Here is a 141294-nt window from a genome sequence, read left to right on the forward strand (position 1 = left end):
AAGCTTTTTTATGGTAGTAGGGATGCATAGTCACCACAGAGATATCATCATTTGTAAAATTTATTCGAGGGAGAAACCTTTCCGGTTGAAAACCTTTTTTCTATAGTAGATCAGCTTTTTTTCTTTTTTTTTTATATCGATCCCTTTTATTTTTTTTTTACTATTCACTTTATAGCCTTCTCAATATGATCTCGAGATACATTCAAATTAATTCCTATTGTATCCTGATTATTCTCGGAAAGCTATGAACTAAGACAGCTAGCTGTCTTAACCTATCCGGTTTGTAAAAGGATTTGTTACCTGCCTGGCTTCTCTCTCCCTCTCTGCCATCCAGATATCTCACGAAGCCATCTACTTTCTCAAGTGTCTTGGTTTTGTCTCTAAATCTCTCCTTGCAGTCTTGATTTTTTAGTTTCTTGCCATATTTTTGTCTTCCCGTATTTGTTGAAGAAGAGATAGAAAGATGTTGCTCACGCGTGGCATAAACTATCATCCATATTTTGATGATGTTGATGAATATTATCTAGGGCTTAGTAAGGAAACAGAATATGAAAAAGAAGCGTCAAATCCTCTGGAGAAGGAATTCGGGGGTCCGTCCAAGCTGGTTACCGGTGCCGAAAGATATCAGCTTTTGAAGACCCTGACCAGTAGGGTTTTCGTACCCAAGAAAATAAGAGGAAGTGGAAGACTAGGGTTTCCTTCCATGAAAACCCAATGTCCTGATCAAAAAGCCGAGAGCACTACTATCAGCATTGATGAACTTGTAAACCCACTCGGAACTATTCTTGTACCAAAGAAAAGAAGGGCAAGTAGACCCAAGCTTGTCAGGAAAAACAATCACTGCATCAGATTCCATCAAGAAGATCATCTTCTTTTGAGAACGGAGATCAAAAGTAGCCAGGAGAAAAAGACAGCAGGCAGAAAGCGAGTCTTGAAAAGCCAAGGGATTGATGTCGTAGATGATCTTCGACAGAGATCATCAAAGAAGATGAAGAAGATGGGAAAGAGGGTGGATTTCAAGAAGCTGGGTTTGTGCCCACCACCCGATTTCTCTTCTCAAATAAAATCCGCGATAAATTATCAAGAAGGCCGTGACAGTGAAATCAAGTTAAGGATAATGAAACAAATCTTCAAGACTGACATGGACAAGCACCAGGAACGCTTCTCAATGCCTTTGAATCAGATTAAGGACGGCCATGAGTTTCTGAATAAAATGGAGATGGAGGAGGTGTGCCAAAGCGAGAGTAAGAGCACAGAAGTGAAGCTAGTGGAACTGGGTCTTGAAGGTGGTAACGTTCATCAAAGCACAATGAGGCTGAGGAGGTGGCAGATGAATAACACCGTTTCCTATGTGTTAACCTCCAATTGGAATGATGTTTTGGATAGGAATGCGGGAGCGCTAAAGGTGGATGATATTGTCCAAGTCTATTCTTTCAGGCGTGATCAGAAGCTATGCCTTGTGCTCGTCAAGGTTATGGATGCAGATGATCAAAGCCGGCAATGGCCGAGGGAACAGTGAGGACGGTGCATGCTGGAAGTGCAAGTCAAGCCATTGTGGACTCTGCTCACCATCAGTCGTCATAGAGTAGATCACAGGGACATTAATTCTATGTTGAAGCAGATTAAGTAATTAGGTTCTTGTCTCCTCTTTTAACTAGCATGTATTAATAATTTCCATTCTATATATATTAAATAAGAAATTAAGCAAATTGTTCTATTAGGATCGCGCGCGTAGGCTTCATTTTCATACCGAAAGAAACGATATTTTCCTATGCTTTCCATGCAATCACTTGTTTGTACGTATCCCTGCAGAGATGAGAGCAGATTCTGGTACAACTGCGATGAGCAAATTAACACCAGGACGTTAATAATTTCCATTATTTATATATTGAATAGAAATTTAAACAATTGTTCTGTCACAACTTATTGCCTGCCTATGTTTAGTTTCTGAATTTTCTTGTTTAATTCTAATAACACGCGGTAAAATTATGAAGCATAAGCTCAGCAGCAAAATTAACGGTAACACAATATTATTAATTTGCTACACCGGGCTTTCACAAATCTTGATAATATAAATTGAGAGTAACTAGATTTTTATTCCGAAAACTCGAGAAAAATAAATTAAAAGATTGAGAAATATTAAATATTAGGGAAAAAACCCTATCAATTTTAAAATTCCAAAGACTCCTAAATCAAAGACTCCTTGAATGAAAGAAGAATTTAAACTTTAATGTGAGATGTATTTCTGGGAAGAAGATGATGATGATAGAGATTCATATAACTTTAATGTAACTCCAAAATTTTCCTATTATTCGAAAAATAAGAAATTTTCGACTTCACCACTCGTTGAAGTCTTTTCCATAACATTAATTTTCATAAACCTTTTCTGTTCTTACAATTATCGATCGATTTCTGGGTTCTTGATTCCTTTTCAATGAATGAAAGAAGAATTTTAATTGGTAGCATATAAATTAGCATGTCTACGGAGACATTGATATAGATATGAAGCAAAATCCAAACCCTAGAGATAGAAGTGAGCCCTCTAACTAAAAATATCAATTGCCATGGATATTGTCGAGGATCAAACCTTTCAAATATGCTAGACGTCAAAATCAATTTTGGATGAAAACGTTGGGGAAGAATCCAAACCCTTTATATTTCCATCATTGCCACCGATCAACCTTTTTGAGTGTTTAGATTTAACTCCGTACAAACGCCGACAGAGACTTTTATGGTTATTTTGATCCTCAATGTCTACAAAAGCACTCTCATATATACCTGCACTAATCACACTTGACCATCAATTAATTCCTTAGTCTCTCATCAATCAGGGATTGCCAAACCCTAGCTATCTGGAATTAATAATGGATATATAGCAACAGCAGATTAGGAAAATAATAATTCATGTCTATAAGCTCTCGTTTTCTTCACTTTCTCCACCTGTTTCTTCGCACTTAATGCGTGTTCGGAGTTCTATTCTTCGATGCTGAATGGATTCTCCACCTTTCATTGCCTCTTGGAGCTAGCTAGTACAAGGCGTGTAAATTAAGTAGGGAATCGTCAACAGTACTCTTCGAAAGGTATATGAACTTTTATCTTTGAATTGTCGGATTTTGATGCAACAGATTTTGGAGAAGCTGATGGCTTTGGATTATATATCTTGATAGGACAGATTAACAAAAAGGATGCATAAAACAATTGTTTGAATCTGATTTCGGATGCTTTTGCCAACATTTTATTGTTTTCGCCATAGCTTTTGATCAGTGAAATGACACGAATATGACGTGATGCGGGCTGAAGTTATAAGAATAACAACACCATACGAAACACCAGAATTTTAATTAGCAAAAAGTATAATAATACTAAATTTGCAATTTATTTTTTTTAGAATAAAACTAATGAAATATGTCTCTTGTTTATAAGATTTATAAATAGATTAAAAAATCCTATTTCTACTAGAAAACAATGAGTAAATTCCAAATAAAAATCTAAATTAAACAATAAATAAAAAAACCTAAGAAAAATAACAAAATTAACTCAAGTGTCCGATTTATAATGGTAATTCACATGAATCACTAGTGAGAAATCGTCTTAACCTTTTTAGTAAAGAAAGTTTGTTATATATATCTTAGAGTGCTAGCTTTTTTCTTTTGTGTTTTAGATATTTATGTATTGTACTCTTATCATCTTCTCTTAGGAAATAAGAGACATAACATCTATTTATAAAGAAATTTAAAAACTCTATAAATGACAAAATATTAATTTGTCTTTTGAATAATATCACATATATTATTTAAGGATAATTCTATAAATTTATTCAATCAAGTCCCTACTTAATTTTTTCAAGGTCTAGAATTGTAATCCCCTGTATTATTTACATTTTAGTCCTTAATTTTTAAAATTTATTTATAATCAAATCACACTTAATTAATCATTTCATTTTAATTTTTGACCAATGATTCTTATATGTGTGACCCATTAGGTTTCCTAATAAATTGACCCAATTATAAATCATAATCCTAAATAAAATAAGATTAAGTAAATTAAACAATTTAATTTATTATAAATTCAAAAATTAATTGGTTTATGTTTGAATATCAAATACAATGTTTAGCAACTTGTTATGATTTCCCAAATATTAAAAAAGTTATAAGTGATTTGACTTAACTTTTCAATGACTAGTTTTTTAATGTAATTATTATCTTTCATTAATAATGTTTCGATTTAGATATTATATCATGAAGTATATATGCTTTATTAAATCATTTTAGTTATCAACATTATATTTATTGATTCCTTGAATAAAATTTTAAGATTATTTTCAAAACTTATTTCACCTTGGCCGAAGGATTTCACAATCAATACTATTGAAAACAAATATAGTTTATGTTATACATATTATGTGTTTATCTGTTACCCTTGATTATGATAACATGTGGTCATTATCAAAACATAATACTATCTATATAAGATAATTTAGCGATCTCAAGTATAATGATCACTCATGCAATTATCACGAAAGTAATTCCATAGACATGAGTGATCTTTCCATATAAAATTATATTTCGGGTTAATTCAGTGTACATGTCATCTAACATACTCCTGCATATTAATTTCAAATATCGCTCGTATCTAAGTTTGTGAGAGCAGTTGTTTATTTTCATAAATGAACATAATATGCATCGTTTTTAATAACTTTAGTTAATGTTCAATCTTAATAGAATATTAATCAGGAACATTTAAAAACAATATTTGGATGTAATAAAAATCTTATAATTATTGTAATTTTATAATTTTTTTTGTAAAATATTTTTATCCTATAACCTTTATCTTTATTTTAAATTTATTAATTAAATATAAATAAATATTAAAGATAAGTTTTTCTTATTAAAGATAAATATAATTTATATGAATAAAATTAGTGCTATATATAATTAATAAATATATTTATTAATAAAAAATGCTTTAAAAATTAATTTTTATCGCACTACCAACCGGTTAACATCAATCAATTATAGTAACATTTATTTACAAAATACTCATAGTAAATAAATAAATAAATACTGTAACTCTTATTTCTTACTTTTCTTCATGCAAGGACATGTTAGAAAAATGGTAGTATCTGGCATCATCGAGTGAAGCGGCGATTTTGTCTCTCTACCATCGCTAACTTTCTCTTCAATTCCACACCTCCGTTTTCATAATTCTCCAACTTCTCATCACAAACACTGTCTATTCATAAAGGTACTATCTTTCTTTTGCCTCTTTCACTTTATCATTTCCAAGATTCTGTTGATTTTTTTAATTTCCTTGTTAATAATACTGGGCTCTTTCACATATTGCTTGGTTTCTTTGAAAATCGAGGAATGTGGAAGAAAGTGAGAATATTTTTCATCTGGGTCCTTTCGTTTTGGCTTAAAAAGGTTAGAAAGGTTTGAACTTTGTGAGTCAAACTACGAAGGGCGATTGCTATCTGGGTGGTTGTAGTATGAGCTTTTTGTTTCTTTCGAGTTTGAGCCACTGAGGATGTAAATCTTGAAACTTTGATAATGTTTTCTGATCCTACATTATAAGTAACCCAACAATGCATTGATTTTAGTGAAGTCATTTTTTATTTGCTCTATTTGTTTGTTTGCTAAGCAATAACTGAATTTCTCGGTAGAATTTATTTTTATTAAATTTTTTTGTTTATGTAGTTTTTTGTACCTTTTTGTGTTGAGGCTGTAAGGGATTTGGTGATGAGTGCTTGAGTTGATTAATTGAAGCAAGGAGAAGAATAATGTTGATTTGAGTGATTTCCTTGTGGGGTTATAATATAGGGTGTTGGTGAACTGAAATGAGTGTGGTTGGGTTTGATATTGGTAATGAAAACTGTGTTATTGCTGTGGTGAAACAACGGGGTGTTGATGTCTTGTTGAATGATGAATCAAAACGTGAAACCCCGGCTGTGGTATGTTTTGGGGAGAAGCAGCGGTTCCTTGGGTCAGCAGGTGCTGCTTCTTCTGTGATGAACCCAAAATCGACTATTTTTCAAGTGAAAAGACTGATTGGCCGGAATTTTAAGGATCCTGAGGTTCAAAATGAGCTAACGTTGTTACCATTTGAAACTTCTGAAGGGAAGGATGGAGGCATTTTGATTCATTTGAAATATTTGGGTGAGGCACGCACATTTACCCCGGTTCAGATACTGGCTATGCTATTTTCAAATTTGAAAGATATAACAGAGAAAAATTTGGAAATTCCTGTAACAGATTGTGTGATTGGGGTACCATCATATTTCACAGATTTGCAGAGACGAGCATATTTGGATGCTGCAACAATTGCTGGATTGAAGCCTCTGAGATTGATGCATGACTGTGCTGCAATTGCACTCAGTTATGGGATATACAAAACAGATTTCTCTAAAACAGGGCCAACTTATGTTGCTTTTGTTGACATTGGTCATTGTGATACTCAGGTGTCTATTGTATCATTTGAGGCTGGGCATATGAGGATACTGTCACATGCTTTTGATAGCAGTTTGGGAGGGAGGGACTTTGATGATGTTTTGTTTGTTTATTTTGCAAAACAGTTCAAGGAGCTTTACAACATAGATGTGTACTCTAACATGAGAGCATCTATTAGGCTAAGGTCAGCTTGTGAGAAGTTGAAGAAGGTTTTGAGTGCAAATGCAGAGGCTCCTCTAAATATTGAGTGTTTGATGGACGAGAAAGATGTCAAAGGTTTTATCAAGAGAGAGGAATTTGAGAGGCTTGCATCAGGATTGCTGGAAAGAATAAGTGTTCCTTCCAGAAAAGCTTTAGCGGATGCAGGTTTATCTGTAAGGAAAATCCATTCTGTTGAGCTTGTTGGATCAGGATCTAGAATACCAGCAATTAGTAAGTTGCTATCTTCTCTATATGGGAAAGAACCCAGCCGGACACTGAATTCAAGTGAATGTGTGGCACGTGGATGTGCTCTCCAGTGTGCAATGCTTAGTCCAATTTTTCGGGTCAGAGAATACGAGGTTTGTATTTATCTGAATGATTAGTTTCTCAGAATTCTTTTCTATCAAACTTTGTTGTTTGCCATTCTTCCAGCTATCAGAGTGAATTTCAAAGTTTGATGTCCCTTTTGGTCCTTTTCTCTTCTGATGCAGTCTGGTTAATCAGATCAGATTTACCTGAACCATGACACTTTTCTATGCTTATACCATTAACCCCAACCCCCCCCCCCCCCCCCCCCCCACACACACACACAAAGGAAAGCAAACCTGTTTTTCCATGTCTGATAGAATTCATCACCAGGTTATATTGGAGACATTACATCTGTTTGTGTGTCCTCATAGGTGTCATTATATTCAACTCAGAAAATACAATGAAGTAAAATTGATCTGCTGCGTGCTCTCTTACATGGAGACACAAATTTATATGTTTGGTACATTCTTATGTACAAGAGTGATTGGCATTTCATCATATCCTGTGCAGGTTCAGGATGCTTTTCCTTTCTCCATTGGATTCTCATCAGATGGTGCCCAAATCTCCACTGGTTCTAATTGCATACTGTTTCCAAAAGGCCAACCCTTTCCAAGTACCAAAGTTTTGACATTTCAACGGAGTAACTTGTTACATCTGGAAGCATTCTATGCCAATCTGAATGAACTCCCTGCTGGTGTATCTACAAATATGAGTTCTTTCACAGTAAGCCTACTAGAGTTTGTCTGATAGAAAACTTTGAAATCCTTTTGTCTTTTTTTATTATTCTATTATCTCAGTCAATTGGAAGCGAATGGATTAAGGATGAGGCAAGTTTTTCTTTTCTAGAAAGATTGGTGTGATACATGTGCATTGTCAATAACGACGAGCTAATAGTGTTCAAGTTTATGAATCTGTCAATGTCACATGTAATGCGTGCATGCGCGCGCGCACACATGCATTGTCATTAAGGAAATTTCAACAAATGTTTCAACGCCAGTCTATTATGATTTCACACTCATGGACCATCTTCATCTCATGTGCTTTATCTGATGCTGTCTGTTTCTGACTCAGCTATTTATGAGCTGAATAAAAACTTCAAAGCATTGATGTGATATGCATATCAATTATCCAGGACAAAAGGCAGCTTTTATTACATGGAAACTAAATACTATACAGTGCTATCTCAATTGCTATCTTTTTGTTGTCATTCGTGGGCACTTAAGTATGGCTAACATGAAAACTCGAGACTTAAAAATGATTTTCATTTGCTATCTCTTTGAATACATGCCATGGAAGTATATGCTTTGCTCCTTGTGCACTGGATGGATCTTTTATAATTGAACCAGGATGGCTTATAAGTTGATGAATTTTTATTTATTTATTTATTTATTTTTAATGCAGATTGGTCCTTTCCAAGCCTCCTCTAATGAAAAGGCAAGGATTAAAGTTAAAGTTCAACTAAACCTTCATGGCATTGTAACTGTTGAGTCAGCTATGGTAAGAATTTTCTCTTCTTTGCGGTCTCCATTTTAGCTTTGTCACTTTCTAAGAGATTTTTAATGTGGTACAAATCTTGTCATGACTTCAGTTGGTGGAAGACCATATGGATGATTCTGCTAGAAGGGGTAACATACATCCACAAATGGACAGAACAAAGATGGATTCTGATTCATCGACGAATGTTGCAAATAGTGAAGATAATACCACTGTGCATTCTCAGTCATCCGATGCTGCTGTAATATTTTTTTTTCGTAAATACTATTTTGTAATGCAACAATTCTTTTCAACTGTTGGTGTACAAAGGGATCAGAAAGTTCTATTTGTTGTACTTGTGTTTTTTATGCTCGCACACACACACAACATGCATATTCTTTCAACTTGGTATGCAGTTTTTATTTGGGAAAGTAATCTCTCTTCTTTTTGTGAAGTGGCTAAATTCAAGTGTAAAAGCTTTGGAACATGCATTTAGTTCATTTGCACTCCTGTTTTCAGCAGGGTAATGGTACACTAAAAGATAAAGCTAATCAGAGATTTGAGATACCTGTTACTGAGAACATATATGGTGGAATGACCAAGGATGAGCTCTCAGAAGCTCAAGAGAAGGAACTTCACCTGACCCAACATGATAAAGCTGTAGAACAAGCCAAAGACCAGAAGAATGCTTTGGAGTCTTATGTTTATGAGATGCGAAATAAGGTACAACCTCAACTTAATGACTTTGTTAGTTTGTAATTATATGTTAATGCCAGAGTATCTAGATATGGTTCGGTTTTATTAATGAAACTGCTTAGTTACATGGTTAAAGAGAATTTGGTTTTTGAGTGCCTTTTGGAAAAGCACTGTGCTTCTGCTGGATCTTTTGAAGATTTAAAATATAAACTTTCAGCTGCGGTCATGGATTGGATATTGTGCTTAAAACGCTAAATTAAATTGTTACATGGCTTTGTATTATATAATTACCACTCATTTATTCTCCATGTTTGCATACTGGATGACTCCCTGTCAATTGCCAGCTAATCAAGTTTTAAATTTCTTTTGAGTTGACGGAACATATGCACTTGCAAATCTCGCTGGTGAGTTATAGGGAGAGATTTTATTTGCAAAAACTTGCCTTGACAATGCCAATTGCTTAAATTAAATGAATAATCCTATGTAGATTGTCTGAGACGCTCTTATCCATGCTGGATATGTTAGTTCAATGAAGCTCAGAAAGTCTTCTAGGTCATAGTTACTTTTTTTTTTTTTTTTCATAAGCTGACTTTGAAAAATAATGACCTGCACTTGAATAGCTTTTCAACACATATCGGAGCTTTGCTAGTGATATGGAGAGGGAAGGAATTTCCAGGAGCCTACAGGAGACTGAAGAGTGGCTTTATGAGGACGGTGATGATGAAACTGAAAATGCTTATACTGCAAAAATGCAGGATCTTAAGAAGGTAATTACATATCTCTATCTAAATCTCAAATTTAGTATTCTCCTCTTTTCCTAACATGCAATTTTTCCTGGTTTCTAATAGTTGGTGGATCCAGTTGAGAATCGATATAAAGATGAAGAAGCAAGAGCACAAGCAACAAGAGATTTGTTAAATTCCATTGTGGATCATCGAATGTCTACGGATTCTCTCCCAACCGAGGATAGAGGATTGGTATGCTAATGAAACAAATAATGATGACAACTATATCCACGACACTTAATTACTTATGAGCAATGTCTGTGACTTTGATTTCTTTCAGATCATTGATGAGTGCAATAAAGCTGAGCAGTGGCTGAGAGAGAGAACCCAACAACAAGATTCCTTACCTAAGAATGCAGACCCTGTATTATGGTCAAGAGATATCAAAAGCAGGACAGAGGATCTGAACTCGTAATATTCTCTGCCTTTCATTTTCTCTTCAAAAAAATCTAGAATTTTACTTTCTGATATCTATTATACAATAAAATCATCTCCATATATCTACCTCAAAGGGAAGGTGGTGTTGTGATCCATCGGATGAAATATTTTATACATCATGTTTAGGAAATATGGACATCTGTAGCTAGGAGATTCTTGTCATCCACAAATTTCCACTAATGATCATAATTATTTATTTCATGGATTTTAGCACATGCAAGCAGATATTGAGAACGAAGTCTTCCCCTGCAAATTCAGACGAAAGTAGTAGCCTGGACCAGCAAGAATAGGTTCGTGTTGGACCTCAGAAAAGTTCTGCAGTTTATCCAGACTTGTAATTCAGCCTAGTATATGCAAACCTAGGATAACAATTTTGGATAATGCAAACTAAACAAGGAAAGCACGCAGTAGAATTAGGTTTGGCTTCCCACCAGTTCTCAAGGTGGCTTGAAAATGTCACAGCATAGGGTAGGTTGTGAAGTACTGATGAATATAGGATGTGTTTCATCCAAGACTATTGTGTGGTTATCTGGTTTAAGTATATCCTTTGTGTAAAGTTTTGAGCTTTGCTCTATCATCTTTTTCTGCATTAGCATTGTTAGGACGTGCTGCTACGAAAACAAATGGTTTGTGAGGAAACCATGCTCATTGAACAATGAGCCATTGTTAGCAGAAGCATGATATACAATATTAAAACTTTGGAATTAACTGCTAAACGGAACACATTGCCATATAAACCCTCTGAATCAGAGCTTGTACAGGATTAATGGTTTCTCTTCCTATTGTCACACTGGAAGAGAAGTTGGACCAAGAATGGTTGGAGAAAATAGCGACAAATACCAAATGAGAATGGGCAAGGACAAGTTGGAAGGCATGCGGAGTTTATTGAACGTTATACAGCGACTGCAGGCAAAAAACGACACAAACATGTATTGCTTACATGTTTTGTCCAATACTCGTCATCCAGCCTCTCATTTACCCTCGAAGAAATAAAAACAAAAAATCAGCCTCGCTTTTTCTTGGCGTTTGCTTTCTTTTGACTTTGTGAACCCTTCCCCTTGGTGTTTATTTTCTTTTTTGACCTTCTAAACCCTCCACTATCCTGTCAGCAAGAAATGCATATGGTTACGAATTATTACCAATACTCGATATATTCTATAAAACATCTTTCTCGATGCCTGCAAGGGAAACAATTTAAGTTCATAAATTTTACCTTCTTGTAATGTCTGTAGGCAATTTGACCTGACAACTCCTGACCATTTTTTGAGATATAAACCTGCAGAGGTTCAAGATTATTAGGAAAAGCTGCAGATTATCCTACAGAAAGATTGCATTGGCCATCAACCATCCACAAGAAATCCGAAGCTTTGTAAGACCTATAAGTTGAAATTTGTACTTCTGCTATTGAATGGTTACTGTCGGAAAGAATTTGGATCCTTTAAAATTTGCATTTCCCCGTACAGTAATTCAACATACCTTCCTCCCTTCAGGCGACGTATACCAATGACCACCACCTTGGTCACTTGCATGCACCCGTCTTTTCCCAGCATCCTTTGGAATGGCAGTACTGCTTTTGGGGTCCAACCATCCTTCAGAAGCAAGTGAAACTTCTCCAGCATTTGATTTCTTGGATTTGTTTCTTCCCCTTGTTGAGCTTTTCTCGCTGTTAGTTCTCTGAGTTCCTTGCTTTCTAGAAGCTTCTCTATTGAATTGGCTCCTGAAATGACAACTACGCATCATAACAAAAATTGGTACTGTGTATGAAGAAGCGACTGAAGTGTGAGATATAAAGGAAATTACATGTAATCGATAGCTGATTCAGTAATTAATTGGTTTCCTTTGTTGTTAACAATGCCCAGTGGGAAAAAGTAGGGTAACCGGCTGTGGACCAATCTCTGAATCCTCAGATCTTCATGGAAGAAGTAATGATGAGCTGGAGGAAGAGGGTCAGCTAAATTCCAGCATTGCTGAAAGTCCACCATGCTATTTGGATCTTGATGAAAGCGTGTGCTGTCACCTGTTGGCAAATTGCTCTGCAGTTTATGAGCTTTATTCTTATTATCTTGAAGAGATTGGAAATACTCATTACACATCTCATCCAGAACAGGTGTCTGAACCGGATAACTCTTTATTGGACAGAAATCTTTCCATAAATCCTCATTTCGATGTTTACCCAACAACGTTTTATTTTTACGTTCACTTGTAGTTGGCTGTTGCTTCTTTGAGGATGAATCAGTTTTCTGAGTTTTTCCACTAGCATCTGTACTGATAGAAGCCTCATCAGAATCAGAATCAATCAACTGAAACCTTCGAAGAGGACTTATTGTTAACTTTGGAAACATCAACCCACTGTGACCTGTCTCCAAACTGGAAGACACGGAGGCAATCGATGCCTGTTCCTTTTTATTTCCCTTCAGTAAGCTTGGTGATTGACTGGTTAAAACCCCACATCCTTTCAGTGGAACCTTCGAACTACTACAAACAGAAGTGAACTGAGTTGATACTTTGGCATCTGTCATAAAAAAGAAAAGGCACTTACATCTCTGCAAACTAAAATCTAACAACAGAACAGACACTGAACATGCACTTGAGATATCAACATCAAATTATAAAACAATCACCGAAAACAGAGAACGAAGCATTTAATGGAAACAACTTAGTCGCAGTAATACATGTTCTTCTATAACCATTACTGACTGAAGAACTGCTTTGGAAAAGGAATTTACAACCATCCAAGGGTTAGATTGACATTCACAATATGATAAATCCTCGTCATCAAAATGTACACCAACAATCCAAAAGAGCGAATATCTCAACATAATGCCTGACATGAACTAAAGCTTAATCACATATTAGAATCTAAAGCATAACTCTAAGCTAATAAATTCTTAGAAATGGAGCCTACAAGAGAAAATCGCATCAAGCCCTTCACCAAATTAACCAAAGTTCCATACATCTACTCATTTACTAACCAGCAATATTTTCCGAGGAAATTAGGAAACCGAGAATTCCCAATACAACACCTACTGAACAAAACATCCCCAATCTAAAGTCCCTCGACAAAACAACTAAACAAAACCTATCTCTTATCAACTTCAAGATCTGTTATTGCAACGCCCATTATACTGACTTACTCTACAACATCAATACATACATACTATAACTCAAACCCCATGAAACAACATTGGCCCAAATCATCATTTCCATTAAAAAGCACATATTCAACATAGAAAAGATAACTTCAAAATTATTCTAACCTTTCTACAACATCAAAGCAAATAGTATTAATTCAATCCCTCAAAGATAACACAAAATCAAATCATAAATTTCACTCAAGATTCCAACTTTATCATCAAAACCCACCTCAAGATTATTCCAAAAAAAAATCTCAAAAAAACCATTTCAAAACTATTAAAAATAACTAAAAATAAAAGCCATTGCTTCTGAAATTTACCTCCAACACCAAAATCTTCTTGTGAGGAGAACTCTTCAATATCATCATCTCCATGATCACAACAAAAACCCTCCAATTCCACCTTCCTCACCTTTGATTTCTGGGTCGCGGGTCCTCGTCTTAACCGCCTTAAGACCCGGGTCGGGCCAGGTCCGGGTTCAGGATCCGAATCCATGACATCGGGCCCGAGTTCTTCCTCCTCTTCTTCGGAATCCATGACCTGGGGTCCCCCATTTTGGTCGTCTGATGGTGTATTTGAGCTTGAATTTGGAGCTGGATTGAGCGTGGAGGTTTGGAAGTGGTGGGTGGGTATTCGGGGCTCCGATTCGAGATCTAAATCTAACCCGAGAGAGAACGTGGGAGGCTCGATATCTGCCATTTTTTCGAGAAAGAGGGGAATGGAGAGGGCTTTTTGAAGCGAGGGGGTGAAAGGGGCATTGGCTTGCCGCGCTCTTAAGTTGAATTTTGGAGGGATTTTTATTTGCTTATTAAATCTAAGTTTTTTTTTTTAAAAAAAATAAATAGTTAAGCTACTTTTCACTCTTTCATGTTATATTTGTTTTTCTTTCCTATTTTTCAAAAAACAAAAACAAAAACCCCATTAGTATTTATTTACTATTATCAAACTTTTCTCAAAAAAACTTTTCGTTTTTTAAAAAAGAAATTATAAAAAGTTATTTATTAGTTAAATTGACGGAAATTAATAATCATGGGCCTTTTGCTAAACCTAGCATGAAACTGAGAAATGGTGGAAGCATGAAGCCTAGATATAAAGACCAATCCTCCTAAGCCCAACACGTAAGCCAGCAAATCGAACTCCATTTTCTGACAACCACCCTTCAGTTCTACTCTTTGGAGTTTGAACCCCTGGCACAGTCGTCGTCAAGAAACAGGCAGAAAGACAACAATGGAAAAAGCTCAAGAAAGAGAGAGAAAAGAAGAATTCGATGCTTCAGAGATCGAATACGTTAGCTACGGTGGTGAGCATCACTTACCATTAATCATGAATCTTGTGGATCAAGAACTTAGTGAACCTTACTCCATCTTCACATACCGTTACTTTGTTTATCTTTGGCCACAACTTTCTTTCTTGGTAAGTGTGATTCTTTTCCTTCTGTTCTTTTTTTTATGTTCTTGGGAATTTTTTTTGCTGTAATTTTGTTTGTGTTGGTGGGTTTTCAATTTCAGGCGTTTCACAAAGGGAAATGTGTAGGGACTGTTGTGTGTAAGATGGGGGATCATCGGAATTCAACGTTTAGAGGTTACATTGCTATGTTAGTTGTCATCAAACCTTATCGAGGAAGAGGCATTGGTAATGGTTTCGGTTTTCTTTTCGTGTTGGGGTTTTGTGCACAGTTTTAGGTTGTCTTGGATCGTATATGTGAATCTTGAATGGTTTTTTCTGTACTATAGATTTATTAGAAACGCTGAAGGCAAGGGGGGTGAGGTTGTCAAGAAAATGGTCATGCATTGATGACATCAGTAGTAGAAATATGTTTGTTTGGGATGCTTGTGTATGTTAACAGTCTGTATTTGATTTGAACTCGAGGTCAACTGTTTGTTTTCATACATTTGGGGTGGCATTTACAATGGATTGCATGTAGCTTAGGTTTTTTATAGTTTTTAGGTTGGGTGTTGATATGTCATGTTTGTATATGGGCGTGTTGTAACTTGTATTGAAATTATCTTCATATTGCAGCCACAGAACTTGTTACCAGATCTATTCAAGTGATGATGGAATCAGGATGTGAAGAGGTTTGTTGAATTTTAATTGTTGTGCCTTTTGGTTTGTACTCGTCTTAATGTAGCATTATTTGTACAACATCACAATTCATAAAGAAAGTACGAATTTTTACCCCTAAGCTTCATTTGGACTTTCAATGGTACTGAATGAGGGTCTATTAGAGCAGCCTTAAAATAGCTCTATTTCTTAAGCATCATCATCAAACATTAAGTGTCTGTTTGAGGTTTGAAATAGCATAGGAAAGAATGAGAATCGGGCAACTGCTCAAGTGATTACCTTCACTGCCTTATTTGAATACTTTTCCTTTCTGTCCCTCTGCACTCTTGATCTCAAACTTAAGGGGAAAGCAAGCTTTCCTCTTGAATTTCGTTGGCAACTTGGCATATGTGTAAATGGTGATGCTTGGCCTCTTGTTCAAGCCTCCAAAAACAATTTCTTCTGAACTTTTTTGGTATCTGTGCATGTGTATACTGTGTGATCTCTTAGTTATTTCTCTCTGCAGGTGTTATTTCAAATCCATCTCTCCTCTTGTGTTAATCATTATTAGGGTTAAGCTTGCTGTATCTTGGAGATATCCCTGCAATTAAACATCAGTCCATGCAAACAATGAATTGTGTTATTAATGTAATACCAGGTTATGTGTGATATTTTGACTTTCAATGACTGATTGGACCTACATGACCTTAGGAACTCATAGCTGATTTGTGGATATGGTTAAATTGAACAATCCCATAAATTTTCAATTTTCTTTGTTGAAAGGATGATTCCATGGAAAAAAAAAAGTCCATGCATATGGCATCTCCATCCTTAGCTGCAGTATCATATTTCCAAAGTTTTACTTAAATGTTTGCTGTCCCAAGAAGCCAATAATTTGTGAGGCTTTGCTTCTAAAATTTGTTGGCTTTGCTGATCGTTCTTGTGTTTGTGTATAATGCATTAATTCTATTTCTAGTTATATCACTTTCGTGCATGAATATGCTTTCTTTTTTCAAATTGGACAAAGACATAAAAAGAAAAGGTAGGAGAGAATATTGAGTTGGTTCGAACAGTATGGATTTCTGCATTTACTATGAATGGAGGATATCAGAACAGTTGAAATGAACTTCATATGATTATCGGACTGTTTTTCTGCTAATCTGATGATAAATATTGGTCTATTCCATAACATATGAATACCACACCAAAGAATGTCGGTCATTGAATGAGTACATTTCCCGTATTTGCGTATGCTTTAAGATATCCCAACTTTATGTTCATTCATTCAAGCATGCTAATTCTTTCATTAGTGTGAAGAGATGACGTCTAGTTGTCATTTTTTTTTATTGTTTTGTGTCTTTGTTTTTTCCTCTCCTAAGGTAACATTGGAAGCAGAAGTAACAAATAAAGGAGCACTCGCACTATATGGCCGTCTTGGTTTTATTAGAGCAAAACGACTCTTTCGCTATTACTTGAATGGAGTAGATGCTTTTCGTCTGAAGCTGCTATTTCCCCAACCAGAGTTACACCCCTTTTTGCCTCTGATGGCTGATAGAGATGCTACCCAGAAGCATGATGATCTCTCACCAACAGAAGAGTTTTCTGAGCTCCGTAGAAACTTGTAAAAAGTGGACATTTTCATTGCACTTGCCGGTTTCTGTGAACTACAAACAATGGGGTGATATTTGATCTTTAGCACAGCCTCACAACTTGCACAGGAATTCCCACAAGTGTGGTTCTTGATCACTGAAGTTGTGTGCATGTTTATCGGCCTTGTCAAATAGAAATGTATCAGCATACAAGGCCTCATACATGTAATACGTGTACATTGTAACGTGTCAGCTGTGATTATAACAGTCAATCTTTCTCTGTTCAACTTTTTCACTCCATCGCTTTTCTGTTGCTTTAAACAAAGTTTTTTCTCCAATAATGAGCTTAAAACATCGAGTTTAAATTATTTTTATGGGCCGAAATAAGTATATAGAGGTGTTTATAAATATAATTGCATCGGGTTTGAATTTATAAGTATATCTAATTAATATTTTATAAATTATAAATTTGATTTATTTAATTTATTTTTAACCGAAGAGGGTTTGATATATTAGGTTAGTCTAAATCTTTTTATAAATATTATAGATATTTACGAATTGAGTTTATATTGTTAATTTTTATAGGTTTGTATTTAGAGGTGGATCTATAGCATGGATTGTAGGTGTCATGGTACTCTAATATTAAGTCTAATTTTTATATATTGTATTATTATTAAATTCTAGATAACTTCTCCTCCTCTGTAGAATAGAGATAAAAAAAATATTCTATGTAAAGAAATTTAATAGGAAACCTGCTAATAAAAGCTTTGGAGTAAAAATATTTCTATATAAAATATAAATAAATTTTTAATTAAAAACCTATCAGATATAAAGATTAAAAAAATATAAATTATATGAGTTAAGTTAAGTTAATCATGTTTTTAAAAAATTTATCCATCTCGACCTGTAATATATATTTCTTAGATTTTTTGACCTATTATTATTATTATATACATTATCTAACCTTGAAATATTGGATCAAATAATATATAATAACAATACAAATATTATAAATGTGCCTGTTGTTTATAACCAATTCGTATAATCCTAATATCCCAACACAAGACAATGCTCAACGCTTCTGTGAATGCTTTGTTGTTATAGTAAGCAAATTCTTGGTGACATTTAAAAGGTGTTGTTTACGTGAAATTCTTCAATTTTCAGCAGTTTTGGTGGTGGAACCTGCATAGTGTCAATCTGTGATTTTGACCTGTTTTCTCTATGTTTTTCTATTTTGTTTTCTTGACTTCTGCTTGGGTGCTGCTGCCTTGAAGAGCTTGGCCAGTACTAGTACACTGCCAGAGAGCATTTTCTCTCGTTTTAGGAAGATTTCCATTGCCAAACTACGTACATTGTTTTCATGTAGCATGCATATTCACAATTTTTGGCAAATTATGCCTGCCGAGTCTCAGATACCATGTTGAGAATTTAGAATTCGATCCCCACCCAGTAATCCAGAACCAAAAGAGAGAATATCTGCCCGCTCAAAGAAGCTATTTGCATAGGTTGTGGCTTCCGTTTAGAATTCCGAGCAGATCCATCATCCCTCTTGACAAATTGAGAGAGAAGAAACATGCATGATGAGCAAATGAAAAGACCAATCAATGCTTTCGTTTTTCAACTTCGAGTAAAACATCGCCAAAGTCATTACCACATTTATAAAACCTAGCCTGATAATGACTTGTTAATTCAATTCAAAACAGTGAAGTTTTGCTTTCAACCTTGTCTTTTTTATTTTTATTATTAAAATAGCATTGTTTTTCTTTTATTTAAGAAAAATATTAAACAAATTTTAAAAAAAACATAACTTGGGTTGACTTACTAATTGCGGATTAACCCATCAATTCATTTCCTGAGCTTTGAACTGATTGATTTCGAATTAAATTTTATAATTAATACAAGATTTTTTTAAAACTACATTTAAAGATGTTTTCATGTTAGCTTTCATGCATCCAGACAATTTAGTTTTTGTTGCCCAGTCAAACATAGAACATCCATATCATAACATCATAATAGATTAATAATAAGAAAAAGTTTAATCTACGTGATTATAGAAACTTTTATATTTAAATTAATGTACATGACTTTGAGCAAGTAAACGAAGCATCAAGTTGTTGACTGATTATTATTGAATCCACAACTTTGACGAACTGATTTAGCTAAAGACCAAGTCGGTTGATCAGGCAGGCATGTGGTGCAAATCTTTCCAATCTCGAGTCTCGACCAAACCTATAATAAACTAATCTCTTATAGACCTAAACGTCTGTGCTTCTTCTTAGCTAACTCCCGAATAAATCCCTTAAACATTTAGATATAGGAGCAATATTTATGGTTTCCTCTATATTGTCTCCAGAGATGTAGTGTGATAGCAAAGGATTTGAGATCAAGTTCAAGTCAGGGCATTCATCTCTTATAAAAACCTCGGATAGCCAGGATTTTATTCACTTACCTAGACCCATAAAGTGAGCTTTCTTAGAAGTGGGGTTTTCTCGAATTCAAAAAAAAAAAAGCCTAATCGTAACAAGAAATAATTAACAATAATGGGTTAGTTACCATATATATATAGCAGCCAATGAACACACAGTCGAACCAAGAAAATTAAATCCCAAATGGTATACGATATTAATGTCCATGCATTTCTCTAATGACTACAGAATGTATAGCATTTCATTTGCATGATACGGTACGTTTAGGTTTTTCATTGGAATATTAGTTCGGAAAGATAATAAAAATCGTATTTTAAAAAAATTTAATTAATTGGTTTTTTTTCTCAATCCAAAACGCATAATTAAGAGAGGAGCTAGTAATACTTTAAAAATATTCTAGTATATATATAAAAAAGGAAAAACAAAAAAAAATGTTTTTGAGCGGTATATTGCTAGAGAATTAAGGATTTCTCTAGTTGTTAGGGCAATTTACACTGCTCGAACTAATTGTGATCGTGTACCATAAACCTAATTATTGGCAAGTTTTAGTTAGTTAACTACCAAGATGTTGATATTTGAGAATTCAATCCCATTCCATTCCAGTCCCTGAAGGTGAATTAAATATGCGCTAGCTGTTCTTATCTATCTCGTAATTAAAATGGAATAAAAATTAAATGATAATTTAACATTTATATATTCTAAATGATAATTACATGGAACAGGAGAAGATTACCACAACAGCCAATGAAAGACGGTCAACCCAAGAAAATCCCAAATGGCACACAATTTCCAAGCATTTTCTCCATCGGCATAGGATGATCATTTGCATGGTACGGTAGGTTAGGGTTTGTTTTCTCAGTTGAGTAGTCAGTCAGCTACCTCTTCGAGTCAAAAGGCAAGGAAGTAGCAATGCTTACTTCAATTTTTGGCGGCCTCAACATGGTTTTAACTAAGAATGAATATATATAGATCGATCTGAGTGATTTGATCTAGTCTTAAGACCATATATTATATAATAAACAACTAGCTAGCACACGTACGTACGTCTGGTTAATTTATTTATTTTAGTTTTTTTTTCTCAGGATTACATCACAGTGTAGCTGTTTTTCATGCTGTTGAGCCATCAAAGTGCTTAGATTCATTTTATTTTAATCTCCCCTCTTCCTTCTTCGATCCCTCAAAAATCACTCTGTTTTCTCTCGAGCAAAGATCCTTAAAGATTAGTTTCTCGCATAAAATAAAAAACCATAGAAACGCAATGAGGGATGGGGTGCCACGTGTAAGGATCCCATTAAGTTGGGTGGAGGATGAGAGGGCAGCCAGAGCCAAGCATCCATTTTTAGTGGTTTCTTAACCTTTTTAGGTTCGATTTGCCTTCTGGAGGATAGCAGCTCGTGCATGGGATTGTTCGAGAGGTAAGTGATCAACGTAGCCAAGTTAGACCACCAACCATCCTCGAGAAGTTCAACTTCGTGTCAAGCCTGCCAACAACTTTCGTCGGATCAATTTAATTAACCTTGTTTTGTCAATTCCATGGGCCTAAACACTAGTTCTTTATTAATTATGCATGCAGAATTAGACCATATCTATAGGTAGGCGTGGATTTTCCCGAGTCTTTTTAAGAGGAGAAGACTTGAAGTAGGTGTGGATTTTCCCAAGTTTGCATCCAAAAATCTGAGATTATAGAAATTGCCTATAATTTATATATATCATAGTTGTCTGATCTAAAAACTATGGACTAATATGCAAAAAAAAAAAAAAAACTAGGGTTATCGGGTTAATATATAAAAAGGATGAACTGAGTTTAATTAAATAATTTAAAAATAATCCAATTTAAATGAGTTTGATCTTGTCAATATAAACTAAAAACAAAACCTAGCAAGGATCAAGTTTTGGATTTCTCGGATGAATTCATTAAGTCAAGTCGAATTTAACAGCTAAAATGTGTGCGTGTGAGCATATTTTATTTGTTTATTTTAATCATATAAATACTGTGAATTAATAATAATTTATGCAGATATTTGAACGAAGAAAGTGCTGTAGATAGAAGAATTGACTACTTAACTAAATTATTTTCATTATTCTTCTCCCATACGTACATCAAATTAATGCTAAAATATAAATAACGTGGTCCTCTCATGCTACAATTATTTAAGAAAAATAATACTCAAAGGCATAGATTAAGATTTTTATTTTCTAAGATGAAATATTTGCTTCCGTAGGTAGGATTTCTGAAAAGCCAAAGGATATATAAATTATTTTAGTTTTTAGAATCTGGTTTGGAAATGTGATTACGGTTAATTTAAAAAAAATATTTTTTATTTATAAATATATTAGGATAATATTTTTTTATTTTTTAAAAATAATTTTTTACATTAGTATATTTAAATGATTTTAAAACCTATTAATTTAAAATAAAGAAAAAAAATAAAAACAAATAATTTTTTTTAAAATATTTTTAAAATAAAAAGGATGCAAGAAAAAAGGAACAGGACCATCCTGATTGGTGTGAAGGGAATAGCTTAATCAGGGGATAAGCTTTGATTGTCATAATTGCGGTAATGATTAATTATAAATTACTTTAATTAAAATATTATTATAATAAAGGTGAGGACGGCACACGGGATAGTGCAGTGGCAAAAGGCATCCAGGTGAAAGATTCCTTTCGCTTGTTTGCGTTCACACTTGCACTTTTAGGCCTGAAGATTCTATCTCAAACCGTGTTCACACCTAGATAACCGCTCTTTAGTCCTTCTAGTTTTGGCTTGGTCCCAAGCTATTTCTAGCCGTTAGCCGGACCCTTTTATCATTACTTTTTATTCAAACATAAGAGGATTATCCTTATTATATATTTCTACATAATAAATAATTTGTGTTATATTTTTCCATCTAGGTATTCATGAAATAAAATATCACGAGGCTCAAGCTATAATTACTAAATACTTATATTATAAAATATAAATAATTATTAAAAAAACAAGATTTAATTTATATTATTTTGATTATTATTTATTTTATTTAAAATAATTTATAAAGTTATATTTTTTTTAATTTCATTCTCATTTAAATTTTTAATTTGTAAGATTTGTTTCTTATTATTTTAATAAACTTGAAAAAAATAAAATATTAATAAGTTATTTTCTAACTTATTTTTCATGAGATAACCAAATACTAGAAAGTATTTTTTAATTTAATTTTTATTACACTACTAAATATCAAAAAATAATTTACTTTTTTTAAATTTATTTCTTTAAAACTTAATTTCTAAAAAAACCTACATCCCAGTAAATAATCAGAAACTAAACTGTCATGTTACACTTGAATCACCATCTCAACCCCTTTGACGAAGAACACCACAAAAATTAAGCCAAGCCGAGCCAAGCCATGCAAGCACACCAGCAACAGCTGTGCCCACCAGCAGCAACTTTTATTATGGATAAGATTACTCTGCCATCACGTGCAGAGTGGTAATATGGTCAACACATGCAATTGCCAGGTCACTCATCATGTCATCTCACGTGGCAACAAATCAGGTCTGATTCTTTCTCCCTCTCCTTCTTCTACAACGCGCCATGTCCCTCCCTATATAACATGCCATTCCTCTCCATGCCCAGAACTTGTTCTCTCTGCATAAACATCTATACGCCATCACACCCTCAAAAGATAGTAAAAAAAATGGGAAATTTCTGGAGGCATATTTCAGGACATGACATGCAAGAGAAGGCCATGAACAACATAGAAGAGAAAGGGCCTCTTGGAGATCATAATAAGATGAGAGATTTCACATCTTCTTCTTCAACAACAACAACAAGTACAACAGTGAAGATCAAGATTACAAAGAAACAACTCAAGGAGTTGCTGGGTAAGGCTGAAGTAAAGGGACTATCAGTGCAACAAATTCTGTCCCAGTTGATGAATGCTAGTAGTGATCATAGATCATATGAGCCACAACAACAGTCCTGGAGGCCTAATCTACAGAGTATACCTGAGTGATTATGAGCTGATTTTGCTGAGGGATAGGACGGACGATGATCCATTTATGGGTTCTTGTTGTACAGAGTTTCGTTTTGTAGGGAAAAAGATATGTAGCCTTACTAGTTAATTAAGTTAGCAAGCTCTATACATTTTGCATTTTCCTGCACATATATATATATATACAGGAACCAGTTTTCGGTTTTACTGCTAAAAGAATCGTTCCTTTTTCTTTTTAATTCTTTGTTAAAAAATATGTTATTTCTCTTTTACTGTTAACAAATTATATATGTTAAAAAACATTCAGGAATTTATTTTATTTCTATCCACGGCTGATGAAATATATATAATACTGTGTTTATTTTATTTTACAAACCCCTTCTTGGAGCTTGTTGGTTTGTGTTTGATGCACAAACCTTCAAATTCTGAAAGACAGACGGGGATCTTAGACATATCAAATTAAAAGGCTATCTTCCTGGAGAAACTCTAGGCTTGTTGAACCTTGTAATAATAATAACAGTCAAATACAAATGGAACAGAAACGTGTATAGTTAGAGTGTTTAGTTGGGGGTACGAAGACAAAAACAAAATTTATCTCAGGAACAGAAACTTGTAAATGGAAGTCACGCCACCCCTCGGATCCCATTTAGCAGTTTTAATGTCATTATCAATTCAGGTTTAAATGATCAAGAATGGAGCCAAAAATAAAATTCGTGAATATATGAAGTTCAGACATTGATGATTTTGCTTAAAATCGAGGGGAGAAAAAGGAAAAAAGAGCTCACTGTTAAATTAAAAAACAATAAAATTAAAGAAAAGGAAAATGAAAGAAAGAGACTTTTTATATATTAGAGCATGAGATCCATTAGTTCATACAATATTCAAGCTGCATGGCCATGGCCATGGCCGACAATATCGACAGTGACCATTTGAACATTTCATGAGCCAAGTCATTGTCATTCGACTGCAGATAGAAAAAACATACACTTAATAAACACAAATTAAGGAAGAAGCGATCGGAGTAATTAGGGCCAAGTCAATTGAAGGGACTGCGTCAACCTGCTTCATTTAAAACTATATATACATTTCTTACGTGTTCCGTGATAGTTGGCGCAAAGGCCTCCCCAATGCATGTATGTGATATTTGTAATGGAAAATTTTTTTTTAAAAGAAATAAAAATAAAAGTACTTGATTTGAGTTATAAATATGAATAAATCCATTAAGATAGTTTTAGTTCATCTGAGTTAACTAGAATAACACGCCAAACCCGTTATCTATGAATTTTCATTCTTAGAAGATTAGCATCATGAAATAAAAACAAAACTGATAAAACTCTCAATACTGTCAGAAAAATATCAACGATGTGAATCCATAGATACTGTAGAAAAAAGCGACCTAAGATGGCGCCTGTAGCAAATGCGTGATCATTGTTTCTCTACTAAAATGAGAATTATTTTCCAAACTATGCTAATGTGGGAAAAACTCAGACCAGGTTGACAACTATGCATACAGCATAAAAGAAATTAGCTGGTACCAAAGAATTAGATGTTACCAAACACATTTTATCGATTACGGACACAAGTACACGCAACTAAAAGCTAGGGTTACAGCAAAGCCACGAAAACAACAAAAGTACACACAAACATCTTTATTTGGGTTCCTTGATAAAACAATTAACTTGACAAACTGGATAGTACAGCAATCCTCTCTCTAGTTGCCGAGGAACTTGAGAAAGAAGATGTTTCTGTTTTCTGTGGTTTGGTTTGCACAGTTACTATCATCTGTATTCTTGAAAGTTCACATGGCCTGTGGTTTGTGCATGCTCGACGGCCTCCTAAATATTAACATGAAAATGACAACATAGTAACATAGCTCAACATAGCATAAACCTCAATACAAGCACGCACGGAGAATGGAGCAAGTATGAACTAACCTTCTGGCCAATGACTCCAATTTGGCATACCCCGCAGCGCAAAGTGAAGTTGGCAGTGTCTGTGTAACTTCTTTTCCTACAAGCAATAGAATTAAATAAATACTTCTTGATTACAAGATTTCACCAATCAGCATATACCTATGGAGACAAATAGGGAAAATAAATAACAAGAACTACATTGTTGCTAGTTGGAGAATAAAGTCGCTGAGAGAGTGCAAATTAAGATCACTCCTTGGGGAAGTATCTAATGCTCTTGAAATGCAGAGCAGCATCGGAGCAAAAACTGAATTACTACTGTGACCTAGATGTATCTTAAAAATCTGATTCATAAAAATTCTAGAAAGGAAAATAAATTTTCAAGAAGATATGAACTATGCTGCCAAAAAATGATCCACGGTCATCAAGCTTATCTCTAGCCTCTGAATTATTTGGACTTTGTCTAGAGGGCATTTCATCCGTTGATGCAATCTACTTCCACTCCCATTATGTATTTAGACCACAATATACAAAAGCTACATATTTCATAAATAGAATTTGAATATGAAACTTCTTTCCATGTGTTAAAGCACTTGTCCTATTTTATTTACAAAAATAATACCTTTGTTGCTCCTTAACAAGATTAAGAGCATGCCCCTCAGCTGGTCCTATGGTCCTGTCCTTCTGTACAGTAAATATGGTCTGATCAAACTCCTCTGGAGCTCCCTCAAATGGAGACATCTGTTTGTATGCATAACCAAGAGAAGGGTCCCATAAGTGGGATACACAGACAAAAAAACATATTGTTGATGGAGCATAGCAGAGAGAGCTAAATAAATTATTATAACAGCATAGCAAGCATGGGAATTTGAAACTAAACAATCCTGCAGTCTATAATAAGCTCACTGTTCAATATCTCTGATGGTTAGGACCATGTTTGACCACAAGATCTCCCTTGTAGGGACTGAGACCATAGACATTCCAGTATTCCAGATCCATAGATCACACATTTTTGTGATTATATCCTCCTTTAATTCTACATTTTGACAAGAAATCTCATGCTAAAAATTAAATAAATAAAAATATTGGAAGCGAAAAAACATACAGCTAATGCATCATAATGTAGTCCATCGTAAATCAGCATGGCCCTTTCTGAGTACTTCCTGTCCTGTCAAATAGCAAGATAAAGATAAATGACTGTAAACATTAAGTAATGCTCAAATTGGAGATATTTCAAACAAAAATAACATATCACTAACACTGACCTGACCATACAAATCACACCGCATGGTCTGGATATCATATGCCGCAATTTCACGTCCATAATAATCTGCTAATATTGAAAGCTCAATAGCACCTTCACGAGAGAGCACCAAGAAGAAAAGTAATCAGAATAGTTCAATGAGCAAACAACTAACATCTAAAAAGCATACAGAAATTATTGCATGATTGTGAAAGGAAAAGAATGCCTAAAAGATTTTAATGGAAAAAGATCTCAAGAAAAGCAGACATAATTTTGGTGCCTATCAAATCAAAACAAATTTAAAGACACTTAATACAAGCCACGGACCTAACAACTGCCAACAACCTAAACTGAACAATCCTTTTACTGCTAAAATGTAATGCTTAGGATTCCAATTCCAGTATTTAGATCATTATGAGAATATCAATTTTTCTACTGAAAACTGCAGACATGATTTCCAGCTTATAGGTTATTTGTTTGCTGGGAATCCCTCAAGTGCTTCCCATTGTGTTTCATAGAATACAGAGGAAACTATGCCTCCACCTTTACAGCACTGACATTTGTAGACAAGTGTCCTCATCAAACAGGTTCCCTTTTCCTAGGCAGAAAATATTAAATTCCTTGTTCTATAAATTCTTTATATATGCTTGAAAATATGTTATTGTGAGAGATAAAAAGAATTCTTTAATTGAAGTCAAATTACAAAACTGATGTGTTCACAGCTTTCTTTTAGAGAAGACAAAACCTAAAAGGTGTTTTATTTTGTAAAGATTCAAGAATCCAAGTCTTCCTTTACATTGAATAAAGGAACTTGGTATAAAGCAATGAATAATACCTGGGAGTCACTTCTTGTATAAGAGAACAGAGAGTGATGTTGCATAAAGCTACTAGATTCCCAATGCTAAACATGAGTGCAAAAAGCAATTTGTCTTTAATAACTCTTTTAGCTCATGAAGTCAAGATGCCAAACTCTAGGACTCTAATGACTCAGTGGTGAAAGGGGGCTTTTCCTATATGCTGCTAAATTTTGATCATCATATATTGAATATGAACGTAATTTTGTTGACTAAAGAGAGTCCCACAGACACTGCAGCTTGTTAGAGTCCTACACAACAGTCTCGTAATTTAGATGGTTAATCACTTCATTTCAGTAACCATCCCAATAGAAATTAAATCACTTCATTTCAGTAACCATCCCAATAGAAATTAAAGCACCGTTTCAATAGGCAAGAAAAAAAAAAGTTAAACCTACCTCCCCACTTCTCAGAGTCACGAATCCAATTACAATATTCACCATTTGGCTTCCCGAGAAATGCTTCATTATATTTTTCTGGATCGCTTGCCACTGTTCCAGCTATAACCTTACAAAAATTATTGATTGCAAAGAACATCAAGAAAATAAGATAGGAAAAAAGAGTACAGACTTTAAATAATGCAGGTTTTTGAAGTGGAAGGAAAGGATGAGTTGTTCCTTTATCAATGATTTGAAAAGTATCAAGACGTCAATGATACTTCAGGATAACACATAGCAAGTCCAGCAATGTCAGTGCCTAGCCATTGCAATCTATTACATGTCCTTACACTTGGCAAACTGACAAGCAATTCTGTAAAAGATTCCATGCAAAATATTGCTCTAGAATCAGATCCACTCACTGATAGCATCAATAATTAAGGGGGACTGATTCTGAATTCTACTTCCATAGCATATTTCACATTTCTACAATCATAATGAAGCATGTGTTTTTTGATCCAGCTGATTAGGATCTTGAACTTGGGATATGACTTGTGTGATAATCATCATCTTTTCTTCTTCACAGTACATATAATTGCTTGGGAAAAATTAATCAAGACCTTAAACCCATTCCTACACGACATATTATCTAAGAGCTAGCATGATGATGACAAAGCAACACTTGTTACTTTTATGCCAAAGATTTTTGTTCTCACAACTAGAAAACGATCTTCATTTGGTTAACCAAAGAAGCTAAATAACAAACAACTCTAACAACTTGGATCCACCAAATAAAAACCTTCTTCTCACATCTAATTAAGTGTAGAGGCCATGGTTTCCACTTAATATAGGTGAAAATTTCCAATTTTTGTCCCTGAAACTACCCATGTTCTTATTTTATTTGTCACCTTCCTCTTGTAATTTTGCAACTTCAAAATCCACCAAAATACATCCAAAGAGAATTTAAGGCATCTCTAATTATGATAAAAACAATTCTTTCTACCAAAAAGAAAAAACTAAAATTAAAAAGTGAAAATGGAATGCATTTATTAATATCTAGACATCCAGTCCTTCAACTAGGAGTGCATTCAACATCTAAGAAGTGACTCCAGACCAGGAATCATACAAACATTATTCGTCTACAATAAAACATGGTAAACACCTTTTCCAATTGAAAAATCAAAACTTTATGCTAAGTATTTAATTGTAAATTTTAAGAATCAAGTTGCTCTAACTACAATCAACCCACATAATGAAAATCAAAAGTTTAAAGAATTACACAAATTTAGCATATTGAAAGCAAAGCTAAAATAAAGATGAGAAGCAAGAACCTGTCTCAACCCATAAGCTTTATTTTTGTCATGGTCCATAACATAGCTGCGAACAAGCAAAACAACAGCATCAAAGGTTAAAACTTTACCAGCAACTCATTCAATTGACACAAGAAATCACTGAAAACAGAGGCATCATAGTTTAGAATTTACCCAACAGCATTGAACAGGCAACTATTGTCCGAGGGAATGACCCTTCTAACGACGATTCCTTCCATTATATCAATAATCAAGAACCTGAAAGCAATCCCAGGTAAAATATCAGCTTTATACTTGTAATTCAAGAGGTACTCAAATTTACAAGAACCCGAATTTAAAAACTTGGAACAACTACTATGCACCTTCCAAAAACTTTAAAAGGACCCAAATTTCCACCAAGCAAAACCAACCCAGATGCAGAAACACAACAAGAAAAGGAAATGAATGGTTTATAAGCAATTTAAAAAATGCCCACAAGAAGCATATACGCTGATAGATCCAGTAAGCATATCAAGAACATAACTTTAAGGCAAAGTAACTTCAAGAAACAAGAAAAGATAAAGAAAGCAAAGCAAGAAACAGTCAAAAGATTAATTATCTATGGAAATAATGATGTTATAAGATAAAGAACAAATCTTACAGGTGTTGGAAATGAAAAGAGGAGTGGTTGAGAGAGAGAGAAGGATTTTTATGTCGTTTGGTATATGTTATCGGTGTGCTTTTGCCTTTTGATGTTCCCTCTTAAGCCGGGGGTTTCCATTGCCTATTTACTATTTGTTAGCTTTCAACTGTGTCTTTGGTTGAAGAATCTGAATAATAATAATAATAATAATAATAATAATATATTTATTAGAAAATGATTTACAATAAACATTGATTATTTCTTGAACTTAACTACTGAATTTATTGAGAAATTAAGTTTCAATGTGAAGGGAATTTTGTTGATAGAAAATTTTCCAAAATAGAAAACTAATAAAAACATTAAAAATTAAAAATTAATGTGTACATTTTTAATTAAAAAACATGATATTTAAAAAAACATTCACAATATTAATATATTTTTTTATTATATTCGAAATGAATTTAAAATTCTACCTACAAAGCGCAGAGATCAAACTAATAAAATTCTAAATTGTGATTATATATCAATTATTATATTGCGTTTAATACTTGCCCTACAGTTGGTGACATTAGTGTTGAACTCATACTCTTGCGGAAGGTGAGGATTCGAGTTGGTATCATAGAGTATTTGTTAACCTACCTATTGTATCAAATTTTATTTATACATTAATCAGTATTTACAACTACGGTATTTATTATATTTATACTTTATTTTAAAAAATTAAGATATTCATAAGTTATAATAAAATAAAATAATATAAATCGAGTTTAAATTAGGTACCATTACATTTATACCTTATAATTATCTAAAAAAATTATATACAATCTATCATGTGTTATATAATAAAATAATATAAATTATATTTTATTATAATCCAGATGGTTTTTGGCTTTTTGCTCGCATGAAATGTCAATAAAATGTTTGAAAATATAATAACAGTTATTTTTTAAAATATTTTTATTTATAAATATATTAAAATAATATTTTTTTAATTTTAAAAATTTATTTTTAACATCAACTCATCAAAACAATATAATAACATAAAATTTAATTTACAAAAAAGTCATAAAACATTGTTTGAAACAAAATTCCAAACTGCACCTAAGAGAATATCTTAGCATCTTTCTTTGAATATATACCAGATAAGCAGAGAGTCACCTACCCAAAAAGAGCAGATTTGAATGCCAACCAAACCAAGAGATTACCAACTAGAGAGAGGAATATGCGCTGCGTCAGATGCAAGGTTAACATAAAGGTTGCAAATTGCAAGGCTCAAAAAGTCTGTCTAGAACCCCACTACACATTCATCGAATAATGGCACTTGTTGAAAGTGTAAATTCCTCGATGTTTGTTCATTTTTTGGTTCCATGATTACCCTAGCACTTGCCCCATGTTCTCAAGCATGTACTTGCTAATATTGAGAGATACATCCAAGGGTAAGTAAATCGCTATTGTCATCCCACTTTATTAGTTTGAGCACTTTCTGAAAACAGCCTTGAGCTCCTTCTATGGATGGCTAGGTCATGTGTGCGAAACTGGCTGAGGCTCCACTTTTTGGGGAAGTTCAGCAATGCACTCGATTTCAATTTTGGCATCCAGAGGCAACGCTGCTACCTGATAAGTTGAGCGAGCAGGAAATGGTGCAGGGAAGTCTGTAAAACAAACCATATTGTTAACCTAGGTTGCAAAGTGCAATAATGTCAAAGATGCTAGATAACAACTTCCATTTTCTCACCAAGGCTGGATAACAAATCTCTTTCAAGGAAAATGATGGACAAAATAGATTTCAAATAAATTTCCTGAGGCATGCTCTAATGTCAAAAATAGATCCTTCAGAAGTTTAAAAATGTCATTCAGTAAGCACTTGAACTCGGCAAGAAGAAGAAGGAAAAAATGACGCTGCAGAAAAGCTCTCTAACTCGGCCAAAACTCTACCAGAAAAATGAAGAAATACACCAAAAATAAAGAAAGACACAAAATTCTAACATGCATCATGCATGATAATCAAGAGTCAGCCAAAATGATTCACATGTTCCAGTTTCATTCAACATCCCAAGTTAATGGCAAGTCGATCACATATAGATGAATTTCTAACAATCCTATTGCAGCCGAGACAGACAATTCTTCACCTATCTAGATGACTGATCAATATTTATCTGATTATATAGGTCTGGATTCTTAGTCTGCACTGACAAGAGTTCCACAACAATTGACTATCATTAAAATATTGAAAACTTGAAAGTCAGCATGGGTGGAAAGTGTATCTGCAATGCTAGGCAGTGAAGATTTTCACTGAGGCATATCCTACATTTGCAGAGTGATATACAATGTTTTCGTTTTCTTGTTGTTGGCAGGTCCAATGTCGAGTAGACATAGTAATTTGCGACACAAACAGGGTGAAAGGCTCTATGTTCCATAACATACCAGTACAAATATTCTGCAAAAAAAAAAAAAATCAATAGAACATACAGTTTGCATAGATATCATTCACTTTCTTGAAGTCTTTCAAGTCAGCCAACCTGCAGAAAACACAAAAATACGTAACAGAAAAAAGCTGATTCTCTTTCTAATCATCAATAAAAAAAAAATCGATATTGCAAGGCAAAAAGTGAATCCTACATTATCGTTGTCTTTACTACTAAGGAATGGTCGCTACCACTAGCTTTCAGTATCTCCCCCATATTCTTAAGTACCTGTAAAGTTCTTGAAGTCAAATCTGTCAGTTATCAATCCATTTAGCAGCTTTGAAACTGAGAAGTTATCCATCGCAGATTTGCAATCAAACTAAGGGCAATCAATAAAAAAGGACCAAGGGCAATCAATAAAAAAGGACCAAGCTAATTCGATATAAAACCAAGGGAGGCACTACACCAGTGGAAAAGCCTATTCGCTACAGTTTCAGCACATCCTCAGATAAAGCAGGTTGGTCATAAAAGGTAGAATACGCAAAACTAAGAAATTAAATTTACAGAGCCATCAGAGCTGGCCTCTTGAGCAGAACACCACCTCAAGAAAGAAAACAAATCTACAACATGAGTTGCTAATTCAAAGGTTGCATATTTACCTGTTCTGTCTGATCCTCAACATCCTGTGAGACAAACTTCCCAGTCTGCATTAATGTATCAAGAAAATATCATAAGTATCCAGGAAAGGGATTCTGAAAAACAAAATTGTATATGCAGTAGCGTGATTTTGTCTCAACATGCACGTAACAGTAGAATAATCAAGGGCCCCGATAAAAGCCCATTTGATGCTCCAAAATTACAAGTTACAAAAACCAAAAGAACAGAAAAATTTGAAATGGTTATTCAAAATGAAAATGGAGAATTAAACCATACCTCTGGAATGAGACCTAAGACACCAGAAACAAATACAAGGTTATTGGATTTAATTGCTTGAGAATATGGTCCCAATGCTGCCGGAGCCTTGTCTGTTTTAACAGCCTCCTTTTGAGCTACACTCAAAACAGCCATTGACCATTGTCAGCCATCAAATACTCAAAATCGAATCACCATATAAATCAACCTACTTTCAAACAAAACAATCATACATTTGAACAAACAAACCTCACAAAATCCTTAATAAATTTCTAAACCCAACAATTGAGAAAGTTGAGACTTTTCAACTCGACACATCCATCAAGCCAATACTATCAAACTCAATATTACAAGAGTCACGTACTTTTCCACTCTATTGATCAGTTACACACATGTTAACCAAAACCCACAAATCAATTCCCATAAAATATCCAAAATTTTCTACTCTATTCATTACTATCACACATTAACCAAAACCCAGAAATCAATTCTCATAAAGTCTCAAACTTTGTATCCAATTTAATTAGTTACACACATTTAGCTAATCAATTCGAAATAAGGAGATAAAACTTTTAAGAAAAGGGGGGGCGGGAGTTACGAGGGAAAGTGCAAGTGTTCAAGGAAGCGAAAGGAGGGGTGGTTAATCGATTGGAACAACACTGCCGCCAAAAACCGGTTGCGACGAAGGAGGCGCAACCAATGCCGCCGATAGCAAATGGGATTCGGTTGCGCACTGCGCCGACGTTGATCAACGAGACATTAAAGGGTTTTAGAACACACCACGACATTTTCTCTTGTTTGTCTCGTCTCTCGAGACTGTTATTATTTGTGCTATTCGGAAAGAAGCTGTCATCTTTTTTTTTATTTGTTTGTAAATGTGATAGAGGTAATTTGTTTAAATATATTTTATTTAAAAATATATTAAAATAATATTTTAAAAAAAATTATTTTTAAAATTAACATGTTAAAACAATACAAAATACAATTTAAAATAAAACAAATCAATTTTTTTCTCAAATATGGTGTATTTAATAATATGATAGTGATTTCGGTTTAAAGTATTTTTTTTTATAAATATATTAAAATAATATTTTTTTATTTTTAAAAAATTATTTTTAATATAGCTATCAGATTTAAAATATAAAAAAATTATTTTAAAAAAATTATTTTTTAAAAAAATTAAAAATATATAATTTTAACCACGTTAACAAACATTCATGAGTTTTTGTTTTTTAGGTAGCTTTTGTGATTGTGATTTAAAAAAATTTAAAAATGCGGTTAGTTGTGGTTAGTTAGATTTAGATACGTGTTTTATAAAAATTGTGGTTGAAGTTTATGTGTAACAAAAAACAAGTATAAAATATTTGGTGGAAGTGTAGTTGTAGTTACTTTTCAAAGTGTTTTTTATTTGAAAATGCATCAAAATAATATTTTTTTATTTTTAAAAAATTATTTTTGATATCAACGCATCAAAATGATCTGAAAACACCAAAAATATATCAATTTGAAGTAAAGAAAAAAATAAATAATAAATAATTTTTTTCAAAAATGCTTTTGAAACGCAAAAATAAACAGAATTTTATAAAACTCAGTTAAAAAAGCATATAAAAACTACATTTCAAACTTAATTTTTTAGCAGACCCTGTAATACAAAATGCAGTTTAATTTGTTACCAAATATCTTATTGTATTTATTTCATCACAAATACAAAAACCGGTGAAAAACAAATGTAATCAAAGTAGAAAATGCTTTTATTTGTTTTCTTAGCATATTTTTTTTAAAATAGATCACATCATATTATATATATAATTAAATTTAATTATACTATTTAAAATACTAATAAAAATAAATTGGATTACCAATCTTAATTATTTTTTATTAATTCAAAAATCATTTAAAAAATATTTTTTTTGTTACAGGAAACTTAATATTTATTTAAAATAACATAAAATATAATCATTTTAAAATAGTAAATGACTAATATAATTTTAACAATATTAATAATTCATAAAAATACTATAATTCTTAGTTCTAATATAATTCAAAAGATATCACTGTACAAAATAAATTATCAATAATTACATAAATAAATTTATAAAAATTACATAAATTTTAATTTTAATTTTAATTTTCATACTTAACTTAAATTCCTCAACAACATAATATCAACCCTCTTCTTTACAAACCATTCAAAGCGTAGCTATTTAAGTATCCAAAAGAATATTCCAATAAGATATAATGATTTTCAATGGGAGTGTGATTATAATATCTCCAATACCCATTTTATGCAGAGGGGATCGAGAGAGAGAGAGAGAGAGAGAGAGAGAGAGAGAGAGAGGCGTTGCATAACAGTACGCAAGACCTAACAGAGTTCAGTGAGGACATTGGCTTCAAGGCTCAGGAAAGTCACAGCCTGAGGACTACTCCTTTGTAGTTGAATTCTCTTGTTGTCTTGCACTGAGATTCACAGCTTCAATACTTAATCTTTCCTTTCCGATCCAATCCAGTAAAACTTCGAACTCTTTCAATCCATGATGTCTTGATCTTTACATGAAAGAGTGTTGTTCACATTAAGTAATAAGGGAACGAGGCCATTAGTATGAAGAGAGGAGAAGGGTGAATTCATGCTTGTTCATTCATTCGTTACCCTTCTCTAGTGGTGGTGAGATTCCAAAGTTCAGGAGTAAGGGTGAGAGCTGCATAATTTTCATAAATACAAAGGCTCTACCAACATGAACAAGATCATATCTGTATGAACATAACAGTACATTTGAACAACCTGATTAAGTACTGAAATTGGAAGATTGCCCAAGCTGCGGAAGATTGAGAATAATCCTGAGGAGTTTCCAGCCATGCATGGAAACGTGACTACTGTCCATGATAATGTAGACGGCGAGCTGTTGCATTTAATGAGAGATGTTTATTCTGATAAAATGGCGAAAGGCAACATTATGGGCCTCTCGCATGCAATATTTCATCCTGGTCTTGTTCCAAATTTGAACGTAGCTTGGCCAGTTCAATGACTCTATGTCTGAAGGCTTCACTCTTTATTAAATTGGCCATCAACTATTTATCATTGTTTTCTGAGGAGAAATGCAACACCCTGTAACTTGAACACTCTATTTCTACTGGGATAACAGTCTCAGTTCCATATGTTAGGAGAAAAAGGTGAAGTTTTCAAGGTGATTTTGTAAACCCATAAAATTTTATCAAGCAACTAAGCCCACTCTTCTTTAGCTTCTTCTATTTTCTTCTTCAAACTATTCAATAATAGTTTGTTTGTGAGCTCTACTAATCCATTTGTTTGTTTATAGGTGTGTGACCGAGGAGAACTTGTACTCAATGTTGAGCCTCTAACATTGTTCCTGCATCTTTTTATTGTCAAATTAGGTGTGTTATGGGCACCCGGGGATGCCCAGATTTGAAAATGACATTCTTCAATAAAAATGATGAAACCACCTTAGAAATGGTTATTTCTGTAAAGGTTTCTGCTTCCACCCACTTTACAAGGTAGTCAACAACCATTAAAATGGACTATTTTCTTCTTGAATTCTTAAGAAAGGGACTTAAAATGTCCATTCCCCACTGGAAGAAAGGCCACGAAGAAAGGATGATGGTTAACTCTACGGATGGATGACGTCGAGGAACTGGTGTGAAAAGATTGGGTGGCTATATATATATCTTCACTCCCCAGGGCTAGCTAGGTTGTTCAGCCAAAGCCTTTTATATATAAAAGAAGTAAGTCAATTTTGGAGGCTAAAGTTTATGTCTACATAAGATTACAAACTTTTCTCAAACTTTCATTTCCTACTTTGATAGGTTGATTGACGCATTACAGAAGGAAATGCTTATCATTTGATGAGAAATCTTGAATCATATCTTCTGAAACACAGGCAACTGGATAAATCTCGGTGGCCCCTTTATTATTAAAAACAATTATTATTAAATACTGAATTAAGATCCTTGGATTTAAGCTTGTCTCAGGGAGCTTGAACTATCTAGATGATAATATTTTTGTTAATGTCTGTCGTTGTTCAACTCTTTTTTTCTTTACAAAGAAAGTACTGACTCTGCGTATCTATCAAATCTAGTCTGGTCAGGTAAATTAACTCCATAAGCTTATAAATCGAAAGTTGGTCTGGATTGAATTTTAATTTAAATCAGTTTTGATTAGGTATATATCAAAGATTTTTTTTTAAAAAAAAGTTGTAGTTAATAAATGATAGAATTGAGTTGAACTAATGACGCGTAAGTTAACGTGAGAATCCAGCACCTCAACTGGGTCAAATACTGGCGAGACAAATAGACGCCAGGTGAGCTACAAATTCCTTGACTAGGGGTTTCTCGTTCAATTGCATGCATACATGCACAGTGGCCTGTGGTGGAAAGGCTTCACTTGCTAAGAGTGCTCTATTTGTCTTGATAATAGAGGCCACCTTGGCTGTGTCAGCAGTGAAACAAAGCAAGGGGGGCCAATAGCCGGACTGCGAGAAGGAAATGTCAAAAACCAGGTGCTACAGGATACTGGATAGTGCTTCTGTGGGCTGGAAACGAGGATATTTTGAGACAATGAGATTTGGGAAATATGGACATTCTGATAAAGTAGTGTAAGGGCCAAGTGGTTCTTTAATTCCATTAATGAGCAGCAAGCATTGGCTGGCTAGATTACTTGCATGGTATTTTGTGCTCATCCAAGAAAAACCATGGACTTGTTCTTTGAAATTCAATGAATTGAATCTTGCATTAACATTTTGCAATTTTTGTGTTCCATCTTAATGCTGTGTCCACAAAAATAAGACGACATCACTACACTCTCAAACTCCTCTAGTCCACGAACATGTCAACAACAGTTCCACGTCAGTTTGTGCCTAGTGGATCTGGAAACAAGACATCTTCCAGCTTGAAAAGACTGATGTCTCTTAGCATTAAGGAGCAGCAAGCCATGGCTATAGGTAGATTACTTGCATTGTATTTTGTGCTTATCCAAGAAAAACCGTTGACCTCTTCTTTGAGATTCAACACCGCAGGAATTGGATTAATTTCGCTTTAATATTTTTAGATTACTGTGTTCCATCTGAATAATGAAATATAAAACTATCGTCAAACCCAATCTTGATACTTGGTGCATAATGGGGATCTGAACCTGGGCATCAACTCCGGGACTTGTCTTATAAGTCCTTAAAAACTAGGCCATTACCTCACTGGATGAATGAAAACAATTGGCATTTTGTTTATTTAACTTAATATTTGAGATTAGAGTACATTTGATTTGGGTTTGGGATTCCTTATCATGCAAGAAAGGCTGCTATCCTAGGGCTCCACGGCACTTGATTTAGTTGGCTGCCATTAAATTTCAACTGCAAATGTCTTGCAGAATAAGTACAGCCACAGAAAGTATTTTCAATATGCCATCTAATGGAGATATAATCCCACCAGGAAAAGTTCATGTTAATGAAGAGAATCAATTACGGGAAGCTAATGGAGATGGCAAACTTGAAGCCCAGAAAAGGCCTAAGCCATTTAAGAGCATTTACAGCTGATTTAAAAGCATAAGTTTAATTGCAGAAGTGGGCTAACATTATTTTTTTAAGTATCTCTCTAATTACATCAAATGAATATTTCTTTGACCAATTAATATAGAAAACAGAAAATCCCACACATGATTTTAGATATGAAATCCATATGAGAAAATTATAATTTCAATGAACAAAAGTGGGAAAGGGGAATGACAAATGACAGGTCTGAGAATTTTCGAGCTTTTCCTAATAGGGTGTTTGCCAACTTTATTAGCCAGGTTCTTAGAGGACTCTACAAGTTGCAGACATAGCATCAAATCATTAAACCATTAAGTGAAATAAACTTCAACATATACAGGAAGATGGATGAGACAATTACAAAGAGATGTTACTTTGAAGACTTTGGTTTGGCATGAAGCAAGTAGTTTTAGGTTTGTATCAACTGAGTGAGCATAGTATTTCCAATGCCCAAATGAGGCGGGTTAAAAGTATTAGCACAAAGAAAGGAGAGAAGATACTCCTTGTCAGGAAGTATATCCAGGTAACAAGCCCACGGATCAACACATGGATGGCAGAAGAAAATATTCACGCTGCACGTAGTCTCTGAATAAATCCCTAAACTCCCTTTCAATCTGCAAAAAAAGTAAGAAAATTTGTTACCTGAACCAACCATTTCAGTAATGGAAGCCTGCGCATAAATTTTCAAAAAATAAAATGAAGAGAGAAAATTGCATTTCTAACCTCAGCAGGCAAGTATCTTCATCTAAGGGGATTCTGCTGTTGGAGATTCTGATGGGAACTCGCTGCTGCCTCCCTAGCATCAATCATCATCGCAATGACCTCTCTCATTGTTGGCCTATTAAGTGGAGATGTGCTGGTGCAGAATAATGCAATCTTGAGAACTAAAGACATCTCCTCTATGGTGCTTTTCTGACTCAAGTCTAACCTGCTGTCAAATATCTCAGATGTTGGCCCTGGATCCTGAATTGATCTTCTAACCCAAGTAACCAGGTCCCCTCCTTGCTCTAGACATTGAACAGGCGGTTTCCCGGTGATTAGTTCCAGTAGAACTACTCCAAAGCTATAGATGTCACATTTCTCAGTCACCTTCAATGTGTAAGCATATTCTGCACATGAAAATCAATTAAAAGTTACAGTTTGTTACATGATGGAATTTGAATATTTAAGCACAATCAAGATGGGCAAAAGTTGGGCTCCTTTTGTTCGAATGACAGGCATACCTGGGGCAATGTAACCATATGAACCTGCAACAGCAGACATGGATTTGGAGTGGGGAAAATCAATCAACTTCGCCAAGCCGAAGTCCCCTACATGAGCCTGAAGTAATTCATCCAACAAAATATTGTTCGACTTTATATCACGGTGGATGATTCTAGGCTTACAATCATAATGTAGATAGCATAAACCCTCAGCTGCTCCAAGACCAATTTTATATCTAGCATTCCAGTCCAGTGAACATGTTCGGACACTTCCATGAAGTTGCTCTCCGAGGCTCCCATTTGGCATGTATTCGTATAGAAGGATATTGTAGTCCTGATGGTAGCAGAATCCAAAGAGCTTAACAATATTACGGTGTCTAATCTTTCCGAGGGTCAATATCTCAGCACGGAAGCTATTGTCAGAACTAGCTCCTGCACCGCTAGACTTCAGCTTTTTTACGGCAATTACCTCCCCATCAGCCATAACAGCCCTGTACACTGTGCCACAGGCTCCCCTTCCTATAACTGCATCTTCCGAAAAATTTCCAGTGGCCACCAAAAGGTCATTATACGAGAACCCTTCTTTAGGAAAATAATAGTTGTCTTCGACATCAGGCCTTGTTGCGTCTTCAAGTGAAACAAAAGCAGGTTGGCGACGCATCATAGCCCTACAGATTCCCACTATGAAAAACAGAGAAACTAACCCGATAGCTCCAGAAATAATGGTCACTAATTTAGCTCTGGATGAACTCTCCTTGATCCAGTTTTTGTTAGGAGTAGGAGATGGGATCATAGAATGACAATGGTAAGAACCTGATTTGCACAAGCCATTGTTGCCTGCAAAATTTGTTGAGTCCATTTTTTGAAATGCGGGAGTATTTGGCACTGCTCCTTCCAGGTTATTGTTAGAAAGATTGCAGACTAGAAGGCTCAGCAGCTCACCAATAGACGCAGGAATCTCACCGACGAGTTGATTGTCGTTCAAGTAGAGTGATTCTAGCATCTGCAGTTTCCCCAAGTCTTTGGGAATTGTACCAGAAAGGCGATTGTGGCTAATGTTGAGAGCAATCTGGAGAGTGGTAAGTTGACCAAGCTCAACAGGTATGGCACCAGAAAAAAGATTTCCTCCCATTTGCAACTCAGTAAGTCTGTCTAGACTGCCTAAGGTGCTTGGGATTTCTCCAGTAATTCTGTTGTCTGAAAGCTTCAGGAGTTCCAGGTTCACCAGCCAGCCAATTTCCTCCGGGAGAGAGCCTGTGAATTGGTTCCGACTGAGATCAAGCCTCTGAAGTTTTATGCAATTTCCCAAGTCATGAGGAATACCTCCAGAGAGCCCATTGGAAGAAATGTTGAATGCAACGAGCTGCGTCAGGTTTCCTATCTCTGGAGGAATTTGCCCAAAAAAATAGTTATCTGACAAGAGCAACCTCTTCAAATTCCCGAGCTTGCCTATACCGGGGGGTATATACCCGGAGAATCGGTTTTGATGAATCTCAAGAGAAGAAAGATTCTGAAGTTGATATAATTCAACAGGGAGACTTCCCGTAAGCAAGTTACCCCCAAGCATTAGCTGCCTAAGAGACTTGCATGTTTTCAGACCAAAAGGAATGTTTCCAAACAACCTATTTGATCCAAGGCTCAAAAATATTAAATCCTGGTACCTGCAAAGGTATGGAGGTATGCTACCAACTAGATTGTTGGCAGATAAGTCAAGGACAGAGAGGTTACTATTATACCCAATGAGATAAGGAATATGACCCTCAAGATGGTTGTCAAAAAGCTGCAACTCCTCTAGACATGTCAGGTTTTGAAATTCTAGAGGAATTGAACCTGTCAGGATATTTATGGACAGGTCAAAGTTATGCAGCTGTGTTAACTCTCCAAGCTCCTTGGGAATACTTCCCTGAAGGAAATTCTCAAAAAGATGAAGCAAGCGGAGATTAGGAATCCACCCCAACTCTCTTGGAACAGTCCCACTTAACCTATTCTCAGAAAGATCTATCTCAAGAGCACTACTGCAATTTCCTAGTTCCCGAGGAATTGTTCCATTCAACAGGTTGGTATATATGTACAGTTTTTTTAGCTGGGATAATTTGCCAAGTTCTTTTGGAAGAAACCCACTAAAGGAATTTTCATGCAATGCAATCACCTCTAGGTTGCTGATATTTCCTATCTCAGGAGGAATCTCCCCAGACAAAAAGTTTTGCCAAAGGATCAAATTGGTAAGATTCTGAAGTTTCTGAAGCTCCCTTGGAAGAGAACCTTGGAAACGATTCTGTGCCAACCCGAGTATCTCTAAGCTCTCACATTCGCTAATTTCGGGCGGTATTGGACCTGTGAAATAGTTTAAACCTGCCCTGATGACCTTAAGATGCTTTAACTCACGGATTGATACAGGAATTGTACCTGTGAGATTATTGCTATAGATGACAAGCTCTTCAAGTAAAGTCAAATTTCCTATCTCCCTAGAGATTTCTCCGAATATATAATTCTCACAGAAATAAAGCAGTCTAAGAGTGTTAAGTGTGCACAGATGTGTTGGAAATTCCCCACGAAACCTATTGGTACAAAGGTCAAGAATCTCTAGATTATGACACTCATCAAGATACTGAGGAATGGGACCAGAAAAGAAGTTGGAGGACATATTCAACATGACTAAACCAGGGAGATTATGACATATACTTGCAGTTGTAGACAGACTACCAGACAAATTAAGGCCATGGAGATTCAAAGACGTTACCTTAAGATTGGTAGAACAACCTACTCCCTTCCAGTTGCAAGGAGTCAAGTCCAAAGAATTCCAGCCTTGAAGATTGTTATCAGGATCAATGACTGACTTCGTAAACTCCAAAAGAAAAGCACCCTCTTGATTTAATGATATTACGAACACAAAATGGAAATAAAGCATCAAAAAGACCAAGCAAAAGAGGTTGTAAGGAATGGGAGAATTCAACTGGCTTGGCATCATATTCAAGAAAAATGAAGATGCAAAATTGAATAGGAAAAGAAGCACTCGGTTGTGGAGCACTCAGAGTGTGATGCAAGAAGTCACAAGACAGCAGAGTTAAAAACAAGTCCTCTCCAACATTGCAACTTTCCGAGGCAAGAATGACTAGAATTCAGTCAATAAAGAAAAAATCGAGCCTGCAATGTTTAGTTTAAAGCGCATGTCCCTGGTTCCAATTCTACACTCACCCAATTCCTGACAGAAAAAAGAAAAAGAAAGCACAGAGAGAGAACTTTGAATAAAGGACTTGGACAAACCGAACTTGAAAATTACTTCTAAGAACAGGTATTTGGTTTTGACTCTGAAAACTAATGTCTAAGGCAATGACAGAACGCAGAACATAAATAAGCCCGTGAAGCAATCAATAAGGCAAAGAGAAGGAATAGAAAGAGAGACTAAGACAGAGACCTACCTACAACCTTTACGGATAGAACGTGAGAGGTAGATAATAAACAGAAAAGGAGAAAGATTGATATGGGCAAGAAAGTGGAGAAAGGCCATGAGAGTCACGATGTAAAAGTTCTTTCGGTTTTTCCGGAGTCAACGCCTACACTTTACAGCCTAGGTGCTTCTACTACAACTTGCTGCTCTTCTTCTCAGTTTATGATTATGATCATTCCACCAATTCCAATTTTGCTTAACTTTCTATCATCAATAATGCTTCTTGATTGATTAGAAACTTAGAATGAAATGATGGGACCTGTGGTTGCCTGGAAGTTTTAAAGAGTGAAAAATGATTGAGATGAGACGTGGAAATTCTTTGATCATCAATCAATACATCCTTTCTTTTCTACCATTGTTGCTAGACCTGCCAATATGGAGTTTTCGAGCATTTCTCCTCGTGTAATGATTTTCTTCAAGACTGTAATCTGAGTGTGCCTCTCCCTTCTTGTTTAGTGGGTTGGCAGGGATTCTGCCTGTCACTTCTGCCGACGCACAGTAGAGAGTTCATAAGCTCACAATATTCTGTTATTAAGGAAACAACTAAGCTAAACAAGAGCAATGTTTCGAATTGCGCTACCTTCTAATCACACGAGCCAATATCTAACCAAAACTATTCATTAATCATTGAAATTAAATATATTTTTTTAGCAATTTTATATAATGTTCTTCTTCTGTAAAGTAGTCAATATCATATATTGATTATTATCTCGAGACAGCAGATTCGAAGACTACAAAATGATTACTATCTCGAAATAAAGAGTTCAAAACTATAACAAATAAAGATTACTATCTAACAACAACCATGTCGAAAACAAATTTAGATTATATCTTTATCATTATCCTAAGATGTTTTTGTCTATTTTCTTGTTCTAGAACACTGACCATATACAACAAGAACAGTCATTTTAAATTTTGATTTCTATGAAGGTACAATATTACTTGAAGCAACATAAGACTGGTCCATTTCAGCAACACAGTAAAAAGGCCAGAAAGAAAGAGATCCCAAATTAACTTTTTTATTATTATTCAAGAAAGTCAAATAAAGAAAAAAGTTTTAACAAAACTAACAGCAAATTGTCCAAGATTGCTTAGGAACTGCCTCTTGCAAATCGTTAGGATTTCCTGGAGTCCTGTTTGTTAGCGAAAAATAGTTTTTTTTAAAAAAATAAATTTCAAGAAAATGGATTATTTTTTGATGTTCGGTAATTTAATGAAAACAAAATATATATAGCAATCCAAAGTTTGAAAACCAAATTTAATATAATCAATAAATAATATGATATTTCTAAATTTTTCACAACTTTCGGAAAGTGTTTTCCATTCAAAATAAAAGGAAAACACTTTCCTGAAAACCAAACCAAAATTTTCTTTGACTGGAAAGTGTTTTCCGTTAACTGAAAAGTGTTTTCTGTTGACCAACTTTTGTAATGACAAACAAACATAAAAAAATTTAAAAAGTAATTTTTCAAAAATCAGTTTTCAGAAAACGAACACAACCATAGTCAATGTTTGTGAGATAAAGCATCAAGCAAGGCAGAGAGATTCTCAGTGATGAACAGTCACCTTGTGATAAATTTTGAGAAATAATTTTCTATTTAATAAATGCAGTTTTTGATGGATGTTAATAGAAACAAAAAAACTTCACTGATAAAAATTTGTTATGGGTCCTTTTTATTTCATTTTTACATGAAAAGTTAGAATAAAATTAAAATAAATAATATGAAAAATAAATATATCTTTATATATTTATTGATCAATGAAAGGAAAGTTGACACATGAGATGAGATATTTAAAATATCTTATCATAAATACAAGATTCCATAAATAAAAATCAACCAATAAAATAATATCAGGTGGCATTAGAAAAGAACCTGAGAGCCACTACAAACCTCTATAAGTAGATGGTCTTACCTTAGATAAAAAGGAAAAAGGATTTTTGGAGATCCAAAATTTTCTTCAAGACAAAGCACTTTAAGCGAAGAAACTCTCTCAAAAGCTTTCAAACCTTATTCATCTAGTTTGAAGTCTACAAAAAACAAAATTTTATTGGATCAAGCCTAAATATTCTATAAGAGTTTTTCAACAATATTTTAAAGACAAACAAAGGTACTTTTTATAACATCAAATCTCATTCCGTAATACACGTTCAAATTTATATTCTTACAAAACACAAATCTTGACTTGATTTCATAAATAAATCAAATTTCCACATATCAAATCCAAATCCAAGGAAATAATCAAATGATTGTTTTATTTTTTTGTAAAAATATTTTAAATTAAAATTGTACTCAATTATATATCTTAATAAATCAAATATATGTACACATATGCTTGTTTAATTTCAGATGCTTAATATTATAAGTGTGTTTGTTTTTAAGGTAGCTTTTGTGGTTGTGGTTTAAAAAAAGTGTGGTTAGTTGAATTTAGATATGTGTAACAAAAAATATATATAAAATGTTTGGTGAAAATATGGTTACGATTGCTTTTCAAATTGTTTTTTACTTAGAAATGCATTAAAATAATATATTTTTTATTTTTAAAAAATTATTTTTGATATCAACGCATCAAAATAATCTGAAACACTAAAATTATATCAATTTGAAGTAAAGAAAAAAATAAAAAAATTTAATTTTTTTCAAAAGCGCTTTTGAAACACAAAAACAAATAGGGTTTTATGAAACTCAATTAAAAAAATATGTAAAAATTGCTGCACAAAAACTGTGCTTCAAACTCAAATTTTTAGTGGGTCCTGCAGTACAAAACACAGTTTGGTTTGTTACCAAGTACTTTACTGTATTTGTTTCACCGCAAAAACAATACAAAAACTGGTGAGAAACAGACGTAGCCTAATGTCTACTTTGTGGTATCTAAAAAGTTTATTCATAAAACTATTACTTTTTTATCTCATAAATATATGTTGTGAAAATAATTAAGGGTTAAGAGAAACATAGTTTTGTTTTCATCAAATCACATTCAAGGTTTTCTCTTAAAAGGTTTGTTATGAATCATGATACATTTTAAAAATAATAATTATTTGCATGTAAAAATTATGAAGTTTTAAGATTAAGGACATTATGATTTATACTTGATTATTTATGTTTATAATTAGATAATTGTTTATATATGAAGTTTTAGGTTTAGAAACTCATTTTTTTTACTCAAGTATTATTGTTTTTCTCAGATTTCTAAACCCTAGATTTTAATTGAGGAATTTTATTGTATTTTTTTCTTAGAGAATATTAATATTTATGTGTTTATATCCATGATGGAAGTTCTGATACTGGGGACATTGCAAGATTTTATGGATTTTGACTTGGGTGGATTTTCTTGGAAAGATGATACCAACTCTAGTAAAAAAAATAAATAAAATTGTTAGAGAAATCATGACTCATCATCACACTTGCTTGCTTCAGCTCATTAGGTTTTTAATGATGATATTAAAAGGTAGAACATTTAAGACTCCTTGAACAATTGTTCTTACATAAATATAAATCTCATGATTGAGATAAATAACTTATGGATTCAATCGGGCTTTACATCACAGGAGATTATGAGCTGATGTATTATAACTAGATGAAGATTTATTTCCCATAAGTTATATTTTAATAAATGTATTTATAAATAAATAAAATAAATTTAAATCTAAAAAGAGGTTTGATTGCTCCAAACTATAATAATAGTCTAAAAACACTTTAATTTTTATTTGATTGTTGGACTAGACTTAAATCTTTATAAGAGTTTTTAGAGACTATCTCCTATGATAGCTCCTTCGACACTACGTGAACCGTTGAATCTTGAAATATCAAAAATCTCATCTTAAAATTCGGGTTTGGGTTAATTTTGTTATTTTTCTTGGATTTGATGCATTGTTTTGGATTTTATAAATTTTTTTTATTTCTTTGTTTTTTTCTAGTTGAGGTAAGGTTTTTAATTTAATTAAAATTTTATAAACATTCTAAAGAGACAAACTTTAACAGTATTATTTTAAAAAGAATAAAATTTAGAATTTAGAATTCACATTGGCTTATTAAATTTTGATGTTGTATGTTTGTTTGTTATCATTAACTTCCGCTTTCATCATAAATGAGAGGGCAATATGATCATGTTTTTGAAGAAAAAATAAACTTAAAGGTTGTACTTAATTTTTTTGACTTAAAAAGTATTTTTTTAATTTTTTATTTCAAAATATTTTTTGTTTAAATGAAAACGATTCCTTTGCTAAAATTATGTAAACATATTTATTAAATACAAATTTTCTAAAATATAGAGGTAAAAGAAACAATCTTAGTTGTTTTACATTGAAAATATTAAAAAGAAATAAATACAAAAAATGAGGTTAATAGAATATAACCCTATTTTTAAAAAGAAGATTTTGAAAAAAAATATTTTTTAAATATTTTATTTATGTTTAGAGAATTAAAGATATATAAAGCATGTGTTTTCAAGAAAATAATTTTTATTTTCAATTAATAAATATATTTTTCTTTCTGTTCCTTATAAAAATTTTCATGACTAAAAACAACTACCAATTGCTCGTTAAATACTAATTATTTGTATCTCTCCATGAAGATTCCGAAGCTTCTTAATACTCTATTTATAAGACTTGTACCGAGTTAGGTAAGTAAAAAATAAAAACTCTATTTTTTTATTAAAAAAAATATCATTCATGGGTTTTTTTATAAAAAAAAAACTTGAAGCAAAATTGTTTATTTTATTTTTTTTATGAAGACTTGGATTGATCCATTAATTTATGGATTAACCGCCCCAATCCTTACCCTTGATATTGAGCTAGTGGATTTTAAATTATGTAGATTTGTTTTTTTATTTTAAAAGTGTTTTTAAAAAAATTTAAATTTTTTTTATTTTTTTATTTTAAATTAATATTTTTTTAATATTTTTAAATCATTTTAATATAATAATATCAAAAATAACTTTTACACTTCTAAACATATAATTTTTACACTCTAATAGTTATAGTTTTAGATACGGGTTCAAGTTGTTTCCGAAAAAAAAAAAAAAACTTGTATACCCAAAATGAAGTTTAGTCATTGTAAATTTGCATTGCTTCGAGGAGAGTATGAATTTTTATTACTTCAGGAAAGAAGGGTGAATAATGAGAAAAATTGGAAGAAAGATTTGGTGAGGTAAAATGTCAACAAGAACAATTACAGTTCGTGAGCACCGACTACAAGAGTGATAGTTTCAAATTCGCATAAAATGTTCGTATATTTCAATAGGTACAAAAGCTTAACAACTAAGAGTATGAATCTTCATTTATAGTAGTCCGACCCATGTACAGTGTGTCGAGGAAAAATAGCAGCAGCACAGCAGCAGCAAAATTGGCAACAACTCCAAAATTGACATTGCCCGTCACCCTTCTATGATCTAATTATACAAAGTTTTCAGAGCTAAAAGTATAATATGAGATGCCCTTACGAAGGTCTAAACCTTGAAGGAGCTAGCTCGGAATGGATCCTCCTCCGACTAGGCACTTTTCCTGACCTTGTAATGATGATAATTACCATTGTAATGTTGGCTGTTGCTCAGAGGATAATATCTTGGACTGGATCCTTTACTTCTCAGCAAGTTTCCAAGCCCGCTAACACCCTTCTTCCACAACCTCCACCAACACTTCCTCCGAGGGGAAGAAACACTCCCTAGCAAGTGACCACTTGGGTGGCTCTTCCCCTTTTTTGCCACGAGGCCACGAACCTCCGGTGGCTTATAGTTCCTTATCAAAGGCCACTTGATCCCATCAAAAAAGGGGTGTCTCTTAATGTCTGTGGCGCCCTTGATGCACCCTAGCCTCTGCCTTGGGTTCTTGACTAACAGCTTCTCAACCAAATCCCTGGCCTCTTCCATCCCTTTACCCTCCCCTTCCATCACACGGAAGGTCACGTGCTTGCTCGATGCTATATTGCGCAAGGTGCTCTCTTTACTCCCTCCCTTGAACGGTGTCGTTCCATACAGTAATTCATAGACCAAAACCCCAAAAGCCCACCAATCCACTCCATTACCATGACCGTTTCCGGACAACAACTCGGGAGCCAGGTACTCGTGGGTCCCAACACAGGATCTCGACGAAGCTGCCGTGGGCTCCGCCACAAACTCTTCCTCGACCACTTCCTCCTCCTCTACTCCCCTCCGATTAACCGTGCCGAAACAACCACCTCCTCTTCTCGTGGACCCCGCCATTCTTTTTTTGTGGACCCTTCTGTCAAAAGTGGGGACAACATCAGCTTTGAAACACAAATCGAAGTCAGATAACATTATATGACCATCTTCACGTAGTAATATGTTCTCCGGCTTTAGATCCCGGTAAACAACACCTACGGCATGTAAATACTCCAAAGCCACCAACACCTCAGCAGCAAAGAACTTAACAGCCTGAACTGGTAACCGATTACCAGGCTGTTTACGTAGCAAAGAGTGGAGGTCTCCATTAGGACAGTAATCAATCAAAAGACAGGTGTAATGAGAGACTTCGAGATGGGCATAGAGTGTAGGCAAGAAAGGGTGGTCTAGCATGGAGAGAATCTCACCTTCCATCTGAACATGAGATAGTTTTTTATTGGTTAAGGAATCTTTATCTATAACTTTCAAAGCAAAGTTTGCATTGTTGCAGTCTCTAAGTTGGCAAAGAAAGACACGGCCAAGATTTCCTGTGCCCAGGTGGCGGAGGAGCTTGAGGTGTCGGAGGTGGAGTTTGCTATCTGTAGATAGGTTGGTGGCTGTTTTTATAGCAGACCAATGTGGATCACATTTACGATGGTGGAGAGAGTTTTTGATGGTGGTCGTTGTTGTTGTGGTGGAGGTGGTGGAGAGGCGGTCGTTGAAGCTGAGAGTTAGACTAGAACGAGCAAGACTAGAGCGAGCACTTGAGGAGGCGAAAGTGCGGTCAGTGGCGGTGGAGTTGAAGCTGAAATCAAGATCGGTATCTGATGGGCAGCGATGAAGCTGGGTTTCTTCGACATCCATGGTTTTGTCCTGTGGAGAAAAATCAGAGAGAAATGAGCTGGAGATACAAGTGCTGGTTGGTTGGCTTATAAGGAAGAGAGGGAGTGACAGAGGGGGCTGGCTTCACAGAATTAAATATTGTAGTTGGTTGACCAAACTATGCAGATAGGTGATGGAAAGGGAATTGGAAGCTGGTGATCGGTTGACCCTTTTGCAAATTTCTTATTTTAAATTGTAATTAACTCTTAAAAATATCATTAGACGCTAAACTTATTAGGGGTTAAGGACAAAATAACGATGACTTTGGGATGCATTATATACCCTACTATTTTAAAAAAATAATTTTTAATATTAATATATTAAAATAATTTTAAAATATTAAAAAATAATTTTTAAAAAAATACTTTTAAAACTGGAAAACAAAAAGTACATGTGATATGAGATTTTCACACTGACATATTTATTTTACGAGAGCAAGCATTTTTAATATATTATAATATATTATAATATACAATATTATATTATGACATTTATTTCATATTTTTATTTTAATTTAATATTTTTTAAAAAAAATTAAATGATGATTTAAATGTTTATGTTTAAAAATTAAGGATATGGAAACCTCTCTAACACCGGATTAATCCCTTTCTTGATGGGATCATGATATTTATATAGAACATGAACTTCTACATTGCTTTTGGGTGTGAGTTTTGAGATTAAATAAAATAAATAAATATTTTAAACCTAGACTGATAATGCATTCATAAAAAAAATGAACGAACTCTTAATAGTCCAATCCCATAACAATTATGTAATAAATTATTAAGTAACTTCCAAAACATAATCTTGAGTACTTCTAAAACCCATGGAATAATTTCCAAGAGGAGAATTTTATTGATTATTTTTTAAAATATTTTTATTTAAAAATAAATTAAAATAATATTTTTTAAAATTATTTTTATATCAACATGTTAAGAAGATCTAAAAACACAATACTAAATAGTAGCAAAATCACAAGAATTTTGAAAGCAATTTACAGTGTTTAGAATTGTTGATATGGATTGTTTTTTTAAAAAAAATTAATTTATTTTTATATATTATATTAAAATGATTTAAAAAATATTAATTAAAAAAAACAAATTTAAAATTGTTGTGAAACGATGCATGAAAAGAGAGGGGTGGTGGTTCCAATCCAGAAACTGACAGAGGAAAGGAGGAGCAAAGGCGCGTGTTGGTGTTGGATTCTGTGTAAAATAAATTACTTACAAGATAGCAACGGTCAGTCGGCTCTATGCACTTCCTTTAAGCCACGACTTTCGTATTAACTTCGGCTAATTCTACTTGCTTGCCGTGTTCTTGGGTTAGATCAGTTTCCACCAATCACATGATTACAACAATAAAGTTTTGCCTCCCTCGTTTGCTTGGATTTCTCATCGTTCATGTCAGGATGTTATTTCAGCTCACGCTCTCTCACGTCATCCACATACATTTAGGATCTTTCCGAGTTCTAAGATTGTAGCTATATTCGGATTAAACAAGTTTGAATTTAAAAAAACATGGCCACGATAAAGCATGATTTAGTTTTAAAAAAGTTTAATATAATTTTTTTTATTTAAAAGTGAGATATTAGATTAATTTGAGTTTTGTAACTTCGACCATCGAATATATTACTCACTAGATTCAGTAACTTTTCTTTTTAAAACTAATTTTTAATTACTAGTACGATACTAAAAATATATACTTGTAAAATTGATCATTGATCAAATATAAATATATTTATCTGAGACTACATTAACTTTCTAGAAAATAAATCAAAATAAATTATAAAAATTAGTTTTACATCGATCAAAAATTAAATGATAAAATTAATTAAAAAAATATTTAATCAGAAAAAAATGAAAGATAATTTTTATAAAATTTATTTAATATTGTTATTAAACTTGATAATCGTAAAACCTTCTGCCTTAACTCCCTACACAAGTTTTGAGATTAACACACGTTAAAAAAGCTCGCTAAATCTATTTGAATAAATGATTTGAGTTTTTAATTTCTTATATTTTTTTAAAAACACTATAATTACCTGAATAAATACTTTTCGTGTTAGAAAAAAAACTTGACTCTGTGGCAGAATAACACCCTATAAATATTTTGTGATTGCAAGTCGGAACTCAATATACCTTATGTTATTGCAAATGCCGGCCTAATTTCCTATTTTATTTAAATTTTATTATTAATATGAATGTTCAGGTCGGTTTATACATATCCTAATTAATCCTATAAATTATAAAATTAATAATTATATAAGTTTTTAGCAGCCCTAAAATATATAAAACTATATTATCTATTAAAACAATTTAAAATTCCATCCAATTAAACATCACTCCTCAAAATTATTCATTGCAACTACCTGATTGAATTGCTCGGGGAGTGAGTGACTAATTAATAAGAACAAAAATTAAATTCAAGCGAAATATGGTGGAAATAATGCACTGAGCATATATTCCAATTCCATCATGGACGCCATTGTTGGCAGATGGCTTGGTGGTTACGACGCCGTGGGGTCTGTATACATCACCATCATTCATGCTCATAGCTCATGGTACTATTTTGTCAGTCAACTTTAATCATTATTGCCGAGCAAGATGCAATGTACCCAGAGAAGAAGAAAAAAAGAGCATCAAAGCAACTTGTTTTCTTGAGCTTGCCAGCCAACTTTTTTAATTCTTATCAATCTAAGAAATTCATGACTCGGAATTTGATCCGAATGGGATTTTACTCGGAATAAAGAAAACACTAAGGCAAGCTTGTCAGCCACCATTAAATATTTTGATGTTATAGTTGTTTAAGTAGGTAACGATCTAAAGAAGTCATGACCCGAAATTCGATCCCAATGAGATTTTGAGTCGAATAAAAGCACGTTGAGCCAAATTATTTTGTTGAGTTAATTTGTCAATCAACATTAAAAATCGATATCATAGGTGTTATATTCGTGACGAGCTAAAACAATTCATGATCTAAAATTTAATTTGAATATAAATATATTAATTGAACTAATCGACTTGAATATGTTATTTTTAGTAGTTAATATTAAATAAATTATTTTTTATAAAAAAATACCATCAATGATCATGGTGTTTAGTTTTTTAAATTTTCAAGTCATGTTTTTTAAAGTGTGATTATAATTATTTTATCAAAATAAATACATCAAATAAGTTCATAACTAACTAACTACAAACAAGATCACTTGCTAATTGATTAATTAATTATTTGATTTCTTGATCATTTAATGTTCAAGGATGATTCTGGTACTTGTTGATATTAATGCGAGAGAATCATTAATTTTAAAACATCCACTATTTATTTCTAAGTACAGTTGTGTACAATTTTATTCTCAAGAGTAATTATATTCAAATAATGTGATCTTTTTAGCTCTATTTTTGCAAGATATTTATCTCTTGGGCACTCCTTTTTTTTTTCTCGTTTCCAAATGGGGTACTGCCGAGTGGGGTGGTGCTGACAGAAAGCCCTCTTGCATTGTAAAAAAACAATGGCTGAAAAGGACTTGTACATGCACAGATGCTAGCTAGGCTAGGCTAGGAAACAGGCATCCGTAAATCAGCGATCGGCATCACTGTTTGTGCCTGTCCATTACGTACTCTACCTATTATTAAATAGTGTGATTTTCATTTATTATATTTATATTTCTTTCTCTTGTAGCTAGCTTCCTTATTCATGATTCCATTATTGTAATAGACTACTGTTAAACTGTTAGGATCATGGTTATAATTATTTTTTAAAATATTTTTTATTTAAATATATATTTAAATAATTTATTTTTAATATCATAGTATTAAAATAATTTAAAAATATTAAAAAACTATTAATTTTTTAAAAAATAAAAATTAATTTAAAAAAAAACTCTTGAAACACAAAAAATAGAATATAATTTAACTCTTTTGGTATTGCTTTTTAAACGAGGGTTGGATAAATTTTGAAATTTTTTTATTTAAAATTAATTTTTTTATATTTTCTAATTTTTTTTATTTGTTTATATTAATAATAATAATATTTCAATATATTTTTAAATAAAAAATAACTATTGCTCCAATGTATGACAATTTTTTAATATTTTAAGTTCGGAGGATTGCGTGTTTTATTTTATTTTATGAAATTTACGTGGTTTCAAAATGCTCCACGCAGCAAGGACTCCTGATCTTTTATCATGTAATAAATGTTCACTTTCTGAGTCGACGTCGTCCTTTGTCCGGACACCATGATCATACATAACAGCACCCGTGATCTGCTCTCCAGCGTTAGACAAGGGGATGCGTGGAGAGCAATCAGCCAGGCCTCCAGAGGTGTCACTTTCTTCCTCGTTCTGAACATCTTCTTGAAAATAATTCGAGGGGAATTGTTAGTGTTACAGAGAAAACTTGAGCAATTAGGAATTGTAGGGGAAAGATCGTTCAAGAGGATGCAAGACCACTGCCAGGTGACATCAAAATTCTTAAATAGTGTTTTAGATGATGGTGATTATTATTTTTTAAAATATTTTTTGTTTGAAAATATATCAAAATAATATGTTTTATATTTTTTTTAAAAAAGTATTTTAAAATTAGTACATCAAAATGATATGCTAACACAAAAAATAATTAATTTAAAATATAAAAAATTAACTTTTTTAAAAACATAAAAATAAACCAGCCTTAAACTTTACTCGTCAAGACCCAACTTAAAATCTAGATTATTGATTATATAGGTTAATTCAATTTAATCTGAATTTTAAAAAGAAAAAAAAGGAATTTCAAGATTTTTTTTAAGAGGTAAAAATAAAAAATATTTTTATATTAAAAAAACAAACTAACGTTTGTTTAGATTATTCGACTCAATTTAATTTTTTTTTTTAAAATACTCAATTCGAGTTAAGAATTCGGTAAGGTGGGGTTGGATAACACTAGATGATTCTAGGCAGCTCTTCTTAGGTTGCCAATATAATTTTTATACTAAGCTTCTTTTAATTAAACAATAAGTTTTCTATAGACAGTATAAAAAGGAAATGCCCTTTTCTCTTCACGTGTTCGTATTAATTTAATATATCATTACCATTGAGCACCCGATAATAATTGATGGGATTTTTTTAGAACATATAAGTTTAGACGGTGTCGTGTTTGCTCATGTTATTTGCCCAATTTTAAAGAAAAAAAACTATTTTGTTACCTAAAAATTTATGCAATTGTACTGAATTTTATATAAAATTACGTTACAAAATACTATTGGATTTCAATTTTAAAAAATATATTTTGAAGAGAAAAAACCTAAACTACTAATCAAATTTCTTCCTTTACATTATTTTTTTTATTAACATGGATGTTTGGACCAACTTATATATACATCAATTAATCCTACGAACCTTTAAATTAATGACCATTTAAATCTTCAGTAGCCATTATATTAACAATCACAGGATTTAAATCTAAAACTAAAAGAGAATCAAACATTTTAGTCCTAATCTCTTATCACTAAAACACTTATTAGATGATTTACAAAATTTAACAATTAAAATATACTTTCCTCAACTTTTATGAATAATATTTATTTTATCTATAACTTTTTCCCAGCCTTGAATTTTGGAGAAACCATCTATATACCCCAGTCGATAATATTTATAAAAATAGTTTTTTTTATTTTTTTTAAATTAAATAAAAAATTATAATAGTGAAGAAATATTTTTGTACGGTTTCTGAAAATATAATAACTGTTTTTTTAAGTATTTTTTATTTAAAAATATATTAAAAATTATTTTTTATTTTTTAAAAATTATTTTTTATAACAGTACATTAAAATAATTTTAAAAATAAATAAATTTTATTAAAAATCTATTGCAAACACGGCTCCGATTATATTCCCAGTGGAAGAAAAAAGCCTGAAAGCTCATTGACTGGCCAGTAGCACAGCTAAACGTTAGCTGGAACCTTCTTAATTTTATTTATTATATTCCAATTTAATTAAATATAGAATTTTCAGACATAAAAAAGAAAAAGAGGGAAGAAATGGAGGTAGTGGCCCCCGTGTGATGGGCCAGTTTGATCGGTTCTAAAAGGGATGGGACCCATGTGGAAGTGAAAGGACGATGCTGTCTGCCACGGGGGCAACATCGGTCCTATATTGTCGCTTGCTTGCATAAAAAATTCAACTAGTGGCATGAGGATTTAGTAGTTGAATTCTGAAAGAAAAAAAAATAATATTTAATAAAATATATTTTTCAAGTACTAACATAATTCATCAATAATGGCTTTCAACCTCCTAGCTCATGACAATAATATAGGCAAACAATTATGAACTTGTCCTTTCATTTATATCAAGGTGATCAAGGGTTTGTTTATTTTTATATTTGAAAAGTGTTTTTTTTTATTTAAACAATTATTTTTTGATTTTAAATTATTATTTTTTTGATTTTATATTATTTTAACTTGTTAATGTTAAAATTAGTTTTTTAAAAATATTATTTCAATGTATTCTCAAATAAAAAATAGTTTGAAAAGTAATTGTCACCACAATATCAAAATGGAGTTTTTAAAATGTTTTTTTAAATTTTTATTATGATTTTGGATTGTTTTGATATGTTAGTGTTAAAAATAAATTTTAAAAAATTAAAAAATATATTATTTTAATATATCTCTAAGCAAAAAATACCAAAATTATCCTTGGGGTGGTCGAATTTTTATTCTCCTTGTTTTTTTATTAAAAATATTTATAGAAGAGAAAAATAGCATCTTTGTGAATGTTTTCCACTCCCTGTTGGCTTAATTCATGATCCATGTAATTATCACAACAAATGACACAAGTTAATCATGAATGCAAATGGATCAATGGAGTAGATGATTCACATTTGAAAGGAATAATAATTCAATTAAAACTACATGGATTGATAAGTAATGGTCATTTGAGACCCATCATTTAAAAACTAGTATACGAATATTTAAGAAAATGAGTACTTAAATCTTTTTTCAGTTTCATAAAGAATTGAGCAAGTAACTCCTTTTTTTCTCTTTCCATGACAATGTTTATATAAGCAAACATTTATTTTTTACAGTATTACTTGGTTATTATCTCAAGATAGAAAAGATAAAAATAATAAAAATATATTTTTATACATTTTATATTTTTAAAATACAGAAATCTACTCCAAAATCATCATGGAAATATATTTATTTTATGTTTATGTTTTTTCACACCAAAATACGTTTTTTTCATCATCTTCGTCTATTTTGTGTTGAAACGGTAACTAAACACTAACACATGACTAGAAAAAAATATTGAATTAAAATAAAAACATAAAATGAATAAAATATAACAAGGAACACATGTTGATCAAATGGCTACCATGTGCATTGCAATTGCAAGTCAATAAAATGCGAAAGCATATAAACAGAGAAAGATATAGCACCTTAGCAATGTGTTCACAACTTGGGTAGTGTTTGGGAACACGGTTCAACCCGTGTTCTAAAAAAATTTGATATTTGTTTTGCTAAAATTTAATATGATTTGTATATTTTGGATCGTTTTGATGTATTGATGTCAAAAATAATTTTTAAAAAATAAAAAAATATCATTGACATACATTTTAGCACGAAAAGTTATTTGAAAAGCACTCGTAGCCACGTTGCGAAACAAGTTGTTAATCTAAGACCCAAACATGTTGTTCCCCATGATTACCCCAAATTGATGCCCTCCGCCATCACATTCTTTCACATGACCAATTTGCCTAGGGCATTTCCACAGCAAGAACTAGATCAGGGGTCAAATAGGCTTCTTCCATGCTTGAACTTCTGGTCGACATGGTCAAGATTTCAAGAGCTAGGCATGGCAGGGACAGGTGGCAATTGCATGTGCAACCAGCCTGTTTTTATTTATACACCATCAATTTGTCTTCTAATCCTTTCATAATCAATCACTAAGCATGGCACAATGTGTGTTTATAGAATGATGGGTATTCTTTTTTGTTTGACATGTGGGGGGTTTTATTGTGCCCTAGGAGTGGAGGCCCAGGAACATGATTAGGGCCCATTATGTTGACATGGCCCACAAGGTGATATGGGTGTCCTTAATTATTCCATTCTGGTCCCTCTATTTATTACTCGTGGGGAGAAGAAGGGAGAAGGACTTTCATGGCTTGACTCCATTTGGGATTTATCATGCACTCGGGATAATTTATTTTCAGGATGAAGAATGATGATCACAATCAATCCCCAAAATTAATGGAAATATGATTTTTATCTGATTAATTTTTGAAATCGACTATATACATTGCAATTTCTCTTTCAATCCATGGATTTTCAGAAAGTAATGAGAATAAATGGGATTCATTCCCCCATCGAAATCGTGAACTTGTCTCAATGCATGCATTCTCATGAACAGGGATGCTCTCATGTGATGGATACGGGGAATGGTCTTCAAGAAGGAGATTTTCCTCATGTATTAAACTTTGGATTAAAGACTCATGATGTTCAATTCTGGAAAGAGTGTTTGAAAATATAGCATCTATTGTATTTTAAAATGTTTTTCGCTCGAAAATATATCAAAACTATTTAAAAACACTAAAATTAATAAAATGCGAATTCAAAGGCAGACATACAACCAGAGCTTTCTCTCAACATTTTTGATACAATGTATCCAACGATCCAATCTCCTGATTATAATGAATAATTTATTTAATTGTCGAGTGTAATCAAATCATGAGATGATATTGAAGCCCTTTTTTAATAGTATCTTCTCAAAATCAACCTTCTTATTATATCACTTCACATTTCAGGCACTATGCATTGTTTTATCATCCTCAAGAACTGCTAATCATTAACTAGGATCCCATAAATCTGTAGATCAAGTGTTAGAAGAGAGAGAGAATACATGGAATCAACAGCTCTTACTACAATGATTAACACAAGCCGAAGATGCTTTTCTGAGTTCTTTAATCAACTTGTATTTTATAAAAGAGAGGGGATAAAGCAGAGGTTGTCTGTAATACAGTTGGCTAATTAATTGGGCTGAGAAAAATGCCAGGAGCCATCATTAATAGTAGGAGAAGATGCTGATTGGTAGCTTGTCATGGAGGTTAGAATCAGTTCATTAACGGTGCATGCTTTACAGGGAAGTTCTCTGGTTATGTTTGAGATTGTTGTTGCGGTGATAATTTAAAATATTTTTTATTTAGAAATATTTTAAAAAAAAAATTAAATTTTTTTTAACATTAATACATCAAAACAATATAAAAATATAAAACATCAAAATTTAAAAAAACATGATGCAAGTTTTCAAACATACTTTAAATCTAGCTTATTCAAGAACGTCAGTTGTGAGTTTAATTTTTTTTAAAAAATAAAAATGATATTAAGAAAAAAAAACTAATTTTTGACTGATTTAATTAAATTAGTGGTTGATGCTTCAAGTTAATTCAACCATATTAGATTAATTCTAAATTTAAGCTTTTTTCCATGTAATTGCAGTGAAGGATTTCTTTACGATGATATAGTTTTAATTTTGGTAAATTGAAAGAGCCGAATATCAAAATTAATTGATATTGTGTCGGCAATAAACTTCCTTTGTCCTCTTTAACCAAAAAACACTTCCTAGTCCTTGTGTCGGCAGAGACAAAGCCTCCACGCTTCATCACTAATCGACGGTCCCCTTTTTAATTGGTGGAGGATCGGACGTTCTCGTTCTCTTTCAAGGACAGATTACATTACAATTAAAAAAAAAAAAAGTCATGTGAAATACATTGCAGCACTGCACACAAAACACAACTGTGTTTTTTTTTTTTTTCTTTTTAGAATTGTTTATATTTGGTCCCTTATTTTCCTTTTCTTTTTACTTTTTTTTTCACATCACTTTGACTTGCAATTAATCATGATGATATATTTTCCATGTGTGTATAAAAGAATCTTAAGATGCCGAGAAAATATTTTGTTTCTCGATTAATTCTAGATTTTGTGAAACAAAATTTAATTTATTTGATTTATAATAATTAGAGCTTTAAGAGCACAATTTGAAGATTAAAAAAAAAATTCAATTCCTTTTTTTTTATACCAAATTTAGGAATTGATTTGCACGGTCAAATGATAGTTCATTTTTTTATTATTTTAATCCCTAAACTTTTATCTTTTCAATTTGATTTATTTTCATTAGTTTTAATTGGGATTTGACTCTGTATTATATTTTGTTTGTCTTGATACAAAGATCTTGCAATATTGAAGAACCTCGAAGTTTTTTTTTTCTTTCTTATTATTTATTATAAGTTTTTGTTATTTTTGTATTTTCTTTTCCAATAACTAAATTATATTTATTATAGTTATATGATTTTTTTTATTGTTATAAAAATATCACATTGTCTTCCACTAGAAAACTAAATTTTTCCTCACTATTTTTTATCCTATATTTATTATAGTTAAATTTCTTTTAATTATTTATAAGTTAATTCGTGTTATTTCAATTTCGATAAATGAAGATAATGACAAACAAATTGATAATATATAGTCAAATACTTTCGTGTGTAATCTGGACATTTACTTCTTGTTAGAAATATATTAATTTACTCCAACAACTCAGATATTATATTAAACAAAAATAGTTAAAAAATAAGTAAATAAAAAAAAATAAGATACCAAAAATACCTTCACAAAAATAACTTTGGAGAACGGCGTGCGTATTGCATAAATTTGTTTACTTTGATTTTATTATTTTGATGTGAACATGCACGCTCACATTTTACTCATTGCTAATGCTAATTGAAATTGTACAAACATCTTCCACTTAAAAATTACTTAATTACTGGTAGTTTTTTTTTAATGATTTATAACTTAAAAATACCTTAATTATAATACCAATTATTAAACCCGACTTTGCCTAGCAAGTTCATATGGTATCCGACCTACGTTGGGTTTTCAAAAATATTATTTGGAAGTTGATTGATTAAAAATCTAGGTTGATAGACTATCGAGTTAAAATTTAGATTGATGTTTTTAGTTTTTTTTTTTAAATAACAACTTTTTAACTTGAAAAAATTTAAAATAATATTTTTTTGATTGACTCCAATTAATCCAATCAATCCATAAATTCTATTCTAGGTTCGTTTATGGGACCGACCAAGATTCAACACTATGATTAATATGCGAGTAAATACGTATTCGGTATTGTGGTGCCTGAAGTTTTTTTTAAAAATTTTTGTTTAAAAATATATTAAAATAATTTTTTTATATTTTACATCAACACATCAAAATCATTAAAAAATACCATAAAAAATATTAATTTAATATATTTTTTAAAAAAACAAATACATTTTTAAAACATAGTCAAATAAAATTGAAAACATAATATCAGATGCTCGTTAAGAAACGATATAAACCTCGTATGGTTTCCCAAACAAGAAGGACCTTCGAATTGGGTTTGGGCTAGTGATATGACGCCCAACACCCTAAATCAAAGCCTAATCCATCCATTCATTTGACAATTTTAGTCAACCAAAACTTGAGCTCCTATTGGTCACGGTCACTGGAAGTCATTTTCTCCGAAAGAAAAACTGAGTCAATATTAAGTTATCTAGGTTAGGTTTGCTGAAAAATAATTTTATTTTAATAAATAATTTTTATAAAAAATAAATTATTTAAAAGTAAATTATTTTTTAATATTTAGTAGTATTATAAAAAATAAATTGAAAAATATTTTCCAGTATTTGATTATTTCATGGAAAATAAATTGAAAAATAACTTATTAATATTTTTTTTAAGTTTATTAAAAGAACAACGACTAAATTTTATAGATAAAAAATATTGAAAGATAATGAAATTGAATAATAATTTTATAAATTATTTTAAATAAAATAAATAATAATCAAAATAATAAATACTAAATCTAATAGATAAAAAATTGAAAGATGATAAAATTAAAAAATATATAATTTCATAAATAATTTTAAATAAAATAAATTGTAATCAAAAGAATAAGGTGAAATCTAATCGATAAAAAATTTTAATTAAAAAAATATAAGAGAAAAATAAATAATAATTAAAAAAATAAAAACTAAAATTGATATAAAAATTAAATTAAATAAAAAAAATTAATAATTAAATTTTATATAATCAATAAATAACAATATATTTCTAAATTAAAATATTTTTTATATAAAATAAAAAAAATATTTTTTAAAAAAACTAACCAGAAAATATTTTTTATGGATTAATTGTTTTCATAATAAATAAACATAGAAAAACTTTTGAAGTGGTTTAGAAAACAGACTTCTCAATGAACTTTCCATATCTAATTTAAAATCTATCTTCACTCTCCCTTTCACCCACTCTGCGTTTTGATCTCACTACGTGTCCCTTACGCTTAGTCAACTGGGGCGTGTATCACACTCCCTACCTTTGCGCAAACGTTTCGTGTGCCGTCAAATTTGATTCTCGTCGGCAGTGACGCCTTTTATTTTAAATACTGAAAAACAAAAATCTGGGTTTGCAGGGTTTAACCGAAACAGGACCTGGGTCTGTCTTAGATTTTTAAATGGTGAAGAAAAACGAGAGCTTTAAGCCCAAACAAGAAAGCAAGAAGGAGAGAAAGAGATGGAGTTCATGGGGGTTGATCGGGGCATTAGTGGCAGTTGCTCTGGCAGTTGTTGTAGCTGTTACTGTTTCTCTAATGACCGCTTCAAGGATTGGTTCTTTGATTAACAGCAATAACAAGTCATGTCAATGCCCTTCTTCTCAGGTACAATTCATTCTTTCTAGTTTTGGATGTTAATTGTTTGTGATTTGGCAATCATTTGGCTATTTGTTTTTGGTTTTGTGCGCAGGATTCAGGGAAATATAAGGGAGTGATTGAGGGTTGTTGTTGTGATTATGAGAGTGTAGATAGTGTAAATGGAGAGGTGTTGCATCCTTTGCTTCAAGAGCTTGTTACAACACCGTTTTTTCGGTATTTTAAGGTAAGGATTTTCTGTTTTTGTGTTATTTTGGGGTCATGTACTTTTAGTTTTATTGTGATAGTGAGTGTTTCTTGGTGAAATATTTTTGCACATGGTAAAGAAATGATGAAGATTATGGCTTTTGCTGCAATTTTAACCAGACCTGAGCAAATGATTCTTAGTTGTGGTGGTCAAGTATCAATGCAATAGGAAAATTAGTCTGTTTGGATGCTGGTGTTAGCCTCACATTCGTTTTGGGAGAACCTTTTTTGCTCTAAATTTTGCTGTAGTGGAAACAATAGGTTCATGTAAAGGCTTACAAAATGGACTTCATGTGGCACTTGTTCATGGAATTGGCTCCTTTTATGTGCTGAAGTGGCTGTTTCTAAATTATTTTGTTTCAATGTGACTTCTTGGGAACCATTTCAATATCGGGGAAGACATGGGTTAAGAGTGATTATCGTATTTGTGTCCAGAATAAATATTCAACAAAACATAAACATCATCTTGTTCAATTTCCCATTGTGCTGTAAATCTGAGCACATGTAATAGTTGACTACTGTGATTCTTTTATTTTCCTTTTTGACATGAGATGCATTTTCCTTATGGGAGGTTAAATTGTGGTGTGACTGCCCTTTCTGGCCCGATGATGGTATGTGCCACTTGCGTGATTGCAGTGTTTGTGAATGCCCAGAAAACGAGTTCCCAGAACCTCTTAAGAAGCCATTCCTCTATGGTCTTCCAGCAGATGATGTGGCGTGTCAAGAGGGAAATCCACAGGCTGCTGTTGATCGCACATTAGACAGTAGAGCTTTTAAAGGATGGATAGAGACAGATAATGCATGGACAAATGATGACGAGACTGATAATGGTAACTGCTGACTTTTTGGTGAATGCAGACTGCATAATTTTCTTGGTTTTGAATCTTGAAGATCATGTAGTATCCAGCTTTCTACTGTATGGAAGGAGATATAGTATTTACAAATTGGAAAGTACATGATAACTTAGGCATCACTTTTGATTAATAAGACCATGAATACAGTTAGCTTCCATTTAGTCATAACTTGGTGAGACTGCAACTGATTATTGAACTATCATGTTTCCAATAGAAATTATAGAACCCTGAATTTTAGTATCACCTCAAATTGCTGTTACAAGTATTATCTTCCCTTTAGTGAGGGGGTTATTTCTTAATAGAACATTGCAGAGACTTACTATTGAAGTATCTTGTAGATGAGATGACGTATGTGAATCTCTTATTGAATCCGGAACGCTACACTGGTTATGTTGGTCCATCAGCTAGAAGAATATGGGATGCTATTTACTCAGAGAATTGCCCAAAATGTAAGCTGATTTTTTAATTTCTCTGCGGATGCATTGACTGCTGGAATTGCCATGGGGTGCAAGATGATCAATATAATAAAATGTCTTTGAAATTAGCAGAGCAGGCAATTGAATTTTGCTGACTGAGATAATTGGTTAATCTGTTGCATTTACTTGCATAGTTGAAATTGAATTCTGTTCCCTTTTGAGTTCAAAATATTGGTTGAAGATATTTTATTGAACTAGTCAATCATGTAGAACTCAGACTTGTCTTTCATGAAACTCTTGCTTGAGGTGAAAGGAAAAAAAACAGGATTATAATCATCACTTTTTCTTAGATATTTTATTTTCTGCTGTTTCTCTCGAATTTGAAAGTCACCATGTATTTCATGTGGTGTGTGGTGAATCTCTATGAATGTCCATGTTTCTTCAAAGCTTCTAATTCTTAATTTTGATTTCTTTTCATTGCTACAATCCATTTAAGTTCCTGCAGATCCATCGGGAGAGATGTGCCAGGAGAAAAAAGTATTATACAAATTAATATCTGGCCTCCACTCTTCCATTTCAATCCATATAGCTGTTGACTATCTTCTTGATGAGAGCACCAATAAGGTTTTCTTTCTGCCTTGTCCTATCAACACTGCTGTAATTCCTGTTTTGAATGTTCTCAACATAATAACTTACGAAATTTTAGGCATTGGCCACACTGCATCTCTCTTTTATACTATATGTCTTTTTTGTTCTTGAAGGTCCTCTCTGATAGAACCTTGTACATTATACAGTCATCTAGAGTTACCTAAATTGCATCATTTCCTGAAGTTTTATTCTGTATGTAATTTAGAATAACTAGATAAGTAATGCAGGGAAATTTTTAACAAAAATGAAATGAACTCAATGAAGACCAACCCAACTATATTAATTTTATTGGACATTGATGTTGTTTATGTACATTTTCAGTGGGGTCAGAACCCGGAATTGATGTATGATCGTGTTCTCAGACATCCGGATCGTGTCAGAAACTTGTACTTCACATTCCTCTTTGTTTTGCGTGCCGTGACTAAAGTGAGTACTGTAATACGTGTCTGGTAGATAATTTCAGACATTGATATTGGAGTTTGTTGGTGCTATTTTATTCAAAATTTGTTATAGGCAGCAGATTACCTGGAGCAGGCTGAGTATGACACTGGTAACCATACAGAGGACCTAGAGACACAGTCTTTAGTGAGGCAGTTACTTCACAACCCCAAACTCCAAGCTGCTTGTCCTCTTCCATTTGATGAAGCTAAGTTATGGCAAGGTCAAAGTGGACCTGAACTGAAGCAGCAAATTCAAAAGCAATTCAGAAATATTAGGTCCTCTTTTTAAGACTCAACTAATGTTTTGTCTTGAATGGAAGGCTCCTCTTATAAAGAGAAATTGATTTTCTTCATTCGATTTCTTTAGGTCCTGATATCCAATTCTAGCAATTTTGACAGTAAAATGTGATTCTGAAAGACGATTTTTTTTCATAAATTTTTTGAATTTTCTTAACTAGCTAATTGATCATACCACTTTTTTTTTTTTTTAATTATTTTGTATGCCTTTTTAATTTATCATATAAACATATTGCAGTGCATTGATGGACTGTGTTGGCTGTGAGAAGTGTAGACTCTGGGGGAAACTTCAGGTTCTTGGCCTTGGTACTGCATTGAAGATCCTCTTTTCTGTTGATGGTCAAAATCAGCCAAGCGAATCTGTGAGTTTTTGAATGTTCTGGATTTCATATGTTTTGCATATCATTAAATTCTCCAAAAGGACTGGTCACTGAATGGAATTGGTAAATCCAAATGTTAGCTCTGTCTAATATATGCTTGAACTGCTGTCATTGCAGCTCCAACTACAACGAAATGAAGTGATTGCTCTGGTAAATTTGCTCAGTCGACTCTCAGAATCTATAAAATACGTTTGTGAACAGGGACCTTCAATTGAGAAGACCATGGAGAGACAGATATCAGATCCTTCTGAAACCAAGTATGCCTCTGTTTCGGCTTTGGTAATTAATTGTTTATCCTACTAAATTGTTTAAGATTCATGGTACCAATGAGTGAAGCTGGTAAAACATACGCTGAAACGATGTTTGCAGGTTAGGGAAATCATCAGCATAGCAAGTCATTGTTAGACACTGCTGTAAAAAGTTTGAAGGCTGCTTTACAGTCATACATACCAGTATCGCTTAAGAGCAATAGGTCAGGGGTTTTGCAGAAAGAGTCTTCCCGAGAACACAAGTCCCACGCAAATGTTGGTATAAAATAGTCTGGAGTAGGCATAGTTTTGAACACTTAAATGTGGTACTCAACATTTGCCTGATTGGGCCTGTTGTTGCTGGTTATATTCATGCTCCTCTTTTTAAACAAAGAAAACAAGTATACGACACGTATTGATGCAATTTTTGTTTCTCACTTCATGTGATTCATGTTTTTTGTCATCGTTAAGTTTTCTTGTATCCTATACCAATTACTGTCTGGTTAAAAAATCCACCCCCTAAGAAAAAAAAAATCGTGGTATAATCGTCTCTGTAATTAGTTCCCTCTTCTATTTATCTGTACCTCACAATAATTGTTAGTTTTAACATTTACTTGTTGCTGTTTAACTAAAAGAGGCATCTTAAGACACGATTTCGTTGAGATGACTGCACAAACCATTCAACGGATAATCTCATGGTGGTGTAGAGCATCATATCCCTAGTTCAAGTTGTTTTGATAGAGTGAGTGGATTATTACCAATTCTTCTGGTTCATAAACATGCTGCAGTGTGCCCCTCTAATTTCTGTTTGGCATGAAGAGATTGCAAGTCTTCCCCTTGCATCGGTGATTCTTCCACAAGAAAACGCCATTTCATGTTTCCACGAGGCTCTGATACAGATGTGAACGCATCTGCCAAGGCTTCGCAAATGTGACGATTATACAATTACAAGATTCAAACAGACGATTAGCATAAAAAAAAACACACCATAGTCCTTTCTCACCCTTCTATTATACAAGAAGGAAGGAAGCAGATGTAATGTCAGATATCAGTGAGAAATGTATCAATTAGACTGGAGTTCTTGCCACTGTTCCACTATTCCACCTCCTTTCCTTTTCTCCTAGCATCTGCTTCTGCTGAGTTTCCCTCATTCCTGTTCTTCTACCATTTCCTAGCAATACCCGATGTGCGGTCCTGCCTCGACTTCCAATAGAGACTCTAACCTTCTCCATCCCGACATTTATACCACCTCTTCTCATATGTTGCTGCAGTGGGGACTTCATGTTAACTTTCTTTTGAAGGCTTCGTTTCAACATGGTGCTTATCCGCTTGGAGCCATATCTGATTTCTTTAGGGCTGTCGCATTGTGTCTGCTCAGGCAAACAGTTTGTTTCAGACCCTTCCGAATCTTCTTTCATATCCACTTGACATAATGGAAATGAACTTGGTATACTCGGTACACTTGGGAGTGGAATCATTGAGTTCCGCCTTGGAGCTGGGGCTGCTAGGACGTGTCTTGCTGTTGTACAAATTGAGGCTCTGCCAGTCCTCTTCAGCAATCGTGGTTGATCAGCCATGGCAGGGTTGTTTTCTTTTTCAGTAGAGTCAGTCAACTTGACAACCCCCTCTGTTGAGGGAAGGGGGATTGTGGATTTGTAACTGGTGTTCCCCATTGGTGGCAGAGTCAGATTTATCTGTTCTTTGTTCAACGCACCATTCACAGGTTCATCAAAATTCTTGTTACTCCCTAATATTCGGCATGCAAGCGGCGGCCTAGGCGGTGCAATAATTTGCTCATCTTGCTGCTGTTTTGTTTGTTGTTGCTCGGCAATCTTTGTGTCCACATGCTGGCGAGCCAGCTTCCTTTCAACTAGGAGCTGAGCCTCAAGCTCCTTTACCTGCAAAATCAACGAAAGAAAAGGGAAACTAAAGATCCATCTTCCAGCATAATGAAAAATGAAAAAATTGGTGAGCTGATTTATAAGTGAAGTTGCAATGGTTTCTGACAACCTATATACTACCTTATCTTGCAAGATCTTATATTTAAAGTCCTTTTCTTTTGTCTTCAAGTCCAGTCCATTGATTGTATCCTCCAACTTCTTTATTTGCACATCTTTGCTTTTCAAATCTTGCTTTGATTTCTCAGCCTTAACAGACAGGAGAGCCCATTTCCATGGACATGTAGGAACAGTCAGACAGACTTAATAGGAAGGTGATAACCATAGATTAAGGCTAAATAAAGAACAGGGCATTTAAAGTATAAGTTATCACTATACCATCTGCTTGTATCTCAGAAGTTCAGCATTGTCCATCTGTCTCTTTGCAGGCCCCAACTCTATCCCTCTAACTCTGCTTGCAAAATTGAGCGAGCATAGAGTCTCACCTAGGTCATTCTCATTAGGGCTGATCTGTAGAAACATAAGTGTCTTTGAATCTCCTCCTAAAAAATATGGATCCAGATATTAGTTTTACTCATTTTATACCTGCATAACTCATGTAAATCAACCCAAATTTATATTTACTGCATAGTTCAGGTAGAAAATACCTAGGGAGTCTTGAAGAAGGTGCGTGAGCTTTGAATTTCTGGACAGCAAGCAAACATGTTATTAACATTTACACTGAAGGTATGCATATTGGGTTGTTAGTTTGCACGTAGAAAAATAACAAATCAAAGACTGGTTAAATTTTTTTATAACCTGAATGGGATATGAGGGCTTTTAGTTGCGAGAGCAGATATGACATCACCGAGTGCAGATAAGGATTTATTAATATTTTGAGTTTCCTTCAACCGCTCTCCTTGCACTTCTGTCTTCGCTATCCTCTCACTTCCTGCTAGGTCAACCAACCATAACTTGCTCTTTGTGCATTCCCCGTTCAATAAATTCTCTCCCTTCACCATAACACAGTGTATGCTGGGTCAAGAACAAGCCATTCGTTAGCCTTTACTCCCGTTTCAAACACATTATGCAATTATTGAATATAGATAAAAACTCAAATGGAGCATAGAGAAACGGACCAGTGAGATCGGCTGCTGTGCTCATTAGCATTGGTAGAGCCAACTGCCCTTGCATTACTACCAGTTCTTAGTACTTGCCAAACCTCACTCATGTTGTGTACCTTTGCCTCAACCAGCCCAGGGACATGATGTAGCCCATCACCAGCTTGTCTTATTTCTAGCCTGCATTTCATATAATAATGAACATATATAGTAATAAGTTGAAGAAGCCAAGACTCCAATGCTTCGGTTAAACTGACTCAAAGATCATAAAAGTGAGGATACAGGACATATAGTAGATTGGTTAAAAACTAGAATACAGCTCTATTTCTTACTGCTGATGAGATATATCACAAATAATCTCATATTGGGATCTTAAACGAGTGAAAGGAAATCTCAGGCTAATAATGAAAAAAAAAGTGTATAGAAGTTTATCATACAAAACAAAGAACTGATTGTGAACATTTCATATTTTGTATTCCATGGATTCATGTTTTGGAAGCATATAGAAGTTAAGATGGAATATCATTCGAGATTTCAACATTGAAAAGGATTGAGTGTGTTTAAGTCATGCTGAATAGACACTGCCAATCAAGTCCACAACAGGTTTTGCAAGTAAATAGCAACAAGGAAATTGAAATGTTTACTCGTGGATTTTACCCTTTATACAATTTTGATGTTCTCAACTGTGTAAGATTCATTATCAGAATATAATGGTGATCGTGAAAAGAACCATTCACTAAGTATAAAGATCGTAGAAAACATAAGATGAAAATGGAGAGAAAATACAAGGAACTCATACTACCTCTTCGCAGCCACTCCTGGCTGAGAGTCTGACACCAGCAAATCTTTTATTTGCTCGTTATAAACTTCAAGAACGCTTACAGATACATCATATCGAAATAGCTTCTCTCTCTCCTTAATCATATGAAAAACTTGCTCAAGAGTCCTAAAATTTACTCCACGATCTTCTTCTGTACCCTCCATTGTAAAAGTTTTTCCAGTCCCCGTCTGTCCATATGCAAAAATACAGACGTTGTACCCATCCAAGACCGAGCTTGCAAATGGAGCAGTGTCTTCAAAAACATCAGCTGAGAAAACAAGCAAAAGCAATGGTTTATTATTGAAAGGAACAGAGTGGATAACTCCAAGATCCAAAATGCACTTCACACACGAGGTGATTACCTTGGTTTGCTTGGGGGCCAAAAACAGCATCAAACTTGAAGGTCTTTTTTGGAAGTCCATTTGACATAACAGTTAGCTCACCATCCTTAGCAGATTCAAAATCAATAGTCATTAAAGCTCCGGCTGCCACTTCTTCGGATTTTAGAGGCCGACACCGGCAAAACACCCTAATGTTTCCTGCAAGAAAGATTCAGAGTTCAGTATACTTGCTGCTTCACTTTAAATTCCTAACATATAGAACTCCAGATATCAAAGCAAAAATAAATTCACCTTTCAACTCTAGAACCTTATTGTACAGTTCCTTTCTCTCCTTTGCTCCTTCAACAAATTTAATCTTTAGATCCTCATGCAAATCTACTTGCTGCTTCACTGTCAGAACAAAATAAGTGAATAAAAAGTGCAGAAGAAAGATAGCTGAGGTCGTCATATAAACAGTACATTGACCTACTTTTGGACAGAATAGTAGACCTTATCTCGTCCATATCTACAACACAATTCTTGTATGCCAGTGCCTCCTCTGATAGCTTGATGTGCTCCATTTTCATAATCTGTTAAATGAAACCTTTTTAAAATAATGCAACATATTACCAGATATTCCATGAGACAGATGTCAAAAACTCATAAAGTACCTTCAGTTTTCTTGTCAAGTCTCTCAATGATGTGAACCACCTACCCTTCTCTTTCACTTGTCCCTCAATGGCAAAGGCTGCATACAACCAACCATCAGCACAATCAACATTTATGGACAGTCAATGTGATTACTACAGACAGCATTAGATTTCCATACCCAAGGACCCAACATGCATCGACTTGCGCATGAGCTCATTTTGGAGCTCCCGTAATGACTTCAGAGCATCTTGGCATTCCCTGCTCTTAAGTCGGTTTTCCCTCTTAAGTTCATCCATTGCCCTCCTCATCTCTGTTAATTCCCTTCTCTGAAACTCGTGATCTCTCAGTAGCTTCTGATAATCCCCTTCCACCTCAAGGTGACCATTATCCTGCAGTTTAACCATCATTTTAGAGGCAATAATCTGATGTTTCTCACAAACTAAATTTGAATCTAAAAGGATTAAGAGGTATTACTTTGGGCGAATCGCACTCCGCTACTTGAGACATTCCTATAGGTTTTAGTAATCTAGCTTCTCCAATATCTGAAATAAGAAGTTTTAGAAAGCTTAACTAAATTTCTATCTTGAAACATGAACCAAAAACGAAAGTTTAGAAACCAAAAGAAGATTGAAAACTGAACTTACTAGCAGAAAAATCTTTTGTAACAGAAATGCCACATACAATCGGTTTTCCCATCACTCCTTCAAATCTAATCAACAAGCCCTCATCACCCTCTACGAAAGCTTCAAGGCCAGATACAACCAGAGGTTTATTTGCGCCTACTTGTGCATATATGTCGAGGCATGACATAACCTACAAAAACAATCAATCATACACAATAAGATGATGACATTAGCAACCTCCATTGAAACTCCTATTTGTTTTGGTTTCATGAATTCTCACCTTCTTCTCTTGTACAAAAACATCAAATACTCTTAGCCCAGGAGGGCCATCAGTGAATACAATTTCTGCAAGGTGCAGACTCACATCATAATTCCCAGGCTCCAGCGCCCGAAAACAATACGAGAAGTTACCATACCGTGCCGTTTGGTAAAGAGAAAGACCCCCATCCTGTCCATCCCCAATTGTAGCATCAGTCCTTACAGTATCACCACCCAGAAAACAATCATCCCCTAAAAACTCAACACCCCCAAAAACCACAGCCCTATCAGTGCATCCTGCATTAATGCACACACCAGGAACAAAATCTTTCACCAATTTCTCTTCTTTTTCTTGCTGTGGAAGGAGCTCAAACGAAGATTCAGGAGACAACTCTTTGTTGAATGTTTGAAACACAGAAGAAAACTTTACACATGGAGTTTTAATAGAGTCTTTCATATCAGACCCATCAATACCATTCTCCAAAGAAAGCTCAATTGAACACTTGTTGCCATCCAATAATTCAGGAGAATCTCCATATCCAGTTCTGGATATATCAGGTGAACCAGCACAAATGACCAGATCAGGAGATGTTAATGAAAACCCTAACATGGACCTACCTGAAAAAATAACACAAAATTCAATCAAATTCTTAAATCTTGATAACCCCAATAAAAAGTTCGATCTTGACATCCAATTCTTGATCAAAATTGTCAAAAGAAGAGATTTTTTTACCATCAATCGCATCATTCTCAACTCGGTCTATCAGTTTTTTCATAGTAACTGATTCTACGCTTTGGCTTTCTTGCCAACACATATCTACAACAAGAAAGTAAAAAAAAAAGAGTTAATCATACCTTTAAGAGATAACAGAGTGTTCCCAACAAAATTTAAATCAACAAAATTAATGGGTTTGCTTTAAATTAGGGAAAAAAGACCACGCATTACCTTCATTTGAATCTGAATCTACCATGGCCAAAGTTTGAGACTTCGAAGAAATGAGTCCAGTCTCTAAACAAGACAAAAGAGAGAAACAAAAGTTTAAAAACCCAAAAAATATCTACAAAACCCAGAAAGAAAAATTGGGTACTAGAGAAGGTGAAGTGATCTTACTTGAAGAGCAAGAGAGAGGGCTGGTATTATGTTGTTGTTGGTGGTGTACATCAGTCAGGAGAAGGGGGTCATGCCAATGAGGAGGTTGCTCATTAGTACTATTACTATCTTCCATGGAAACTGAATTGAATTCTTTAAAAGGGTTCAAAAGAAAAAGGCACAGTTTTGAATGTGCAATCAATTGATGTGCTTTGAATTAGAATGACAGGGAAAAAAAGGTAAGTGCTTTACAATCCTTTTGTTCTAGAGAGATAGAGAGAGAGAGAGAGAGGAGAAAAGGGAAAGGGAGAGTTGTTTGGGTTGTAAATATTAACGTTGATTTGGCACTTCAAAGGTAAGAAAACATAGGATTCATTGTTTGATGGATGATTTGCCTTGGCTCAGAGAGAGTTATGAAGAAAGGTGACCGTTGCTCCTTTCCATTTTTTGAATTTTGAAACATAGGAGCCGGGCTCACTGCGTGCTTGCTTGGGCCATGAAATCTTCTAAAGTGTGTATAATGCATACTTAAATTAAATATTTAATTACAATTTAGTCACTGTATTTCAAACGATTTTGTAAGTTAGTCCTTCTACTTTCATTCCCTTCATCCAGGTTGATTACCGTTATTTATCTTGAAATTACAAAAAAATAACTTTGCAATGCGTTTTTAATTTTATCTGCTGTAGGTGAGCTGGAGAACATTGATTAGAGATGGATTAAGTAAAAAACAATAAAATTGTAATGAAAATCCAATAGGACTGGATACAAACATATATGAAAATATAAGGGCTTAATTTTATCAACACAAGGATTAAATGTATTAAGTAATTAATTAATTAATAAAACAACATCAAAAGAAAGAGGTCTTGAATGTAAAATACAAAGAAATTACATGTCACACACTAAATTCATGATAATTTTTATTTTCGCTTAAAAATTCATTTTTGAATCCATAACTTTGAAAGAAAAAAGAGAAAATTATCGACTGAGCCATTTTTTTATAAAGAAACTCATCATTCTTGATATCAACGGATTTTATTTGACTTGAAGAGTTTGATGATGGTGGTTGTTTTTTAAAAACATTTTTACAGAAAGAAGATCAGGCTTGGTTTAGAGAATTTTTATTTGGTTAATTTTCATGTTTTAGTTGATTTTGGGGTTGTTAGAAGATTTAAGGAGGTATTTATGATATTTTTAGATGAAAATTCGTTGAAAATTTTCGATCCAAAAAACCTTTTTCCCTGTTTTTTTGTCCATCAAAGTGGTGGTTTGAATCAAGATTACAACCCAGTAGATAACACCCAATGACATGTTGTCTGTTATTTAAAAAAAACAAAATAAAAGGTAAATAATGTGTTGTCCACCCCTTAACAAAGAAAAAAAAATTAATGGTCCAAGCCTATGGCTCTGCCTTGTGCCCAAGTCATTGAGGGCCTTGTGCCCAAGTCATTGAGGGCTAATAAGACTCGTAGGTCTGAGTTCTTTTTTCTTTGGTTCATTGTGTTTTTTTAATTATTTTTTATTTTTTTTTATCTTTTAGTTTTTTTTTCAATTCTATTATTCAATGATTTATCTTTTGTTTTTTTAATTGAATTTTATCTTTCAGCATTATGTTGAAGTAAATTAATTTTTATATTTCTTATCATATAATAATAATAATTCAATTCAGTATAATCCATAATCAGGTTACGGGTTTTGCTAATTGACTAGGGTAAATTAGATATATATTTTTTTTTATTTTTTTTTGGACTTACCAAACGATAAGATCATATTAAAACAACTCTCATGTAATTTAATTTAAAATTTAAAAAAGTAAAATATTAAATGTAATTTAATTTAAAATTTAAACAAGTAAAATATTAAATGAACTTCTAAGTTTAACTACCGAGTTTAATTACAATATCAAAAAAATATCAAAAAATTTCTTATAGTGTATGACAGTCTGGATATTATTTTCTTACATTCAAAGTTTTTTTTTTGTTCCAAGTTGCAATATAGCAGGAAATAACCTTAAAACACTAAAAAAAACAGGCTTTCCAATCTGCTTCACTATTAAAATTGTGAAGTGCCTCTGAAATATGATGTAGCAAGATTTACCGTTCTCATAAAACCTAGCATAATATTCATACAATCTTTCCTAACCCAACATTATTTTCTTTATTTTCTTTAGTTTCGATTTACAAAATAGCTTCTAGGGTAACTGTGAAAATTAAAATTTCTGAAAAAAATGGTGATTATAATTACAAAGTCTGGCCTTCCTATACCTCTGTTTGCTGCAACTTTGAGTAGCTAAATTTTAAGAGACAATGTAGGAGGTGGTGCATGCCTAATTCTGAGCACCTTCAAAAAAAATTAATTTCTTTCAGAAATGTTACATTGTCTTGGCACAATGAATCTTGAGGAACTTGTATGATTGCTCCTTCACAGAAAGTAACTGAGATCTGGTATCTGTTACCATATATACAACAAAATAGCATACAACAGTGGACAAAATCACCTCAAGCTCCGATCTTGCACGCCCTGCGGTTGACATAAATTGTATGTGTTGGCCCTGCTGGGCAGCTCATCTGTATTCCACGAACTGAGCAAATGTTAGAGCACTACTTCGATAGTGCTACCTTTATTGTCCTGTAATGCTTTGGGCTCCATTAGGAGAACCGAATATATTCAGCTATAGAGCTGCATGCCAAGCTATAAGTCGATTCCTGCCTCTTCCAGTGCAGCTGCCATGGAGGCTGAGGCCTCTTCAAGGGTTCGCTTCTTCTCTACTGTGTTGAAGGCCTCTATAGTATCACCTTCCTCCCAATCATCAAAATCTTCTGCCCCAATACCACATTCTAGTCCGGCATTTACCTGTCAGGAAAAGATAAAATTTGTTGAGTTAAGATAGATGCAAATAAAGTTAATAGATGTTACGGATTGATAGTTGATAAAGAAAAGCATATCGGAATGAGACCACGTATATACTAGGCATCAAGTTAGAGGACAGCATCTTACAGCCACTAGGGAAGCCATTTTGCAATCTTAAACAGCATAAGAAAATTCACCAATAAAAATAAAAGGCAGAGTAATTCAATAAATAACATAAATGCGGAGGTAGAGAAGAGGCTGCATTTCTCATAATTAGATTCCACAAATTGACCCAAGAAAGCAAAGCATAAAAGTTAAAAGAATTGATCTCAACAAATAGTCAAATACAATAAAAATTGGATGTTTCAGTCATCTCATTCAAACACAATAATTGCAGCAACTTTAAATTCCCATTACTTCACAAAAAAAGAAGTCTCCCATATTGCAATCGAGCTAATTCATGAATAATGCAAGCATATCCCCTAAAAGAGACTGAATTGCGAAATCACATTATGCATATCATTCAACCTTCAACATCATCCTCACAGAATAGCAGAGTTATTAAGGACATCAAGTCAATGGATAAAACATGCCTCTATAAAATATCATTAGAAATTCCAAAGGAAAGGAAAAGCAAAGCAGTTATAGATATTTGATGGACAACTCACTAAAAGCTCTGTATAAACCAAGCCTGTAAGCAAGTAATGCATAAATACACTTCATGAGGTGTAACCATGCTGCACAATGCTCAACAGAAATGCAGGTCTCTGGAGGGTGTGATAGAGCACCAGGATCAACTAAATTTACAAGTTTGTTGATACTGTAAATACTGAAAGTAGACCATAAATTTGACACACTATAACAAAGCAAAGTTACTGGCATAAAAATTTTACCTCCTTCACTATTTCCTTAACACGTTTCAGTGAATCAAGGACACCAACATGGACTGTTTTTCTGTTTCGGACAATCCTAATTCCACAGCCTTTTACTATTTTGCCTTCTGTTACCATGCATCCGGCAACACGACCACTGCCGCTGCTAAATACTGCCCGGACTTCTGCTGAGCCAATTATCTCTTGTTCCTATCAATACGCAAGTAGCAAAACAGTAAATATGCTGCAATAGATATTTCACAACATTAAAACAAAAGCAGCACATTCTCACAAGTAAAAAATATTCCTGACTCAAATAAACATGTATTCCAGTGATAAGTGTTTTTGAAGGCAGTAAGAGGAATGGAGAATAAACACAAGCATTGTCCTAACCTGGAACCAATGAACTAAACAATTGATTCAATCCACCAACCTCATGCCCCAGAACAGGATAAATTAAACATGGACACATCAGCATAGTAGAATGGCGAAGAGGGTTTCCTGCCTTGGATAAATATTATATGCTTCATAGAAACTTCTTCCTCAGAAGAGACATTCATGTCAAATGCTGAACAGTAATGGTATGAGTATGAAACAACAGCATGCCTGTACTATGATATGATGAACAAGCATATACCATGACGCAGTTAAAAGAAAAAGGGTAGCAGTTTAACTCCTATAAACATCTTGGAGGTTCTTTTTAGAGTTTGTTTCCACAACTAACATATATATATATATATATATGCATTCATATCAAACATCAAAGAACAACCAACATATTAAAAATGTAATGCAAAGAGACAGAAAATTAACAATTCCCAGCAAGGTAAGGACATGTAGCTCAACAGGAAAAAAAAAACATTCAAAAAACCGAATCCAATCTGCCTTTTATTCAAGACCCGCACCCCCACCCTCAAGAAAAAAAAAAAAAAAAGCCACAGATGGAAATTTTTTTGCCATGCATATATTCCCAATCATGCACAATGTAATACAGGATATACATTGAGTATAAATAGTATCAGCAAGCGAAGTTTGATAGAAAGAAACAAGTGATGCATTAGAATTAACCTCCACAGGCTCCAGAAGTCCTTCCATTGCATTTCGCACATCATCAATGAGTTCGTAGATAACTCTATATAGCCGAATCTCGACACCTTTTCTTTCTGCGTAGCTTTTGACAGAACCTGGAGCTTTGACATTGAATCCTAAAATTATAGCTTCACTAGCAACAGCAAGATCAACATCGCTGTTGCTTACATCTCCTGTAGCTTGCAAGAGGAACTTCAAAGTGACATTATCTCGAGGGAGCACTTGTAAAGCTTGCCTGATAGCTTCAATAGATCCCTATTTATAATAAAGAGAATTGAATTTTACTTGCACTTAAAATATGAAGTTTAAACCATACCATGATCACATGCCATGAATTTTGTCAAAAAACCTCAGAGCAACAGAACAATATTTTGATGAAGGCATGAATGTGCATGCATGCACAGCTGTGTTTAGCCATCCCCGTGAAGCAATCAAGCAAAAAATTGCATTGCTATTATTGAGAAATTTTGATTTTGCCAATAGCAAGATCCAGCAGCATTTCCTAGCATGAGTAAAATGATTTTCACTACACGTTTTTAGTACCCAATTTTCTCATACATATCAATTTTCCATAGAAGTTGGTGATTGGTGATCAATACATAACTTCAAAGCCCAATTACAAGTAATCATCTCAGATTTCGAGGGCATTTGGTACAGCTATAAACTTATTTTTACCCTTTAATTCTGAAATTAAAAATAAAAAGTTCATCTATAAGGAACTCATAAAAATTGATCCAAATTCTGCTTCAAACATAAGTCAGAACACCTTTACTTACTAACTTTCACTCAAAACATATTCAATCAGAGGGACATGAAGAGAGAGTTGAAGCCTTTTTTTTTAATAGAATCAGAGACATACATTTGTTCAACTTAAAAGAATTTTACCAAAGTAACTTGTGGAAAGCACCTTTTTAGTTATAAAACAAAGTCATACACTCAAACCAAATGGCTTCTTGGAGCATCTTTCACATTCTTTATTATATGATAGATTCAAAGTTGTTTTTGTGCATCTATATAACCACCTATTCAATGATCTATTCATGAAATGGATCTAGAGAATTAATACCTAGATTTGAAATGCATCACATGAGTGAAAGCTAGTAAAATATAAAAGTCAATATCACAAATTTGCCAACACAACTTGATTTCAACAGAAGATGCAATAGTGAAAAAGAAAATGTCATGAGAATTGCTTTTATATGGATATGATAAAATGCAAAGCAAATGCACATACCTGAAGATCGACTTTCATTATTATATTCAGCTGGTGCAAGTCTAATCCGGATAGCTTTCCTGCTGAGACAGCTGAAGCTAAGGAAGAAAGGGTCACCTTCCCATCTCCAGCCTTGGCCGATATGCGTTCATTCCATAATGATTCTGCACGTTTCTCTGCCTTTTCACGAGCAATATCAAGGGAGGCAACAACCTCAAATTCATCACCAGCAATTGGTACATTACTCAAACCAATAACCTGTAAAGAACAGTGTAACGTATTTGCAAGATTATTTTCAAATGAAGACTCGTATGAATTAGTCATGTGAGAAAGAATCACACAAATAGATAGGGATCAATGAACCATAAAACATAATATAAAAAGAAAAAAATGGGGATTAGTTTATTGTTGTAATCACCTGAGCAAACTATGTACAACCCTCTAAAATGTACTTTTCCAAATGGGAATTGAGCTGGATCCCCAGAATTCTAATTGTTTCAATAATACCAATATACAGGGGGTTTCTGTATTTATAGTCAATTAAATTTTCATGCTTATCCTAATTACTAGTTTAGTTTATGCATGGCGAAGGAGCATCATAATGGTTTTAGTTCTTGAATATTCCAACAATAATGAAAGAAAAAAGAAAAAAGAATCACAGCTACATTCTTTTTTTTATGAAAAAGGTGCACACAAAAATAAGTGACATATAATACAGCATGTACGCAAACAAAGAGAAACAGGGAAAAAGAATAACAACAAACCTGTACAGGTATAGATGGTCCAGCTTCATCAACTCGTTTTCCACCATCATCAAATAAAGCCCGCACCTGAAAATGGCATAACAAAGAAATCCTCCAAGGTGGGTGAGCATTTCAAAATTAACATTTAAATCACATTAGGCTGCAGGTATTTTCTTAAAGAACGTTATGAGTTTTTCTTTTGAAATTCAAACTCTAACTAACAAACCTTTCCAAAGGCTTGTCCACAAACCACTACATCCCCTCTTTTCAGGGTGCCATTCTGTACAATAAAAGTTGCTACTGGCCCTTTAGATTTATCAAGACCTGCCTCAATAACAGTGCCCTTTGCATTTCTATCTGGATTAGCCTTCAATTCTTGTAACTGAAACAATCATGCATGAAGTCAGAAGACATAAATAGCATGCTGTTAAATGTATGCTACATCCCATTCATTCCAGGGAATCATGATGGCTTTGAATTTATGAATTGTATTGTGTTTCTAGATTTTGTGGCTGATATCTAATATAGCTTTGGGAGAGAGTACATATTAATATGCATGTATGCACCTTTGACTGTCCCCTGAGTGCTTGTTAAATCACACACACTTCATATTCAATTTTCTAAAGGATCCAGGCAAGAGAAATTTCAAGGGACAGTTACAAGATATTGCATTTATTGGAGAACAAAAGTTATTCCTCTCATTACATATACTGCAACTACTACTACTACAAAATTCCTAGCAATTAATTAGATTGATGAAATATTTGTTTGACAAGCCAAGCAGACAGAGGATCCCACATTTTCTCTCTCTGCCCTGATTAAATAGCTTCTGCAAGCTACTCAACTAATTAAATATATAATGCAAGATATCACTTAACAATATTCCTAGTAGAGAGAGAGAACTACAATCATCTGGAAAAGAAGTTCATGGATCCAATTTTGACCACCCAAATGGCCAGTGGACTGTGATTATTTCATTGCACGAGAAAAAAATAATAATTGGAAGAACTAGTAGGAGCGCCAATAAATTTAACTGACCTCTGCCACAAGCATAACAGTTTCCAACAAATCATCTATATTTTCCCCCTTGAGAGCGCTGATCTGTTAAAAGGAGTCACAAAAATATAAGCGTCTGCAGAAGGATAAAGCAAAAAAGAAAGTTGCAATAAATTAAAAATACCTGAACCATTGGGACATCACCACCCCAGTCCTCTGGCATGAGACCAATAGAAGAGAGCTCTTGCATGACTCTTTCTGGATTGGCTCCATCTTTATCTATCTGGTTGAATCGAAGAAAAAACAGGGTCAGAAAGTCCTCAGGCCAACACCACACAAACCAAAGGTATTTCCAAATGCAGCTGGGCAAGTGTTTCTTCCTTTGTTTCTTTCTGAAAACAACAAAACCCACTTTTTTTCTGACATGCCTTATTTATTGTGATTACAATGGGCACTCCAGCTGCTTTGGCATGAGCTATGGCCTCCTTAGTCTGAGGACGAATCCCATCATCAGCAGCCACCACAATAATAGCAATGTCAGTCACCCTCGCTCCACGGGCTCTCATTGCTCCAAATGCCTGCAGCAGCAGATAAAATAGAAATTATCTAAATAAAAGGCAAGCGTGTTCAGTTCACAGATAAGTTTATAAAATCATCTAAGAAGAACATTAGCTGATTAAACAAAGATCAGTGGACATCAGACATGATCAGCAAAGTATTTGCCTATTTGGCAATAAACAATTGTATGTAACAGTAATTGGATAACATGCTTACCTCGTGCCCAGGAGTATCAAGGAAAACACATGGTTGCAACTTGCCATCCACAGGTATCATAACTTTATATGCTCCAATTCCTTGTGTAATCCCACCAGCTTCTGAGGCAGCCACCTGTAATTTTCCATCTGTCAGGCTACAGTTAAATTATGTGCATGCCATGTTAGAACAGTGGACATATAGCTTCAGAAACCAATCAATCCCAAATCAATTTGTAGTTTACAGGTTAGACATCCTACATCTTCCTCCTATCACAAGTACACCGCAAAAAAAAAAAAAAAAAAACCTTTTTTGCAATGGAAGTGGGAAATAGCACGGAAAACATGTGTCATAACTTAAATCCATAAGACCTTCAATGAAGAAGCTTAACATACCTTGCTTTTACGAATATGATCCAATAGGGTTGTCTGTCATGAGGATAATACCAGATACATTAGAAAAGTCTTTAAAAGTACCACCATTCTTTTAAGATTCAAATCAAAACCAAGAATGAGACAAAGAAGATAATGCAGACACATCTGATTTCTAAGATGAAGAGATAGAGAATGTTGCTGCTTGCCTTGCCATGGTCTACATGACCCATTATAGTAAGGACAGGAGGCCTCTCTTGTAGTTTGTCCAGGTCGTCTTCATCAAGAATTTCATTCTTTTTTGCCATTTCTTCAAATTTTACTGGATCAGCATCTATGGCCTCCACCTCATGCTCCTTACATATCATCTTTACCATGTCTTTGTCCAAAGTTTGCACCCCATCAGGCTTAATCCCCTTTGAGTACAGAAACCCAAGAATTTCACCTTCACCGATTGTCAAATTGTAGGCTAGCTCTTCAATTGACATACCTTTTTCCCCAACCTCTAAAATCTCTACTTTGACAGGAGCTGCATCTCTGGCAGCCTGGAGTTTAGCTGCCTTCCTACTGGCTTTAGTCCATTTCCTCCCTTTTCTCCCGGTAGCTGCACCGGGAATAGAAACATTGAGCTCCTCATCAGGAATCTCAACATCATCATCCACCATCCGCCTTCTTGGTGTTCCAGGTGAAACATTTTTCTTTCGGTCTCTGTACTTCCCAGGAGCAGGGCCCTTTCCTGGTTTTATAGGGGCTAATACAGCCTGTGCAATCACAGGGTCAACAACCGGCTTCTTGCGTGCAAATTTGTCAACCAAAATTGGCTGTCCTTTACTTTGCGGAGCTCTTGAGCCAGTTTCATCTTTAACTGGAGACTTTGGAGCAGCCCCCACATCCTTCAAAATAACAGGTTTCTTGATCATAGGTGGAGGAGCTACAGATGGCTTGCCCTGTAACTTTGGTTGAGGTCTTAGAGGTGGCTGAGGAGGTTTCAATGGTACAGTTGATTGAGATTCTAGCTTTGCTCCTTCTACTGTTTTAGGTTCCCTTTTGATAAACCTATTAGTAGCTTTTGGAACTTCCTTGACAACCTTCGGCAATGCAGCCACAGAGTCTCCTTTCCGCCACACACTTTTTAAAGTTTTAGTTTTCATATTAGCAGCCGATGAATTAACATTTCTCGAATCATTACCCACATTAGGTGAAGTCATTTTATTTACAACCCCATTCTGTTTCCTATTACTACTAGCACTACCACCCTCTTGGCTCAGTTTTGAAGTTTCAAGCTTTTCAGCTTTCTCCAAAACCTCACCAAGTGACTCGATCACCTTATTCCTCTCTCCTTCCTCCTCATCCGAACTTTCACCATCAGAATCCCCGCCAGCACTTGAAGAACCCCACCCAACAGAATTCATACACAAAGGGGTTTCATCCTTAGAACCAGCTGGAGATTTTAACACAGGCTTTGGAGCAGGCTTAAGTACAACCTCACTATCACCATCACTTCCTCCTCTAATTGTACTACTACTAGAATCAAGTGACACAGCATTGCCTTGCTCAGCAATGAAATCAGTGGTAGTAACTGAATATTTACACACACAATCCCATCTTTTAGCCTTCCTAAGACTCCTTTTTGATAAAGAAACTCTCTTTAAAACTGAATATGAAGAAGATTCAACACAACTAGAGCTAGCTGTAGACACACTCAAGCTCCCTAAACTCATAAGGGAAGCCAAAGATGGCATGCTGCCTACTAAAACCACCATAGACCCCATTCACAAAAACCAACAAGAAACCTAAAAACACCCCTTATGATACCATATCGAGTAAATTGTATCAGTTGGACAAAAAGTCTCAAGATTTCTTACAAAATTGAAATCTTTAATCAACAAGAAAGTGAATAATTAGTGCTTACCTTAATGAGAAAATGGGAAGGGAAAATAGGGAATTTGAAGGAGTGGAATGGGTTTAGTATTGTGTTTGGAAAAAGAGAAAGAGAGAGAAAAAATAAGTAAGAGAGTGAAGGAGAAGAATGGAGGATATTATGTTCTTGGTGGTGATGGACTAAGCTACAAAATTGGCACTTGTGTGGCTGTTTCTCTGCCTGTCAAAATTTCCTTTCCGATAAGGCTTTGAAGGTTTTCATGGTTTTTTCATTCTTGTTTTATTATTTTTTTTAAAAAATTTGATTTAATAAAATTTTTGGGTCATTGTTTTTTTTTTTTCTAAAGTAATAAAAAATAAATTTAAAATCAGTTTTTTTCATGGTTTTAGAGAGAAAAAAAACTGAAGATTTTAAATAAAAAAGTTAAATTCATGTTCGATGATTTGACATAGAACCTTGTTCTTTTCCATCCTTAAACTTATTTATTTATTTTTGTTGATAGATTTCTTTTTTCTGACCATAGAATTTAAGTCGAAAATGGATATTGAAAATTATTTTTAAAATTTTTATATGTTTATTTAATATTAAAAAAAATTAGTTACTGAAAAATATTTTATAGTTCAAGAAAAATTTAGATGAAAAATACTTTTAAAAAATAATAAAAAATATTTTATTATTTGTGAATTATATCAAGTTTGTTCCTTAATTTTTTTATTATTATATATTTTATTTTGAAATTTTTTATTGATTTTATGTATTAGATTTTGATTTAATTTAAATTTTATACTAACTGTAATTTTTATTATTTTATTATTAATATTATTTTAATTAAAAAAATTTATCTATCAAATTAATTATATATTTTTTTATTATCATTTAAGATTCGGACCATCATGAAATTTTTTTTTTGTTTTTGTTTTTGACAAATGAGAAATTTCATCATCAAAATCACAAAGCATGCAAAGTTACCATCATGAGAACATCACAGAAATTCCAAAGCTCTGGTTTAATGGAACCAATGATCCCATTTTCATATCCGATAAAATCTAGGCTAAGATTATTATGTGCTTCTAATTCAGTTGGGCTGGATATTTGTAACCTATGGCATCTTTGGGCCACTAATTTGTACAAATCTTGCTCAATGTCCCTAAGTCAATGAGTTGTGAGTGAGTAGTCATTCCAAACCACACTTCTATTTTAGTTTTTTTTTAATGTGTGTGTATATATACATATTATTTTTTCAAAGCATTTTTCTTATAAAATAAGATATAAATGTAATGTAATTAAAGTTAGAAAGATAATTCTTATTTGCAAATGCATGGTGATGATGATATAAAATCTAAGATGATTAGTAATAAGAATTATACAATAAGATAATAGATTAATCATTTAGTTATTACAACCTAATTCATTCTCGTGATAGCTTGATATGAAATATCAAGGTGGCTAGTAGCTTGGTGTGGAAAATCAAGGTGATTGACGTGGGAAGCCAATTATCTGTAAAATATCATCTTTGATAAATGTTGAGACTCTTAGATATTTATGTAAGTATCTTTGTAGAGAAAGAAAATACAATGATATTTTAGAAAGAAAATCTCTAAAAATTTATGTGCAAATTATTAAAGAATAGAGAGATTGCTAACCATTTACTTAGATCATTCGTGAAGTATTTATAATTCATGAATCTTTTCATGAATCTTGTCTTTTTGTTTGAGTGGAGAGACTGGAAAGTAATTTTGCTTCAATAACATTAAAAGAAATAAATATCTTTAACATATGCATTAATAAGGGATAACTATCTCCTACATAAATATTAATAAAATGAAAAGATGGCAAATCATGAAAAAAATTTATACACTTGAGAATGTAAGGAGAGTAGAATCTAAAATGTATTACTTTAGTAAAAAGTCTTGAAGGAGCTGCATGGGTCTCAAAAAAGTTTTCAAAGAACTTGCAAAAAGCAAAAATAAAAATAAAAACCAGGCTCAGAGTGTTAAGCTTAGGCACGTGTCTTGAACTTGTTAACGGCTAAAAATGAATCCAAATACATTGCTTGGGCTCGAGAGAGCTACGCACTGCACTTAAGCATGACTAACACGCTGCGCCCACAAGCACTAGGTAATGAGCTCAACGCCTAGCAGCTCTCGTGGGCACTGAGCTTAACACCCGGGCTAAGTCCACTCATAGTTGAGCCTAGGCAAGTTGCCTGAACCAATGGTTTTTTGGATCTTTAAAAGTTTTTAAACCCATTAAATTTATTGCTAAGATTTAACAAAAATTTTGTTTCGAAAACTACCAATAAATCTTGATTCATCATGGTATTCAAAAAAGCATGGTTTCTTAAGTTTAGGCACATGTCTTGAGCTTGTTAACAGCTAAAAATAGATCAAAACACGTTGCTTGGACTCAAGAGAGCTAGGCACTCCACCTAAACATGACCAACACGCTAAGCCCACAAGCACTAGGTAATGGGCTTAATGCCTAGTAGCTCTTATGGGCATTGAGTTTAACACTCGGGTTAAGCCTACTCATAGTTAGACCTAGGCATGTTGCTTGAAGCAATGATTTTTTTGGTTTTGAAAGGTTTTTAAACCTATTAAATTTAAGTTAAGATTTAACAAAAAATTTATTTTGAAAACTACCAATAAATCTGGATTCATCATGATATTCAAAAAAGCATGGTTTCTTAAGAGATTGAGGAAAGCATATCACATGTAAAGAACCACACGAAGGCAGTGAAGTGCTTGTAGTAGAAAACAAATCAACATCTCCTATATACGGACCAATATCAACCACATTCTAATCTGGGTTGTTGTTGTGGTCAGTACATGCTAGCTGCTTATGAACATGGAGAAGATATTAATTAATAGTGGTGGTGGCCGCCGCCGCAGTCAGCCATGGAAGGTGGCAATCTCAATACCCTTGCCTGGATAGGTCAGGACCGGGGAATCATATTTGCTGAAAAGTTTGTAGGACGATAAGAGTGAAAGAGCTGCATAGCAAATCACTACGACAAATGTAATGACTATAGATATCAAGGCCTTGTGACAAAATCCACCAAATGACACACAAGCCTCACTCCAAGTTATGGTTGTGTCCCCCTTGCTTGCCAAGTACAGCACCTCCGTCGATACCGTGCCGGCGGCAAGAATTACATAGGTTAACACCTAGGTGCATAATTAAGAATAAATTGATTAATCACTAATCGGATTCTTGTGAATTTTTGTAATTAAGGTTGAGTAATTTTGATGAAATTATTAGTTACCTGGTCAAGCAAGAAAAAGGTCCATGCTCGAGGCATGGTGGACGCTCGAGGCATGGCTACAATGACCGCTGAAAGAAGGGAATAGCCAGCACAAATGCCATTGACGTGCACCAAATACCTGCATCATAAATTAATCCCTTTTGTTAATTGAGTAAAACATTGTTTCCTGTCTCAAGTGAAGGAAGCTTTTTAATTTCTTAGGACCCTGACTCTGTGATTGGCTTATGACAGAAATTATTCTGAAAAAATCTCAACTATTGGATTTATGAGTTCCATTTGTATGATCTAATTAATAGTTTAACGCACGGGATTGTTGAAAATATGATCAGAAAAAATATTTTTAAACTTAGCATTATGGTTAACTCAAAATTAAAAGAATTAAAGCCCAGAATAATATATATATATATATATATATATATATATATAGATCGATCTCCATTTTATTTTAAAAAAGAAAAGTTTCCAATCAAACACAGAACTAAACTGTAAAGAGAATGAAGATTAATATGCATAAAATACAGACCTGAAAGCTCCAAGATCTGAATAAGAAAGCGAGCCATAGTCATTAGTTTGAGTATTCTTAAGCATGACCACGAGCGCTGAGATACACAAAGCCATTGGCACCAAACGCAGCATAGTCTCGGCTGTTCGCGTGGTGTTTTCCACATCTTCATTCTCATCTCTTGACCCCATCATCGTTGCCATGGGAGAACTTCCCTTGTCCCTCTTCTCCATCGTCTCTCTCTCTCTCTCTCTCTCTCGAAGCTTTGGAAGTTGGTGGGCTGCGCTATGCAGTGAAGAAGAGGTGTAGCTGCTCATAATAAGGGAGTGATCATTTAAGAATATTAGGTGAAGTTGGTGACGTGCATTCAATGTCATCAAAGCAGATCACACATACCTAAGTGCATGGATAGCTCTCTCTCTCTCTCTCTCACACACGTACCAAAGTGCATGAATATCCTACTCGATCTCCTCTCTATGATTGGTCATCTCTCCCTCTCTTTCTCCACAAGCAATGCAAGTAGCTGATATATTCAAGTGATAATGTGCGACGCCATATCTTATCTTTCTTGAGCATTAAAATTGCTTTTATTTTAAGTTCTTTAAGTATAATTACAAAGCATTGTAATGAATTGATCAATATTTTTACCCCTCTTTGTTTTTACTTAAAATTAATTTTTTTTTTGTATTTTTATATCATATCAATAATATATTTTTATATATTTAGTGATGGAATTAATTTCGTCACTAATTTTAATTGTTAGAATTCAACTTTTCCAATAATTAATGCACACTGCACGAACCTATGTAGCTAGGCTGAAGCTAGATTGATGTATTCCTTTTCTAATCAATAGTAAATGTTAATAAATTAAAAATGATGTGGAGCTATGAGCATGGAGATCTATCATTAGAATTATTAATGGAGTCTCGAGATAAAACTAGAGAAGAATGTCACCTCCTCCATTGTCAAAAACCAAGCAGAAGTCTATTCCACTTGCTTCTGTCGTGAGTTGAGCAAGTGTAACATCACTAGGGAATCATTTGCGTAAGGAAGATACCTTGCCTGACTTGGCTATGGCAGACACCGTAATCGAAAGAGAAAGTAGCAATTGCAAAATAATAATAATAATAATAATATTATTATTATATTTTTTTATTTGATTTTTTTTAAAAATTTCTAATTATTATATATCTGATCTAAAATTAATAATACTATTAATAAATTGTTCATGAAAATTTGATTTAAATTATTTTTTCATTTCTGATTTTTTAATACAAATATATTTAAAAATATATAAATAATAAAATGTTGGGTTATGACACCAGCTCTCTAGCAATCATTGAAATCTTCACATTCAAATTCATACCTAGCTCAAATTTAAAATGAAATTACAAGGGGATGGACTTGGTGTGATCAATCTATTTGTAGGGCTTAGAAGAAACATGGAAGATTGATGAAAAAAATGGTTTGATAAAAAACGATTTCAAGATAACATTTTTTTTGTAAATTTTAAATAGTGACATTTTGATTTTTAATCATGAATTCAAAATATAACCCATATTAAATGATATATTTCTTAAATATTGAGATGGTGACAAATTAAAACGATAATATATTGGATTGGCATGGGTCAAATCTGGTTAATCAACCAAACTCATGACCTCGATCATGAGACTATGATAATCTTATGAAAAAAAAAATATATGATACTTAAATCCCAATCAACCTAACATTGAAGGAAGAAACTGAAAATAAAAAAAATAATAAAAATAGAAAAACAAAACCCGAGTGAACTCAAGTTAACCTATCAAACTCGTAATCTTAGTTATGCACCCCACTATATTTAATAACTTTTTTTCTCTTAATTTATTCTTTGTTTAATCATAGGATAGCTAGGTGTAGAGGACATTTTTTTTGTATCAAATAACATTTTTTTTAACAAAAGAAAATTTTGACATGCAAGTTGGACTGAAAAAATAAAGATTGGTGTTTTTTTCCAAGCTAAACCAAAAAAAAAGGCTATGATTTCAGCCCCATGCGATCGGCCTCTTAATATATATATTTTTAAAAAATATAAAGCCACCAACGCGTCGTGTACTAGCCTAAAAGAATATCACATGTGATGTGTTGTTTACTGACCTGGTTTATAGCGACCATAAGGTTATTGAAAAATTGTGTCATGGGTATTTTGTTCTTAAAAATTTGTTTTTCAACCAAATTATGACCCCAAACACCTAGAAAATACTTTATAGACCTTGTTAAACCTATTCGTTACCTTAAATAACACTAAAATCAATCCAAAAACCTAAAATCAACATGAATTCAAAAACCCACTTGAGTACAAATCTTTTATCTTAAGCAATTGAAATGTCAAAGAACATTTCAGTGAAAATCTCCAATTGAATAGAATTCATTGACACCAATTAAAAATGACATTTTCCATGATCGAAATTGGCGTCAATGATGGTTTTCTTTATCTACCATTAAAATCCAGTGACTTCCTCTCTCATTACTCATATCAGGGACTAAAAACAAAAAAATATTTTTTCAAACCAAAATCAAAATTTCAAAAAGAAAAGGGATCGAAAACCTGATATTTAGAAAAGTATGAAAACCAAAAAAAAGTTTGTGTACTAATTATAAAACCACCACCTATGTTCATTATTGTTTTTACTTTGATCCCCATATTTTAATCTTGCCCTTTGTTAACAAATTATATGCAATTGGCTACCAATTGACCTTAAAAGGCTCTCTTGTTAGGGGAAAATAGAACTTTGATTGGAAGATCGACAACTAAAACAAAAAAAGGATTGTTGAAGTCCACATTGAATGAAGGCATTTGAATAGTACATATGTATTATGTAAAATCCTGATGCCTTTTATTTTTTTACTTAATATTTTTCATCTTTTATATTAATTAAAATCTTAGTGTAAGAAGGAATCCTTGATAAATTTTTTTAGACCAATTAAGTAAAATCCTTGTTTAACTAGTTAGTTAGAACCTTTATTATAATAGTCATAGGTTGTTTAACTAATTGTTTGAACAAATGAATATTTTTTCTCTTTTTGTTTACTTATAAAAATAAAAATAAAGGATGCATCTTCCACCTCCTTATTTATAAAGGTTTTAGTTTGTGTTTGGTAATCCAATTCAAAATGTTTTATAAAAGTGATTTTAAATTAAAAATGCTTTTTAAATGATGATTTTTCATGTTTTTTGTTTTGACATCAAGACAATAAAAAATACATAAAAATATCAATTTAATGATTTTTTAGATAAAAAAAAATTAAAAAAAAATTAAAAAAAAATCAAATTATAAAAACAAAAACTCTCTTATAAACTTCATACACTTATAAAAAAGTCAATCTTCATAAATCTCAATTAGAAGTTTACTCTTTTTTTTCTTCAAGATCAATTTTCATTAAATACATACATTGGACATACAAAAATAAAATACTTTATATTTAATAAATAAATATAATCTTAGAAAAAAACCATATATATTATATGTAAAAAAATCATATATAAGTAAATCCAGGAGATCCATTGAATTGGAGAATATCATTTCCACCTCTATATCCTAAATAATTTATTCACTTTGGGCCTCTTATAGGCCCATATTGGTTGTAAAGGGCTCTGAGCGCATTGTATGTTAGGCCTACCAACCTTTTCTAATCTATAAACAGAGATCATCCGCTAAGACAACCGCTTCTGTCACCACAGGACCACCGCCAAATAAATCAGCACCCCCACCCCCACCCCCACCCCCACCACGTCTGCTCCACATCGATAGCCTCTTACATCTCCTTTCCTAAACGGCGCGCTTTTATCGCGAAGAGAATACAAAAGCAGTGACCAAGAAGACCTGTGTTTGGTTACAGAGAAAGCAAGAGAAAAGAAAATGGCGTTGAATTCACAGAAATGGGGTTATGTAAGGATCATAACTGGCACAATTCTTGGTGGGGTTCTTGGGTTCTATGTTATGCACCGGGTGGAAGTCAGCTACAAGGTTAAAACTTCTTTTTCTATCTTTTGTGCTTCTGTTTGTTTACTGAGAAAGATGGAACTTTTTGGAATTCGAAGTTGTTAAAGTGAAAAAGTTATGATTTTAGTAACATGGGGTTTGCTTGTTTTTGTTTGTTTTGTAACAGGAAAAGATGAAGAAGAGATTGAGAGAGTATGAAAAGGAATTGCAGAAGAAAGAGGAGTTGAAACAGCTCGAGGAATCCATGTAGTTTTCCCTTTCTTTTCTTTTCTTTTTAGTTTTCTTTTTGGTTGCTGAGAAAAGGGTGGAAAGTGAAAGAAAATAGAAGTAATGTTCTACTCCATCAAAGCAATCTAATTAAAATGAACACCAAGAAGGTGAGAGAATTATGGATTTGTTGTTGGTTTAGCATATTGGTTGAGCTTTTGACTTTACTTGAGATGGATTGTAGTTGATCACCAATATTGGGAAATTGTTGGCTTGTTTGCTGTCCATTACAACTAGGTTGTCAGCATCACTTTGATGCTTCATTGGCAGCTCTTATACCATTATGGCTGAGTAGGTGCCAGTCCAGGGTTGAAATATCAGTCTGGAGTTTTGGAAATTCTGTTATCCAGTAATTGATACGCAGAAAACTCATTGATTTGAATGTGTAGAGAACTCATTGATTCATCTTGAAACTTTGTGTCAATGTACTTCTCACGGATCAATCTGCATACCCAAGAAGGTCCCAAGGAAAGAATTTTCATGGATAGATTTGGTTAACTTATTGTTATGCCTTAAAATTTTCTCAGCAATAGACTTGATGGATTAATTTTCGTAGTGATCTTTCCAACTTCTCACTAGGACGAGGCAGTTTCTTATTGTAAATTTTGATATTTGGAATCATGTCATATGCATCCGGTTCTTGTAGCTACATGCATCTACTAAAAGGCAATTTGATTGATCCTCCTAGTTCAAATATGTAGATAGGAAATAATGAAAATACCAGCTTTGGATCTGTGTTTTGGCATAGGTTTCAGGGCATTGTTTGGTGTTGCATTGATGTATGAAAATCAGCAAGCAAATATTTGTGTTTTCTTACTAATGCAAGAGACTAATCAAAAAGAAAATGGGGTTGGTGGAAAATGATGATTTCTGTGGAAGAGATGGAGATTTCACAAAATTCACAGGCTCAAAGCCATCTGTTTTAACATCTGAGGCAACAGACATGTGAATATCATGTCAATTGCCTCAATATCTTCTTCTAATTCGGAAACTCAAAGCCATCTGTTTTCTTGAAAATGTTTGGATTTGATGTCAAGAGGCAGTGTTAAAGAGTTGTCAATTGCACCATTAAAAATATGCTGTTGTCAATCAATGGTAGGTGAGTGCAGCTTCAAGATCAGTCAAAAGAAGTAGAGATTCAGATAGCATAGTTGTCGTGAAAATCAAATTGACATGCGTTTTAGAAGAGTCACAAGCATTGGCAGATCCATAGATATTACCTGCAATCGAATCCCTGTTATTATTGCAGGCACTCGGAAAGTGGTCAATCTGTATTTTTAAAAAATTTAATTTTTTTTTATATATTTTGTATTGTTTTGATGATCTTAAAAATAATTTTTTAAAAAATAAAAAAAACATTATTTTAATACATTTCGACACGTAAAATATTTTAAAAAATAATTATTATCACACCCCAAATAGGTTTTTAGGCTGATCATGATTTCAAAAGTCTAGCTAATTGTCCCCTTGGTTACAGGCATGGTGTTCTTTTTAGTCTTTACCAACCGGTGGAGTATTTGAATGTTCTTCTGTTGGCACGGCACTGATAACTATGCTATTCTTACAAGTTCCCTATGTGATTGCTGTTTGTTACCGGCCTACCAGTTGCCTTTGGTAAATCTCATCAACTTCAGCAGAGAAAATGCCTTGATGATTAATATCTGTTTGTGAGAAAATGCCATAGTTTAGTTTGCACCACAGATTTTCCAGTATCCCGAAATCCGAAGGCATATCAAGCATTGAAGTTTGCTAGCTTCATCATGTTGCTAGGCCAACAGATTCGTGATGACTAGATATGCAATGAGGATGCTTTTTTCAATGTTAAATTCGGGAAGGGAAACAAGATCATTCATGTGTTTTTTAGCAGACACGGCAAAATATTCGTTGCAAAAATCAACCAATAATCAGTAATCCTTTTTAACTCACAACTTCTCAGGGTGATTCTAATCAGAATTACGAGGGAGTATAGAATCAGTAATGTCAAATAATTTTGATGGACAACTACAAAAAATCAAGAATCCCTCGAGAGTTGTTTGTTAGGAGATCCATCATCTAACGCCCTATTTTGAGCAGTAAAATACTGAAATTAGAAAACGCATGCATGCGTTTGATGCCAAGGCAGTAGAGGTCGTCTTAATAAGATATTGTCAATAAAAAAATAAAAAAACACACGAATACAGCTTCAGGATGAGTCCAAAGAAGTTCACATTGAGATGGTAGATTGTAATCGTGAAGAAACCAAAGCAGAAGAGAAAGAGGAGCTTTTGTCCCTGAGATGCGAGTTGGAAAAGAAACTGCCTGAGGTAGAAAAGGAATTACATAGAGGTAGCAGAGAACTGAGCATTTGGCAGACTTTTCCATTGAAACTTTAGAACTGTTGGAGTTTCCAATATACTCTAATTGATCTGGAACAAGTGTTGAATCTGAGCGCTTTACTGTTTGCTGCATTTATTTTGGACGACACGATCAATATAATATCCTGACTATTCCTAGTTTTAAAATAAATTATATAAAAATTGCTTTAACATTATTTATTTAATTTGAGGAGTGTAAAAACAACTTAAATAAAAAAAATAATAATTTATTTTTACATAACTTTTTAAGATTATATGTTTTTATTTAAATATTAAGATGATAACATATTAAATCGACTTAGAGTTTTTAGTATAAACGAAAACCATGTCATAAACTCATTTGGGTTAAATAACTTTATAGTTTAAATTAATTTTTACCAGTTGATTTGACGGATTCAAAGGCTATCTAGTTGTTCAATGAAAACTTGAATTAGCTTTTAAAAAAAAATCAAGATATCTTTTTTTTAAAAAAATTAATAACAATAAAATGATAATATATTGGATCAACTTGAATTTCATGACTTAACCCATCAACTTACAATCCATGAACTCCACTGAATTTAATAAATATATTTTCTAATTATTCTACTTGTAATAAACTTATGTGAAAATGGTACCTCAGACTTGATATGTGAAAATAATTTAGCTTTAATTTGGAGTTCACATTCTATCTGTACTAGAGGATTTTTTATGTAATTAGTTTGTTCCATTATACATTATGAAAAACAAAGCAATGAACCATGAGATTATTTAATGAATTTAAAGAACTTATTAAGATGGTTTTTTTAAAAAAAAATTAAAAGATTTAACTAAATAATTACTAGTATTTTAAAAAAATTAAATTGTAATTCTTAAATTCTCAAATTTATAAAGAGTAAAATCCGAGTAATGATACTAGAGTCTTTTGGAAACTTAGCACTGTTAGAATTTCTAGTAAAATAACACAAATAAAAAAATATTTAAAAATATAATACATTTAATCTAGTTGTAATTGATATCTGCAATTTAATTATCACATCTTACTGGATATTATCAAAATTATTTCATGTGTGATAAATATTGTTTTTTAAAATGTTTCTATTTAATAATATATTAAAATAATATTTTTATTTTATTTTTTAAAATTTATTTCTAACAACAATATATTAAAACAATTTATAAACATAAAAAAATTAGAACTTCAAAAAAATTAAAAATAAAATTCATTTGAAAAGGCAGCAATTAATAGGATAGAATTATTACCATTGTGTACTTGTTTTTTTTCTTTACTATTTATTAAAAACAAATTATGGTGGTGTTGAATTCCTTGGTAAAATATTTTTTGGTATTTAAAATGTGTTTGAAAATGTGATAGTGATTTTTTTAAAAGTATTTTTTTGTTTAGAAATATATCAAAATAATATTTTTTTATTTTTTAAAAATTATTTTTGACATTAAAATAATCTAAAAATAAAAAATAATTAATTTAAATAAAAAATTATAATAAAATATGATTTAATCCACGTTTCCAGATCCCTGCCAGTAAAATAATCTCAACACATTATTTTAATAAATAGTGAAAACAGCACGACAAGACAGGCAAAAGAGCCGAAGACAAATCCACAAACTCTGCCAGGCCGAGTCACAACGAAGTGCTCCCATGCTCCAGCATCATAATAGAACACCAGAAGAGAAGGCACAGCCACGAAGAGCTCGCATTATTCGAAAGAAAAACAACTCCAGCATGAGGAAATCATACTGATCGTCAGCTCATGGATGCACATGTGTTTCATCTTAATCCACCCCAAACCTCTTCCTGAGCTCCAAAACGAACTCGTACACCTTTTTTGGGTCTTCAAGAGACTTGGATACACTCTCTTTTTGCATGCATCTCTTAGCCCATGCAATGATCTTGGGGCACTCTGCCTCTATGCTGAAGTTTCCACAGGTCTCATAGGCATAAAACCAGCAGTAGAAAGGAACGAACGCAACATCCACATACCCGAGGTTCTCTCCGCCGAAATAAGGCTTGTCTCCAAGCTCTCCTTCCAACAGCTTGAGGCACTCGATAAAATCCTTTTTTGCTCCCTCCAGTTCTTCTCCTTTCGTTGTCCATATCTTCTTAGTAATCTCAAATACCTGAAATTAAAATTCATAGCACAGTATATTGTAAAGCGGACTAATTAAACAGCACCTAGAAATACAAAAGACCTTGCAAAGTCCAGTTCCTATGCATACCTTCTTGTCAATAAAATCTGCCCAGAATCTGGACTGGGCTCTTTGGTAAGGATCAGAAGGCAAAAGAGGGGCCTTTCCCTTCCATGCATCGTCAACATACTGAACAATAATAAGGGACTCACAAACTGATCTTCCATTGTGGACGAGAACTGGAATCTTCTTGTAGACTGGGTTCATCTGAAGAAGCAATGCACTCTTGTCCCTCAAGTTCTGTTCACTGTACTCATACTTGACCCCCTTCTCTGCCAATGCTATTCTCACTCTTATACCAAAAGGGCTTGCCCAAAAATCCAGCAGTGTCACCTCATCAGCCATTGTTGTTGTGAAAAGGAGTAAAACTGATCAATCACAGATAGTTCTCTCTCGCCTTTCAGAATGGCTGTGCTCTTGATAGTGGAGAGTAGGAATCTTTATATATAGCATATCTATCTTTGCAGAAAGATGTGGCGGAAATAAATAAGTGGAAAATGTGCTGTGCTAGTGCCCAGCGGGCAATTGGATACCATAACGCATTTTCATGTTTGTGCCTTTCTATCACACCAACCGGTCAATGACTCCTTTAAAATAGACAAGGAAATCTCAGAGTTAATTACCCCTGACAAAATGAGATAATTATTCATAAATTTGAGAAATTATAACCGGAAAATTGCGAGTTACCTCATAAAAATAAAATTTTACGAGTTAACATGAATTTAATATACTAAATTGAATTAAAAACTTGCAATTAATAAAATTAAATTTAACTCATGCAAAATCAGTAAAATCGATAAACTCGATCCGATTTTACAAGTTTACTAAATTGATAATATGAACAAAGTCAGGTTCAAATTTGACCTTAAAATATCTGCTAACTAATTTTACAAGATTGAGCGTATTTTTCAAACCATATATTAGATAAAACTAAAATTTTATAGGGAAATATTATATATATATAAAAATATATTGTGGTAAATTTTCAGGTCAAATGGAATTAGAGTTAGGAAACATAATATTTAAGAGGGTTAAATTTAGTAAACTAATATTGTCAAATATGTCAAACAATGTGTACTGTTTGGGACATATCTAGAGCTACTGGTGGAATTTTGCTTCAATTAAAGTTGGGATATAAACTAGACATCTAAAACTTTCCAACTATATATTGTAGGTTCAATAATTCATCCAAACGAGAGAACGATATATTTGAAATTATGACTCAAATTTACCAAGAATATATAAAAATTAGAGATTCAAGCTATATGGAGGAATTTTAACATCATGATTTTTTTTATTTAATTTTAAATAATTTTTTTTAATTTGATTTTTTTTCTAGCCCATTAGACATTGTTTAGGGGTTTATTTTATTATTGAATTTATGTTAGTTAATTACTAATTTAAATTCATTATCTTGCAACCTAAAAGAAGTCTATTAAGACTTATTGTGATAGGAACAACCAGGTTATCATTAGATTTATATGTGTTTCCTACCTTTCAATGATTCTCTTGTATTGAGAAATTTTATTCTGAGATTTTTTATTTCTCTATATCATTAATTCATACCATCTATCTTTCTTATTTTATTTAGATCACTCATTGATTATAATACTGTTGATATATTTTATCAGATTTTAATGTAATTTAATTTCTTAACTAAAATTATCAATATATAATTAGTTAAAAAAATTACTTATAATTTTATGATCTGAGTTTATATTATATTTTTTATATCACATAAAAAAATAAAAAAAATATTTGTGACATCTTTGTGTACTATCAATATTTTTAGGGGGATTGTGTAGGGAAAATAAAATATATGATAACTAGAGTATTTCTTATGTGATTTTTTTTATTATTATTTAAAGAAATAATCTTGCCAGCAAACTATCTATATTTAGGATTTTTAAAATATTATTTTATTTTTTAAAATATATTTATTTAAATATCATAAAATCCTCAAATTCACTAGAAAAGACCACAAATACTAAATCCTAGTTACTAACTATTTTAGTTAAAGAGATTGAATTAAATTATTTAAATCATGAAATTAATCAATTATTCAATATATAAAATTTGTTTTCAAGCTATTTGAATTCGTTGAGATATCATCAAATTGGAAACCAAAATGATAAAAAGAAAATATTGGAAATCAAATCGAGGTTGTGTCCTTGGATTTGAAACTTTTTCAGGTTTTGCATGAAGAAAACTAAGGATAGCTTTGGTAATTTCAAGTCATTTTAAATACGATTTGTTTTTGCCATGGGTCCATATGTCAGTGACTCGGGAAGCTCGGGTGTGGAAAGTGGAAACCACCAAATATGGGCTCGAAACGTTTTTAAAAAAACTTGCAATCATTTTCTTGAAAACATCAAATTATTGTCGTTTTCTTGAGAAATGACTATTGACGTGTCAACGACCCTCTTCTTGTCTACCTTGGAAATATGTTTAGTTTTTTAGAGCATCTTCCGACTCTAGCACAATAAAAATTAAAATTTAGTAAAATAATATTTGAAAATTAATTATCTAGAAGGTGCTTTCGTGGTAACAACTTGAAATTAAAAAGCTTGTTTTTTTGTGATTTTAGATTTGATTTCTGTGGTTGCTCATATGACGGCCACTGGAGGCTTGCATAGTCATTAACTTTAGGACCCGTGAGATTAGTCGAGGTGCACGCAAGTTGATCCGGACACCTATATTAATAATAATAAAAAAATTAATAAAATAATAAATAAATGAAAATATTTTAAAAAATAACATGGAAAGTTGTAGATGGTAATGTGTCATGCTGTAAATATAATTTTTAACTTTTTTTAGACAGTAAAAGAGACTCACATAATTTTTAATAAAAAAAAAAGAAAAAAAAACAATAACATAACAAAAAAACACCATGTATAATAACATTATTATTAAAAAAATAATAAAAAAACAATACTAGAAAACATCATCAATAATTACTTTCTAGAATGGGCTCCAAAAGCTACCCATAGCAAACAAACACTAACATTGAGGTGACTGTGTATCAGACTCTGATACTTAAAAAAGGAGTTCTTGATGTAGCCAAAGAAGAGTTTGCAGAATTTATGGCTATTAGGCTACATCAAGAACCCCATCTGCACGCTAATGGCTACGGTTTCTTTTGCTGGGGTATGCCGAGGAAGGTGGGGACGACTCCTTCCATTGATAAGACAGGATCAATATCCATGCAGGAGAATGCAGGTGGAAGGGTTGGAATTGAGATTGGCTTAGTTTTATCAAAGCATAAATAAAATGGAGATTTTCAATTCTCTGTTTGTCGGTGGAGAACAGTACTAGAACAGCAAGGGTAGGCAAAACAAATATTTAACTAGTAGCTATCTGACTTCAAGCCCGGTCGGCGACGCAGTACGTGCTTCTGTGATGCAAATGGTTCTTCGCATGAAAAAGCTTTAAAACTAATTTCTTATTCATGTTATAAAAAATAGTTTTTTGAAAATAATTTTTTAAATTTTTTTATATTTATTTATTATTAGAAAAGTTAATCAACAGAAAACACTTTCCACTTAAAGAAAAATTTACTATAAATTTTACAAAAATATTTTCCTTTTATTTTAGATGGAAAACACTTTTTGAAAGTCGTTAAAAATTTAAAAATATCTTATTATTTGTTAATTATATCAAATTTGAACTTCAAGTTTTGTATTGCTATATATATATATTATTTTGAATATTTTTTTTAATTTCATTTCTTAGAATTTGATTTTTATATTAACTTTGATTCTCATTTTTATAATTATTATTTGCTTTTTTCTTAATTGAAATTTTTTATCTATCAAATTTGATACTCATTCTTTTGATTTCTACTTATTTTATTTGATATAATTTATGAAATGATAATTATTATTATTTTAATTTCTTCATCTTTTAATTTTTTTATTTGTTAAATTTGATCTCTATTATTTTGATTATTATTTATTTTATTTGAGATAATTTATGAAATTATATTTTTTTTTAATTTCATTCTCATTCAACCTTTTAATTTATAAAATTTGTTCTTAATTGTTTTAATAAATTTTAAAAAATAAAACATTAATAAATTATTTTTCAGCTTATTTTCCATGACATAACCAAATACTAAAAAATATTTTCTAACTTATTTTTCATTACACTATCAAATATAAAAATTAATTCACTAAGTTACTTTTTAAAAATAATTACTTTTCTACGTAACATATTTTTTAATTCACACGAAGCACAATTTACAGTTTACACTGTGTAGCAAAACGAAGCCTATGATAATTAATGTGCTTCGCATGAAATTAAAGCTTTGAAACTAATATCTTGTGTTCTTTTTACTCTGACAAAAAAACTAAAAGTTCTTAGATTTTACAGCTGCTTCTGCCCAGAAAGCTTGGCATTGTCGGTTGGTACAGAGGAGAGTACTCCAACTGCAATTTTCATTTGTTTGGCCATTGTTTAATTCCTTTAACATGGGATAAATAAACCCTTTTTCTCGAATTTTGTTTTGGTTGAGCCCTCTGAGTATTCTGCTAATTTAGGGACAGTAGAACTTGCGTTATACAGTGACACAATAAATGCTGATCAATCCCGTTATTTGACTCGAATTAAGGATTGATCACATATATGATTGATAATAAATATATGCTTTGCCTACCCTTGCTGTTCTAGTGTTCTTCCCTTCTTTGATTTTCGAGCATCAACCGAAAACAGAAAAAAAAAAAAACCTTCTGGATTGTCGTATAAAAAACCCATGAGTTGTATAGTTTATTTTGTATTGTAATGTGATTGAACTACTTAAAACTTGGTATAAGAAAATTAACTTGAGGATATATATATATCATTGAATGCCAAATCTTTCCAAATTAACATGACGCTTTGTGTGTTGAGTGCCCAATCTAATAAATTCTCAAACCTTCCCTTTTCCGAGCAAAAATTAGCACATCAAATACAAATACCAACTATTTCAGATCCAAGGAAATGGCAGCTAGTTCAGATTCAAGGAAAAGCGTTCAAAGCACACATCACAACACATATAAGCTAGCTAAATATGATTGAAGGTCTGGACATATCCAGTTCCTAGTCAGCCAAGTGCCCCAGAATTACAGAAAGTTCAATATTATTCGTAAAAGAAACAACTTGCGTTATACAGTGACACAATAAATGCTGATCAATCCCGTTATTTGACTCGAATTAAGGATTGATCACATATATGATTGATAATAACAAGAAATTAAAAAAAATATATATGCTTTGCCTACCCTTGCTGTTCTAGTGTTCTTCCCTTCTTTGATTTTCGAGCATCAACCGAAAACAGAAAAAAATAAATGTAGAAAGCAACTCGTGGACCTTTCCAGGTTCTACAAGAGACTTGGATACTCTCTGATCTCTTTGCAGGCACCCGTTAGCCCATGCAATGATCTTGGGACATTGAGCTTCTATGCTGAAGTTTCCGATGGTCTCATAAGTAGAAAACCCGCAACAGAAAGGAGCAAAGGCAATATCACATACCCCAGAGTCTCACCGGCCCCAAAATAAGGCTTCTCTCCTAGTTCTCCCTCCAATATATCACTCAAGGCATTCAAAGAAACCCTTCTTTGCCGCCTCTAGTTCTTCTCCGTTTGATGTCCATATCTCCCTCCAATGTCCTTAAGGATATTTACTCACGTAAGGTTCCTTAAAGATATTTACCCACATAAAATTGTCCATGAGGATTCAGTAGGTTCTTCCCCGAAAGGAGGGATGCAGAAACAGCAAGGAAAATAATAACAAGAAAATCCAGCAAGTTTAGCTAGAAAATATATAAATGGTAGAATATAAGCTTATAGTCCATTACTGTATATATTTTATATTCACAAGTAGAAAATTATAATTTTTTAACGTGTAATATAAAAATATTTTCACTTTAAATACTTTAAAGATAAATTCTTTCAATATAAAATAAAAATATTTTAAAATAATATCTGAGAATTCATTTTTACAGCACATAATTGATATTACATGCAGTAACATAGCAGTAGCAAAGGAATATATATTTGTCCTCACGCAAGCATAGATACATGTATCGAAGGGGGACGAGAGATTTGGCAAGATTGAAGGTATATGTCCATACCTTTTTATCAATAAAATCAGCCCAGAACATGGACTGAGCTCTTTCATGAGGATCAGAAGTCAGCAAAGGAGCCTTGTCCCTCCACACATCATCAATATACTGAAGAATAATAAGGGATTTGTTGAGAAGATAAGCTAAAGTTGATATGTTATAGATAAGAAGATGTTGATCTCCTGTTGAAGTTAATCTGATTGAGTTGGACTTAATCACTTGTAGCTCCTATTTTCTAGACACACGTTTGTATATATATACTTGATGTAAACACTTCTGTGTCGAATAAAAAATTAAGGAAACAGTTCTTCATTCTTCTTCATCATCTAGTTTTCATGGTATTAGAGCATATAAAACTCTAAAACCAAGCTTTCATAAAGTTCTCCAATGGAGGACAATATTGATTCAACAAGTATCAACAAAAATACTACCCTTCCAAACATGACCTTTTTAACCATTGATCCTTTTGATCCCTTTTTTATCCATGCATCAGATCATCCAAGCATGACTCTTGTTCCGAAAGTTCTTGATGGAACCAACTATGCCATGTGGAGATGTTTCATTTTAATAAGTCTCAACGCCAAAAACAAGCTGTGATTCATCAATGGAACCATATCTATGCCAGGTGAATCTAATCCTAAATACATGTTATGGCAACGATGCAATGATATGGTTCTTTTTTGGATTCTCAACTCTTTAAATCAGGAGCTTGCCAATAGTGTTTTTTATGTTGAAACCCCCTCTGAAATCTGGTTGGATCTACAAAAACAATTCTCACAAGGTGATTTTTCTCATCATTATCAAGTTCAGCGTTCCATAGTAGAATTGCAGCAAAATCAGGATTCCATCTTCGCATATTACACCAAGATAAAAACACTGTGGGGTGAATTAAAAATGAGCAGTCCAGCTATTCAGTGCACTTGTGGTGGAATGAAACAATTGTCAAACAATGAAGAAAAGATGAGACTTGGTCAGTTTCTTATGGGATTAAATGAGAGCTATTCAGCTATTAGAGGGCAAATCATACTCATGCAACCTTTACCAATTGTTAGAAAGCATACTCACTCTTATGTGAGGAAGAAAAACAACGAGGTCTGGTTGAGCACAAGGTTACTGAACAGGTTCACACCATGAATGTCAAAAGACCAGGCTATACTTCACAGCGATAAGATTTCTCTCGAAATTGGATGCCTGACTCATCAATAATGCAAGGATCCAAGAAACGATTTCACTGCTCCTACTGTGATGGAACAACACATACTGTGGAGAGACGTTTCTATTTGATTGGGTTTCCTGTTGGTCATGCTCTTCATGGTAGGAATGTTCAACCTAGGAATCGAGCTCAAAAGGTTGCTGCAAATCAAACAGGAATTGAATCATCTCACACCAAAATCAAGTCCGTTCAAACCTCTGATCAGCCTCTTCAATTCACTCCTGAAGAATTTTCATAAATCAAAGCTTTCTTCCAAACCGAGAAATCCACAGTCTTTGTAAATTATACAGGTAACTCCACTCCGTTTTGTTCATAATTCACAACTCACAATTCCAAGTTTATTCAATGGATCATTGACAGTGGAGCCACTAACCATATAGCTACTTCAGTTGTTGATAAAACCATTGTTCTTATGTTCTCTCAAGTCACCTTACCAAACGGTTCCCATGCAACAATTACAAGTGCTGGCTCTGCACATATTACCAAAAATCTACATATTCATGATGTTCTTTGTGCACCTTAATTCCATGTGAATATGCTTTCTGTCAGTTAACTCACATCTGCTTTAAATTGTTCTGTCCACTTCTTTCTCACTTTTTGTATATTGCAGGACCTTACTACGGAGAGGATGATTGGCCTGGGGAAGCAGAGTAAGGGACTATACTACCTTATGCCACAATCAGAATCACATTCAAAAACACCAATCTCATGTCAAGTCTCTTTTCCATCAGGAGTTGTCTGGCACAACAAATTAGGACATCCATCAAAATTACCCTCTCAGTTTCTGTCAAAATTAATCCCATCTTTTGTTTATGATTCACAACATTCATGTGAAGTTTGTCCTTTGGCAAAACAAACCAGGTTATCTTTTCCTATAAGCTCAATTCAAAGTGCCAAAATTTTTGATCTTATACACTATGATATTTGGGGTCCACAAAAGATTGAAACACACTCTGGTGTACATTATTTTTTAACTATTGTGGATGACTACTCTCGTTTTACCTGGATTTTCCTGATGAAATTCAAATCTGAAACACAAGGGTTGTTAAAATCATTCATCACTTTCGTTCACACTCAATTTAAATGTCAAGTTAAAATTATACGAAGTGATAATGGACTGGAATTTATCTCTTTAAAGCTATTCCTTTCTACCCATGGTATTTTGTTTCAAAATTCATGTCCGTACACACCTCAACAAAATGGTGTTGTTGAACGAAAACATAGACACCTGCTCAATGTTGGTCGTGCCCTGAGATTCCAAGAAAATTTACCATTAAAATTTTGGGGATAGAGTTTGCTTACTGCCACCTATCTTATAAATCATCTTCCCACTCTAGTTTTGAGTCACTTTTTATTTAGGTCATGAACCTTTTTTTTTTACCAGGAAGTCATCCTTCCATCTCGCCGACCGATCCCCAAACGATATTTACTTGATGTGAGAACAACATGATCCTTCGATATCATGATACGTGTCTCCTAGGAAAGAAATTATTGGGTACATGATTGTTTTTGCCTTAAAACTAAAACCACTGACCTGGTTCTTATATTACTCCTAAACACGATACCCCTAATTCATAACACTTGAAACTTAAAAATTCCAAATATTTTTTATCAACCAAGATTTTATTATTATATATATGTTTATTGAAAAATACCGGATAAAAAAACATATAGATATGATTTTTTAAAAAAATTATTGAGCTTAACACTGGCCTGATCCAAGTGTTGTTGAATCTAGCCAACACCAGGCCAAAACACCATCTAAGAATGGTGCTTGCCAGATCCAATAACTTGACATGATGCGTTTCCAGATCAATAGGAGTGGGTTTGTCACGTGTTATACAAAAGGTGTTGAGCCTGAGAAATTTTATCATCGCACTCAGCTAACTGTGAAGGAAAATACAGTCCACCAACTTGGTCATTAATTAATTTGCGTCGATTGAGCACAGAGGTCTTGTCTAAGCAATCTTTTAGATACTGCTTTGTTTACTGATGTAAACGGTGAAAAGGTCTTGTCTAAGCAATCTTTTCGATACTGTGTCTAAGCAATCTTTTCGATACTGCTTTGTTTACTGATGTAAACGGTGAAAATAAACTTTAAGAAATTTAGTGATATTTTTTTGTTATTTTTAAGTTTTACAAGCTCTTTAGTTATTATTTAAAATATAATGATAGTCTTATAATTAAGGAACTAGAGGGCCAATGGGTCTTATAATTAAGGAACTAGAGGGCCAATGGGACTAATAGGGCTGAGATCAGCCATGGACTCAATAACATCTTTCTCAAGCCCAAAGAATGAGTTCCCAAGAACCCATTTATACTTCTTTATGTTCTGGAACATGTCTGAGAACAATTTAGGAAAGATACCATATGGATTTGAAGGAAGAACAAAAGAAGGTAAATCTTCCGTATTCAACAGTAGCATGCAAACCTGGCAACTCAACACTCGTTTCAGGATCTGTTAAAGTAGGAAATGAGTTTAGCTTATTGTAAAAGTGATAATAAATGGCATAAAGTGAACATGGCTGTATCCAAAACATGGCACAGGGAATTCCATGATTGATGGCAACATTAGCTACCCAGGTAACAAATGGATTGTTGATGATGCAAGAGTGCTTTTTGTGACCATTACTGGGGAAATGCTCCTTTATAAGGTTTGAGAGATTGATGGTTCCAAATTTGGCTAAACTTTTCTTGTACGATTCGTAATTAACCTTGTGGTCGTAGTTTAGGCTTTGACCATTAGAGAATATTTTATAGTTAATTGATTAAAAACTATAATCAACTATTGGTCAATAGAAAACTAGTCCTTCGTTTTCATTTTATTTTTTATTTAGGTCATGGATCTTTTTTTTTTACCAGGAAGTCATCCTTCCATCTCGCCGACCGATCCCCAAACGATATTTACTTGATGTGAGAACAACATGATCCTTCGATATCATGATACGTGTCTCCTAGGAAAGAAATTATTGGGTACATGATTGTTTTTGCCTTAAAACTAAAACCACTGACCTGGTTCTTATATTACTCCTAAACACGATACCCCTAATTCATAACACTTGAAACTTAAAAATTCCAAATATTTTTTATCAACCAAGATTTTATTATTATATATATGTTTATTGAAAAATACCGGATAAAAAAACATATAGATATGATTTTTTTAAAACATTATTGAGCTTAACACTGGCCTGATCCAAGTGTTGTTGAATCTAGCCAACACCAGGCCAAAACACCATCTAAGAATGGTGCTTGCCAGATCCAATAACTTGACATGACGCGTTTCCAGATCAATAGGAGTGGGTTTGTCACGTGTTATACAAAAGGTGTTGAGCCTGAGAAATTTTATCATCGCACTCAGCCAACTGTGAAGGAAAATACAGTCCACCAACTTGGTTATTAATTAATTTGCATCCACTGAGCATAGAGGTCTTGTCTAAGCAATCTTTTCGATACTCCTTTGTTTACTGATGTAAACAGTGAAAAGGTCTTGTCTAAGCAATCTTTTCGATACTGTGTCTAAGCAATCTTTTCGATACTGCTTTGTTTACTGATGTAAACGGTGAAAATAAACTTTAAGAAATTTAGTGATATTTTTTTGTTATTTTTAAGTTTTACAAGCCTTACGCCTTGTTTGTTTCAAGGAAAATGAATTCTTGGAATTCATTTTCCTTACTTTCCCATGTTTGGCAACATTACGGAAAAGTAGTCAATGGAAACTTAATTCCAGTCAACAAAAAAACACCATTTTATCAAAGGAATGTGTTTTCCTCTGGATAAAGAAAGGAAAACACTTTTTTTTTTCAATACACCTGTCGCGGGGCGCGCGACGTCGCGGCGATCGTCCACCTTCAGGGGTGTGTGTGGGGGGTGTATATCTGGTAAATATGGAGAGACAAGGAGTTCTTTGTCTCTTAGCAATAAAAAAAAGAGTGTGGGAGTCGCCACCTAGTATTTTGGTTACTAGGAACCCTAACTGGTCTCAGAGATCGGGCACGGGGACTGGTTGCGTAAAGGGAAGGTATTAGCACCCCAAATACGTCCTACCTAAGGTAAGCTGCTTTGTTTGTTTGTCTGATAAAATTAAGGTCTCGTTGTGTTTCCTAGTTGTTGGTCCGTCTATGGTTCAAGAAAAGTCCTCCTTAATAAGGAGGTCCTTATCTTATCGGGTAAAACCTAACCGTTCTAAAAAATCTATGTAAAAACCATATTTTTAATATCAGGAAAAACATTTTATGTATAAATTCGTAATCCCGAATACTAAAGAAAACAAAAAGAATTTTTTAGAATTTTTGAAATATTGGCCTAGTTCTCATGGCTTGAATAAACTGGTTATTAAAGCCAAAATGCATGCTAATACATATATCGTTTTGAAATTTTCTTTGTTGTATAAAAAATATGATGTTGTAATATTTATATATATATATTGGAGAGACTAGGCCGTATTTTAAAACAAAAAAACAAAAAAAAAAAATAATTATGTATATTTTTTTTGATGTTTTGACGCAAATCGGGTATTTTAATACTGGGTTGGTATTCTTACGGTATAAAAAATATAACCAAATATTAATCCACTTTGATAAAAAAATGCAGAAAAATCAACAATATTTTTAAAAAATATTTAGGAAATTTTTGAAAGCAAAAAAAACATTTTTATTTTGAAAATCTTTGATGTTTTGACGAAAACCGGGTATTTTAAAACCGAATTTGTATTTCTATAACATAAAAATACAAACCAAAAATGATCAAAATACAATAATAAAATTACCTAAAAATCACTTATTTTCTGAAATAATTTTTGAAGAATTTTGGTAAATTTTTTTTTATATATATATCTATATATAAATAATCTAAAACAAAATAATATATAATATATATAATATTAAATGGGCTGGGCTGATCCGGCCCAACCAACTGGGTTGGGCCGGACTCAGCCTTAAAATGGATTGGGCCGATTTCGGCCCAAAATGGATTGGGCCGATCTCGGCCCGCACAATTATCCTCTTCTGGGCTAGGCCCGGCCCAGAAGAGATGGCTGGGCCAGGATCCGCCTGGCCCAGCAGCCTAAACCGGGCGGGGGGAATTAATTTCCCCCCACCCCTGCATGCAGAACGCTATTCGTTCTGCATGCAGAGAAGGAAAAAAAACTATAGATATAGGGGAAGAAAGGTTACCTGGCGGGGCTGTGGCGGAGCGTTGCTGGTCTGTCGGCTTCGCTGGCGGTGCTGCGGTGGAGGCCGGTGGCGGTGTCGTGGCTCACGGACGGCGACTCCAGGCAGCAGCGGCGGTGCTCTGTTTTTCGGTATTTTCCAGTGACCCTCCCCGGTTTGGTTTCCCTCAAGTTTTCAACTCTTCCTTTGCTCTTTCAATGTTTCGGTCTTTTTTCTTTCTTCCCTTCCCTCTCTTCTCTCGGTCTGTTTTCTTTTTTTTTTCTCTCTTTTTTTTTCGCCTCTCTTGGTCCTCTCTCTCGGTCTTCCCTTTCTCTCCTCTGTTTTTTCGTTTTTTCTCCCTATTTTCCTCCTCCCCTTTCTTCCCTTTTCGGGTCCTTTTTATAGAGCCAAGGCCATGGCTTTTTTTACAGCTCACATGTGGGGGGGCAGCCGGCTGGTCGGCCATGGGCGCGGCTGTCGAGGTTCGGCGGGTGGTGCGCGGTGGGTGGTCTGCCATTGTGTTCGGTCGGTGGGCTCCAGGCGAGAGAAAGAGAGGGGGCCGGCAAAATTCAAAAAAAAGCACCGTTTTCCCTCTTCCCCGCTGTCTGTTTCGGGGGGAAGAAGAAAGATGAACAATGTCGTTCAAAACGACACCGTTCTGCCCTCTTTTTTTTTTTTTTTTTTTTTTTGAACGGATGAAACGGCGTCGTTTTGGAGAAAACGCGCCGTTTCATTTAAAACCTGCAAAACGCCAAAACGCGTCAATTTACAAAGCAGCCCTCAATCATCTTTTATCCTTTCAATTGCATCCCTGCCGAATTCGAACCCCGTCCCTATATTTGGCCGCGTTTTTCACTTTGGTCCTTGGCCTCTGAATTATGCAATTGAGCCCTTAATTGATCAAATAACTTCCAATTTCTTCAATTAGGCCCCTGAATCAATTAATTCCAGCCCCTATACTTACGCGCCTTCTTCAATTTGGTCCCTGGTTTCGGATTTCTTCAATTAAGTCCCTAATTGGCCCTTAAACTTCAATATTTATGCAATTAAGCCCCTGATTTGACTTAATAAATTCCTAAAAAATATATTTTGGCCCCAGAACTTAAATTTCTTCCAATTAAAGCCCAAATTGACTTAAAAATCAATTTTTCTTGCAATCAAGTCCCCTATAAAATCATTTAAAAATCCAATTAAATCCAAAAACATCCAAATTTGGGCTTTTCTCCTCCAATCCAAATTTTCCTTCTCCACAGGGCTCTCCTCCTTCAATAATATACTGTCAAAAATTCAATCTTCATATTTTTAACCTCATTGAACAATTTTCCGACAATTTTCTGAGCGCTTCTGCCTCCTGTTATTTTTTTCTTAACCTTCTTTGGCTATATATATATATTTATATATATATATTTTATGGGGGACCCAAAAATGGGTTACAACAACACCTATTTTCACAAATCACGATCTCTCTCTCTCGTCAAAAATGATTGGAAGCAGGAACAATTACAGAAGCATTCTCTGGACAATTGAAGCATTTCGCTTGCATAATTTCAGGTATTTTTTTCCTCTATTTCCTTTATGTTCTTATCTTCTTCGTAGATCTGTACAAAGTATGGCATTCCATTTCCATAAATCTGTTACCTGTCATATGTTTTCCATAACATTTCCATAACACAACTAAAATTCATCAAGCAAAGCCACAAAAAACACAATTTTTCCATGATAGTTTTCTTCAAAAATCACTCACATTCGTCAGTTTTATTCTAACCCAACAAACCAATTCAAGGCACGCCAAAAATCCCCAAATTATGTTAATAAATCTTCCCTAGCAAAAAGCAGCCCCTCCCTGTTACCCCATCCCCGGATCCGGCCACCATATCCCGGGTGGAAGCGTTGAAAATCAACCCTTTCTCTCTTTGTTTTTGAACAGTAGCTGGGGGGGGAGAGGGAGAAGAACTGGGAAGGAGGAGCCCTGTTGCCCCTTGAATCTTTGTCCTGCTTCTATGTCTTCATTATTTGCTTCTTTGTGCATAAATGGCAAGAGAAACAAGGAGGGAACACAAGGAAATCAATAGGGAATAAGGGCATGAGAGAAACTGAGAGGGAGAGGAACAGGGGAAGGGGAATGAGAGAAATCGAGAGGGAACAGGGGAATGGGGGAATGAGAGAAACCGAGAGGGGAATCAACCGAGAGGGAGAAGGAACAGGGGGGATCGATTGAGAGGGAGAGGGAACAGGGGACATGGGGGATTGACTGAGAGGACGAATCAACCAAGAGGGAGAGGGAACAAGGGGAATCAATCGAGAGGGAGAGGGAACAAGGAACAGGGGAATGGGAGAGGGCAATCGACCGAGAGCGAGAGGGAGAGGGAATAGGAAACAGTGAACATGGGAATGGTAGAGGGGAATCGACCGAGAGGGAGGGGGAATGAGAGAGGGGAATGGAATTATAAGTTTAATTTGATACTTGTGAAGTCAGGGGAAGGAAGCTTTGAAGGATTACGGGTCTTTTCATGGCTGATTGCTGGACTTTGTAGATTGAGCCGTTGAAGGTAGCCATTGAATTTAGGCTCGTGAGCACCTGCAAAACATGGGGCAGGCTGCGTGTTTGTAAGGGAAATGCAAGAGATGATGAGAGTTTTGACCAGAGAATGTGAGCACCCATTTTTTTTCATGTGTTTGTGCGAGAGTTAATGAGGGTAATTACACTATTACCGTGTGAAGTAGGATGTTTAAATACATGTTACATTAATAAGGGGAATTATAACAGAACAATAAACATAAATTTGTGTTTTAGTTTGCTTTGATTAATATATGATTAGTGTTTGATTATATTTCTTATATATGGATAAATTTGTGGGACTATACTGGTAATTATATGGATTTCATTGCGCAATGTTTATTGATCGTTGTGAACTTATGAATTGTATAATTTTGAAAACGGTTTTATCATCGAGAAATTTACTTTTATGGTCTTAAATAATATATTTTAAGACCTTGTTTGTTTAGGGAATCAGATATCATTGCCATAACAATTATACATTGTCAGCTTCTTTCAGCATAATTTATTGTATTGATTGTGGAAGTATTTTATATGCATTTTTTAATATTTATTTCCTCAAATTTTTAGGTTTTGTTATCAGAAAACTTCACTTTCATGATATGGATAGCAAGATAATTCATGCAGCATGTATGAGAGTAGCTGTAACTGTGATAGCTACAAGGGTAGCTATTATTGAACAAGAAAGAAATAGAATTTATATACTAAGAGAACCACGTATAAATGCAATTGCTCAACGAGAATTCTATATTGACAGCATTTTGAATCGAGGTGATAGACATTGCGTTGAACAAATTTGTATGAAACCTGTTGTCTTATATAGATTGTGTGATGTTCTCACAAGTCGTGACCTATTACGATCAACTCAAAATGTGTCTATTAGGGAGCAAGTAATTGTGTTCTTACAAATAGTAGGCCAAAACTAAAGATTTCGTGTTATTAGTGGTATATACTATAGGTCTGTTGAAACTATCTATCGTTACTTTAGAATTATTTTAAAAGCAATTCTTAAGTTATACAAACACATTAAAAATCTAGAGGATACAGTTCCAGTAGAGATAATGAATGATTTTATCCTTATTTTAAGGTATGAAAACAATACAAATATCTTTATACATTAATTAATTACATCTAGAAGAAAAGGTTATAAATTATTTTTTCATGTTTATATAGGATTGTGTGGGAGCAATTGATGGTACCTATATTCCTGCAAATGTTCCTGTTGAGATTCAAGGAAAGTTTCGAGGTCGAAAAGAAGGAATAACTCAAAATATTTTAACAGCTATAACTTTTGATTTGAAGTTTATATATGTTTTAACTGGCTGGGAAGGAAGTGCCCATGATTCATGTGAGACACAGCCTATGTCTCACATGTTGCTTGAGATATTAGATGAGGAGGCACTTAAAGGAAGCAAACCTTCTTCCACCTTTAAAGCAGAATCTTTTGTTAAGGTGGCTACATAAATCAGTCAAAAGTTCAATGAGCAATGCGAGCCTAAGCATGTGGACAATCATCTCAAGACTGTGAAAAAAGAATGGGGAATAATAACCAAACTTAAAAATAAAAGTGGCTTTGGCTGGGATGATTGTCTGAAGATGATTACAGTTTCGAAAGATGTATATGATAAAGAAGTAAAGGTATGATAAATATTATACTCTTTGTAATTTTTATATTTACTTTTGTTTCCAAAATGTTATACAATGAACTAAAAAATTGCATATTCTAAACTTTATGAACAGACACATCCTAATCATGACAAGTTTCTCAACAAAAAACTTGATACATGCTTTTGGTTGTCTATGTTATGCCACCAACTTACAACCTTTGACCAAATTTTCACCAAGAGCTCATCGATGTATTTTTGTTGGATACCCTTCTAATCAAAAAGCATATCGCGTTTATGATCTCACCACTCGGCAGTTTTTTACTAGTCGAGATGTTATTTTTCATGAAAACACATTTCCTTTTTTTAACCATACTTCAGACAATTCTCCTCCACAATCACCTCTGCAGGTATATTTCCTGAGTCCAATGACAGTCTAATTCCACAAACACTATCTTCTTCTCCTTTACCACCCGAGACCCTTGTCACTCTATTATCTCCTTCTTTCTCTAAATCTTCATCACCACCATCATCAAATCCCACACAGTCTTCTCCTTTTCTCCAAACAAACACACCTGCTCCTATACTACGTCGCAGCGATCGGCCTCGACAATCCTCTATTCTTCTTCGTGATTTTCATTGTGGCCAGATTGGTATGTCACCACTCTCTGCATCCATAACCAAGTCATCCACTTCACGGTCAGGTACTTAATATCCGTTATCCAGCTTCATTTCCTATCAGTCATTATCTCCTTCGCATCAGCTATTTGTTAACACCATTACTAGCACTCTTGAACCTACAACATATGAGCAGGCACTAAGTGATCCTAAATGGTGTGAAGCAATGAGAACTGAGCTCACTGCACTTGAAAATCAGAAGACATGGTCTCTGGTTCTATTACCACCAAACTGTCGTCCCATCGGCAGCAAATGGGTGTTTATAATCAAATACCAGTCTGATGGCTCAGTGGAAAGGTATAAAGCACGCTTGGTAGCCAAGGGATTTACTCAAACAGAAGGCTTGGACTATCATGAAACTTTCGCTCCAGTTGCTAAGTTGACCACCGTTTGCTGCCTTCTTGCCTTGGCTGCAGTCCGTAATTGGCCTCTTTTTTAGATGGATGTTAATAATGCCTTCCTCCATGGTGACTTATATGAGGAAGTTTATATGACTCCACCACCAGGAGTTTGCCGACAAGGGGAGAAGATAGTATGTCGGCTTCACAAGTCCTTGTATGGACTAAAACAAGCACGCAGAAACTGGTTCTCCAAATTCTCAGAAGCTATCAAAACTGCTGGATTCTCTCAGTCACATTCAGATCATTCTCTCTTTGTTCAAGAAAAAGGGTCTACTCTAACCATGGTCCTTATCTAGATAGATGATATCATAATTAATGGGAACAATGACAAGGCTATTCAAGATCTCAAGCTCTTTCTTCAACAACAATTCCACATAAAAGATCTTGGTAAGCTAAAATATTTTCTTGGTCTGGAAGTGGCAAGATCAAAGGCTAGAATAGTTATATCTCAGAGAAAATACACATTGAAAATTCTTGACGATGTTGGATTTCTTGGAGCTAAACCTGTTGATTTTCCCATGGAGCAGAATCTGAAACTCACTAATGATCAAGGTGAGATATTGAATGATGCTTCACACTACAGAAGATTGGTGGGGCGATTAATCTACCTTATGATTACTAGACCAGATATCATGTATTCTGTAAACATTTTAAGCCAATTTATGCATGCACCAAGAAAACCTCATTGGGATGCTGCTCTTCGTGTAGTGAGATACTTAAAGAACAACCCAGGTCTCAGCTTATTATTTTCTTCCAGCAGCTCTTTGCAACTGAGAGCTTATTGTGATGCAAATTGGGCAAATTATCCTATGACAAGAAGATCAACATCTGGTTACTGTGTATTTCTTGGAGATTCTCTCATTTCGTGGAAGACAAGAAAACAGGAAACAGTCTCCAGGTTATCTGCCGAAGCTGAGTATAGGTCCATGGCTGCTGCAACATGTGAACTCACATGGCTTAGATGTCTGTTTAAAGATCTTCATGTATGCTTAAAACCAATTACCTTATTCTGTGACAATCAAGCTGCACTTCATATTGCTGCAAATCCGGTATATCATGAATGTACAAAGCATATTGAAATAGATTGCCATGTTGTGAGAGAAAAGATCCAAGCTGATCAAATTGTTACATAATTCGTTCCCTCGCATCTTCAACTAGCAGATATATTCACTAAGGCCTTAGGAGGAGACAATTTTAGGAAATTAACAAGCAAGTTGAACATTCTCAACATTCATGCTCCAACTTGAAGGGGAGTGTTGAGAAGATAAGCTGAAGTTGATCTGCTATAGATAAGAAGATGTTGATATCCTGTTGAAGTCAATCTGCTACAATTGCAGCTGGTATAGATGAACTGATTGAGTTGGACTCAATCACTTGTAGCTCCTATTTTCTAGGCACACGTTTGTATATATATACTTGATGTAAACACTTCTGTGTCGAATAAGAAATTAAGGAAATAGTTATTCATTCTTTTTCATCATCTAGTTTTCAGGATTCACAAACTAGTTAATTTTCCTCTACGGACGAGAACTGGAATCTTCTTGTAAACTGGATTCATCTGTAGAAGCAAATCACTCTTTTCGTTGCTCAAGTCCTGTTCACTACACTCATACTTGCCCAGAAATTCAACAGTGTCACCTCATCAGCCATTCTTGAAGTGAAAAAAAAAATGACAATTAAGATCATAAATAGTAGAAAGCAAGACTTTAATTATAGCAGACTTGCTATCTTCATCTGCAGAGTTTATGTGGTTGTGATAAATCATGGAAAAAGTTACTAAGCTATAGGCTAATCAGTGATAAAGTAAACAAAAATTATATTTAGAATAATGTTTCATAGCATGAAAAGACATTCATGACCAAAAACATTCAACCACAGTTATTAAAATCAAATTGAGTTTAGCACCTTAAAAAATAGATTAATTTGAGTTAATTCAGATTAGTTTTTAAAAAATATTTATAATTTTAATATATATAATGTAAACAATAAAAAAATTATTTTAAAATATTTTTTATTACACATTAAAATTATAATATATTAAGATTATTTCAAAAGTTGAAGTATTTGTTTTTATAATCCTTACCACCCTTTTCCTTTTGAACACACACACACACACATATAAATTATATATATATATATATATATATATATATATATATATATATATATATATATATATATATATATATATATATAGAGTAAACAATAACGTGAAATTACGCTTTCTTTTATGTTTATTGTTTTATGTTTATTGTATAGTATATAATGTATAATGAATAGAAAGCATATGGTAAATTACAATTCACTCCTTGGGAGTTGCACGTTTTGTTAATTAACAACCAGAACTTCATATTTCTTTTTTTTTTATTATTTATTTAAGCATAATTTATATAATTAAAATTTGATTCAATCAAGGAATTCGAAATCATCAATTAAATTTTAATTAAAAGATTTGTAATTAAAATTATTTAAATTTTAGGATCTTAAAAATCAATTGAAGAGGTTCCAAAACTTTGATTTGATGGTTTTTTTGTTTTTGAAAAGAACTTTGATTAAATGGTTAATTAATTAATTAAAAAAATTGCTTCTTTTTAATCAATTTTTTTGAGGTAAGGACGAGGGCATATTAATTAATACTTTAAAAAGCATGGGAAAGTATTGTAGTTTTTTTTACGTTGCATATTTTTTTTTATTATTTTTGTTTTGTTTTATTTTTTTTTGTTTTATCATTTTTTTCCTACATAGTTTTTGTTTTTTTACAGTGTTTCCCCACATGTTTTTTTAAATTATCTTTGTCGAATTGTTTTTTATATTGAGCTGGTTGATAATTCCAACAGTAGATTTCACCCATATGTTTTTTTTTCTATTTTTTAATTTTTTTGTGCAGAATTGTTTTTATTGATTTTTTTTTTAATATGGAGCTGGTTGAAAATTTAGTTTTGTAGTTTTTTTTTAAAATACTGTAGATTGCTACAGTGTTCCTATACATGGTTTTTTTCTTTTCTTTTGTTTTTTTTCTAGAATTGTCTTTGTCAATTTTTTTATATTGAATTGGTTAGGAATTTAGCTTCATAGTTTTTTTTTAAACCATTGTGGATGCTATAGTGTTTCTCAACATAATTTTTTTATTATGATTTTTTTAAAAAAATTATCTTTATCAATTTTATTATTTTTAATATTGGACTGGTTGAGAATTACAACTGTAGATTTCCTCACGAAACATTATAAATTGCTACAACGTTTTCCTGCATAATTTTTTTTTCCTTTCAGTTTTTTTTATTATGATTTTTTTTTCAAAATTTTCTTTGTTCATTTTATTTTTTAAATATTAATCTAGTTAAGAATTTAGCTTTGTAGTTTTTTCCTTAAAAACATTGTAAATTGCAACAGTTTTTCTCTATATAATATTTTTTATCTTATTTTTTTATAAATTTATAACAACATACAAGTATACCACAAGCCTATAACATCGCGCTTGACATTTAGTTCATCTCTAATTATCGTCCAATCCTCAATGGGTTCTAGTAAAAATTAAAATTAAAAATCTCCCACTCGGTCATTAAAATTTATCTTAAAGCTATCTCTAGTTGATTTGATAATGATTGTTATCCAGCGTACAAAAATTATAAAAATAAGGTTGTATTTTGTGTTTGTCTAATTTATAAGAGGATTTTATAACATACATAAAAAAAATTAAAATTTTAGATTTTCACCACGAATCTAGATTTATAGTAATGTTAAAATAAAATTCAATACTCAAAAATTAATTAAATATTAATTTAACATACTAAATTAATGTAAATAAAAATTTTAATATTTAAAAATTATGATATTTCATTGGATGATCTTTATATTTAAAAATTCTTAAATTTATGAAGAGGCAATAAAACTAAATTTCTAGTAAAATTTCATAAACAAAAAAATATTTAAAAATATAACATATTTAGTCCAATCATAATTAATATTCCCAACTTAATGATCACATCTCATAAAAATTATTGAAATTATTACTTGTTTGATAAATATTATTTATTTAAAAATATATAAATAATATTTTTATTTTATAATTTAAATTTTATTTTTAATATCATTAAGTCTAAATAATTTATAAACATAAAAAATTAATTAAAAACTTAAAAAAATTAAAAAATTTCATTTGAAAAGGAAAAATTAATTGGATAGAATTACTAATTGATTACCATTGTGTACTTGCCCTTTGTCTTTCCTATTGAGGGCATCTCTTTTGTTAAAAATACCGTAATAGTTATTTTTTAAAATAGTTTTTATTTAAAAATATATTGAAATAATATTTTTTTAATTTTTAAAAATTATTTTTAATATTAATATATTAAAATAATGTGAAAACATAAAAAAGTAAAATTTAAATAATTTTTTTTTAATTTTTTTAATTAAACAACCGTGTTCTAAAGATATCATAATCATCTACCAGTAAAATAATCTCAACACATTATTTTAATAAATAGTGAAAACAGTACGACAAGACAGGCAAAAGAGCCGAAGACAAATCCACAAACTCTGCCAGGCCGAGTCACAACGATGTGCTCGCATGCTCCAGCATCACAATAGAACAACAGAAGAGAAGGCACAGCCACGAAGAGCTCCCATTATTCGAAAGAAAAACAACCCCAGCATGAGGAGATCATACTGATCGTCTGCTCATGGATGCACATGTGTTTCATCTTAATCCACCCCAAACCTCTTCCTGCGCTCCAAAACGAACTCGTACACCTTTTTTGGGTCTTCAAGAGACTTGGATACACTCTCTTTTTGCATGCATCTCTTAGCCCATGCAATGATCTTGGGGCACTCTGCCTCTATGCTGAAGTTTCCACAGGTCTCATAGGCATAAAACCAGCAGTAGAAAGGAACGAACGCAACATCCACATACCCGAGGTTCTCTCCGCCGAAATAAGGCTTGTCTCCAAGCTCTCCTTCCAACAGCTTGAGGCACTCGATAAAATCCTTTTTTGCTCCCTCCAGTTCTTCTCCTTTCGTAGTCCATATCTTCTTAGTAATCTCAAATACATGAAATTAAAATTCATAGCACAGTATATTGTAAAGCGGACTAAACAGCACCTAGAAATACAAAAGACCTTGCAAAGTCCAGTTCCCATGCATACGTACCTTCTTGTCAATAAAATCTGCCCAGAATCTGGACTGGGCTCTTTGGTAAGGATCAGAAGGCAGGAGAGGGGCCTTTCCCTTCCATACATCGTCAACATACTGAACAATAATAAGGGACTCACAAACTGGTCTTCCATTGTGGATGAGAGTTGGGAGCTGCTTGGATACTGAGTTCATCTGAAGAAGCAATTTACTGATCTCGTCCCTCGGGTTCTGTTCACTGTACACTGTTGGGTCATTCAAGCAATCAAACACACACAAATTTACGTGGTTCGGCAACTTGCCTACTCCACGGAGCTACTGGTTTGTATTAATCAAGCTTAGAAACAATACAAACAACAAAACAAGGAGGAGGAGAAAATTCTTCTCAACTCAACTCAACTCTCCCTAGCTCTCTCTCTGTGTTTCTCTCTTGTTCTTAATCTGTTCTCTCTTCTACGTCTCACATCTCAGCTCACCCTCTATTTATAATCAAGACATTCTTCTTTAGTCAAATATGGTAGCCACCATTTTCAATGGTAGGCAACCTACCATGCCTAACTTTGCAGCCATGTTTGACAGCAGTCATGCTTGACATGGCTGCCACCATCACCAGATTGTGTCCATACTTAACAATCTCCCACTTGGACACAAATGGTGCTAGATCTGTCTTTTAATCTCTGAGACCAACTGAAGCTTTACACAGCTTCAGTTTATCAAGAGTAACTCCTTTGGTTAACATGTCAGCTGGATTCTTGCTTCCGCAGATCTTTTCTAGCATTAGTTGCTCCTCGTCTAGCAATTGTCGGATGAAGTGATATTTGATCTGAATATGCTTCGTCCTGGAGTGAAATGCTGGATTCTTGGCAAGGAAGATTGCACTCTGACTATCGCTGTACAAAGTACCCTTTTCATTCATCTTGCCCAATTCTTTCAAGAAACTCTGTAGCCATACTATCTATTTTGCAGATTCTGAAACTGCAACATATTCAGCTTCGGTTGTTGAAAGAGCAACAATCTTTTGTAAAGTTGAACTCCAGGAAACAGCAGTCCCTCCTAGAGTATATACATATCCTGTAGTGCTCTTTCTGCTATCAACATCTCCTGCTAGATCAGCGTCTACAAAACCTTCAAGTTTCAAACCACCAGCTGTGAAAGTAAGACATGTCTCTGATGAACCTTTTAAGTATCTCATGATCCATTTCATCGCCTCCCAATGTTGCTTTCCAGGATTGCTCATATATCGGCTTACAACTCCCACTGCATGGGCAATGTCTGGTCTGGTACAGACCATAGCATACATCAAAGAGCCGATAGCTGAGGCGTATGGAATCTTATCCATGTATCCACTTTCTAGCTCAGTTTTTGGTGATTGGTCTTTGCTGAGCTTGAAATGATTCCCCAGAGGTGTACTTACTGGTTTAGCATTATCCATACTAAACCTGCTGAGAACCTTCTTGACATACTCTGTTTGTGAAAGCTTTAGTATGCCTTTGTCTTGATCTCTGATGATTCTCATGCCAAGTATTTGTTTAGCAGCTCCCAGATCCTTCATTTCAAACTGTTTTGACAATTGTTGTTTCAGCTTGTCAATCTCTTCAATGTTGGATCCTGCAATCAACATATCATCCACATATAATAGTAGAATGATGTAGGAGTTGTCAAAATGTTTGACATAGCAACAGTGATCAACCTGGCATCTTGTGTATCCCGAACTACACATGAAGTTGTCAAACTTCTTGTACCACTGTCTTGGAGCTTGCTTCAAACCGTATAGGCTTTTCTTTAGCTTGCAGACTTGGTTCTCCTTTCCTGGTATTTCAAACCCCTTTGGTTGTTCCATGTAAATGTCTTCCTCCAATTCTCCATGAAGAAAAGCTGTTTTTACATCTAATTGTTCAAGATGTAAATTCTCTGCTGCTACTATCCCCAGAACAACTCTGATTGTTGTAAGCTTCACAACTGGAGAAAATATCTCAGAGTAGTCAATCCCTTTCTTTTGTTGAAACCCTTTTACAACAAGTCTTGCCTTGAACCGTTTGCTTCCATCATGCTCAGTCTTTACTCTGTAGACCCACTTGTTTTGCAAAGCCTTCTTTCCTTCAGGTAGTGTGGTCAGCTCCCAGGTCTTGTTCTTCAGCAACGAACTCATCTCATCCTTCATGGCTAACTCCCACTTGCTTGAGTTTCCATCTTGTAAGGATTCTTCATAACTTAGCGGCTCACCACCATCTGTCAATAAAATATAGTTCAGTAGAAGTGTGAACCGTTGTGGGGGCTTTATAGTCCTTGAAGACCTGCGAACATAAACAATTGGTTCACTTGGCTCTGCATCGTCTTGTGTAGTGGTGGGTACAGATGTGCTTGAATCTTCTTGTAAAGACTCTTGAGTTTTGTTCTGCTCAGTAACATCAGGAAGCCCTTCTAATCTGATGAATTCAGATTTTTGTGGACTTGTATCTGAATCAGTCATATCTGTTTCTGCACTTGATCTGTCTTTGTACAAAACTTTCTCATTGAAGATCACGTTCCTGCTTCTGATAATCTTTCTGTTCTGATCATCCCAGAACCGAAATCCAAATTCTTCATCTCCATAGCCAATGAAGAAACATTTCTTGGATTTGGCATCTAGCTTGTTGCGAGCATCAGAATCTATATGCACATAGGAAACACACCCAAAGACCTTTAAATGAGAGAGTTGTACCTCTTTTCCTCTCCATACTTCCTCGGGCAATCTGAACTCCAAAGGAACTGATGGTCCACGGTTGATCAAGTAAACTGCAGTATGAACTGCGTCAGCCCAGAATGTTTGAGGTAGCCCTGAATGCAACCTCATGCTTCTAGCTCGTTCATTGATGGTCCGGTTCATTCTTTCAGCAATGCCATTCTGTTGTGGTGTGCCTGGAATGGTCTTTTCCATTCTGATACCATTAACAGCACAATACTCCTTGAAACCTCCATCAATGTATTCTCCTCCATTATCAGATCTTAAGCATTTCAACTTCAAACCTGATTCATTCTCAACCATAGCCTTCCACTTCTTGAATATTTCGAACACATCAGATTTATTTTTCAGAAAGTAGTCCCATACCTTTCTGCTGAAATCATCAATGAAAGTTACGTAATACCGAGAACCTCCAAGAGATGCTACTGAAGAAGGTCCCCATAAATCTGTGTGCACCAGTTCTAGCTTTCTTGGTCTTAAGGCCCTGCCAACCTTTAAGAAACTGAGCTTTTTCTGTTTTCCAAGAACACAGCTTTCACAAATGTCTAGATCAACATTTTTAAGCTCTGGCAGTTTTCCCTTCGACTGAAGTATCTTCATCCCTTTTTGACTCATATGGCCGAGTCTACAGTGCCATAGCTGCGCTTGATTTTCTACTTCAGTAGAGGCAATAATATCTTCAAATCTTGTGGTCATATACAGGGTGCCGGTTTTCTTTCCACGAGCCAAAACCATTGCTCCCTTTGATACTTTCCACATACCTCCAGAAAAGAGGATTGAATGACCACTCTCATCAAGTTGTCCGACTGAGATCAACTTCTTCTTTAGTCCAGGAACATGCCTTACATTTTGCAAGTTCCATGTAGATCCATTCATTGTCTTGATCTGCACTTCTCCTATACCCACAATCTTCATTGGTTGTCCATCGGCCAGATAGACTACACCGTGATCTCCAGCAACATAATTTTGCATCATCTCATGGTGTGGTGTACAGTGGAATGAAGCACCAGAATCAAGAATCCAATCATCAATTGGACTTTGTACAGCAAGAATCAAAGCGTCTTGTACCTCATCTGTGGTAGCGTTTGCAGAGTCAGCTTCAGGTTTTTTCGGTTTTGTGCAATTCCTCATGAAATGACCAGGTTTGCCACAATTCCAACATTCAGCCTGCTTTCTGGGTCCGGACTTGCTTTTACTTCTGTATCTTGATTTGGATCTGCCTCTGGATAAGCTTCTATCCTGTCTCCTCCCTCGAGTGTTAATGTTGAGAGCTGATCCTGAACTTGAACTTTCACCTGAGTCTTTCCTTCGCACTTCTTCAGCTAAAATCAAGTCTCGGATGTCATCATATTTCAGTTTGGATTTTCCAGCTGAGTTGCTCACGGTTGTCCTCATACCTTCCCAACTGCTTGGAAGTGAAGCTAGCAAAATGAGTGCACGGATCTCATCATCAAACTCAATCTCTACAGATGACAATTGATTTGTGATGGTATTAAAGTTGTTGAGATGTTGTGTGACGGAGGTGCCTTCTGTCATTTTCAAGTTGAACAACTTCTTCATCAAGTGCACTTTATTGTTTGCCGAGGGCTTTTCATACATCCCAGACAAGGCTTCCATTAGTCTTGCAGTGGATCTTTCTTTCGTAACATTGTGAGCAACTCTTCTTGATAAGGATAGCCGGATAATACCCAAAACTTGTCTATCAAGAAGCAACCAATCTTCTTCTGACATATTCTCCGGTTTGCTCCCCAAGAGAGGAAGATGAAGTTTCTTCCCATATAAATAGTCTTCAATTTGCATTTTCCAATATCCAAAATCTGATCCATCAAATTTTTCAATTCCCGCAGCCTTTATTTCATCTGCCATTTTTACTGTAACTCTGATTTGAATTTGTCAAATCTGACCTTACAGATGTGTCCGGATCGACCAAAAATATTGAAACGACACTGAGATCACCCCAATCGGACTTCGGATGGCTCAGATCTTAACAGTCAAAGTTTTGGATCAACGGACGGTGCAGATGAAGCCGCGTGTCAGTCCAGAACAGCGTCTGCGAAGCACTGGATCAAAACCCACCTTTGATGACGTGGCAAGATGACGTGGCTTCCACGTAGGTACACCGGGACCCACCTCGCTGACGTGGCAACTGCACGCGCGTTTCTTGCTGACGTGGCAGTATCTGACGTGGCTGCTGACTGGTCTGATGACGTGGCAGATGACGTGGCAGGAGACTATACTGTTTTTCTTGCGTGGCGGATGACGTGGCGGGTCAACCCGGTTCAGGTGCAGGTATCCGGGTAGAGACGACGCGTGGAGAGCGTGCTGCGCGTGGGCGCGCGTAGGCAGTGGCTTCGTCGACGCGTGTTGGCGCGTGCGGGCATGCAGGACGTCGGTTCTTCGCCGGGTTTTCACCAGTGAATTCGTCTCCTCTTGCTCTACACGATGGTATGTTCAAAAACACGTTTTGAGAACTTTGATTTTTGAGTTTGGATCAAACACCCTCTTTTTCAAGAACAAGCTCTGATACCAATTGTTGGGTCATTCAAGCAATCAAACACACACAAATTTACGTGGTTCGGCAACTTGCCTACTCCACGGAGCTACTGGTTTGTATTAATCAAGCTTAGAAACAATACAAACAACAAAACAAGGAGGAGGAGAAAATTCTTCTCAACTCAACTCAACTCTCCCTAGCTCTCTCTCTGTGTTTCTCTCTTGTTCTTAATCTGTTCTCTCTTCTACGTCTCACATCTCAGCTCACCCTCTATTTATAATCAAGACATTCTTCTTTAGTCAAATATGGTAGCCACCATTTTTAATGGTAGGCAACCTACCATGCCTAACTTTGCAGCCATGTTTGACAGCAGTCATGCTTGACATGGCTGCCACCATCACCAGATTGTGTCCATACTTAACATACACACCATACTTGACTCCCTTCTCTGCCAATGCTATTCTCACTCTTCCACTAAAAGGGGCGCCTGCCTGAAATTCCAGCATTAGTGTCACCTCATCAGCCATTGTTGTTGTGAAGAGGAGTAAAACTGAATCACAGATAGTTTTTTCTCGCCTTTCAGAATGGCTGTGCTCTTGATAGTGGAGAGTAGAAATCTTTATAGCATATCTATCTTTGCAGAAAGATGTGGTGTAAATAAATATGTGGAAAATGTGCTGTGCTAGTACTGCCCAGTACTGGGCAATTAGATGCCATATCACAGTTTCATGTTTGTTCCTTTCTATATGTCTTCAACTAAATCACGCCATCCAGTCAATGATTCCTGAAAAATAGACAAGGGAATCTCAGAGATAATTATTCATAAATTTGAGAAATTAAGCCCTCGTATATGGATGTATATTATTAATGTGGTTACCAGCTGGTGCATAAATGTAGCTGATGATTTGATAACGAATATGCATGCAAGAATTATATTTAATTATACTTTTAGTTCAAAAATATATATCAAAAGAAATTAAAATTACTATGTTGGTAATTAAATTGGTTAAGAGCGTATATAAGGGAAAGTGCAAACCTTGTAAAATTAAATCCCTAACTTATATGAAAAATCATAATTAGATATCCAATCTATTTCTCATCTAAATTAGTTTTTCAACATATCAATGGATTCTAAATTATATCCTTTCATCATTTTCTAGTTAATAAAACTATTTAATATTCATGAAACAGGTGATTTCTCTTTTCTATAAAAAACCATCTAGTTTCTTAATTTCCTTTCCTTATATTTCAGGTTCACAATTTAAAAGATATTTTTTTAAATAAAAAGAGTATAATAATTTATCTGACTAGTTTTTCCAGGTTTGATTAGACACTAAACCCAGTTATATTTCGGTCTGATGAATTGTTAAACTCAACTCTTCTAGGCCAAACCAAACACAAAGTCAATGTGTGTAAAGTTTTTTTTTTCTCTGATCAAATCCAAGATATTTTTCTTTGATCAAGTCAAATATTTTTTTTTCTTTAACAAAGAAGATGATGAGTTATAAAAACCAATTAAAATTCTTAGAAGATGGGGTTTTGAGTCTATTCTCCATTTGATATTTATTTTTTAAATTTTTTTTAAAATATCATTGTATTTTTTTTAATTTTTTTTTAAACTTCAATAAATTCATAAATTCATTAAAAAAAATTTAGTTAGAAAAAATGAATTAGATTATCTAAAACAATGAAATTAACCGATTATTTAATATATAAGTTTTGTTGAGATGTCATCAAATTAAAAATTTATAGATATATTGGAAACCAAATTAAGAAAATGAAAATATTGGAAACCTAATCGAGGTTGTGTCCTTAGATTTGAAACTTTTTCAGGTTTTGCCTGAAGAAAACCAAGGATAGCTTTGGTAATTTCAAGTCAATTTATACACGATTTGTTTTTGCTATGGGTCCATGTGTCAGTGTCACGGGAAGCTCGAATGTGGAATCATTTTTGAACATCAAATTATTGTTCTTGAGAACTGACTATTCACGTGTCGGCAACCATATTCTTGTCTGAAATATTTTTAGTTTTTTTCATAATAAAAATTAAAATTTAGTAAAATTATACATCAATAAAAATATTTTAAAAAAACAGCATTGAACGAGTTGTAAGTTGTAAATATTATTTCTGACCCTTTTAAATAGTAAATTAGACGGATATAATTTTTAATAAAAAAAAACAAAAACAAGGATATATAAAAAAGAGAAACATTATGAGCCACGCTGAAGTCTGATGATAATATTATTAAAAAATTTTCAATAAAAAAAATCTAACAAAATCAATAAAATATCATTAATAATAACAAGAATGTGCTCCACAAACCACCCAAAAGCAAATAAAATGACTCGTGTAGAGAGTTCTTGATGAAGCCAAAGAAAAGTTTGCAGAGTTTATGGCTATTAGGCGTGGCACACTAATGGCTACGGTTTCTTTGGTTGGGGTATGCCGAGCTCCTTCCATTGATAAGACAGGATCGATATCCATGCAGGAGAATGCAGGTGGCAGGGTTGGAATTGAGAGTGTGGCTTAGTTTTATTAAAGCATAAATAAAATGGAGATTTTCAATTCTCTATTTCTTTTCTTAAACCAAGACCAGATTGGTAGTGGAGAACAGTACTACGCAGTGCTTCTGTGATGCAAATTAATGGTGCTTCGCATGAAAAAGCTTTAAAACTAATATATTTTTTAATTTACGCAGTGCTTCTGTGATCAAGGACATGAACCATGGATAAGCAGGAAGGCTAAGGATACCGGTCATGGACTGGCTCTTTGTTGAATATTAAACTCAATCTAGATGGTCAAGGAAGGCAACCACCAACTGCCACCGACCAGCCGCCACCGACCAGCCGCAACCGCCAGCCGCCTTCACACCACCGTCCACAGCCGCCTTTACACTTGAAGGTTGAATTTTCTTGTTTTGAATTCGTGTATAAATAGCAAGCTGAGCTTATGCTATTATGTGTGGGAGAGTAGAGAGAATAGAGAGAAACACTAGAGAGAAAGAGAGGGTGTGTATTTGTAAGCTTTTTGTGTTTGTAAGCTTGTGTTCTTGAAATAAAACTTTGTGTTTTATCCCCTCTGAGTGTTTCAAAGCCACCACCAGTGGTTCCTCCCACCAACAATTGGTATCAGAGCCCCGTTCGTCAGAAAACAGAAGTATTTTCTGGGATAGCCGAATTTTCAAAGTTGTCAAAAACAAGTTTTGATCATTCCACCGTGTAGCGCTCATCCATACGAACTCACTGCCGCAAACATCAGCTCAATCGGACACCGGGGTGATCCACACGCTCCTCCTGAAGTTCTGGTAACTGTAGCCCAGTCGCACCCACGCGCGCCAGAGGAAGAAGACGAGTGACGTCCACGCGCGCCATATTTGAGCCGTTTAAGCCGCGCCGCGCCAAGCCGAGCCAAGCCTCAAGCCAAGCCTCCAGCCGAGCCAAAGAATATTCCCGAGAATATTCCCTTTTCAAGCCGAGCCGTTAAGCCGAGCCGCTATTAGTCGGAGCCGAGCCGATAGAATATTCCACAGAATATTCCCGGTTCAACCCAGCGAACCGCCCGACGCCCAGAATTGGTTTTTGGACCGGTTCACCCATTATCTGACCCGATTTCGACAAAGGCAGACCGGTTCCCAACTATTTCGACCATTCCGGATCGATCTACATTGTCCGTTTTGCCAAATTCAACTCCCAGAAGGAGATATAGTCATTAAAAGAGCAAAATGACTACAGAAAGTACACAAACACTCATCCCAAAGCTGACCAAAGACAACTATGATAGTTGGTGCATCAGATTAAAGGCATTCCTTGGTTCACAAGAGTGTTTGGAGATTGTACACTATGGTTATGATGAACCAGAGTCCAAAGAAGAAGAAGATGCTTTACAAGAGGCACTGAAGCAAGCCCTGAAAGTCAACAGAAAGAAGGACAACAAAGCAAAGACCATCATCTACCAAGGTCTTGATGAAGATACATTCGAGATCATAGCTTCCGTTGAAACATCACATGACATATGGGAGGCTCTCCAACAAAAGTACAAAGGTGCTGACAGAATCAAAAAGATTCGTCTTCAATCTTTGCGAGGTGAATTTGAATTATTGCAGATGAAGTCCTCGGAGTCTATTTCTGATTATCACACAAGAATTATGGTGATAGTCAATCAGATGAGGAGAAATGGAGAAGCCATCGTTGATTCTCGAATTACTGAGAAAATTTTGAGATCCCTAGATCCAAAATTTGATTTTGTTGTTGTCGCTATTGAAGAGTCCAAGGAAGTGGACAAGTTGACAGTTGATGAGCTTATGAGTTCTTTGTAAGCTCATGAGCAGAAGATTGTAAAGCGAAATGGAGATAAGGTCATCGAGCATGCCTTACAAGCAAAGCTGTCTCTCAAGGACAGATATGAGCAAGGGGAGACCTCAACAAGTGCTCAAGCAGGAAGTCAACAATCCAGAGGAGGATTCCAGAGATTCCAAGGAAGAGGTTCTTGGAATACAAGCTTCAGAGAAAGAGGTGGCAGAAATACCACCAGAGGAGGCCAAAGACAACAAGCATTCACTCCTAGAGGAAGAGGAGGCGGTTACAATAACCGTGACAAGAGGAATATCCAATGTTATAGTTGCAATCAATTTGGGCACTATAGCACTGAATGCAGAAGGAAAGCTCCGTTGGAGATACGTGAGCAAGCCAACTATGCAGAGAAGGATGATAGAGAAGAAGCTGCATTTCTTGTCCAACAAGAACTTGGCGAGAAACAGGAAAATATATGGTATCTAGATACTGGAGCCAGCAATCACATGTGCGGCTACCGAGAGTTATTTAGTGATCTAGATGAGACCAAGCAAGGTCTGGTTACTTTTGGAGATACCACAAAGGTTCCATTCAAAGGTAAAGGCAGCATCCCAATCAAGATGAAGAACGGCGATTCCAGCCACATCGCCAATGTCTATTATGTCCCAGCCATAAAGCAGAACCTGATCAGCTTAGGTCAACTTTTGGAGAGAGGATATACTTTTTACTCGAAGAATTGTCATCTGACAATTAGAGACAACAATGGGAGATTAATGGCCTATGTGAAAATGTCCAAGAATAGGATGTTTCCTTTGAACATCCAGTATGATGCAGCAAGGTGTTTGAGTGCCATCACCAACAGTGAAGAATGGCTCTGGCACCTGAGGCTTGGACATCTGAATTTCACAAGTCTAAAGATGCTAGCAAGCAAGAAGATGGTCAAAGGTTTGCCCCACATTGATCATCCAGATGAAGTCTGTGAGAGTTGTGTCCTCAGCAAACATCACAGATCCAATTTTGCCAAAGAAGTCAACTGGAGAGCAAAAAGGCCACTGGAGTTAGTGCACACAGATGTGTGTGGCCCAATAACGCCTATGTCGACTGGATAAAATAGGTACTTCCTCACGTTTATTGATGATTTTAGCAGAAAGACGTGGATATACTTTCTGAAGAGGAAATCAGAAGTATTCAATTGTTTTAAAGATTTTAAAGCAATTGTGGAGAAGCAAAGTGGCTACATGATCAGAACCGTGAGATCTGATCAAGGTGGAGAATATACAGCAAATGACTTTGAAGCCTATTGTACACAACAAGGCATCAGACATCAGACAACACCTGCTTATACACCACAGCTGAATGGTGTAGCTGAAAGGAAGAATCGCACGATTCTTGACATGGCAAGAAGTCTGCTCAAAGCAAAGAAGTTGCCCAAGCAATACTGGGCTGAAGCTGTATCATGTGCAGTGTATCTACTGAATCGCTGCCCAACCAGAAGTTTGCAAGGAGTCACTCCAGAAGAAGCATGGAGTGGTCACAAACCAAGTGTTACTCATCTACGAGTCTTTGGTTGTGTGGCATATGCAAAGATCCCAGATGCAAGAAGGAGAAAGCTTGATGATAAAAGCGAGAAATGCATCTTTGTCGGATATGGTGAAAGAAGGATGGGATACAAGCTGTATAATCCCATCACGAAGAAGGTGATTATGAGTAGAGATGTTATCTTTGAAGAAGATAAATCTTGGGAATGGAATGATGATAAAGAAGCAGGCAAATGGATCAACATTGATTTGATCCTTGAAGGTGAAGAAGTACCAACAGTACTTGTCGAAGAACCGATTATGCCAGCAGCTGAACCACAAAGTCTAGTGATTATGCCAGCAGCTGAACCACGAAGTCCGGTACACAGATTCCCTGTATTCAACAGGAGGAACACAGCAGGAGCATCATCATCAACACCAGCAGCAACATCCTCATCGTCAGAAGGACCAAGAAGGATGAGAAATCTTGACGAGTTGTACGATGCCACGCAAGTCATCGAAGATACAACTCTATTTTGTTTCTTTGCAGATAATGACCCACTTAGCTTCAACAAAGCTATCACAGAAGAGAAGATAGAAGCAATGGATGAAGAAATGCATGTCATTGAAAAGAATGATACCTGGAAGCTGACTTATCCACCAGAAAGCAAGAAAGCAATAGGTGTCAAAGGGGTCTATAAGATAAAGAAGAATGCAAAAGAAAAGGTGCAAAAAGACAAAGCCATTGAAGAGGGAAACATTTATCAGAATGAAGTTCATGCTTGACATGACATCCCTCTTGAGTTTAAAGGGGAGATTTGTTGAATATTAAACTCAATCTAGATGGTCAAGGAAGGCAACCACCAACTGCCACCGACCAGCCGCCACCGACCAGCCGCAACCGCCAGCCGCCTTCACACCACCGTCCACAGCCGCCTTTACACTTGAAGGTTGAATTTTCTTGTTTTGAATTCGTGTATAAATAGCAAGCTGAGCTTATGCTATTATGTGTGGGAGAGTAGAGAGAATAGAGAGAAACACTAGAGAGAAAGAGAGGGTGTGTATTTGTAAGCTTTTTGTGTTTGTAAGCTTGTGTTCTTGAAATAAAACTTTGTGTTTTATCCCCTCTGAGTGTTTCAAAGCCACCACCAGTGGTTTCTCCCACCAACACTCTTGTGCCAGTAACTGTGCACTTTAACAAGAACCTAGTACTGTAAAACTGATAGTCTGTCTGTAAAAATGCACTAATGTGGATGTAGCTGGTAGTACATAGCGATAGAGTAATCTCACTGGTATCTTTTTTGAGCAAGAGGATATGAGAACACATACATTTTCCTTTAAATAGCACATGAATACATCTGATGCTGTAGATATTACTGGTTAAGAGAATGCTTGTGCAAAAGTGCTTATCAAATGTAGATATGAGAACACATACGTACGTTTTCCTTTAAATAGCATATGAATCCTCTTTATATGATATTCAGAAATCAGAATAAAGGTCTTGTCATATGCACCGATACTGATTTCCTATGAGTTTATTGTCCAACTGTAATCTAGGAAGAGATTGTTGCCTATAATTATATGCAATCACTGTTAGGATAAGGAAAGAGAAATAGAGCAAGGTTAAATATCACTTAATCCCCGTAGCCACTAGAGCTGCTGAGATATCAGCAGCTTCATATTTTTCTTCCACGAAACTGATGTTAGAGCTTTCTTGGGGAACTACGTCTTCTCTTTTAAAACTCTCTGCACTATGAAAGAAGTTTCTCACTGCCGTATTCCACTAAGCCTCTTATAATAATGGTCTTGTGGAGGCCAGCCAGTAGGTCTTCATAATCTGTATCCCCTCTTCCACCCACAAACGAAGCCTATGATAATTAATGTGCTTCGCATGAAATTAAAGCTTTGAAACTAATATCTTGTGTTGTTTTTACTCTGACAAAAAAACTAAAAGTTCTTAGATTTTACAGCTGCTTATGCCCAGAAAGCTTGGCATTGTCGGTTGGTACAGAGGAGACTCCAACTGCAATTTTCATTTGTTTGGCCATTGTTTAATTCCTTTTACATGGGATAAATAAACCCTTTTTCTCGAATTTTGTTTTGGTTGAGCCCTCTGAGTATTCTGCTAATTTTGGGACATCAGAACTTGCGTTATACAGTGACACAATAAATGCTGATCAATCCCGTTATTTGACTCGAATTAAGGATTGATCACATATATGATTGATAATAACAAGAAATTAAAAAAATATTCTGCTATTTCAGATCCAAGGAAATGGCAGCTAGTTCAGATTCAAAGAAAAGCGTTCAAAGCATACATCACAAACAAATAAGCTAGCTAAATATGATTGAAGGTCTGGACATATCCAGTTCCTAGTCAACCAAGGAGCAAAGCCAAGTGCCCCAGAATTACAGAAAGTTCAATATTATTCGTAAAAGAAACAACTCCAACATGGAGACCAACCACATGAACTACTAATTAAACAAAAAAAAATAAAAACAACTGACTGCCTTGACCATATACTTCTAATCAGTCAAACCCAAGGCTCTTCCTTATCTCCATAACCAACTCGTGGACCTTTCCAGGTTCTGCAAGAGACTTGGCTACACTCTCTTTTTGCTGGCACCTGTTAGCCCATGCAATGATTTTGGGACATTGAGCTTCTATGCTGAAGTTTCCGATGCTCTCATAAATAGAAAACCCGCAACAGAAAGGAAGAAAGGCAATATCCACATACCCCAGAGTCTCACCCCCAAAATAAGGCTTCTCTCCTAGTTCTCCCTCCAATAACTCAAGGCATTCAAAGAAACCCTTCTTCGCCGCCTCCATTTCTTCTCCTTTTGTTGTCCATATCTTCCTAGAAAGATCATGTATCTGAAGATTCACAGCACTTCATCACAAAAATAATATAGCAGAACACAAAACCTAAGACGTGCACAAACAATATTGTCTGTAAGGATATTTACTTTCCTTAAAGATATTTACCCACATAAAATTATTATCCACCAGGATTCAATAGGTTCTTGCTCGAAAGGAGGGATGCAAAAACAACAAGGAAAATACCAACAAGAAAATCCAGTAAGTTTAAGTGTTAAGTTAAGTGATATTTTGTGTTTTTCTAACATGGGATATAAAAATATTTTTACTTTAAATACTTTAATTAAAAAAAAAACAAATATTTCTGATAAGAAATAAAAACATTTTGAAATAATCTCTGAAAACACTTTCCAATATAAAATAAAAATATTTTGAAATAACCTCTAAGAATTCATTTTTACAGCACATAATTGATATTACAGTAACATAGCAGTAGCAAAGGAATATATATTTGTCCTCATGCAAGCATAGATACATGTATCGAAGGGGGACCACAGATTTAGCAAGATTAAAGGTATATATATCCATACCTTTTTATCAATAAAATCAGCCCAGAACATGGACTGAGCTCTTTCGTAAGGATCAGAAGGTAGCAAAGGAGCCTTGTCCCTCCACACATCATCAATATACTGTACAATAATAAGGGACTCACAAACTGGTTTTCCTCTGTGGACGAGAACTGGAATCTTCTTGTAGACTGGGTTCATCTGAAGAAGCAATGCACTCTTGTCCCTCAAGTCCTGTTCACTGTACTCATACTTGACTCCCTTCTCTGCCAATGCTATTTTGACTCTCATGCCAAAAGGGCTTGCCCAGAAATCCAGCAGTGTCACCTCATCAGCCATTGTTGTTGTGAAAAAGAGTAAAACTGAATCACAGATAGTTTTTTCTCGCCTTTCAGAATGGCTGTGCTCTTGATAGTGGAGAGTAGAAATCTTTATAGCATATCTATCTTTGCAGAAAGATGTGGCGGAAATAAATAAGTGGAAAATGTGCTGTGCTAGTGCCCAGTGGGCAATTGGATACCATAACGCATTTTCATGTTTGTTCCTTTCTAGTCTTCAACTACATCACACCAACCGGTCAATGATTCCTGAAATCTCAGAGCTAATTACCCTGACAAAATGAGATAATTATTCCTAAAGTTGAGAAATTATCACCGGAATTCATATTATGTACGATCAATATATATTTTATTAGGGGGTTATAAATATATGATAACGAGAGTATATCTTAAGTGATATATTTTTATTATTATTATTCAAAGTAAGCAATAATCTTGCCAACAAACTTTTTCAGTTTTTGCCTGAAGAAAACTAAGGATAGCTTTGGTAATTTCAAGTCAATTTATATACGATTTGTTTTTGCCATGGGTCCATATGTCAGTGTCAGGGGAAGCTCGAATGTGGAAACCACCAAATCTGGGCTCGAAAATTTTTTTTAAAAAAACTTGCAATCATTTTCCTGTGAACATCAATTATTGTCATTTTCTTGAGAATTCACTATTCACGTGTCAACAACCCTATTCTTGTCTGACCAGGTAACTAGGATTTTGCTGTGTTCAAGGTATAATGGCCAAGGAGTTGCTATTTTGAGATTTCTTTCATGCTTAAATTTAGAAAATTAAGGATGTAGTGGGATTTAGGAGGAGGGACATATAACGTATCTCTATGTTGTGCAGGACCCATCAAGCCGTTGCTGATTTTGGTTGGGGTATGCCTATGAAGGTGGAGACTCTTCCATTGATAAGACAGGATCAATCTCTATGCAATATGGTTATTGGTTTTATCAATGATTATCCGAAAAAAATTTCTATGCAGGAGAAGGCAGATGGAAGGGGTGGAATTGAGATTGGCTTTGTTTTATTAAAGCATAAAATGGAGATTTTCAATTCTCTATTTGTCGATGGTACTCTTGTCTTAAACCAAGACCAGATTGCTAGTGGAGAACAGCAGTACTAGAACAGCAAATGTAGGCAAAACAAATATTTAACAGTAGCTATCAGATTTCAAGCCCGTTCGGCTACGCAGTGCTTCTGAGATGCAAATTGTGCTTAATTCGCATGAAAAAGCTTTAAAGCTAATATATTTGTTTTTTTCACGCGAACCACTATTTACAGGACTGCGTAACAAAGCGAAGCCTATGATAATCGTGTAGCAGTATGATAATTGTGTCAGCTTATTTTACCATTTACGAACGCCAAGATGATAGATATTCATGACTTAATTATGAGCAACAGATGTTATCTACTAATCTCTAAATTATATTATTTTTCTAAATATTTATTATTTTGTGTTAATTCAGTTTCGTAATAATTAATATTCACTTGAATAGGATAACATTTGAGACTAAATTGAAGACTTATCAAAGAATTGGGGACCAAATAAAAACAATTATTTAAAATTTAGGACTAAATTGAAATGGGATAAAAAAAACTCGGGAAAAAAAATATATTTGACGAGTGTAATGCTCGTGACAACGTATAATTAAGGAAGTTGTTGCGTTATGGTGGCGCATGCAGCCTTCTTTGAGCTTCGATGATGCCAGAATTTTCTTGTCAGGTCTTCCTTTCAGGATAACACATGTCACCCTTCAAGTCCTGACATGGCTAGTAACCTTTCTTTCTTCCTCTCTTATCTCCTTCCCTTCCTTTCCCTTCCCTGGTTTTCAAGCAACAACCGAAATAAAAAAAAAAAAACTTTGTGGATTGTGGTAGAAAAAACCCGTGAGTTCTAGTCTATTTTGTATTGTAATGTGATTGAACTACTTACAACTTGGTATAAGAAAATTAACTTGAGGATATATATATATTGAATGAAGAGGATTTGTGTGCGTTGGGTGCCCAATCTAATAAATTCTCAAACCTTCCCTTTTCCGAGCAAAAATTAGCACATCAAATACAAATGCCAACTAGCTAGTTCAGATCCAAGGAAATGGCAGCTAGTTCAGATTCAAGGAAAAGCGTTCAAAGCATACATCACAGACAAATAAGATTGAAGCTGGTCTGGACATATCCAGTTCCTAGTCAACCATGGAGCAAAGCCTAGTGCCACAGAATTACAGAAAGTTCAATATTATTTGTAAGAGAAACAATTCCAACATGGAGAGCAACCACATGAACTACTAATTAAACAAAAAAAAAACATCTTACTGCCATGACCATATCCTTCTAATCAATCAAACCCAAGGCTCTTCCTCATCTCTAAAACCAACTCGTGGACCTTTCCAGGTTCTGCAAGAGACTTGGCTACACTCTCTTTTTGCAGGCACCTGTTAGCCCATGCAATGATCTTGGGACATTGAGCTTCTATGCTGAAGTTACCGATGGTCTTAAAAGTATAAACCCCGCAACAGAAAGGAAGAAAGGCAATATCCACATACCCCAGAGTCTCACCCTCAAAATTGTTGGTGGGAAAAACCACTGGTGGTGGCTTTGAAACACTCAGAGGGGATAAAACACAAAGTTTTATTACAAAAAACACAAGCTTATAATTAATTAACACAAAAGCTTAACAATACACACCATCTCTTTCTCTCTAGTGTTTCTCTCTATTCTCTTCACACATAATAGCATAATCTCAGCTTGCTATTTATACACAAATTCAAAATACAAAAATTCAAACTTTCCAAGTGTGAAGCGGCTGGTGGCTGCGGCTGGTGGCTGGCGGCTGCGGTTGGTCGGTGGGTGGTTGCCTTCCTTGACCTTCTGGATTGAGTTTAAGTTTCAACAAATCTCCCATTTAAACTCAATCGAGGGATATCATGCCAAGCATGAACTTCAGTCTGATAAATATTTCTCCCTTCAATGGCTTTGTATTTTTGCACTTCTTCTTTGTCTTATAGACCCATTTGATACCTATTGCTTTATTGCTTTCTGGTGGATAAGTCAGCTTCCAGGTATCATTCTTCTCAATGGCATGCATTTCTTCATCCATTGCTTCTATCTTCTCTTTTGTGATAGCTTTGTTGAAGCTAAGTGGGTCATTATCTGCAAAGAAACAAAATAGAGTTGTATCTTTGATGACTTGCGTGGCATTGTACAACTCGTCTAGATTTCTCATCCTTCTTGGTTCTTCTGATGAGGATGTTGATGGTGGTGTTGATGATGATGCTCCTGGTGTGTTCCTCCTGTTGAATACAGGGAATCTGTGTACCGGACTTTGTGGTTCAGCTGCTGGCACAATCGGTTCTTTGACAAGTATTGTTGGTACTTCTTCACCTTCAAGGATCAAATCAATGTTGATCCATTTGACTACTTCTTTATCATCATTCCATTCCCAAGATTTATCTTCTTCAAAGATAACATCTCTACTCATAATCACCTTCTTCGTGATAGGATTATACAGCTTGTATCCTATCCTTTTTTCACCATATCCGACAAAGATGCATTTCTCGCTTTTATCATCGAGCTTTCTCCTTCTTGCATCTGGGATCTTTGCATATGCCACACAACCAAAGACTCGTAGATGAGTAACACTTGGTTTGTGACCACTCCATGCTTCTTCTGGAATGACTCATCACAAACTTCTGGTTGGGCAGCGATTCAGTAGATACACTGCACATGATACAGCTTTAACCCAGTATTGTTTGGGCAACTTCTTTGCTTTGACCAGACTTCTTGCCATGTCAAGAATCGTGCGATTCTTCCTTTCAGCTACACCATTCAGCTATGGTGTATAAGCTGGTGTTGTCTGATGTCTGATGCCTTGTTGTGTATAAAAGGCTTCAAAGTCATTTGCTGTATATTCTCCACCTTGATCAGATCTCACGGTTCTGATCATGTAGCCACTTTGCTTCTCCACAATTGCTTTAAAATCTTTAAAACAATTGAATACTTCTGACTTCCTTTTCAGAAAGTATATCCACGTCTTTCTACTAAAATCATCAATAAAAGTGAGGAAGTACCTATTTTGTCCAGTCGACATAGGTGTTATTGGGCCACACACATCTGTGTGTACTAACTCCAGTGGCCTTTTTGCTTTCCAGTTGACTTCTTTGGCAAAATTGGATCTGTGATGTTTGCTGAGGACACAACTTTCACAGACTTCATCTGGATGATCAATGTGAGGCAAACCTTTGACCATCTTCTTGCTTGCTAGCATCTTTAGACTTGTGAAATTCAGATGTCCAAGCCTCAGGTGCCAGAGCCATTCTTCACTGTTGGTGATGGCAATCAAACACTTTGCTGCATCATACTAGATGTTCAAAGGAAACATCATATTCTTGGACATTTTCACATAGGCAATTAATCTCCAATTGTTGTCTCTAATTGTCAGATGACAATTCTTCGAGTAAAAAGTATATCCTCTCTCCAAAAGTTGATCTAAGCTGATCAGGTTCTGCTTTATGGCTGGGACATAATACACATCGGCGATGTAGCTGGAATCGTCGTTCTTCAATTTGATTGGGATGCTGCCTTTACCTTTGAATGGAACCTTTGAGGTATCTCCAAAAGTAACTAGACCTTGCTTGGTCTCATCTAGATCACCAAATAACTCTCGGTAGCCACACATGTGATTGCTTGCTCTAGTATCTAGATACCACATATTTTCCTGTTTCTCGCCAAGTTCTTGTTGGACAAGAAATGCAGCTTCTTCTCTATCATCCTTCTCTGCATAGTTGGCTTGCTCACGTATCTCCAACAGAGCTTTCCTTCTGCATTCAGTGCTATAGTGCCTAAATTGATTGCAACTATAACATTGGATATTCCTCTTGTCACGGTTATTGTAACCGCCTCCTCTTCCTCTAGGAGTGAATGTTTGTTGTCCTTTACCTCCTCTGGTGGTGTTTCTACCACCTCTTCCTCTAAAGCTTGTATTCCAAGAACCTCTTCATTGGAATCTCTGGAATCCTCCTCTGGATTGTTGACTTCCTGCTTGAGTGGTATATCCACTTGTTGAAGTCTCCCCTTGCTCATATCTGTCCTTGAGAGACAGCTTTGCTTGTAAGGCATGCTCGATGACCTTATCTCCATTTCGCTTTACAATCTTCTGCTCATGAGCTTGCAAAGAACTCATAAGTTCATCCACTGTCAACTTGTCCACTTCTTTGGACTCTTCAATGGCGACAACAACAAAATCAAATTTTGGATCTAGGGATTTCAAAATTTTCTCAGTAATTTGAGAATCTATGATGGCTTCTCCATTTCTCCTCATCTGATTGACTATCACCATAATCCTTGTGTGATAATCAGAAATTGATTCTAAGGACTTCATCTGCAATAATTCAAATTCACCTCGTAAGGATTGGAGACGAATCTTCTTGATTCTGTCAGCACCTTTGTATTTTTATTGGAGAGCCTCCCATATATCATGTGATGTTTCAGCGAAAGCAATGATCTCGAACGTGTCTTCATCAAGACCTTGATAGATGATCGTCTTTGCTTTGTTGTCTTTCTTTCTGTTGACTTTCAGGGCTAGCTTCTGTGCCTCTTGTAAAGCATCTTCTTCTTCTTTCGATTCTAGTTCATTATAACCATAGTGTACAATCTCCAAACACTCTTGAGAACCAAGGAATGCCTTTAATCTGATGCACCAACTATCATAGTTGTCTTTGGTTAGCTTCGGGATGAGTGTTTGTGTACTTTCTGTAGTCATTTTGCTTTTTAAATGACTATATCACCTTCTGGGAATTGAATTTGGCAAAACAGACACTGTAGATCGATCCGGAATGGTCGAAATAACAAGGAACCGGTCTGACTTTGTATAAATCAGGTCAGAAAATGGGTGAACCGGTCAAAAAACCAATTCTGTACGGCGGCGGGTCGCTGGGTTGAACTGGGAATATTCTGTGGAATATTCTATCGGCTCGGCTTCAGCTAATATCGGCTTGGCTTAGCGGCTCGGCTTGAAAAGGGAATATTCTCGGGAATATTTTTCGGCTCGGTTGGAGGCTCGGCTTAACGGCTCAAATATGGCACTCGTGTGGCTCAGTCGTCGTCTACCTCGGGGCGCGTGGGATGCACGTGCGAAAACAGTGCCGAATATTCAAGAGGCGCGTGTGGCTCACCCCGGTGTCCGATTGAGCTGATTTTTACGACAATGAGTTCGTATGGATGAGATCTACACGGTGGAATGATCAAAACTTGTTTTTGACAACTTTGAAAATTCAGATATCTCCCAAAACACTTCTGTTTTCTGACGAACGAGGCTCTGATACCAATTGTTGGTGGGAGAAACCACTGGTGGTGGCTTTGAAACACTCAGAGGGGATAAAACACAAGGTTTTATTACAAAAAACACAAGCTTACAATTAATTAACACAAAAGCTTAACAATACACACCCTCTCTTTCTCTCTAGTGTTTCTCTCTATTCTCTTCACACATAATAGCATAATCTCAGCTTGCTATTTATACACGAATTCAAAATACAAAAATTCAAACTTTCCAAGTGTGAAGGCGGCCGGTGACTGCAGGTGTGGAGGCGGCTGGTGGCTGGCGGCTGCGGCTGGTCGGTGGATGGTTGCCTTCCTTGACCTTCTGGATTGGGTTTAAGTTTCAACAAAAATAAGGCTTCTCTCCTAGTTCTCCCTCAAATATATCACTCAAGGCATTCAAAGAAACCCTTCTTTACCGCCTCTAGTTCTTCTCCTTTTGTTGTCCATATCTTCCTAGAAAGATCATTTACCTGAAGATTCACAGCACGTCATCACAAAAATGTAGTCCTGATTATGTAAAAGCAAGTAAAATGCCAAAAATATCACAGAATAATGTTGGGAATATAATGAACAGAACATAGTAGAACACAAAACTTAAGTGTGTGCACAAACAATGTCCTTAAGGATATTTACTAACGTAAGTTTCCTTAAAGATATTTACCCACATAAAATTGTCCATTAGGATTCAGTAGGTTCTTCTTCGAAAGGAGGGATGCAGAAACAGCAAGAAAATCCAGCAAGTTTAAGTGTTT

General features: G+C 34.3%; 16 protein-coding genes and 2 pseudogenes across 22 annotated transcripts; 5 read left to right on the top strand and 13 right to left on the bottom strand.

Annotated features, from left to right (window-relative positions):
- Positions 1-5083: 5083 nt before the first annotated feature.
- LOC133702864 (heat shock 70 kDa protein 16-like) lies at positions 5084-10904 on the top strand. Of its 2 annotated transcripts, none has more exons than XM_062127185.1 (10): positions 5084-5244; positions 5697-7006; positions 7467-7679; positions 8358-8453; positions 8545-8691; positions 8949-9152; positions 9746-9892; positions 9974-10102; positions 10191-10321; positions 10560-10904. In XM_062127185.1, exons 2-10 carry the CDS (start codon positions 5837-5839, stop codon positions 10636-10638), a joined length of 2316 nt encoding a protein of 771 aa, XP_061983169.1. In that variant the 5' UTR covers positions 5084-5244; positions 5697-5836; the 3' UTR covers positions 10639-10904. The 2 variants fall into 2 exon arrangements, with proteins under 2 accessions (XP_061983169.1, XP_061983170.1); XM_062127186.1 differs by having other exon boundaries at positions 8952-9152.
- Positions 10905-11052: 148 nt separating this feature from the next.
- On the bottom strand, positions 11053-14350 carry LOC133702865 (uncharacterized). The gene is made up of 5 exons (XM_062127187.1): positions 13803-14350; positions 12149-12860; positions 11825-12065; positions 11562-11624; positions 11053-11450 (listed from the first exon to the last, which is right to left on the bottom strand). Exons 1-5 carry the CDS (start codon positions 14179-14181, stop codon positions 11352-11354), a joined length of 1494 nt encoding a protein of 497 aa, XP_061983171.1. The 5' UTR covers positions 14182-14350; the 3' UTR covers positions 11053-11351.
- Positions 14351-14518: 168 nt separating this feature from the next.
- LOC133702867 (N-alpha-acetyltransferase MAK3-like) lies at positions 14519-17398 on the top strand. The gene is made up of 4 exons (XM_062127188.1): positions 14519-14895; positions 14991-15114; positions 15502-15557; positions 16902-17398. The coding sequence occupies exons 1-4, from the start codon at positions 14710-14712 to the stop codon at positions 17145-17147; spliced, it is 612 nt and encodes a 203-aa protein (XP_061983172.1). The 5' UTR covers positions 14519-14709; the 3' UTR covers positions 17148-17398.
- A 5814-nt stretch (positions 17399-23212) lies between these two features.
- On the top strand, positions 23213-23530 carry LOC133702796 (uncharacterized). Its single transcript, XM_062127111.1, has one exon. It carries the CDS (start codon positions 23213-23215, stop codon positions 23528-23530), a length of 318 nt encoding a protein of 105 aa, XP_061983095.1.
- A 1473-nt stretch (positions 23531-25003) lies between these two features.
- Positions 25004-29999, bottom strand: LOC133703947 (OVARIAN TUMOR DOMAIN-containing deubiquitinating enzyme 2-like). Of its 2 annotated transcripts, none has more exons than XM_062128695.1 (9): positions 29844-29999; positions 29378-29461; positions 29225-29270; positions 27915-28023; positions 26685-26776; positions 26525-26587; positions 26042-26160; positions 25444-25519; positions 25004-25344 (listed from the first exon to the last, which is right to left on the bottom strand). In XM_062128695.1, exons 2-9 carry the CDS (start codon positions 29440-29442, stop codon positions 25288-25290), a joined length of 627 nt encoding a protein of 208 aa, XP_061984679.1. In that variant the 5' UTR covers positions 29443-29461; positions 29844-29999; the 3' UTR covers positions 25004-25287. The 2 variants fall into 2 exon arrangements, with proteins under 2 accessions (XP_061984679.1, XP_061984680.1); XM_062128696.1 differs by lacking the exon at positions 29844-29999 and adding an exon at positions 29566-29791.
- Positions 30000-31048: 1049 nt separating this feature from the next.
- Positions 31049-33992, bottom strand: LOC133702843 (reactive Intermediate Deaminase A, chloroplastic-like). Of its 2 annotated transcripts, XM_062127164.1 has the most exons (6): positions 33741-33990; positions 33164-33279; positions 32890-32934; positions 32445-32518; positions 32295-32344; positions 31049-31477 (listed from the first exon to the last, which is right to left on the bottom strand). In XM_062127164.1, the coding sequence occupies exons 1-6, from the start codon at positions 33928-33930 to the stop codon at positions 31347-31349; spliced, it is 606 nt and encodes a 201-aa protein (XP_061983148.1). In that variant the 5' UTR covers positions 33931-33990; the 3' UTR covers positions 31049-31346. The 2 variants fall into 2 exon arrangements, with proteins under 2 accessions (XP_061983148.1, XP_061983149.1); XM_062127165.1 differs by lacking the exons at positions 32295-32344; positions 32445-32518 and adding an exon at positions 32134-32262 and having other exon boundaries at positions 31412-31477; positions 33741-33992.
- Positions 33993-39416: 5424 nt separating this feature from the next.
- On the bottom strand, positions 39417-43751 carry LOC133703176 (leucine-rich repeat receptor-like serine/threonine-protein kinase At1g17230). Its single transcript, XM_062127626.1, is given in 3 exon segments — positions 39417-39456; positions 39459-39785; positions 39900-43751. Coding segments are annotated over 3 exon segments (3309 nt in total). The 5' UTR covers positions 42847-43751; the 3' UTR covers positions 39417-39421.
- A 4825-nt stretch (positions 43752-48576) lies between these two features.
- On the bottom strand, positions 48577-50398 carry LOC133703789 (serine/threonine-protein kinase WAG1-like). Its single transcript, XM_062128468.1, has one exon. The coding sequence runs from the start codon at positions 50305-50307 to the stop codon at positions 48814-48816; it is 1494 nt and encodes a 497-aa protein (XP_061984452.1). The 5' UTR covers positions 50308-50398; the 3' UTR covers positions 48577-48813.
- A 12218-nt stretch (positions 50399-62616) lies between these two features.
- LOC133703441 (endoplasmic reticulum oxidoreductin-1-like) lies at positions 62617-66999 on the top strand. 3 transcript variants are annotated; one of them, XM_062127951.1, is made up of 10 exons: positions 62617-63042; positions 63128-63259; positions 63851-64109; positions 64472-64582; positions 65046-65173; positions 65519-65623; positions 65711-65913; positions 66173-66296; positions 66432-66593; positions 66684-66999. In XM_062127951.1, exons 1-10 carry the CDS (start codon positions 62839-62841, stop codon positions 66717-66719), a joined length of 1464 nt encoding a protein of 487 aa, XP_061983935.1. In that variant the 5' UTR covers positions 62617-62838; the 3' UTR covers positions 66720-66999. The 3 variants fall into 3 exon arrangements, with proteins under 3 accessions (XP_061983935.1, XP_061983936.1, XP_061983937.1); XM_062127952.1 differs by having other exon boundaries at positions 65055-65173; XM_062127953.1 differs by having other exon boundaries at positions 62618-63042; positions 66432-66571.
- A 412-nt stretch (positions 67000-67411) lies between these two features.
- LOC133703440 (kinesin-like protein KIN-14Q) lies at positions 67412-73795 on the bottom strand. Its single transcript, XM_062127950.1, has 18 exons — positions 73344-73795; positions 73179-73241; positions 72966-73049; positions 72255-72850; positions 71996-72164; positions 71826-71893; positions 71530-71740; positions 71372-71448; positions 71191-71290; positions 71013-71111; positions 70743-70919; positions 70363-70648; positions 69579-69740; positions 69259-69474; positions 69108-69145; positions 68839-69002; positions 68584-68709; positions 67412-68460 (listed from the first exon to the last, which is right to left on the bottom strand). Exons 1-18 carry the CDS (start codon positions 73456-73458, stop codon positions 67630-67632), a joined length of 3582 nt encoding a protein of 1193 aa, XP_061983934.1. The 5' UTR covers positions 73459-73795; the 3' UTR covers positions 67412-67629.
- Positions 73796-75634: 1839 nt separating this feature from the next.
- LOC133702895 (translation initiation factor IF-2, chloroplastic-like) lies at positions 75635-84304 on the bottom strand. Of its 2 annotated transcripts, none has more exons than XM_062127226.1 (12): positions 82422-84304; positions 82237-82269; positions 81863-81976; positions 81513-81666; positions 81273-81367; positions 81131-81193; positions 80319-80474; positions 80114-80179; positions 79371-79607; positions 78116-78391; positions 77069-77257; positions 75635-76178 (listed from the first exon to the last, which is right to left on the bottom strand). In XM_062127226.1, the coding sequence occupies exons 1-12, from the start codon at positions 83982-83984 to the stop codon at positions 76017-76019; spliced, it is 3108 nt and encodes a 1035-aa protein (XP_061983210.1). In that variant the 5' UTR covers positions 83985-84304; the 3' UTR covers positions 75635-76016. The 2 variants fall into 2 exon arrangements, with proteins under 2 accessions (XP_061983210.1, XP_061983209.1); XM_062127225.1 differs by having other exon boundaries at positions 81273-81371; positions 81517-81666; positions 82422-84303.
- Positions 84305-86719: 2415 nt separating this feature from the next.
- LOC133703910 (CASP-like protein 2A1) lies at positions 86720-88149 on the bottom strand. Its single transcript, XM_062128648.1, has 3 exons — positions 87883-88149; positions 87360-87477; positions 86720-87261 (listed from the first exon to the last, which is right to left on the bottom strand). Exons 1-3 carry the CDS (start codon positions 88092-88094, stop codon positions 86986-86988), a joined length of 606 nt encoding a protein of 201 aa, XP_061984632.1. The 5' UTR covers positions 88095-88149; the 3' UTR covers positions 86720-86985.
- A 3418-nt stretch (positions 88150-91567) lies between these two features.
- Positions 91568-92527, top strand: LOC133703167 (uncharacterized). The gene is made up of 2 exons (XM_062127618.1): positions 91568-91871; positions 92014-92527. Exons 1-2 carry the CDS (start codon positions 91764-91766, stop codon positions 92095-92097), a joined length of 192 nt encoding a protein of 63 aa, XP_061983602.1. The 5' UTR covers positions 91568-91763; the 3' UTR covers positions 92098-92527.
- A 3401-nt stretch (positions 92528-95928) lies between these two features.
- Positions 95929-97112, bottom strand: LOC133703143 (probable glutathione S-transferase). The gene is made up of 2 exons (XM_062127582.1): positions 96686-97112; positions 95929-96586 (listed from the first exon to the last, which is right to left on the bottom strand). Exons 1-2 carry the CDS (start codon positions 96998-97000, stop codon positions 96242-96244), a joined length of 660 nt encoding a protein of 219 aa, XP_061983566.1. The 5' UTR covers positions 97001-97112; the 3' UTR covers positions 95929-96241.
- Positions 97113-101923: 4811 nt separating this feature from the next.
- On the bottom strand, positions 101924-116008 carry LOC133702624 (probable glutathione S-transferase; annotated as a pseudogene).
- A 2805-nt stretch (positions 116009-118813) lies between these two features.
- Positions 118814-125389, bottom strand: LOC133703138 (probable glutathione S-transferase). The gene is made up of 4 exons (XM_062127574.1): positions 125132-125389; positions 121712-121714; positions 119504-119730; positions 118814-119404 (listed from the first exon to the last, which is right to left on the bottom strand). Exons 1-4 carry the CDS (start codon positions 125226-125228, stop codon positions 119060-119062), a joined length of 672 nt encoding a protein of 223 aa, XP_061983558.1. The 5' UTR covers positions 125229-125389; the 3' UTR covers positions 118814-119059.
- Positions 125390-132774: 7385 nt separating this feature from the next.
- LOC133703144 (probable glutathione S-transferase) lies at positions 132775-134406 on the bottom strand. The gene is made up of 2 exons (XM_062127583.1): positions 133917-134406; positions 132775-133383 (listed from the first exon to the last, which is right to left on the bottom strand). Exons 1-2 carry the CDS (start codon positions 134229-134231, stop codon positions 133039-133041), a joined length of 660 nt encoding a protein of 219 aa, XP_061983567.1. The 5' UTR covers positions 134232-134406; the 3' UTR covers positions 132775-133038.
- Positions 134407-140867: 6461 nt separating this feature from the next.
- LOC133703992 (probable glutathione S-transferase) overlaps positions 140868-141294 on the bottom strand; it is a 1226-nt pseudogene continuing 799 nt past the window's right edge.

The sequence above is a fragment of the Populus nigra genome, chromosome 9 (assembly GCF_951802175.1).
Source record: "Populus nigra chromosome 9, ddPopNigr1.1, whole genome shotgun sequence".
NCBI classification, from domain to species: Eukaryota; Viridiplantae; Streptophyta; class Magnoliopsida; order Malpighiales; family Salicaceae; genus Populus; species Populus nigra.

Excerpts from the sequence above, each read along its gene's own strand:
- LOC133703167 (XM_062127618.1), top strand. The coding sequence starts at position 91,764 with ATGGCGTTGAATTCACAGAAATGGGGTTATGTAAGGATCATAACTGGC. Across the intron at positions 91,872-92,013 it reads GGGTGGAAGTCAGCTACAAG|GAAAAGATGAAGAAGAGATT; the intron begins GTTAAAACTTCT and ends GTTTTGTAACAG.
- LOC133703143 (XM_062127582.1), bottom strand. The coding sequence starts at position 97,000 with ATGGCTGATGAGGTGACACTGCTGGATTTTTGGGCAAGCCCTTTTGGT. Across the intron at positions 96,587-96,685 it reads CAGATTTTATTGACAAGAAG|GTATTTGAGATTACTAAGAA; the intron begins GTATGCATAGGA and ends TTTTAATTTCAG.
- LOC133702865 (XM_062127187.1), bottom strand. The coding sequence starts at position 14,181 with ATGGCAGATATCGAGCCTCCCACGTTCTCTCTCGGGTTAGATTTAGAT. Across the intron at positions 11,625-11,824 it reads CGTCGCCTGAAGGGAGGAAG|GTTTATATCTCAAAAAATGG; the intron begins GTATGTTGAATT and ends GAACCTCTGCAG. Across the intron at positions 11,451-11,561 it reads CCTACAGACATTACAAGAAG|GATAGTGGAGGGTTTAGAAG; the intron begins GTAAAATTTATG and ends TCTTGCTGACAG.
- LOC133702796 (XM_062127111.1), top strand. The coding sequence starts at position 23,213 with ATGGGAAATTTCTGGAGGCATATTTCAGGACATGACATGCAAGAGAAG.
- LOC133703947 (XM_062128695.1), bottom strand. The coding sequence starts at position 29,442 with ATGGAAGGAATCGTCGTTAGAAGGGTCATTCCCTCGGACAATAGTTGC. Across the intron at positions 26,588-26,684 it reads GGTGTGATTTGTATGGTCAG|GACAGGAAGTACTCAGAAAG; the intron begins GTCAGTGTTAGT and ends GCTATTTGACAG. Across the intron at positions 26,161-26,524 it reads TACATTATGATGCATTAGCT|ATGTCTCCATTTGAGGGAGC; the intron begins GTATGTTTTTTC and ends GCATACAAACAG.
- LOC133702864 (XM_062127185.1), top strand. The coding sequence starts at position 5,837 with ATGAGTGTGGTTGGGTTTGATATTGGTAATGAAAACTGTGTTATTGCT. Across the intron at positions 8,692-8,948 it reads CTCAGTCATCCGATGCTGCT|CAGGGTAATGGTACACTAAA; the intron begins GTAATATTTTTT and ends TCCTGTTTTCAG. Across the intron at positions 10,103-10,190 it reads CAACCGAGGATAGAGGATTG|ATCATTGATGAGTGCAATAA; the intron begins GTATGCTAATGA and ends GATTTCTTTCAG.
- LOC133703144 (XM_062127583.1), bottom strand. The coding sequence starts at position 134,231 with ATGGCTGATGAGGTGACACTGCTGGATTTCTGGGCAAGCCCTTTTGGC. Across the intron at positions 133,384-133,916 it reads CTGATTTTATTGATAAAAAG|ATACATGATCTTTCTAGGAA; the intron begins GTATGGATATAT and ends GTGAATCTTCAG.
- LOC133702843 (XM_062127164.1), bottom strand. The coding sequence starts at position 33,930 with ATGTCGTGGTGTGTTCTAAAACCCTTTAATGTCTCGTTGATCAACGTC. Across the intron at positions 32,519-32,889 it reads TTGAGGATCAGACAGAACAG|GTACTTAAGAATATGGGGGA; the intron begins GTAAATATGCAA and ends AGAACTTTACAG. Across the intron at positions 32,345-32,444 it reads GTAGTAAAGACAACGATAAT|GTTGGCTGACTTGAAAGACT; the intron begins GTAGGATTCACT and ends TGTTTTCTGCAG.
- LOC133702895 (XM_062127226.1), bottom strand. The coding sequence starts at position 83,984 with ATGGGGTCTATGGTGGTTTTAGTAGGCAGCATGCCATCTTTGGCTTCC. Across the intron at positions 80,475-81,130 it reads CTGTTATGCTTGTGGCAGAG|TTACAAGAATTGAAGGCTAA; the intron begins GTCAGTTAAATT and ends TGATTGTTTCAG. Across the intron at positions 80,180-80,318 it reads GTGGACAAGCCTTTGGAAAG|GTGCGGGCTTTATTTGATGA; the intron begins GTTTGTTAGTTA and ends TGCCATTTTCAG.
- LOC133703789 (XM_062128468.1), bottom strand. The coding sequence starts at position 50,307 with ATGGATGTCGAAGAAACCCAGCTTCATCGCTGCCCATCAGATACCGAT.
- LOC133703138 (XM_062127574.1), bottom strand. The coding sequence starts at position 125,228 with ATGGCTGATGAGGTGACACTAATGCTGGAATTTCAGGCAGGCGCCCCT. Across the intron at positions 119,405-119,503 it reads CAGATTTTATTGACAAGAAG|GTATTTGAGATTACTAAGAA; the intron begins GTACGTATGCAT and ends TTTTAATTTCAT.
- LOC133702867 (XM_062127188.1), top strand. The coding sequence starts at position 14,710 with ATGGAAAAAGCTCAAGAAAGAGAGAGAAAAGAAGAATTCGATGCTTCA. Across the intron at positions 14,896-14,990 it reads GGCCACAACTTTCTTTCTTG|GCGTTTCACAAAGGGAAATG; the intron begins GTAAGTGTGATT and ends TTTCAATTTCAG. Across the intron at positions 15,558-16,901 it reads TGGAATCAGGATGTGAAGAG|GTAACATTGGAAGCAGAAGT; the intron begins GTTTGTTGAATT and ends TCCTCTCCTAAG.
- LOC133703910 (XM_062128648.1), bottom strand. The coding sequence starts at position 88,094 with ATGGAGAAGAGGGACAAGGGAAGTTCTCCCATGGCAACGATGATGGGG. Across the intron at positions 87,478-87,882 it reads TCAGATCTTGGAGCTTTCAG|GTATTTGGTGCACGTCAATG; the intron begins GTCTGTATTTTA and ends TTTATGATGCAG. Across the intron at positions 87,262-87,359 it reads CCTTTTTCTTGCTTGACCAG|GTGTTAACCTATGTAATTCT; the intron begins GTAACTAATAAT and ends TTATGCACCTAG.
- LOC133703441 (XM_062127951.1), top strand. The coding sequence starts at position 62,839 with ATGGTGAAGAAAAACGAGAGCTTTAAGCCCAAACAAGAAAGCAAGAAG. Across the intron at positions 65,174-65,518 it reads TTGATGAGAGCACCAATAAG|TGGGGTCAGAACCCGGAATT; the intron begins GTTTTCTTTCTG and ends GTACATTTTCAG. Across the intron at positions 66,594-66,683 it reads ATGCCTCTGTTTCGGCTTTG|GTTAGGGAAATCATCAGCAT; the intron begins GTAATTAATTGT and ends CGATGTTTGCAG.
- LOC133703440 (XM_062127950.1), bottom strand. The coding sequence starts at position 73,458 with ATGGAAGATAGTAATAGTACTAATGAGCAACCTCCTCATTGGCATGAC. Across the intron at positions 71,449-71,529 it reads GATGCATGTTGGGTCCTTGG|CCTTTGCCATTGAGGGACAA; the intron begins GTATGGAAATCT and ends GGTTGTATGCAG. Across the intron at positions 70,920-71,012 it reads TAAGGTTCTAGAGTTGAAAG|GAAACATTAGGGTGTTTTGC; the intron begins GTGAATTTATTT and ends TCTTTCTTGCAG.